The sequence below is a fragment of the Mus musculus genome, chromosome 12 (genome assembly GCF_000001635.26).
Source record: "Mus musculus strain C57BL/6J chromosome 12, GRCm38.p6 C57BL/6J".
NCBI lineage: Eukaryota > Metazoa > Chordata > Mammalia > Rodentia > Muridae > Mus > Mus musculus.
This window is the reverse complement of record NC_000078.6, coordinates 118,863,204-119,007,382: the sequence shown is the minus strand read 5'-3', so window position 1 is coordinate 119,007,382 and position 144,179 is coordinate 118,863,204. Positions and strand designations below refer to the sequence as shown.

Sequence of the window (144,179 nt, the reverse complement as noted above, 5' to 3'; positions counted from 1 at the left end):
TGCCACTTACAATAAATAATTACTATCAACAGATACATCTCCAAATAATAATTACAATAATAAGTAATGAATATGGAAAGACAGAGGAAGTCACTAAAAGTGTCAGGGGTGGGTAAGATAAGCCTCCTCTCTCCTCAGTAGTCCCCAAATGCTTTTTCTAGCTTTTTTCTGAAATGTTTGCTTAAATAATACTTCAAAATTAACTGTCTAAAACCACTGAAAAGACCCTTATAATCAAGTATATTTTTCAACCAAAGTCAACAAAAGTATAATTTTTCTGCATAGTTCATATGTCTCAAAACAGGAAATGACTGCAGTTCCTCTCAAAGTTAGAACATTCTCTACTTCAGCTCTTCAATCTTTTCCATTTGAACACTGTTCATGGAAAACACAAATACACTCTGAGTTCAGACTTACAGTAACAGTTCAAGTTGATTTTGCTCAGTTCATTGACAGGCTTTGTCAGAAACTGTTTATTGTTGACTTGTTTTCTATTTGGAGATAACTTGCAAATTTCAGAAAGACTACATTATAAACATTTAGATAGCAATAAAACTGATGAGTCCAAAGTATTGAGTGGTTCCACTCATAAACAAAAGTAACATGGTTATTCCTCTACATAAAAATTCTAGGGAGGAAACATAGACATACCATGCAGGAAAGATGTCTTTGTAGAAATAGCCAGCTACAAGGATGTATATGGAGAGGTATGAGTCAGTGAGAATATTAAACAGAGGTCAGCCAGAATGAGTGGTACAGGCCTGTAATACCAGTTACTCATGAGGAGGAGGCCAGAGGATCACAAGTTCAAAGACTGTATAAGATACAGAGTAAGTTCAGGGCCAGTTTGGGCCACTTAGTGAGACTCATCCTCAAAAGTCAAAAGAGGTTTGATACAGCTCTAAAGTGGAGTACTTGCCTTGCATTTTTGTAGACCTAGATTCAGTCTTGAAGAACAGAAAACAACAATAAATTGCAACAGGATCCACAAGTTAAACACTTAGCTGATGTGCTGGAAAAGCCAGAGGTCTTTCTTAAAAGTAGTAAAAGAAGAAAATGCTTCACTCAAATAGTTATGCATGACCTTGATTTTTTAAGGAACTTTTTTCAGTAAATATTCTCCATATCTGAATTTTGGCACTGTTTTTGAAGAGTTCAACAGAGTTTTCCTACAATATTTGTTTCCTCTTCCCACTTGAAGCCCTTCCTTTTCAAAAGCCTTTGAGGCTCATATCATGGAGTTTTACACAGCTATTTTTATCCCTGCAGTCACCCTGCAATGTATCAAGAGTCTCTCTCCAGTAAGATTTTGACAGGGACTTGTACTTATATCTGTGACAGGTGCATACTTCAAAACATGGGGCTTCCTTAAGCTAGATATAGTCTTTGAGACTGAAGATACCAGTCTAAACAAGACACTGACTCTACCTTTGAGAAGTCTATGGTTTCCAAAGGTATACAAGTGTTTACTTTAGAAACCACTATGTGGAGTAGTAAGTGGAAAAGGGCGAGGCCACGATGACCTTCTTAGCATGTGAACATATCCATGGTACTTAAAACTGGAGCAAAACAGCTAATATGGAGTAAAGACATGTGCAAAGCCAAAGAGTGATGTCGCCACTGTCTCCGACCAACAGAAAAGAAGCGACGAAACCGACGTCCTTCTCAAGGCAGTTTATTCAGGAACTTCACAAATGTGTAGGAAAAAGAATGCCCCAACCTTTCTTGGCCATCCCCCTTTATCCCCTCCAGTCCACTCCCCCTAACCCCAGGCCAGGTAGGCACAGTTCATTGGCTCAGGACTACATTCGTCACATCATCCGATCTTATGTAGTGGTGCATCTGCGCAATGGTGCATCTGCGCAATGCAGCTCAAGGTACGTGGCTATCTTGAGGGATATGAGGAAGTCAGGTGCCAGTCATAAGACTTGGCAGCAGTCCTGGGCGCCATCTTGGGGTCGCAGCCACACCCACTCCTCACAGAGTAAGTTGAAAAATTCTTTGTTTATAGCTTCTTTAAGGATATTCTATATATACAGGATATTGTTTCTAGATATCAAGAAAATAAATAAAAATTTTGTGAAAGTGCTCGACTACTTTTCATCAAACTATCAACATGATGTATGACAACCAGAATTGGTCACATATACATATATGCATACATATTCATATCATCTCCTGATGTAAATATGGGCTCCTAATACTGCTAGCATTGCTGTGATGCTGATGAGGTTTCATAGAGAGGGTAAATGCCTTGTCTCCACATACAGTCATTGACATGCACTTTGAGATTTACAAGTAAGCGAACATGCAGCTTCTTGTCAAAGCAACTAAAACTTAGCTTAAGTAATCACTATTTCAATAAAGAATAAAAGTAGACTGTCCCAATCTTAAATTAATAGACTTTATGTTATTAAGACCTACAGAGGTCTACAATAAGCTTTTGTCTTGCATGGACTATGTGCAATAAAAAGAGAGTCAAGAGCAAAAACTTGTGGAATAAAATTATAGTTATACAAGTTCTGTACTCTTTTCTAGGGATTGTAGAAATGTGCATAAATTAAAATAGTATGATATCTGTGCTTTGCTTTAAAATAGTTTTGTAATGAAAACTATGAATAAAGAATAGAAGAGAGTGGTTGGGAAGAAAGAGAGAAAAAAGCAGTTAGAACGCAGATGTTATGAAAACCATAAGGGGGAAATGAAAAAGAGTTCTTATCAATGTCATCACCGCTGAACTCACAGATTTGGGTAAGATAGCCCATAAACCATTGAAAATGTGAAAAGGGGCTGCTGGGAAAAAACCCCTTGTAGTGTCTCTGGGTCTCAGATAAACCAAAAAGCAAACGACTATCATATTGACACTGGCAGCTCTTCCATGCAAATTGGAAACCAGCTACCATTATGTGAACAACAGTGCAAAAAAAATTACACCTTTAGCATGCCTACTGACACAGTACTCAACCTCAGGGAAGGCAAAAATAAAAACATTCCTTTCAATTTTATTTCAGATCACTTATTGAAAACTAGTGTATAATTTGACTTAGATTATTAAAGATGATGATGATAGAAGAGGAGGAGGAGAAGCTTTCTCTGGCTCAATCACATCAATTTATATGTCAAAAACCTGATATAAGGACAACATGAGAATGTTTATGCTCCAGTCCCAAGTTTATCATCTATGTACAGTGCTTCCTCCCTTCCTGTTTTTAACGGGTCATTAGCTGTTCCACAATCCATATTTTACTAGCAAAGAAATACAATGCCTTTCATAGCATGCTTTCCCTGGCATAGCCATCTTAATTTGATTCCTGTAGCTCTAGGATTAAAGAAAGAATAGAAATGGTATGGCAGGCTGGCAACATATGGCAAAAGAGTGACCTGACCAAAGTATACAGACACTAGAGTGTGCTGTCTGTGTTGATAAAAGATACCCTGTCCTGTAAGCTAGGTGATTTGGGGAAACTCTTGCTATCTTTTGTTCTGTCTTCTTTCCTATAAAATTAGATACCTGGATGTGTTAGCACAGACCTGCAATCTTAGCTATTCAGAAGGCTGAGGTGGGGTCTGGGATTTAGTCATTGTTTTACCTAAGAATTCTAATTACTTTTCCATGACACACAGAGTAAGAGTCACAGGCCTATAAGTTTCTAAGGCCAACAAATCAGATTATCCTAGAGAAACCATCACTCTTCGATCTGAGTCTACCTAAGTTCATATGCAGTAGCTAGACATACCCTGCTGGCATGCTCCCTTCAGGCACCCAATCACATCGCCATGGAGCTTCCTCAGTTCCCACCCAGGCAGTTATCTTCTCTAACCTGCTTTTCTTTTCTACAGACACTTATTGTCGCTTAAAATTAGTTGATGTGTTCAGCTGCTTTTGTCCACGTTCCTCCACTAAGAAGGAAGTTCTATGAGCCCAGAACTTTGTTCTCTGTGCCCCACAGTATCCTGTGCCCAGAAGGTGGTAGGTACACACTTGCCCTCTGCTGGGTGAATGTCTACAAGCTGCATGAATAACAGATATCATGGAGGGTGAGCACTTCTGTAAAAGAGAAAGATTATAACAGGATTTTTTTCTTCTGCTTTGTTGTCCCTGTTTATTACTGTAGAAGCAGTGGAGCCTGGGAGAATGGAACCTAAAAATGAGGTGGACCAAAGACTCACAAAATAGCCAACTTTATTCAGAGCACCAGACAGTTTATACTCTGAAAGGTATGATTCACATGACTAAGTTGCCCAATCACGAGGATAAACCACACTTGGTCCACAAGCCTCTGTCTTGTTTTTGGCCATAGATGCATATAAACAAATCACAATAACCAATTGTAATGAGTAATCTAAAGCAAATTCACTGCTGTCCACTATATCTGGGCAGAGACAAAAGGACATTCCAAGAGCAATTGCGTGATTTTGGAGAAACTGAGGTCATAAGACTCTTGTCTTGTTTTCTTGGCATTTTCTCACAAGCATGCAAAACCACATTCTGACCGTCCCCACTGGTGCTTAACTTGACATTTGACCTACTATTTTCACTTTGTTTTAACACAACTCATAATACAAAGTGATTCTAAGTATAAAGAAAATTAGATTATAATGGCATACACCATAGTGGATACAGAATATTCTGAAGAAAAAAAAAAAAACAAAGAAAATTATTTCAGCATTTTCTCATGACTTTTATATAACTTGAAGATAATACTTTAATTTATAGTTTATGTGACTATTAGTATCACAATATTCTACTCATAAGACTTTTTTTTGTTGTTCTGTTTGGTTTGGTTTGGTTTGGTTTGGTTTGGTTTGGTTTGGTTTGGTTTGGTTTGGTTTGGTTTGGATTTTTGAGACAGGGTTTCTCTGTATAGCTCTGGCTGTCCTGGAACTCACTTTGTAGACCAGGCTGGCCTCGAACTCAGAAATCCTCCTGCCTCTGCCTCCCAAGTGCTGGAATGAAAGGCGTACGCCACCACGCCCGGCTCATAAAACTTTTAAAGCTGATTAAAACTTGGATCTTGTCAAAATCTAACAACTACAAAAATCATAACAAATGCTAATTATACTTTGTACAAGAAACAAGTAAAAATAAAATAAAGCTGTCACTAGCTAAACCTGTCACTTCATTTACTTAAAAAAAAACTTAAAGGGGATGGGGGTGAGGATGAAGAGATGGCTTGGTGGTTAAAAGCACTTGCTGTGAATCCAGAGAACCTGAGTCCAGAGCCTATGTGGCAGCTCACAACTGCCTGCAACTCCAGTTTTAGTGCATCCAACGTCATCTTCTGGCCTCTGCTGGTACTTGTACTTACCTCACATAACCTATACTCAGCAAAAAAAAAAAAAAGTACAGAATACCCAAGATATAGTCCACAGACCTCAAAGAGGTCAACAAGCTGAAGTGCCCAAGTGAGGATGACTCAGTTCCACTTGAGGGGGAGAAGAAAGCAATCACAAGTGGGGAAGAATGGAGGGACCTAGAAGGGAAAGTGGATGGGGTGGGGCAGTGGAGGGGTGAGGGAAACCTGTCCTGGTATTGGGTGAGGGAAAAGGACTGAAGCCCTGAGGGCCAGCAGAAAGAATAGAAACAGGCAACCTATCAGGAGATAGGAGGATGGGGGGACCCTCCAGAATGCAACAGAGACCTGGGAGGTGAGAAACTCTCAGGACTCAAAGGGAGGGGCCTTAGATGAAATGCCTGACAGTAGGGAGAGGGAACTTATAGAGCCCACCTCCAACAGGAAGACAGAGCATCAAATGAGGCAGGGGGGGAACCATTCCACAGTCACAACTCTGACCCATAATTGTTCCTGTCTGAAAGAATTACAGCAATGGAAATGGAGAGGAGCCTGAGGAAAAGAAGGTCCAGACTGAAAGTGGGATCCAGCTCAAGGGGTGGTCCCAAGGTCTGACGCTATTACTGAAGCTATGGAACACTCACAAAAAGGGACCTAGCACGAGCATACTTCGGAAGACCCAACAAGCAGCTGAAGAGTCAAATGCACATATTTGCACCCAACCAATGGACAGAAGCAGCTGACCCCAGTTGTTGAATTAGGGAAAGGCTGAAAGAAGCTGAGAAGAAGGGTGACCCTGTAGGAGGACCAGCAGTCTCAATTAATCTGTGCCCCGAGATCTCTCAAACACTGGACCACCAAGCAGGCACCATACTGCGGCTGATATGAGGCCCCCAACACACATACAGTAGAGGACTTCAAGATCTTTGTTCATTCAAAGATGATGAACCTAACTCTCAAGAGACTGGAAGCCCCAGAGAGTTTAGAGGTAAGGTGGGGTGGGAGTGAGGACATCCACATGGAAACAGGGAGGTGGGGAGGAAGTATGGGATGTAGAACTGTCAGAGGGTGGATGGGGGAATAAAATATGGAGTGAAAATAAATAAATAAATAAATTTTAAAAATAGAAAAAAGAAATGTGAAAATACACATGCCTTTAAAAGAGATAAAAATATAAAAATACATGCATTACAAAAAAACTTACACACAGACCCATACACATAATTAAAAAGAAAATAAGTCTTTTGAAAAATACTTATATCACTTTTGGAGTTCCACGCACTGTTCTGAAAGCTTAGGGAAAATAAGTCCCATTAACTCTGGAGTAAAATAAATCTTTTGATCTAAACCTTAATAATATCTCTTTTTATGGATGTAAGCAATGAAGCACAGATCAGTTAAGTCAGTCATTCTAAGTATACAACAGGCAGTGGAGAGCCAGGCTTTGGCTGTATCAGTTCTTTCTCAAAGTCCATCTTCAATAATCTTTATTATTCCTTAAAAGGTCACAGTTAATCTTTTTAATCAAATTTTTGATGTGCAATATTTGATATATTAAGTATGGTAAAAAATAATATTCACAAAATAAAACTCTCCATGGCAAAAGCTAAAAGAGTACAGCTTCGCACGAACAGTGAGTCAGTTCTTCTCAGGAAGGCTTGGGGTATTGCTCATCAGTAAGTACGTGGCTAGCACACATAAGGCCCTAGTCCAATCTCCAGCATCAAAAAGTAATAACAGTAATAATAATCTCCAGAATTTGCAACAAAATAACTCATGACTATGGTTAACGTAACTTCTGGAAATGTCCCTTAGTACAAAGACGCTATACAAAATGGTTATGGAAGAATGACCCAGCCCTCCTGAACTTCACTCTGCCTGTGTTTGCAGGAGATTCTACACATACTGTCCTCTCTCAAGACTTCTACACTCTGGCCATCCAGTCTTGAGATGACAAGCTGCTTCCCTCATGTTTTGCAACTAAAAATGGACACATTCACCTGTGGACATCTTGAAAAGTACCATTCTTTTGTGTTCAAACCAAATGACTGAAATTCCCAAGTTGTGCACAATCAGTGCTCTGGTTACAAGGAATACAGAGCACTGTATTAGTAAATGTCTGTGTGGGTCCAATTCGGACTCACAATATTCCTGCCATTATGAATATTAGCATTAAGAATAAACATGGTTAGCAAGACCAACATTCACTGGAACCCCTATAGACATGTTTTCTCATTTAGCCTAAGGCAACCACTTCTTGCTTGCTTTAAAGCAAAGAAAGCTGAAGAACAGAGAATGCAGCTCCTTTGCAAATGTGTAAGCAGGAGCAAGAAAGCAACCAGGTTGATCAGTGCCTCTTAGAGCTGCTCTTGTGGTGCTTCCCTTCTGTGGGTGTTTCTTCCTCTGGATGACACAGTTTCTGCAGCAGTGTTCACCCATGAATCTTGAGTACAAAGTAGAATTTGACCCTCGTGGTTTAGCTATAACTGGAAAGACAACTTGCACAAAATTTTCTCATAAAGCCTGTTGCCAAGATCCTGAAGAACAGCATGTGCTCTTCCAGATGAAAGTGATAAGATGGGTGATGTTGCTGAGAGTTGCAATTCCTGTTAACCAGACAGCTGTAGGAGAAGCCACTTCCGTGGGCCTCCATGGAAGCCTGTGCATTGGCTTCATGGAGGGAGCTGGCTCAGACTACCAGAAAACCACATGCAAGAGGTTCTCACTGATGAAGGTCTATTAACAGGAAGTGGTCACTAGTTGGCCATAAACCCACTAAGCTGGCAGAAGAGCCTTCATGTCATTCTCTGGATATAGCCAGGTTGACAAATCACTTAAAGTTTTGAAGGGGAGTAGCTGAAAACAAAAGGAGTCCCTGACCAATAAGTTATACTGAAGTTATTTACCTGCATCAGGAAATTTAACATCATACCAAACACTGTAAGAGCTGTAAATTTTTTCAAAGAGTGTTTGTTCTCATGGCTGGCAGATACTGATAATGCTCTCTAGGCATTGCTCTGAAAACAGACACACACACACACACACACACACACACACACACACTCCATGTCTTCTGCTTTGCCCCAGGTTCCTTCAAGTTCAGTCCCACAGTTCTCTGTACCTCTGTCAGATCCTTTCTTTCACAAGCTGTAGGAATAGCCTAAGGGGTCTTCTTTCAGGTTTTTGATCATTCCATCATGAGTCTGCTCTTTCAACCACACTATAATCAAAGGGCTTCTAAGAGATTGTAGTTTCCCCTAGCCAAACCATGGAACTCTAAGATACAAGTCAGCCCCCAATGGAGGAGCTAGAGAAAGTAACCAAGGAGCTAAAGAGATCTGCAACCCTGTAGGTACAACAACATTATGAACTACCAGTACCCCGGAGCTCTTGACTCTAGCTGCATATGTATCAAAAGATGGCCTGGTAAGCCATCACTGGAAAGAGAGGCCCATTGGACACGCAAACTTTATATGCCCCAGTACAGGGGAACGCCAGGGCCAAAAAGTGGGAATGGGTGGGTAGGGGAGTGGGGGGGATTATGGGGGACTTTTGGGATAGCATTGGAATGTAATTGAGGAAAATACATAATTAAAAAATTATTTTAAAAAAAGATGGGGAAAAGATGGTGATTGAGGGAAACTTTGAATCCCATGTATCACAATAGTTTCTGCAGATCTTGGCAAAAATCTCCATTTCTTATTACTTTCAAGACTTTATATTCCTATACCACAAATAAGCTTTTGAACTTAAAAATGAATTATCTGCCTCAAGCACTTGGCTCTTAAGATTTATATGTTTGGTATGAGTTTAAACTAATCATAAATCCAACTGACATCTCTTTTCTAAGGTAGACCTGACCTCCCGCAGAAAGCAATGTGTGAAGAAAATTACATGGTGTGGGGAGGGGGTGGAAAGTAATGAGTTCTAAGCTCCTGAGGAGCAGGAACATGAAGTGCAGAATTCTGAACAAGGGATCTCAAGGCAGTGTCAGCTCAGCCTGCTTCCTGCAATACAGAAAGTTTTCTCCTATTTAGAGGTAACTCTGATAATGATTAAAGCAGAACTGATGTAGCATTTGCCTAGTGCCAGCACCGTGGATGAGTTTATTCTTTAATCCCCACACCCAAGCCTTCTTATCTTCTTTTACAGATAATGAAAGGGAGTCTTAGAGATATTCATTAGCTTATGGGACTCACAAAAGTGGTAGAACCAGGCACTGTTTTAGTATCTGAATCTACAAAGATTCATGGCACAAAAATATATAATGAAAAGCTAAGTGTACAGACTGAAGCAAACATCAGACATGTAAATGCACCCTGGCAACCATTTGACTAGATCTGTAATAAATATTCATACACAGAGAGGCACATAGTGAAAGATTATAGAAGAATGTCTCCTAAGATTCAAACCTAATTGATTCACAAAGGCTAAGCATGATGCTTAGACAGTAGAATAAATTAAGAGGAAAGATTATTTCAGATCCATAAAACAACTGAAAGGAGCAAAGGCAAGCTGGAATGTAGTTTTTATCAGTTTGTACCATTTCTCCAGTTACTTACAAGTGAGTCAGAAACTTGGTGCCTTATAGTAACAGTCATATTGCTCATAAAGCTGCAATTTGGATGAAGTCAGCATAACTGTGCTTAGCACAGTATCATCTGAGGTAGAATGAAGATGGGAGCAAGGATTGAACATGCACTTACATGTGAGCCAGCATGAAGCAAGCTGAGATCTATACTGGGAAGATGGGCTACTAGACCTCCCCCTACCCTGCCCTTGGTGTATATTCAAGGGTGAGCATCCTTCAGAGACCCACACACATGAATCTATAATGCATTTTCACTCTAACATGTAACTCAGACAGAGTCATTTATTTCCCATTGTCTACTTGCTAAGATAGCAACACAATGCCATCTGAATTCAACACAAAGAGGGAAAACTAAAGCATGAGGGGGGTGGCATGGGGTGAAGGTGTTTGGGAAGCATATGAGGAGCATATGAAATGAGAAAAATGTGACTTGGAATATAATTTAAATGCAGTACATGGCAAATCTCTAAGAATACAAAATAATATAAAATGTTAATAATGTAATTTCCTATAACTGAATCTGTCCTTGTCTAGATCTGATCTCACTATTAGCTGTAAGAAGAGGTTAACAGCACACAGCTTAGAAAAGAAATTGTCATTCACATGAAATCAGCATGAGTTCCCATACTGTAGGCTGGGTGTGAGGAAGTCTTGTTATCACACAAAACACTTGTTGTGTCTCAGCCACGTGGAGAACATACACTCGTGTGTTGACTACAGTGCAGACTTTATCCAAAGGCATACGTTTGATTCTCGATTGAAAGAGATTTGCAAGCTATTTGTCCCAGGCAACCATACAGATCTCTTTTATAAAAGGTCATGTTGATGACTTGACCAAGAATTCCTACTAGGTTTCTTTTTCTGAACAACTTTAGGGAAGGCCCTTATTACTTTTGACAATGTGCTTAGAATGGCTTGAACTCATTCAGCTTTATCATCTTCGATCAAGTCAGCAATTGTAACATTTTATTATAACAGACTATCAAAGACTAATACGTCTATACAGGGATCAAAACACGAGTGGTTTAGCATTGCTTACCATGCCAAGGACTCTTGTAGATGGTTCTCTCTGGCAACTCAGCATGATGCTGAAGCATTAGCCTCTTCTCAGCCAGTGTCATCTGACTTTCAGTTTATTAACCTCCCTGCTTCCCCTTCACAGGATGACAAGAGACAGAACAGGACGATATTGAGTCTTTTTTGTCTCTCATAATAATGCAAACAAAAGTAATGACAAGCAAATGCAAGTACTGATTCTGTTCCCACAGAATTAATGAGTGATCTGTGGTTAATCAATCACATAGATATGGGGTGGAAAGGAAATTCCTTCTACGAAGCTCCTGGTTCTATGAGAGTGTTGTGATTACTCTTAGCTTGAGACCACCTGAAAGACTTGTCTGTAGGAAGTCAAAGCTTCAAGATGCTAGACAAGATAATATGGAGTCATTAAGAGGTAAAGCCAAGGGTTAGTACCCAGGGTCTTAAATGAACTGGGAGTGCTACTTTCTCTGGAGTGAGGGCTGTTATAAAAGCCTAAGCCATGCCTCACTTGTTCCTCCCACTTACAGTCTGAAGTGTGATCACTTCCTCATGCATATGTCCTTATCATTTCTACCCTTTGTGATGTGATACAGTTGAAGATCCCAATGCCAGAACCTTATCCTTGAAACTCCAAAGCCAAAAGAACTAAGTAACTTCTTTTCTCTATAAATACTCTACTTCAGGCATTACATTATAGTGACAAAAAAGCTAACAGTGAATATTATAAAGTGTATGTTATATTGGGAAAGACTTTATGATCCACTTCGTATATGTTGTATTATAAAGAGGTCCACAGGTACAAAGGGAAGGCTTTTGTGGGGCAATAGCTAAACTGAAGCTAAAAGATGAACATGAGAAGAAATGGAAAAAGTCAGGAAAATCAAGGGACTTAATGGTGTGTGGTTCAGATGACCTGGAGAAACCTTATCCAGAAAAGCATAAAGAGCCATTGACAAGTTTACAACATTAGGAGTTTTAAACTCCATCCATTGCAGAATGTGCAATCGAAAGCATGTGTCATGGGACAATAGTTGTTTGGTTTGTCCTTCCACAGCTCCTGCCACACCATACTTCTTTGAGATTATAGTTGATGTTCTCTTACCTCCTTAGCAATGCTTGTGCTCCTTAGAGCCCCTCCCTAGATTCTTCCACTTTACCACTTATCATCAATTCTCTTAAAATGCAACCTCAATCACATCACTTCATTTCAGAGACAGGATCAGTAGAAAATAAGCTCAAGGCCTCTGTTTTTTGTAATCCACTATAATCTGTCTTTCGACTCCCATAGTGGACTCCCACTCTTTCTCAGATCAATCTCCCTTGCCCAAACTTTATCTTTACTCTAGGACTCATACCCTGCCACCTCCCTAGGGTGACCTACTTGAGTTTTCCCTACCCTGTTCCTACTCCTCCATTAGAACACCACCTATGTCCCACTCTGTGGATTTCCATAGAGTTTCCATGCATCTCTCCATGTGACCTCAGAGCTCTTGTTTCCTATGCCTTAACCAGTTCTACATAAATGTACAAGTCTGTGATTCTGTAATTGTTTACATCAGTTCAGCTTGCTTCTCTAGAGCCAAATACAAGTTCCCTGTAGGCAGGAAACATATGTTTTAGGTCTGGAATGCCATTTGCAACTCTTTACTAAAGAATAAACATCAGAGACAATGTCAAGACTACACTGACACTTGGTTTATCCAGAGATGGCACAACTCTATTTTGTAAGCAACAGTGATATCTAGTGGTCAGAATGCTGCATAACTTCTTCAGATGAAGGCAATGAGACATGAATAAAAAAAAAGTTATTACAGATATTTAATGGAGCCAAATTATCCCCATAAACCATGAATGTTTATGAAGGGATTTCAAACATAGATTTATGTGCTCTGCCTGCCTGGTTGCTTTCTCCCTCTCCTGTAGCCCAGTGGCCCACAGAAATGCTGAAGTTTCCCTGCCTGCTTCTTACAAACCACAACTTCCCTTTCCCGTAGAAGATCACCAGAAGTTTTTGTGACAATTATGTGACTTTTAACTTTCTACTTCCTGTACAGATAGAGGTTAATGTGAAAAATATTTGTTTTGGATATAAAATATGTAATTGAGGAAGAAACTTGAGATAGGAACTACGATAGGCAAAGGACAAACTCATTTCAAAGCTCAGTGTGAGAATGACCATGTGCACAAAGCAAAGCTGGTAGACTGTGGCATCTGAGGGACATGGGATCAAATGTCAAGTTTTCCCACTGAAGCCATGTGGTTGTTATGACAGCCTGATCTCTGGGGCTCAATTTCCTCATCCCAAACAAGGATGACAGACATCTTCCAAAGCCACTGAGGGGTGGGAGGTGAGTGCAATAGAACACTTTATAATAAAATTCTGAGCTGAAGCAGTCAAAAAATGATAGAGACAACTATTGTTACTGCTCTATTATTTACTAGGGATAATAAGCCCTCTTCTTCCCTGTCTGACATTTTTAAAACAAAATTCCTGGTTTTTAGAGTTAGAATTGTCACTAAATAATTCTAATACTAATTAAATTACCTCGTGTCTCCTGGTCTTACTTATTGTTGCAAAATAATGAATTTGCAAAAACTACTTAAAATGTCTGAAAATGAAATGGGAATTCTAATCTCTAAAACTCAAAATGGAGGAGGAGGAAGAGGAAGAAGAGGAAGAGAGGAAGAAGAGTGACAGATAATAATTATTTCTGTAACACTTGGAAAAACAATATATTTAGCTCATGTCTTAATTAGACATAGGTTTACTATTGCTATGACTGAACACCATAACCAAAAGTGGATTGGAAGGGAGCTATTTGGCTTACTTACATTTCCATTTTGTACTCTGTCATTGAAGTAAATCAGGGCAGGAACCTGGATACAGAACCTGATAGAGAGGTCATGGAGGAGTGCTTGCTCTAAATGGCTTGCTCAGACTTCTTTCTTCATGGAACCCAGGACCACTAACCCAAAAATAGCACCATCCTCACTGAACTGGGCCCACTAATATCAATCACTTTAAAAATGCCCTACAGGCTTGCCTATGGCCTAGCAGCATTTTCTCAATTGAGGTTCCCTCCTCTCTGATAACTCTAGCTTGTGTCAAATCCGACATAAAATTATCCAGCATACTCAGGGAACCTGTATCTGAGAAAATTAAAAATGAGGCTATGTAAAGAAATGCAAACAAGCATATTACAAACACCCTGCAAGCATTGTGCATATTTTTCTTGCTCCCTGTGGGAAGAGTGTGAATAACAATTGCCCCTTTAAAATGTGTTTTGTTTAGAAAACATCACCAGTCAACCTTTTTAACATAAAGAATATTGTATATAATGGTTTCCTTTCCCATTATTCTCATGAATGAGGTTAAAAATAATCTCAAATGTATAACTCCACAGATTGTCAACAGTAAGGAGCATCCTAGTTATGTTTAACCATCAACTTGACACAGCCTAGACTAACCTGCATAGGTAATCTAAATTGAGGGACTGCTCAGATTTATTTGACTGGCCTGTGGGCATCTCTTTAGGGGATTATCTTGGTTGTTAATTGATATAGGAGGGCTCAGCCCACTGTGGATGGCACCACTTCCTAGGCATGTAAGTCTCTGCTGTGTAAGAAAGCTTTCTGAGCATGAATCTGCGAGAGCCACCAAGCAGTGTTCCTCTACACTTTCAGTTTCTGATTCCTAATTGAGTTTCTGATCAATTTTATTAAATGGTGAACTTTGATCTAAATGTGTAAGTCAGATAAAACCTTTTCTCCCCTAAGGTACTTTAGAAAAGAACAAGAAGCAAAGCCTATGATACATCTTTAAGAATATCAAAGAACATCTGAATTGCTAGGCTGGAGGCTTTTGAATTCTCTGTGTTAAGTGTTGATTGATGATAATGAACACATGCCCTCTCTGAATGGCAGCCCTGACAAAGTTAGCAAATGATCTCCTCTGCTCCTCAGACTAATTCAGCAGAGTGCTTGTAAAAATCTAGACTTCTCACTTTCATTATTTGTTACCCTTGGGCTTAAGCAACCTCGAATTTCAAGGTGTTAAAGCAACAGAGATTTATTTCCTACCTATATGATGGGTACTCCAGGTTGACTGCAGGTTGTCTTATGTCATTTTCTTCCTAGGACCTTGCTGAAGAGGCAACCATTAGGAGGGAAACAAAGACCCAACTAGACATTTCTTGCCACCAAATGAAACCTTCAGTACCAGGAATGGGTTACATCTAGTATGTTGTTGGACAAAGGGGCCTCTTGGAAACCCCCAAACAACCCAGGCTATTGCCAAAGTTATTGGTGGCTCTCCACAAACTGACAGTTAAGGCCCTGTTGCCAAAGACAACACCTACATAACTCGGGAAACACAGAGAAGTTGAGCTGGTACCTACCCTCAAGCCCTCATCCCTACTGACTAATGTTCATGGTACTTCATGATACCAGAGGATAAAGATAAACACCAACCCAAGTACAAACCCTGTGATCTACAATGATGACCTGCCTGCATGATATGCTGGTACAATCGTGGCACAAAACCTGTGAGAGTAACCATCCAATGTCTTATTTGGCTTAAGGCCCACTACACTAGATGGAACCCATACACAATACTACCTGGGTAACCAAGAACCAGAGACTAGATAGCGCAGAGACTTAGGGTAAAACTAAAAGCACTGGTTTAAAAAGGACGGAAGGGGCTATAAAATGATTCCTAATAATATTCTATTATATGTGGGAAGCCATATGTGCCGTTGCAGAGTGGCACTGGCTACTTCTGGCCACCACTTACTGGATATAATGCTTTTATCTGCTCCTGTATCCATTATACCTTGAAAGGGTTTTCCTTCTATTTGTAAAGATATATACTTTCTTTTCAAACCTACCCTTTCTACCCTTTGTACACTGCTTTTGCATATCACCTGTTTTCTTATGTTGTTTAGAATAACTCCAACCTTGAGTTTCCAATTTTAAGCTAACTTTCTGTTACAAGCAAAAGGCTGCCTGCCCCTTTAAAAGCTCCATTTGCAATTGGCCCTCAGCAGGGCTTTTTCAGCTGTACTTGACTCCCAGCCACCGTGCAGCTAACTTGTTAATTTCTGCTGTGCAGACTGAGACTGCCTTTTATATTTTTCAACATGAAACACAGAACAACAATCATTCAATCATCCAAACAAACATGAGTTAACAGACATATAGACAATTTGGTGCACCAAAAACAGACAATAGAACACAGATATCCTATCCGAAGCTAAAAATATCTCCATAGGAGCCAGAGAGGAAGCAGGACGTCTCCCGTTTTCCTTCCATCCCTAGGAGGGCTCTGAAATAACTTATTTTCATTTTTTCTCCTTCTTCTAGGAATTCTGCACAGTGGCTGCTTCTAATAGTTACTCTTTCCCTGAGAGCTATCTTTAAGCCTTTGATGAAGGCTGCCTCTTTAGTCAAAGTCCTCAAGAGGAAGGTAAATTGACTTAATTTTTTGTTCTTCATTTTTTATATTATCCTTTATATCTTTATATTATCCTTTGTATCTTTATATTTTATATTATCCTTTGTATCTTTATATTTTAGCTTCCTTTCTTTTTCTCTTTTTTATATTTCTTAAGTTACTTATTTTCCTGCGCATGTCTTCTTTTTCCTTTCTCTCTGTTTCTGATATGCCTTCCGGGTATTCCTACAAAGTCACTGCCCTTCCTTAACAGCTGGTCCCACACAAACCCAGCAACAATTACCAGACCTACTGCGTAAGAAAGCATACCTCTCAGAGACTTACCTTAATTTCTTTATACTTACCGGTGCCACCGTTCCTCAGCTGAAGAGTTCTGAATCCACGCAGTTGAATCCTTCTCAGCAGTCTGTTTTGCAGGAACACTTCATTACGGGAACCTTTATTAACCGCTCCTTCCCCATGATACAGTTCTGAATCCTCCCTGTAGCAGGAGGTCTTTGCTCGTGCCTGAAGATGTTTCTTGTCCCGGGTTTTCGGCACCACTTCTTGCGCGCGCCGGACTCGACCAGCAAGAACGAAGCTGCAACAGGATCCTTCTGCACACGTTTATTGGGAGAGCTTGATTGCAGAGGTGAAGAGACCCCAAGCCCAGAATTGGTGCTGCTTATATAGGCTTAGGAGAGGCGTGTCTCACACCCGGATTGGTTATGCACTATACCTCATTTGCATGTTCCTCATCTGATTGGTTACTCTCTCTCAGTACCTCACAGAACCTCATTATCATACCTCATTTGCATGTCTCACATCTGATTGGTTATATTCTCAAAACCTCATTATCATGCCCGGGCCAGGCAGTGTCTTGGCAAAAAACTTTACTGCATATGTACACATTGGTTGTTTGTCCAAACTTATGCGTGGTGGCCAGCAGTAGCCAGCACCACTCTGCAATGGCACATGTGGCTTCCCACAATTATACTCTTAGACTAGTGCCTTACTTGACCATCATCAGAGAAGCTTCCTCTTGCAGAAGATAGGAACAAGAAGAGATCCACTACTGGGCAATGTACAGAGTGTAAGAGACTTTGGAATACTCATTCCTAAATGGATGTCATCATCTAATCTCTACCCTCAGGACTTAGGAGCACTATGGCAAAGGAGGTGAAAAGAATGTAAGATCCAGTAGGGGTAGAGGACACCAAGGAAACAAGCCCTTCTAGACTTAATAGGGATGACACACATATGAACTCACAGAGACTGTAGCAGCATGCACAGGGCCTGCACAAATCTAAGCCAGATGGGTTCCAGTGCTGAAAGGGAAAGTAGACACAGCCTGCATCTCTAACATACAAGCGATCAGCAATTGACTACTGCTCTCAAAGGAAAAATTAGTATTCCTCAATGGAATCTTACTGGTACTGGGAAAGAAAAAAAAAAAAAAACATACTTAAGGGAAGGCCCCATGCTCAGTAGTAGATGGCCAACACAAAATGTGCTCAATGTTATTTGTAAAGGTGTTGTTGTTGTGTTTTTGTTATGTTTTGGTTTTGTTTGGTTCGATTTTTTTTTTTGGCTCATAATGCTTTGTCTAAGGCAATTTTTTTCAACCTTAGAGGCCTCTGCCTATATATTATTGTTTTAGATTTTGTGATTTTATGGGATTTCTGTGTGTATGAATGAATGTCTCTGCAACTGTATCTGTTTCTTGTGCTTTTATTTTTTATTCCTTTTTCTGTTTGTTTTGTCCTATTTTGTGTGTTTTATTTTGTTTGTTGACTTTGTGTTTTGTAGAGAAAGATAGGATGTAGAGTTGGGTGGGTGGGGAGATAGTGGAGGATCTGGGAAGGGTTAGGGGAGAGGAAACCATGATCAGAATATATCATATGAAAAAAAGTCTATTTTCAACTTAAAAAGAGAATCCTGTGAAAAGTTGTCACTGATACAAATCATGTGACATGGGCTTACAACATCTGTGGTCACATCTTTTGCCATCATGTCTCTCAAAATTACACTCCCAGATTTTAAATCAAGAGTCCTTTTTACCCACCCCATTCTTCAATCTGGCCTTAGCGTGCCATAGAGTTTATAGTATCCTTGCCTGTTGTTAAATTAAAACAATGACCTATATGTCACATATCTTATGAATGAAGATTCTTAAACTAATTTGTTTTTAATAATTTCCTAAACAGACCATTTCATAGCAAAGAAAACAAAACAACAAGACAAATCTACCAAAATAATCTTCCTTTACACATACAGGGATCTCTCTATCAGGCCATGGACACACAAATTCTCACAGTGGAGAGGTCTGTATCATTCTGAAGGAAAGCAAGTCTCCCTGGAGAGCTAACCCCAGACATTATCATTTTCCCCATTGTCACTGCCAAGCTCCCAGAATATCTCCCATGGGAGAACATCTATCCACGCCATATGCTTGAAATCATTTTTGGCTCTTTGCTAATACTGAAATGAGTTATATGTTTTTTTATCATTTTAATAGCTAATATAGCCTTGTTGTTATCAAATAAAGCCCAGAATTTTCTCAGTACTATATCATCGGTAAATAACAAACTAGGTGGCCAATAAGTATTTTATTAACAATCAAAGCAGGGGATTTAGGGCTTTCTCACTAACTTTCAGGATCCCAGTGTCTACAGTCAGCTTTCAAAATTCTGCTTTTTCTTCACTCAAGAGAACCTTAAGTACTAAAGAGAGGCCCCCAAAGTGTGGTGAGGCCCTAGGTGGGTATCAGGAGTGCTTTTTCTCACCAGTGCCCCACATGTTCTTCTGGGTAGGGTACACATGGGTAGATTTAACTAGTTTCTGTGTCTGACTTTACCAGAGGTCATATTTTATTTTATGCACATTGATACTGAATTCAATGGTTTATAGCTACGTGGTTCTAATCATACTCTGTCTTCAGAATACACAATGATATTGTTTAAAGCATTCAAAGGTTGAAGGGTAAGGCAGGTAGGTGATCTTGGTGAGACCAAAGCATTTCCTTCCAGAACACTGCAGCCTTTCATACTGAGGCCCTTTAGAACCCTAAGAAAAATTTTGTGGTTCTTGAAGCCAGGAATGCACAAAATCTATCACAGGTATTTTAGAAAGATTATATGAAACCATTTGGAATATGGGATAACTCCTCCTTCTATGCCTCCTCCCATCTTTCTATATTTTAAGTCCTTCTACCTAACACTGCCCTGCCTCCTTTAGTAGATCTATGGTCCAAAGCCTTCTGTCTATTAAGAACCCAGAGAAATCTTTACCAGCTCCCTACCCCAAATCTACAGTACAATTCTCAAGGTAAAACAATTCAGGTTGAAACATCTCTGTTTTCCATCATCCCTCACTCATTGTTAGCATTCTGAGAAAGAAAATCTACTCATTTCTCTTTGGCCATATGTAGAACTCTAAACTAGATAGAGCTATATAGTGAATGCTGCTGTAGTTTGTTTCTCTCAATTTAAAATGTCATTGTAATGCATAATATATTAAGAACATAAAGCTATTTGCTAGAATCTCTGACAGAACATTAACACACTGCACCGGAAGAAACATACTATTTAGGAAACCGTCACACACAGCACAAATGCCTTAGATGTGAATTCAAACATTTGTCCTGTTTGTAGCAATAGCACAAAAATATTCCCCTGTAGTAATCATGTTTTAGTGTCCTGTTTTCTGATGCCTTGAGATACGGAAAATTTACTGACTTTAAGAGGATTGCTCTTAAGTAAGAGTTCTTACTAAAGACAGACAACAACATACCCATAAACACAGGCTCAGAGTCAGAACCTTGTCCTGATTCCTTACCAGGTTCTCACACTCTCTCTAAACCTAATCACCATAGGGCAATGTACTGGGCAACTAGAAGTGTCTCCTAAGCCCCAGAGCATATTAGGGTTATTCAGGATAGCCAACTGTGAGCAGGCTTACCTAACCCTTCTAATGAAACAGCAATAAAGGTGATTGCCTAGTTTTCCTATATTCTCACTATCATGACTAAGCCAAGTGCTGTACCATAAGACTCTACTTGGCAGACCTGTTAGGTTAAACTTCTTCCTTCATGACAGTTCCTTCCAGGTCTGTGTATCTAATTATACCTAGATCATTTGGAAAATTTTGACTCTGTACTGACTGAGCTATTTGGATCACTTCTGAGATCATCTTAAAGCAATCCATTTATAACTATTTAGTTTTTAAAATATTTTATTAGTACACATACTATTATTATTATTATTATTCAAGTCTTATTAACCAATTCTATAGGGTCCAGAAGATCAAATACTTTTTTTCAGAACAGAATTATAATACAATTCTTTAAAAGTATTTTGAAATGAACTATAAAATCTCTAAAAGTTTAAATACTACAACTTATCTAAAAGAAAATAATTTTCCCTCCTTAGATTAGAAATTATCTCAGAAACCATTATAAACTCAAATGGAACATCACTGCTTCTAGAACTTAATTGTTCATTTATATCCAGAGTTCAAGATTAACATTGTAGAAAATGTTACTAGCACATGTGATCCCTCACATTATTATTATTTCCTATTATTTCCCTTTCCCAAGGAAATTAGATTTATGCCTTTCTTTTCCTTTTATATTACACGTAGCCCAGGCTGGATTCTAAACATTGGCTTATTTAAACTGGCTTCATATTAACATGTGAATGGCTATGCATATAATCATGTATAGGCCCATGTACATGAATACACACACACACACATGCTACCACACATAATCTGTATCTATCTGATTTAAGACCTCTCTATTCAGATTCAGATAAAATTGAAGAAAACTCAAGCCAGTCAATGACAAATAACAAAGTAAACATTAGAATATTACTTCCTCATCTTTAAGATGAAGCTACAGAACCATTTTTATGATATTTTGGTAAGAAGCTAATGAGCAATTGTCTAACTCTACTTAGCACCTACAAAAGACTGAAGGTTCTGTGAGCAAGATGGAGTCAGGAGAGAGAAACCCAGTGATTTGGGAATATTTTTACATTGTTGTCTGGTTTCCAGAACTCTTTCATACATAACTCCACCACCCCTATACAGATGCCTTTGAGGTAAATGACACAGGGTATCAGTCAACTTGACCTGAGGTTCAGCCTCAATCTGCTATTTTGAGCATCTGCTCACAGAGTCAACGAATAAACCTGAGCAACCATGGATCTGGGAGGATAGGGGGCAATTCTCCCTGCATCTGAGATAAGCAAAGCATATCCCTACAAGCACCTATAAACTGTGACAGTAAAGGTGAATCTTGGATCTGTAGAAAGACAGCAGAACACAGATCAGAACATAGATTTTGAAGTAGGCAATTTAGCCATTCCACTTGAATAGCTGCATTATCTAGACAATAACATGTCTTCTAAACATCATTAGACTCATGTAAAAACAGGGCTAGTAACTCAGTGATTTATAATATTACTTGCATCATAATATTGAATATTTGTTGAAATTCCATATAATTATTCTCATATTTCAGAGAATAAGTGCTTATCATGGAAGCTATTTCTACCATTGCAGACTTTGAGAACAAAGCATTTTTTCCCCTAATATAAGCAGATGAAGGGATAGTCAACACTACACTCACTTAAGGAAACAGGAGGCATGCAGAGGCTGGGCCCAGATCACAAAGAACTCAGTGGAGGTGTTGGATTTCTTCCCTAAGACCCAACCCTTCTCTAGAGAAATTTCTGTGGTTCTTTCATTTCACTTAAAAGGGAAAAAAAAGGCAAAAAGAAATATCTTCCATTTGAGGAATTCCCTTGTAGAATTTCATGGTTTTGTCCCACACTCTCTTGGGTCTAGAAAATGACTTTGTGTTCCTATGTTTAATATTCTGAGCCTCTGATAAAGATGGATTTTTGTTGAGTTTAAGGCCCACACAGGTTCCAATTTAGAACCAACCCTAAATCTTTTGCGGCTTTCAGTTAGTCTTGGCAGAACACTTTCAGGGTGGGAGGATTCTTAATGGGTTTCTTTAAAGAGATTCTTTAAAGAGTTCATTTAGGCTCAAACCAAAGTAAACTAACCATTCTATTCCCATGGATTTTAGAGAGGGGGGTTAGGCTTCAGGAGAAATGTGGTAAGCAGAGCCTGCTGAGAACAGAGCTGATTGATACTGGTGGCCATGAAACTGCAAGTCTGTGGAGTCATTAAGGAGGTTTTTTTCACAAAAACCTTTTTAAAGTAACTTTTATTCCTTTCTGGTTGCCACATCTTACAGATGTCAGAATGCACCCATGCATGAACCTGCCTGCTGAAAGATCATTGTGGTCAAAATCAATCCTAGAAACATGAAATCACAAAATGAACGTCTGATAGAAGCTTTACATTTTTCTTGAAATGGCAATGCAAATTAAAACTCTGACACAGAATAAATAATGATACTTTCTAACTATTGCTCCCTGCTAAAAGGTCCTCCAGGCCCTACCTCAGATCCTTGCCTTATCTCAGACAAATATCTGAGGTTGTGGAAGATAACAATGTTTTTCTCTGATGCTTCTTCCTCTTCTTCACAGTTTTGATGTTATTGTGTCTGAAAATGTATATAGTTTAGCAGTTTTTCATCCTCTGAATTATAAGAAACTTATATTCTGCTCTTAATTTCTTCTCATAAATACTTATAAGAAAGAATCCAAATGAGAGTTTTTCTTGAATGGACTCATGTTTCAAATATAGTTTAAAATTAAAAATAAAATGTTTTACATTAAGACTGTTTGATATTATAAACCAATAATTCTGCAAAAATCAAGCAAATTTTATGTTAATCAAACTATAAATGTTTTTAAATATTTTCTTAAAGCAACAGTGTTTATGTTAAGACAAGCTCAAATATATTTTAACTATTTTAAATTGTTTAATAGTTGCTTTGTTTTCAGAATTATTGACATTTACCATCAAATAATTTAGCTTTTGTTAGTACAATGATAGATAGATAATAGATAATAGGTAGATAGATGATAGTTAAGTAATTAAATAAATAGATGATAGATAATAGATAAATGATACGTAGATAGATGATAGATAGATAGATAGATAGATAGATAGATAGATAGATAGTTATATTGTTAAATAATAGATAGATGATAGGTAGATAGCTAGATGATAGATGGATGGGCGGATAGACGGATGGATGGATGGATGGATGGATGGATGGATGGATGGATGGATGGACAGACGGATGGATGGATGGAGATTGATAGATAGTCAACTGTTTTAACTAAAATTAAAGTGGTAGTACCTTAGAACACAGGTTACTCATTCTTCAAGGTATTTACCTAGAAGAAATGAGAGCCATATATTCATACTGCACTTCCATGTCTCCTACAGTATCACTCACAAAAGCTGTGATATGGAAATGAACCTAGTTGTCTCTTAATGTACAAATAGATAAAGAAGATGTGGTATACATACTATAGAATACTATTTAGACATAAAGAATAAAATTTTCAATTATAACATAAAAAATATGTTAAGTGAACCTGAAAAATATATTATGTGAAATAAGTAAAAGACAGAAAGGAAGACAGCACATGATCTCACTCATATGTGGGATATAACATAGAAGTTGAAAATAGAACAGCAGCTACCATAGACCAGAGCAGTGAGGATATTAAAAGATTAACCAGTGGGTTAAAAGACTATTACATAAGACTATTTGAAAAGAAGAGTAAGTCCTGAGGTTCTATGGCATAGCAAGGTGAATATAACTAACAAATATTTATCAGCTAAAGACAAAAAGAAAGAAAATAAAATTTAGTGACTCAACAGCTAACCAAAAACATTTGGAGAAACATTTTTAAAGATTTTTATTGGCATAATTAAGACTACATGATAGTGGGTCTTATTGTGACATTTTCATAAATGTGTAGAATGTATTTTGGTCATGTTTATCCCATTACTCTCTCTTAGTCTACCCCTACCTACTCCCACGAAAACCCTTCCTCTTCTCAAATAGCTCAATTCTACATTCATGTCTTTACTTATTTATTATGTATTTACCATGACTCAGTGAATTTCACTGGGGTTGTTCACAAGAGTATGAGTGATATTATTTTGGGGAGCATAAGCAACTTGCCAGTGGCTGCATCAATGAAGAAAATGTCTCTCCCTGCACCAACAACCTATAAATCCTCAGGGTTGTTTAGGCTTCATAAGATCCTCCTCCTTAGCAACAAATTCCCTGATAATAAAATGTTGACAGGCCCAATCTTATACAGGTCTATAGGCTACATAAGCTACGGTTTATATACTCTACAGCTGCTGTGAAATCAAAAAGGTCATAGCCAGGCCATGTCCAGGAGAAAGCATTCTATAGCACTCTGCCCCTTTCTCCAGATCTCACATTTTTTTCAGCCCATCTTTCATGATGTTCCCTTAACCTTAATAATATCAATGTCTTATTTACAGCTGAGCATTCAACAATCGCTATAGTCAGAAGTTTGGTCAACTGTAAGCCTCTGCAATAACTACCATTCACTACAGAAAGACATCTCTATGACAAAAGCTACCACCAGCTCTAACTTATAGGCAAAAAACATAAAGATTTAGAAGGCAAGTTTGACAAAAACATTGTGTCCATGTAGCAATATACCAGTTGGAGTCTGAGTTGTGGAAATATACCACTGGGGACCACTGGTTTTGACTAGGATTGCAGTACCAGACATGAAACCTCTCCTATGGAGTAGATCTCCAATCCAAGCAATAAAGTAATTTGTTACCCCCAAAATAGTGATACCACTTGTGTACCAGTAGGAACATCTTGCCTAGCAGGTGGTTATTTAAATATTTTAAAAATAAATAACACTGCTTTTTTATAAACTTTCTAACGAAGTTTCTAAACACTTATTCTGGAAAACAGGGAATGCCAAATTCTTTTATAAGAATAGTATACTTTGGCAAAAGTAATGAGAAAAACTATAGATAAATATCCTTCATTCATATAGATGCAAAATTTTAGACAAAATAATCACAAATCAAATTGATCAGTTAAAAATAGAATAACATAAAGATCAAAGGTATAAGTTAACCTTCAAAATCAGTTGCTCTAGATTACTCTTTCCACCAATATCCTGAAAGCAACATCCTTCCTTGTGCTGTATCTGCAGCAACCACCTCTTAGAGAACATGATGAAAGACAGTATGGATTTGGGAACTCCCAAATAAAGAGCTGAAGAAGGCTCACCTAACATACGAGGAAGGTGGCAGATCATCATAACTCTAACTTGCTAAAGCTCACAATGCACTGAAAAGACTAGGGCACTAATTGGGCAGATGGCTCCCCCACCAGAAGAGATCTCCAGGGTGAAATGCAGAGACTGGAGCCTTTGACCACACTGAAAGAGTTATCCAAGCAAGTGCTAGCATGGAACATTTTCTGAGACCAGAAAAGGAAAACTTCAGATTCACAGAAGATCTAGAATTTCCACAACTCAGACTTCATAAATCATGCAGTGATACAAATAAATAAGAGACAGGTAATGATACAAACAGAATAGAGATAAGGGCAAGAAGAACAGCAAAAGTCTTTCCTAACACTCAAAGACAGAACAGTAAAGCCATAAGAATGTGGCTGAAACTTTGATTTTCTAGATAATCCAGACAAGCCACTGTCCATTTTCATAAATGGAAAGAGATTGTTCTAGAGTGTATTCAAACTAGTCTTCTAACCATTGGGAAGTCTGGCAGCAGACCTATGTCCCCTGCAATACATCATATTCAGATCCCTCATCCTACTCCTCATCTCCATGGCCATATGAAATTGAGAATATGATTGCCACTGGTGTCTTCAAGTTGCTGATGAGGGTACTGTGACCAAATCCTGACTGTTGAAAACCTGACATGTCCATATCACAACTCTCATCAAGTTACCAATGCTACCTCCAGAACACTTAGTGTGGTTGTAGTGTTCAACCCTCAATTACCAGCTCAGTACCCCAATGAAAGAAAAATAGCCTACCTGTGCATTGTCCTATCTACAAATAGAAAGTCCCTAAATGCAGCTTCTAGCGCACTAAACAAGACACATTTCTAGGTTCCCCATACGGTGTTGGCAGAAATGCTTCAAAGAAACAGAAACTGACCTCATTCAAAATCTCTGAGGGAAACATTGGAAGGCATGGTTTGATGAGGGACATAAAACTGTGCCAGGAAGTATGGTAAGGTAGAGCAGGTTGAGACCCAGAGACTCAGTGGGCATAAACCTGACACTTAGGTGACTCCCATCTTTCTGCCAGACTCCTGACTTGGAACACATGCCTTGCTTCTCATGTAAAATAAACATATGAAATAAACCTAGGCTCAAAACAGAGTTCTCCATGCTATTGAGGTACTTAAAGGCCCTAAGGGCTTAGCCAATAAGCTTCCCTTCTCAGAAATTCCTCCCTGCAAAAGGCATGTAATCTCAGGCCCACCCTGAGAAGTGGGGTATGATTTCACACATCCACTTTCTACCATGACAATAAACTCTTTAGAACCATGAACTGAATCTTTTCACCAAGATCCACCATGGAGAGCCATGGAGAAGGCCTTTCCCTACAGAACCTCATCCTAATCTCCTGTAGAAGGCCTCCCTGCAATCCCAGCCACAACCTCCACCAAGCCTGCCTCCGCCAAGCTAAGGACAATCATCTGGGATGGGACAAGCCAGAGCTCCCCTTCTGCCCTGACCCCAGACTAGATGCTATCCCAAGCCCACAACCCCACATACACATACACAATCTTTTCTCTGCTCTTCCATGACTTCAAGCAGCACCTGGATGTCCAAGAGTCTAAGAAACCATGACTCCAGCCTTGTCACAGGCTGGGGGACCCTTGAACCAGCTCCACCAATTTTACACCTAAGACTGAGTTTTCCCACTCCCAGAGCTGTGCCTCAGCACTTCCCTATGCCCCAGCACCCACCCCGGTGGAGGTGTGAGATAAGTGCAGTCAAACTCTCCTTGTTCCACCTCCCCCAAGGGGGCATGCCCAGTAGCTGAGCAGATGCCAGCCAACAACCCTGGAGTTTGAAGGCTTTCAGATGTCTTACAGTACCAGTAGTCTTTGACCAAAGCAGTCATCCCAAATGACCAGAAAGACTCTAGCTCAGGCTTCCAGCATTGACCAATAGACACCCTACAACACAATTCATCTGAATTCTGCTTAGCCATACATTGAGTACTATCACCCATTATCCAGTAATGTTCCAGGCCAGCCATTCACAATGGTCTTCACTAGACTGAATAATGACTCCTGAAACTCCTGATTCCTATGAACTTGCCTGGCCCATCTTCCTAAGAAACAAATATCTTCTCCTGGGAGCTCTTGCCTTCCAAAGAAATCTAGAAGACCACACTCCCAGTTCTCAGTGAGTAACCTCTTCGAGGACCTTCAAGCGTCCTTTTAAAAAAATAAGTAGGAGAGTAAGGAATCATCAAATGAAAGGATGGCTTAGCCTCCAAACTCAGGGGAGAAGAGCAGAAAGAGGAGGCTGATCAAGGGACTGTTGGGCTGAGATGAGAAGAGCAGAAGGAGGTTGCGAGTGTTGATGCAGATCCTCCCTATCTGTGAAGTATTGGCAATGGTAGAGCACCACTTACTGCTGACAGGACACACACTGACTGAATCCTTGAATCTTCCATTTCACTTGAAAGAGAAACTATTTAATTGCCATTAAGGGAATTTGCATAAGTTAATAAGGATTTGAATTAACAATTGTGTGTACTCAAATATTATATAAATAGGTACTATAAAAAGCCAGTGTTTATTATCCAAAAGACTACACTAGTGGACCTACAGAACTCACATCTTTTTTTTTTTTTTTTTGTGCTGATTCATTACCACCTTCTTTTAATTGTACATTTTTTTCTTTTTTTTTATTAATTAGGTAATTCTTCACTTACATTTCCAATGCTACCCCATAAGTCCCCCAAGCCCTCCCACACACACACTACCCTCCCCCTTCCCACTCCCACTTCTTGGCCCTGGAATTCTCATGTACTGAGGCATATAAAGTTTGCAAGATCAATGGGCCTCTCTTTCCACTGATGGACAACAAGGTCATCTTCTGCTACATATGCAGCTAGAGACACCAGCTCTGGGGGGTACTGGTTAGTTCATATTGTTGTTCCACCTATAGGGTTGCAGACCCCTTTAGCTCCTTGGTTACTTTCTCTAGCTCCTCCATTGGGGGCCCTTTGATCCATCCAATAGTTGACTGTGAGCCTCCACTTATGTGTTTGCTAGGGCATGGCATAGCCTAGCAAGAGACAGTTATATCAGGGTCCTTTAAGCAACATCTTGCTAGTGTGTGTAATGGTGTCAGCATTTGGAAGCTGATTATGGGATGGACACCCAAGTATGGCAGTCTCTAGACGGTACATCCTTTCGTCTCAGCTCCAATCTTTCTCTCTGTAACTCCTTCCATGGATGTTTTATTCCCAATTCTAAGAAGGAGCAAAGTGTTCACACTTTCGTCTTCGTTCTTCTTGAGTTTCATGTGTTTTACAAATTATATTTTGTATCTTGGGTATTCTAAGTTTCTGGGCTAATATCCACTTATCAGTGAGTACATATCATGTGAGTTCTTTTGTGATTGGGTTACCTCACTCAGGGTGATGCCCTCCAGGTTCATCCATTTGCCTAGGAATTTCATAAATTCATTCTTTTTAATAGCTGAGTAGTACTCCATTGTGTAAATGTACCACATTTTATATATCCATTCCTCTGTTGAGGTGCATCTGGGTTCTTTCCAGCTTCTGGCTACTACAAATAAGGCTGCTATGAACATAGTTGAGCATTTGTCCTTCTTACTGGTTGGAATATCTTTTGGATATATGCCCAGGAGAGGTATTGCGGGATCCTCCAGTAGTACTATGTCCAATTTTCTGAGGAACCATCAGACTGATTTCCAGAGTGGTTGTAGAAGCTTGCAATTCCACCAATAATGGAGGAGTGTTCCTCTTTCTCCACATCCTCGCCAGCATCTGTTGTCACCTGAATTTTTGATCTTGGCCATTCTGGCTGGTATGAGGTGGAATCTAAGGGTTGTTTTGATTTGCATTTCCCTGGTGATTAAGGATGTTGAACATTTTTTCAGGTGCTTCTCACCCATTCAGTATTCCTCAGCTGAGAAGTCTTTGTTTAGCTCTGAGCCCCATTTTTAATGGGATTATTTGATTTTCATTGTATATATTGGATATTAGTCCCCTATCTGATTTAGGATAGGTAAAGATACTTTCCCAATCTGTTGGTGGCCTTTTTGTCTTATTGACGGTGTCTTTTGCCTTATAGAAGCTTGGCAATTTTATGAGGTCCCATTTGTCGATTCTCAATCTTACAACACAAGCCATTGCTGTTCTATTCAGAAATTTTTCCCCCGTGCCCATATCTTCGAGGCTTTTCCCCACTTTCTCCTCTCTAAGTTTCACTGTCTCTGGTTTTATGTGGAGTTCCTTGATCCACTTAGATTTGATCTTAGTACAAGGAGATAGGAATGGATCAATTTGTATTCTTCTACATGATAACTGCCAGTTGTGCCAGCACCATTTGTTGAAAATGCAGTCTTTCTTCCACTGGATGGTTTTAGCTCCCTTGTCAAAGATCAAATGACCATAGGTATGTGGGTTCATCTCTGGGTCTTCAATTCTATTCCATTGGTCTACTTGTCTGTCTCTATACCAGTACCATGCAGTTTTTATCACAATTGCTCTGTAGTACAGCTTTAGGTCAGGCATGGTGATTCTACCAGAGGTGCTATTATCCTTGAGGAGAGATTTTGTTATCCTAGGTTTTTTGTTATTCCAGATGAATTTGCAGATTGCTCTTTCTAATTCGTTGAAGAATTGAGTTGGAATTTTGATGGGGATTGCATTGAATCTGTAGATTGCTTTTGGTAAGATAGCCATTTTTACTATATTGATCCTGTGAATCCATGAGCATGGGAGATCTTTCCATCTTCTGAGATCTTCTTCAATTTCTTTCTTCAGAGACTTGAAGTTCTTATCATACAGATCTTTCACTTCCTTAGTTAGAGTCACGCCAAGATATTTTATATTATTTGTGACTATTGAGAAGGGTGTTGTTTCCCTAATTTCTCTCTCAGCCTGTTTATCCTTTGTGTAGAGAAAGGCCATTGACTTGAGTTAAATTTATATCCAGTTACTTCACTGAAGCTGTTTAACAGGTCTAGGAGTTCTCTGGGGGAATTTTTAGGGTCACTTATATATACTATCATATCATCTGCAAAAAATGATATTTTGACTTCATCTTTTCTAATTTGTATCCCCTTGATCTCCTTTTGTTGTCGAATTGCTCTGGCTAGGACTTCAAGTACTATGTTGAAGAGGTAGGGAGAAAGTGGGCAGCCTTGTCTAGTCCCTGATTTTAGTGAGATTGCTTCCAGCTTCTCACCATTTACTTTGATGTTGGCTACTGGTTTTCTGTAGATTGCTCTTGTCATGTTTAGGTATGGGCCTTGAATTCCTGATCTTCCCAAGACTTTTATCATGAATGAGTGTTGATTTTGTCAAATGCTCTCTCCACATCTAAGGAGATGATCATGTGGTTTTTGGCTTTGAGTTTGTTTATATAATGGATTATGTTGATGGATTTCCGTATACTAACCATCCCTGCATCCCTGGAATCAAACCTACTTGGTCAGGATGAATGATTGTTTTGATGTGTTCTTGGATTCGGTTAGTGAGAATTTTATTGAGTATTTTTGCATCGATATTCATAAGGGAAATTGGTCTTAAGTTCTCTATCTTTGTTGGGTCTTTCTGTGGTTTAAGTATCAGAGTAATTGTGGCTTCATAGAATGAATTGGGTAGGGTACCTTCTGCTTCTATTTTGTGGAATAGTTTGTGGAGAACTGGAATTAGATCTTCTTTGAAGGCCTGATAGAACTCTGCACTAAACCAATCTGGTCCTGGGCTTTTTTGGGTTGGGAGACTATTAATGACTGCTTCTATTTCTTTAGGGGATATAGGACTGTTTAGATCATTAACCTGATCCTGATTTAACTTTGGTACCTGGTATCTGTCTAGAAATTTGTCCATTTGATCCAGGTTTTCCAGTTTTGTTGAGTTTAGCCTTTTGTAGAAGGATCTGATGGTGTTTTGGATTTCTTCAGGATCTGTTGTTATGTCTCCCTTTTCATTTCTGATTTTGTTAATTAGGATGCTGTCCCTGTGCCCTCTACTGAGTCTGGTTAAGGGTTTATCTATCTTGCTGATTTTCTCAAAGAACCAGCTCCTCGTTTGATTGATTCTTTGAATAGTTCTTCTTTTTTCCACTTGGTTGATTTCGCCCCTGAGTTTGATTATTTCCTGCCATCTACTCCTCTTGGGTGAATTTGCTTCCTTTTGTTCTAGAGCTTTTATGTGTTTTGTCAAGCTGCTAGTGTGTGCTCTCTCTAGTTTCTTTTTGGAGGCACTCAGAGCTATGAGTTTCCCTCTTAGAAATGCTTTCATTGTGTCCCATAAGTTTGGGTAGGTTGTGGCTTCATTTTCATTAAGCTCTAAAAAGTCTTTAATTTCTTTATTTATTCCTTCCTTGACCAAGGTATCATTGAGAAGAGTGTTGTTCAGTTTCCACGTGAATGTTGGCTTTCCATTATTTATGTTGTTATTGAAGATCAACCTTAGTCCATGGTGATCTGATAGGATGCATGGAACAATTTTAATATTTTTGTATCTGTTGAGGCCTGTTTTGTGACCAATTATATGGTCAATTTTGGAGAAGGTACCATGAGGTGCTGAGAAGAAGATATATCCTTTTGCTTTAGGATAAATTGTTCTGTAGATATCTGATAAATCCATTTGTTTCATAACTTCTGTTAGTTTCACTGTGTCCCTGTTTAGTTTCTGTTTCCACGATCTGTCCATTGATTAGAGTGGTGTGTTGAAGTCTCCCACTATTATTGTGTGAGGTGCAATGTGTGGTTTGAGCTTTACTAAAGTGCCTTTAATGAATGTGGCTGCCCTTGCATTTGGAGCATAGATGTTCAGAATTGAGAGTTCCTCTTGGAGGATTTTACCTTTGATGAGTATGAAGTGTCCCTCTTTGTCTTTTTTTATAACTTTGGGTTGGAAGTCGATTTTATCCGATATTAGAATGGTTACTCCAGCTTGTTTCTTCAGACCATTTGCTTTGAAAAATTTTTTTCCAGCCTTTCACTCTGAGGTAGTGTCTGTCTTTTTCCCTGAGATGGGTTTCCTGTAGGCAGCAAAATGTTGGGTCCTGTTTGTGTAGCCAGTCTGTTAGTCTATGTCTTTTTATTGGGGAATTGAGTCCATTGATACTAAGAGATATTAAGGAAAGGTAATTGTTGCTTCCTATTATTTTTGTTGTTAGAGTTGGCATTCTTTTCTTGTGGCTGTCTTCTTTTAGGTTTGTTGAAGGATTACTTTCTTGCTTTTTCTAGGACGTAGTTTCTGTCCTTGTGTTGATTTTTTTCTGTTATTATCCTTTGAAAGGCTGGATTCGTGGAAAGATAATATGTGAATTTGGTTTTGTCATGGAATACTTTGGTTTCTCAATCTATGGTAATTGAAAGTTTGTCTGGGTACAGTAGCCTGGGCTGGCATTTGTGTTCTCTTATTGTCTGTATAACATCTCTCCAGGCTCTTCTGGCTTTCATAGTCTCTGGTGAAAAGTCTGGTGTAATTCTGATAGGCCTACCTTTATATGTTACTTGACCTTTTTCCCTTACTGCTTTTAATATTCTATCTTTATTTAGTGCATTTGTTGTTCTGATTATTATGTGTCAGGAGGAATTTCTTTTCTGGTCCAGTCTATTTGGAGTTCTGTAGGCTTCTTGTATGTTCATGGTCATCTCTTTCTTTAAGTTTTAGAAGTTTTCTTCTATAATTTTGTTGAAGATATTTGCTGGCCCTTTGAGTTGAAAATCTTCATTCTCATCTACTCCTATTATCTGTAGGTTTGGTCTTCTCATTGTGTCCTGGATTTCCAGGATGGTTTGAGTTAGGATCTTTTTGCATTTTGCATTTTCTTTGATAGTTGTACCGATGTTCTCTATGGAATTTTCTGCACCTGAGATTCTCTCTTCCATCTCTTGTATTCTGTTGCTGATGCTGGCATCTATGGTTCCAGATTTCTTTCCTAGGGTTTCTATCTCCAGTGTTGCCTCACTTTGGGTTTTCTTTATTGTGTCTACTTCCCTTTTTAGGTCTAGTATGGTTTTGTTCATTTCCATCACCTGTTTTTATGTGTTTTCCTGTTTTTCTTTAAGGACTTGTAACTCTTTAGCAGTGTTCTCCTGTATTTCTTTAAGTGAGTTATTAAAGTCCTTCTTGATGTCCTCTACCATCATCATGAGATATGCTTTTAAATCCAGGTCTAGCTTTTCGGGTCTGTTGTGGTGCCCAGGACTGGTTGAGGTGGGAGTGCTGTGTTCTGATGATGGTGAGTGGTCTTGGTTTCTGTTAGTAAGATTCTTACGTTTGCCTTTTGTCATCTGGTAATCCCTGGAGTTAGTTGTTATAGTTGTCTCTGGTTAGAGCTTGTTCCTCTCATGATTCTGTTAACCTCTATCAGCAGACCTGGAAGACTAGATCTCTCCTGAGTTTCAGTGGTTAGAGCACTCTCTGCAGGCAAGCTCTTCTCTTGCAGGGAAGGTGGACAGATATCTGGCATTCGGACCTGCATCCTGGCAGAAGATGAAGGCCTGAAACAGGGCTTGTCCCAAAATCTGTGTAGCTTCTGTAGTCCACACTCTCACCTGCACAGAGTAGTCTTGGCGGGATCCAGGAATGAAGATGTCTCCCCCAGATGCTTTGGTGAAGCCCTCCAGGGCGGGCCTGACACCTCTCCTCTGGCAGGGAAGGTGCCAGGATGTCTGGAGCCTGAAATGCTGTCTGTCCCAGAAGCTCTGTGGCTTCCACCTGACCCAGAAGCTGTTAGCTTCTGCAGTCCACACTCTCCCCTGCGCAGACTCCAGAACTCACATCTTTAGTGGTCTGACCACACAAGGAAGACTTGGCCTCTGAAAACAACAGCTGGAGCCACTTTACAGAAAATTCCCTCAGATGTTTCCATTCCACGACCTGTCAATGTATACTTAAAATTAGTGTCAATGTTCCTGAATTTCTACCAACTGTAAAAAATCAATTGGATTATTGTATGATGTTGATAATAGGAAAGTAGAGAAAGGGAACAATTGAGCAATGCTAGTGGGACTATAAATAGGGTGGTGATACTGGAAATAATATGGAAATTCTTCAAAATGCTAAAAGAATAACCTCCATATGATACAGAAATCTCACCTCTGGGAATATGTGTTGTAAGGGCTAGAAAAATGTGTGTGAAAAATATCACAGTTCCACGTTCACTGCAGTGCTATTCACAACAGTAAGGACATTTATCAACCTAAGAGTCTATCCATAGATGGACAAATAAAAATAAAGCATGTTAGTCATACTGCATTTGTGCTTGACTAATTATTTCAAAAGAAAGGAACTCATCATTTTCAGAGACATGAATGAACCTGGAGAACATTGTGGTGAATAAAATAAGCCAAGCAAAGAAAGGTAAAACTTACCATTATTTATGTACAGAATATGAAAACTCAAATTCACATAAATAGAAAGAAATAACATGATTAACAAGGCTGAAGAAGACACAGAAAGTGTGAACAATAGGTACAAAATTAATTAGGTACAAGTAAGAAATTCTTGGTTTTGTTGCATGGTAAACAACTATAGGCAATGATAATTTGCCATGTATTTGTTAAAGATGGAGCAAAGGAATATGAATATTTTCATCAGAAATAAATAATGTTTGAGAAGATAAACATGTTTACCCTGATTTAAACACTACCTAGTGGACACATGTATCAAAATATCCCACCACGGAGCCAGGCATCATGACACACACCTACAATCCTAGTGCTTGGGTTACTGAAGCAGGAAGCTTTGTGAAATCAAAGCTAGACTGAACTGCATAAAGAAACTATGTATCACAAACAACAATATAAAAGACATTGCCCATTGGGTGGTGGTGGCACACGTCTTTATCCCCAGCAGTTGGGAGGCAGAGGCAGGTGGATTTCTGAGTTTGAGGCCAGCCTGGTCTACAGAGTGAGTTCCAGGACAGCCAGTACTATACAGAGAAACCCTGTCTTGAAAAAACAAAAAACAAAATCAAAACAAAGAAAAGGCATTGCACCCTTAAACTATATGTTTGAGTGGTGTGTGCACATGTGTATGCACATGTTTATGCACATGTGTGTGCATGTGTGTATGTGTGTGTATGTGCATGTAACATGTATACCATGTTAAGAGGATGACTTCAAAAGTTGGTTCTTTCCTTCCACTATGGATTCTGTTGACCAAATTCACATTGTCAGGAAGTTCTTTTGTTGAAGAGTTATCTTGCTGGCCCTTTGTATCTCTCATGTAATAATTTACAAATCAACTGAGAAAAACTATAAATATGTTATATAATCCAGAAATCACACCTGATATCCTAAAGTATAGCATAATGATTCTAATGTTTTCAAAAATCATATTGTCAATGCTCTTATCACAAACAGACACACAACACAAACACATATGCAGTGAAGTGACAGATGGGTTAGTTAACACAATTGCAGTCACTGCACAATGTATATGTTCATCCAACCATCTTGTTAAGTATATATAGTTGTATTTGTCAATTATATTACAATAAAGCTGGAAATTGTAAATAAAATCATTAAAGTTTGTGAAGTTAGTAATTTGTAACCAAAAACTGAAGACTCTGACCCAAATGGAAATTTAGAACTTTGATGCCCCACAAATAGAACAGACTAATGGTTATTAGATGCTAGGGAAGCCCCAGCAGGGGTGAGGGAGAAAGAGGATAAGTGACAAACACAAATACAGAAAGGAAGACTAAGTTCTAGGAATCCAGACTTAGAGAGAAGTAGATATAACTTACAAGTTATTATGCATCTTGAAACAACTACAAATCAGAGGGTTCCCAAAATGCTAATTACCTTAATTTATCATGAATATCAATATATCTATCATATATGCATTGCAATGTACTCTGTAAATGCATGCATCATATATTAAATAAAACTAGACACTAGCTCCTTCACAGCATTCATTACACATGGTTATCAGGCACATACATCCAGTGGTTATGATACTGGAGGAGGAAGAAACTGCCTCCAGGATTACAGAAAATCTGTTGCACAGATAGATGCCCCTGGGAATGACATACGTAGTTATGTTACCTCTTCCCCATGATTTTATATATCAACATCAGAATATAAAAGAAAATCCAATTATTCCTTCCATATACATGACTGTTGGAAGTATATCTTGTACCTTTTGATGGCTACACCTCAATCTTTAAGCCAAATAGCTTCATGTGATGTTCATGCTAAGACAATGCTGAATGTCACCTTCCATGACCCCAAGCCATCTCTCTCCAGACTCTTACAGTCACTTTTTATGCCATTTCATACCATTTGATTATTGAATTTTTACCTTTTACTCTTTCCTTGTATTGTCAATTTTTCCTTTATCTGTCTTGCTCTAAAGTATGTCTTGCCACCACAAACTCAATCAGACTGAGTCTACCTGTCTCTGTTTTGTCCAAGTCCCAGTCTACTATAGCATCAGATTATTCCTATGACAGAAGACTGGTTCTCTTTTGTTCCTCAGAAAATTATAATAATTGTCATAAAGATTTGGTTCAATGCCTAGAACAATCTTATCTACTTAACAACTGAACTCATTGCTTTACTGACCAACAGTTCACCTTGCATTCCTGAAACGCTCCTATTCTTCCTCCAGGCATCTTTGCTTGGTAAAATCTTAGTCACCTTCCCAGCAGTTACCACAGATCATTCTTATCTACAAGTGAAAAAAAGCATTTGGGGTCATGCTGTTCTTTCTCAGAGTTCTCATATGCTAGATTAGTTACTGTTTATATAATTCATCATGTAATGACCTCTCCTACCAGATAAATTAATAGGACTCTCTAGAGAAAAAGAAAAAGTGTGTGTGTGTGTGTGTGTGTGTGTGTAGAAGGAAATTAGATTGTTAGTTATCTTAGGTAGGAGTTGAAAGAGGGTCACACTGCAGTTCAAGCTGGCCTAGAACATTGTAGACCAGACTGGACTTGAATTGCTATAAACATCCCTGTTAAATCTTGAACCAGGTGGCATTGCTGGTAAATCCCACTAATCACTTACAGGATGATAGCAATTCTCATTTAATTCTTCCTAAAAATTGAAACTGTTATATTTCCTAATTTGTCCCATAAGACAGGTATCCTCTAATGGCAACACTAGTAATAACACAAAATAAAACAAAACAGGTCCATGTTCCTTACGAAAACTTGCTGTAGTTTGGATCTGAACTTCCCCAGAAGCCATGTGTCAAACACATGCTGACCACCAAAGAGTGGGTAAAGGAACATTAGGAGTTAGACGTTAGTGGAAGTAAATTAGGGCAAATGATTTATAACCTTGAAGGGATCACTGGGACTCCAGACTCTTCATCCATAATCTTTTCCTATTGCCCCTCCTTCATCATTTCTTCCCTTTCCCCATTCCTGCTATCAACCCCCTTGCTGCCTCCTCTTCTCTCTCTCTCTCTCTCCTTTCCCAAAATCAAGGGAAAACACGTCTGAAATCAACATAGTCAACTGATCATGGGCTACAGCTTTTGAAAATTTAAGAAAAAAAAATATGTATATACATATATTTTTTTTTACTGTCCTTATAAATCACTTATGTCAAATCTATTGGAAGCTAGCCCAGTACTTATACTCCATATAATAGCAAAATATAATCAACATATGAAAATGATTAAATACCATCCATGAAATTCATGCCTAGATTATAAGCATACTTCGACACGGAAATCAATGTGATACACAGAATAAATAATCAAGAAACACATGACTCAAATACAGAACTTAATAAAGTTCAATACCTTTTCTGGTCCACTCTATTTGGAAATCAGTCTGGCGGTACCTCAGAAAATTGCACATAGTACTACAGGAAGATCTATCAAGACCTCTCCTGGGCATATATCCAGAAGATGTTCCAACTGGAAATAAGGACACATGCTCCACTATGTTCATAGCAGCCTTATTTATAATAGCCAGAAGTTGGAAAGAACCCAGATGTCCCTCAACAGAGGAATGGATACAGAAAATGTGGTACATTTACACAATGTAGTACTACTCAGCTATTAAAAAGAATGAATTTATGAAATTCTGAGGCAAATGGATGGACCTGGAGGGTGTCATCCTGAGTGAGGTAACCCAATCACAAAAGAACCCACATGATATGTACTCACTGATAAATGGGTATTAGCCCAGAAACTTAGAATACCCAAGATACAAGTTGCAAAGCACATGAAACTCAAGAAGATCAAAGACCAAAGTGTGGTCACTTTGCCCCTTCATGGGAACAAAACACCCATGGAAGGAGTTACAGAGAGAAAGATTGGAGCTGAGACGAAAGGATGGACCATCTAGAGACTGCCATATCCGCGGATCCATCCCATAATCAGCCTCCAAATGCAGACACCATTGCATATGCCAGCAAGATTTTGCTGAAAGGACCCTAATATAGCTCTCTTGTGAGGCTATGCCAGTGCCTGGCAAACACAGAAGTGGATGCTCACAGTCAGCTATTGGATGGAACACAGGGCCCCCAATGGAGGAGCTAGAGAAATTACCCAAGGAGCTAAAGGGGTCTGCAACCCTATTGGTAGAACAACAATATGAACTACCCAGTACCCCCAGAGCTTGTGTCTCTAGCTGCATATGTAGCAGAAGATGGCCTAGTCGGCCATCATTAAGAAGAGAGGCCCCTTGGTCTTGCAAACTTTATATGCTTCAGTACAGGGGAACACCAGAGCCAAGAAGTGGGAGTGGGTGGGTAGGGGAGTAGGGGGGGAGTGGGGGGGAGGGTATGGAGTACTTTTGGGATAGCATTTGAAATGTAAAATAAGAAAATACCTAATTAAAATATATTAAAATAAATAAATAAATAATGTATCAATCTAAATCTTACTGATAATAAATCACAAAGAGCTGTATTGTAAAATAATTTCTTGGTGTACCTTAAGTTTTTTTCCTAACTTATTAAAGACTAAAATAAGTCTGCACTCTGAAAAAAAAAGTTCAATACCATTTTGTAAATTTAAAGACATTCAACCAACTTAAGGTAAAGGTATTTCTACAAAAAAGTTATACAATGGCTAGTAAGTATCTAACTGCTCCTCAGAAGCACTATTTTGGAGGAAAATAAAAATGAGATAGCACTTCACAGCTTTTAGGACTACCTTTACCAGTACCAAAGCACAACAGGTTTTTATGAGGATATAAGGAAATGGGAACGCCCATATGTTCCTTCTGCACATGAAAAACAGTGCAGTCTCCACAAGAACAAGAATGGCACATCTTCAAATCCAGAAACACAGACTATGATCCAGCTGTTCTGCTTCCAGATTCATGAAGCAAAGTGAAAGAACACTCAAACGGAAACTTAGATGAAAATGCCCACAGTGGGTTTATCCATAAGAGCCCAGAGGTGGAATATTCACACAGAGTAATGTTTCAGTCACAGAAAGAATTCGATTCTGATAAACGGCTGAATCTTGAAACATGCTAAGTGAAAGAAGCCAGACACAAAAGGAATCAGACATTGATTCCCCCATCTTTGGAATGACTTAAAGACAAATTTATAGAGGCAGATTACTACTAGAACGTATTAAAACTGGATAGTGAAAGAGTTATTATTTAATGTAAACACAACTCACTTTGGGGAAATGAGCCTGGCTTGCAGATGACTAGTTATTCTGGTTGTCAACACTACATAGGAGCCTAACGCCAGTGACCTTAAACTCTGCCCTTTAAAAATGTGATATTATTAAGGTTATATTACCTATATTTTGACGCAACCAAACGAATTTGAAAGTCTGCATTTCTATTAATGTCTTACATAACATTTAGCTGCTGATTTGAAGACACTGAGTTATAAGACTTACCAGTCTTATGAGGAAAGTGATGTTGTAAGCTCCTCAGGACAAGAAATATCTTTTAGATTCTTGTAACTAATAATTGGTTCGTATATAAACTCAGTATTTTGAAAGTCATTTGTAAGTGAATTAGTAAAACATATAATATTCCAAGGTAATATATTTGTAAGGTGAGCCAAACGCTGACCATAATACAGATATTAAGAAACAGCAAACTCAGAAGGAGGTCCTAGGGAGCAGTATGAAGCATTACAACCAGAGCCTCACATAGGCTGTTGCATATTCTGTCAATACACTGCTGATGTACTAAATAATTTTATTTTATTCAGCTATTTTAAAAGTCTGGAACTAAAAAACAGAAACTATGTGTGCAGTCATTGCAGGCTGTTTTCAAAGAGTACTTATTCTACTCAGTGGATTCGCTTTGCTCTCATTATTTCCAACGGTAACATCATATACGGAACACTGTGTGCTTTACATGGCACTTCATCACTGATTATATCAGGTAGTACAGCTGTCTGAGCAGAACACAAGGTTGGCTAAGCACCAAGATTAAAGAAAAGTTATTTGTTGAGGAGAAAAGCCACACACGAATCTTGTGTCCATGGACAACAGATCATGTTCTTACTGAGGTGAGATTTAATACACCTTCATGTTATGAATGTGTGGGTTTTATTATATAAATGTTAGTTTTATAATCTGTTAATGATACTTTCCAACTATTTCATGACTTTCTTATTTTATCACTTTTCTTATGTATATATTAAATTAGAGTTGCTATAAAGTTCTATGAAGTGTCCGTATCTATCATACTCGCTATGGTGAATGACTGCATTTTTCTCTTTCTTGGTGCTGCATTCCTTTCTGACTCATTGGGACACAATAGTTCATTGAGAATGTCATTATCTGAAAGCATATTAGCACTGCCATATGCTTTATACTATTTAATTAATTAGTAATTCCACTCTACAAGTTACACCCATATCTTTAATATCATCACAGTACAGGGAGATATGCTATATGCTTTAACAAATGAGACTGGTCATGGGCATATTTCATCAGGCGTAAAATAATAACTTATACACACAATGATGGGCTTAGGACAAGTATAATCCAAAGGAAGGATGTGTTGTGCTTAATGCAGCTCTAATGACAAATAGCTTTCCAAAATATACTGTTTTAGTACTACAAATCTACTCATGGTGGATTTTCTAACTTGGTAGTTTGTTGAATCAGAAAACTACCCCCTTAGAATGCTGCATATCAAAAAATAATGTTCCACATTTTATAGAAAGTCCTAAGCATCAGAGAGCTTCAAGATTTCCCCTACCAATATCAAATCAGGGTTAGAGTGGGAATGAAATTTAATATCTGGACAAACAGTACATATTCCACTTTCTTTGTTTTATTCCGATTCTAAAATTCCAGTTAACTCCAACTCTCAGCTAAGAATGAGGTGAAAGAGTCACAGATTCAATGACAAAATATGAACAAGAGCAACTGTCTAAGCAGAATCTTCACATGCAAGAGAAGGCAGGCAGGGTGCATTCTCAGCCGCTTCTGTGGTAGACAGTTAAAAGATGTAGCATGCTGTTGTATGCCAATCAAGTGAAATTTTCACCTACCCATGCTATATTGTTATTATTTCATTTCAGGAGAATTAAACTATAAACAATATGGCAAATTCTGAAAGAACCAACGGGTTGCAAGAAACTAATCAGAGATATGGGTAAGCGTCTACTAAATTCCACAGTTTTTCCCGAGATTTCAAACATACATTATCCCTTTCACAGGTGTAAGAAAAAAAAAGTTTTCTTTTTCAAAAGTAAAAATGTTTGTATTTAGCTGTACTTTAATTGTTATTATCATTAATACAGTCATTATTACAATTGCTTCCACATTGGTTCCAGGACAGGTAATTGCTATAGAAATTGTTGAGTTAGGAAATCAGATATCACCTCTTTTGAATTTCTTGTGGCAGTATATAGAGTAAAGGGAAGATTGCTCAATGATTTCATTTCACATTGATAGACCCTTGGTTCCATATAGTACATGTATTGTCACTAAATACATGTCTTTGTGCCTACGTACAGTATACTGTTTTCTATATCCAGAATGCATCCGTGTAAAGATACAAAAGAGAAAGAGTTTTAAATCCTATTTTCACTTTTGCCATTAACCACAGGTTATATTTGGATACACATTCTGTATAGCTAGAGAACAATTCCCTAGCCCACTTGGTTTATTAACAGGAAATATCCAGAAAAGGATCTCCCATCATTTTAAATTTTTTAAAGCATTTAACATCCAATCACCACCTGCCCTACTCATCCTACAATACTCATAATCACAATTCACTGTGAATGTAACTTTTATTTCACATAAAAATAAGACCATGCAGTATTTGTCTTTCTGTGTCTTTTTACTTGGGATAATGTTATAGATTCTTACATGTATTCACATATGATATAATTCTTTTCTTTTAAATGCTTAGAGGGATGGGACACATCTATATTCATTTTTTTCTTTTTTCCTCCTGAAACAATGGTAACTCAATCTCTGGGTTCAACAACTAGAATCCTAATCTTGTAAGCCATATTAAATCTAAATCCTTCTGTGGCAAATCCTGGTAGATATGCTATAGAAACTGGGAGACTAAGTAGCTACATCTTGCCCTCTGGCTATCTCTGTCCAAAAGGCCCCTAACTCTCTCCTGCTTCTTCTCTTCCTCTGTCCAACCTGGAAGTCCCACCTACTCCCCAGTGATTGATTCCTTTACTCATTAGGGGATGGTTCACAAGGAGTCACCTGAGTATGTGACTCATTCCTGGTTCCAGACAACGCCTCCTGGGAAAGCGGAATTAACATCAAAATAAAACAGCAACAGGCCATCCACAACACTTCCTCCTTTCAGGTCTAATAAAAAAACAAAACTTTTCTCTCAAAAATAAATTGAGGACAACTATCACCATTTTGTAATTTATAAGGTATAAGATAGACCTAATACCCAGTCCATCATTTTTGTCATTAAAATAGAACATTGTCATCTATCTTAAATTAAAAGACTTATAATTCTACACTTGACTTATGATTGTATGCCATCTAAAATCATCCTCTCAAATCTGTTCTCTCAAAGTAAATAGCCTGGGTTGGCTATGAGATTATAAGTAGTCTTTGAATCCCATCAGAAATCCAAGAATGACCAAATTAACTGAAACTATATAGAAAGCCTAACACAGCTTCCAGAACTGAGACAAATTGTAAAAACAGCTGCCTACCTGTACAGCCCCAGTAAGTCAGGAAGATGGAGCATGTCTTCAGCCTTCTGGCCCAGGATCATCTGACAGACCTTAGAGATACAGGTATAAAAAGAACTAGCCTATTCTGTCTCAGCAGAACTAAGCTGTCCTAACGTGTAAATTGGATCCTTTCAAGAACAGTACAAGTCTGCAGGAGAGATAGGCAATTTCTCCCCAGTGGTGACCAAGCCACAATGTACAGTCTCACATGGAGGTCTAGATGCTCAGCTTCTTCTTTGAATCCATGAATGGGATGCTGTTAGGAGCAGATTTTTTTTCAACAACAAGTGAATAAACATTAAATGTCACATTCTGTGGATTTCTGACTTTTTGAAAACCAGCTATCTATGTAAAGTAATCTGTACTGTTGTCTGTTAATTACCCTCAGCTATTTCAAATTAAAATAACTAAAAACCACTCTAACAATAAACTCAGAGCCATGAATTTGGTATTAGGCCCTTAACTCACAGGCTTAACCATCCCAGATCAGTTTATAATAACAGTTATAGGAGGACTAGCTCTAAGCCCTGTACTTTTAAAATTTTTGTATCAATAGAAGAAATTTATACCAATGGCAATGAGACTCAGCAAAGCTGTATATTCTGTAATATACAAATCTCAAAACAAAATTTTAGTATCATCAAGATAACATTTTTGTTTGATTCTCTGGAATCTAGTTCTCTGGGGGGCCTCCCTCTATCAAATCTGAACCATATTACTCTGGAAGGTGTATAGATGATTATACCTTGATTTTGCCTCAAAATAAATTCTGTACCAAAATGAGAAATTATGACTTCAACTTAATAACAATTATAAAGAAACAATTATAAAAACAATTATAAATCTCTCCACTCAGCTCGCTAAATTCCCACTGGTGGGTCGATAACACACCAGCTCCATGCTTCAAAACCCCCCATGGCCTTTGTGGTGCACATCTGGCAAACCCACACTTTGCCACCGTACCTTTCTCTCTTGAACCCCTTCAAGTCACCGTGTGAAGGAAATCACCACACAAAGTCAGTTCTGAAACAATGGTAAATCAATCCCTGTGCGCAACAACTAAAATCCTAATCTTGTAAGCCATGTTAGAAACCAAGAGACTTAGCTACCTCTTGCCCTGTCACTATCCCCATCCAGAAAGCCCATATCTATATTCCTAATACTAGAAAGACTAAAATAGAGGATCTGAATGCCAGCCTAGGCTACATAGTGAGCAACTATTGAAAGAAAGAAAAAAAGAAAGAAAAGAAGAAAGGAAGGAAGGAAGGAAGGGAGGGAGGGAGGGAGGGAGGGAGGGAGGGAGGGAGGGAGGGAGGAAGGGAGGAAGGGAGGAATGGAGGAAGGAAGGGAGGGAGGAATGGAGGAAGGAAGGGAGGGAGGGAGGGAGGAAGGGGGGAGGGAGGAAGGAAGGAAGGAAGGAAGGAAGGAAGGAAGGAAGGAAGGAAGGAAGGAAAGAGATAGAAATAACTTAGTGTGTAGTGTTCTTTCAGGGGATCCAAGTTGGATTCTCAGCATCCACAGAGGGTTGTTCACAACTGACTATAACCCCAACTCCAGGGGATCCAACACCCTCTTCTCAACTCCATGAGCACCTGCACATACATGTACATACACAGAGAGAGAGGAAGAGGGGAAAGGAGAGAGAGAGACTTAAAATTAAAATTTTAAACTCTTTAAAAAAGGAATAAGGGGTGAAATAATAGTTTAGCAGTTAAGAGCATTAACTGTTCTTGCAATGGGCCCAGGTTTGGTTTCCAGTGCCCACCTGATAATTCATAAGCAAGGAATCTGATGTGCTCATCTGACCTCTGTGGGTACCAGACACCATACATGATAAACATACATGTACTCAGACAAGATACATATGCATATAAAATAAAAATACATGAATCTTTAAAATATAAATAAGAATAAAGGAATATTACTGTGCTATGTGTTAGCATTTTGTCTAAGCTCCACCCCATAGTTACCTAGAAACAGCCAGGTATGTCTGACTCACTATAAAAGGGGCTGCTTGACCCCTCCACCTTCTCTTGCTCTCTTGCGTTCTTGCTTTCACTCTGTTCTCTCACTCCTTCACCCTCTCTCAAGGAAGAGAAGCAATATGTTTGGTGGAGGTCTAGTCAGGTGTGGGAAAAGGAGGCACCTCCAAGGGTCCATGCTGAGGCATCCTTTACCCTGAGGGACCAGCCACATGACAGTATAGCATAGAAGAGCTTATTCAGGACACAGAGATAGTAGTTGAGAGGGTAGTAGAGACAAAGAAAGGCAGAGAGAGAGTATAAGAGTAGAGAATTAGAGGCCAGCCATGAGCATATGGAGAGAGGGGGGCCGTGGGAGAGAGGGGGAAGGGGCAGAGCTTAGACAAAATGCTAACACTGTATCAATGCCACAAATTTGTTATGTATCCATATTTGTTACCTGGCAGTATTTATGTATTCATACTTGTATCCATATTTGTTATGTATCAATATTTCCTATGTATCCATATTTCTTATGTATCCATCTGCTGATAGGCATTTCTGATTTTGGCAATATGAATACTCCTGCACTAAACATGGACATGCAGAGAACAACTCTTCAGCACATTGGTTATAATTCCTTTCAAGGCATAATTATAGTGGGATTGATGGGTCATTTGGTTATTCTATTTTAGTGGGGTTTGTATTAATTTTTATTATTTTCAGTTATGTGTATGAGTGTATGTCTCTGTGTGTGCAGGTGTCCTGTGGAGGTTGGAGGGGTCAGATCCCTTGGAGCTGGAGCAGCCCAGTATGGTTTCTGGGACCAGGTCTGTGATATTCTGGAGGAACCATGCATGCTCCCAATCACTGATTAATTCCTCCAGTCCAGTTATTTACCTTTTCACTGTTATTTTGTCTTTTGTTTTGATTTTTGAGACAAGGTCTCTCTATGTAGCTGTGGAATGCCCTGGAATTCACTATGTAGACCAGGTTGGCCTAGAATTCAGAGATATCTGCTGCCTCTGCCTCCTGAATGTGGGATTAGAGATGTGAGCGACGATGCCTGGCCTAATTTGCCAATTTGAAACATACCTGTACTACTTTTTCACAAAGCTGAATTTGTGGCTATTATTAAAATTTTATAAATAAGTATTGGGAATACTTTGAAAGCCAAGAGTTGCATCCCACACCTGTACGCACATACACCTTTAATCTTTTGATGTGGTTGTTATTTCCCCATATTGTTGAGCTGTTTTCTTTTTTTTTTTTAATTAGGTATTTTCCTCATTTACATTTTCAATGCTATCCCAAAGGTCCCCCATACCCATCCTCCCAATCCCCTACCCACCCACTCTCCCTGTTTGGCCCTGGCGTTCCCCTGTACTGGGGCATATAAAGTTTGCAAGTCCAATGGGCCTCTCTTTGCAGTGATGGCCGACTAGGCCATCTTTTGATACATATGCAGCTAAAGACAAGAGCTCCCGGGTACTGGTTAGTTCATATTGTTGTTCCACCTATAGGGTTGCAGTTCCCTATAGCTCCTTGGGTAATTTCTCTAGCTCCTCCATTAGGGGCCGTGTGACCCATCCAATAGCTGACTGTGATCATCCACTTCTGTGTTTGCTAGGCCCCGGCATAGTCTCACAAGAGAGAGCTATAACTGGGTCCTTTCAGTGAAATCTTGCTAGTATATGCAATGGTGTCAGCATTTGGAAGCTGATTATGGGATGGATCCCTGCATATGGCAGTCACTAGATGGTCCATCCTTTTGCCACAGCTCCATATTTTGTCTCTGTAACTCCTTCTATGGGTGTTTTGTTCCCATTTCTAAGAAAGGGTAAAGTGTCCACACTTTGGTCTTCGTTCTTCTTGAATTTCATGCGTTTGGCAAGTTGTATCTTATATCTTGGGTATCCTAGGTTTCTGGGCTATTATCCACTTATCAGTGAGTACATATTGTGCGAGTTCCTTTGTGATTGGGTTACTTCACTCAGGATGATACCCTCCAGTACCATCCATTTGCCTAGGAATTTCATAAATTCATTTTTTTAATAGCTGAGTAGTACTCCATTGTGTACATGTACCACATTTTCTGTATCCATTCCTCTGTTGAGGGGCATCTGGGTTCTTTCCAGATTCTGGCTATTATAAACAAGGCTGCTATGAACATAGTGGAGCATGTGTTCTTCTTACCGGTTGGGACATCTTCTGGATATAATGCCCAGGAGAGGTATTGCGGGGTCCTCCGGTAGTACTATGTCCAATTTTCTGAGGAACCGCCAGACTGATTTCCAGAGTGGTTGTACAAACTTGCAATCCCACCAACAATAGAGGAGTGTTCCCCTTTCTCCACATCCTCGCCAACATCTGCTGTCACCTGAGTTTTTGATCTTAGCCATTCTGACTGGAGTGAAGTGGAATCTCAGTGTTGTTTTGATTTGCATTTCCCTGATGATTAAGGATGTTGAACATTTTTTCAGGTGTTTCTCTGCCATTCGGTATTCCTCAGGTGAGAATTCTTTGTTCAGCTCTGAGCCCGATTTTTTAATGGGGTTATTTGATTTTCTGGAGTCCACCTTCTTGAGTTCTTCATATATATATTGGATATTAGTCCCCTATCTGATTTGGGATAGGTAAAGATCCTTTCCCAATCTGTTGGTGGCCTTTTTGTCTTATTGACAGTGTCTTTTGCTTTGCAGAAGCTTTGCAATTTTATGAGGTCCCATTTATCAATTCTTGATCTTACAGCACAAGCCATTGCTGTTCTATTCAGGAATTTTTCCCCTGTACCCATATCTTCGAGGCTTTTCCCTACTTTCTCCTCTATAAGTTTCAGTGTCTCTGGTTTTATGTGGAGTTCCTTATTCCACTTAGATTTGACCTTAGTACAAGGAGATAGAAATGGATCAATTCGCATTCTTCTACATGATAACCGCCAGTTGTGCCAGCACCATTTGTTGAAAATGCTGTCTTTTTTCCACTGGATGGTTTTAGCTCCCTTTTCAAAGATCAAGTGACCATAGGTGTGTGGGTTCATCTCTGGGTCTTCAATTCTGTTCCATTGGTCTACTTGTCTGTCACTATACCAGTACCATGCAGTTTTGATCACAATTGCTCTGTAGTACAGTTTTAGGTCTGCATTGGTGATTCCACCAGAGGTTCTTTTATCCTTGAGAAGAGTTTTTGCTATCCTAGGTTTTTTTGTTATTCCAGATGAATCTGCCTGTTGCCCTTTCTAATTCGTTGAAGAATTGAGTTGGAATTTTGATGGGGATTGCATTGAATCTGTAGATTGCTTTTGGCAAGATAGCCATTTTTACAATGTTGATCCTGCCAATCCATGAGCATGGGAGATCTTTCCATCTTCTGAGATCTTCTTTAATTTCTTTCTTTAGAGACTTGAAGTTCTTATCATACAGATCTTTCACTTCCTTAGTTAGAGTCATGCCAAGGTATTTTATGTTATTTGTGACTATTGAGAAGGGTGTTGTTTCCCTAATTTCTTTCTCAGCCTGTTTATCCTTTGTATCCTTTGAAGGTCTGATAGAACTCTGCACTAAACCCATCTGGTCCTGGGCTTTTTTTGGCTGGGAGACTATTAATAACTGCTTCTATTTCTTTAGGGGATATGGGACTGTTTAGATGGTCAACTTGATCCTGATTCAACTTTGGAACCTGGTATCTGTCCAGAAATTTGTCCATTTCATACAGGTTTTCCAGTTTTGTTGAGTATAGCCTTTTGTAGAAGGATCTGATGGTGTTTTGGATTTCTTCAGGATCTATTGTTATGTCTCCCTTTTCATTTCTGATTTTGTTAATTAGGATTTTGTCCCTGTGCCCTCTAGTGAGTCTAGCTAATGGTTTATCTATCTTGTTGATTTTCTCAAAGAACCAACTCCTCGTTTGGTTAATTCTTTGAATAGTTCTTCTTGTTTCCACTTGGTTGATTTCACCCCTGAATTTGATTATTTCCTGACTTCTACTCCTCTTGGGTGAATTTGCTTCCTTTTTTTTCTAGGGCTTTTAGGTGTGTTGTCAAGCTGCTAATGTGTGCTCTCTCTAGTTTCTTTTTGGAAGCACTCAGAGCTATGAGTTTTCCTCTTAGGGATGCTTTCATTGTGTCCCATAAGTTTGGGTATGTTGTGGCTTCATTTTCATTAAACTCCAAAAAGTCCTTAATTTCTTTCTTTATTCCTTCCTTGACCAAGGTATCATTGAGAAGAGTGTTGTTCAGTTTCCACGTGAATGTTGGCTTTCTATTATTTATTTTGTTATTGAAGATCAGCCTTAGTCCATGGTGATCTGATAGGATGCATGGGACAATTTCAATATTTTTGTATATGTTGAGGCTTGTTTTGTGACCAATTATGTGGTCAATTTTAGAGAAGGTACCATGAGGTGCTGAGAAGAAAGTATATCCTTTTGTTTTAGGATAAAATGTTCTGTAGATATCTGTTAGGTCCATTTGTTTCATCACTTCTGTTAGTTTCACTGTGTCCCTGTTTAGTTTCTGTTTCCATGATCTGTCCATTGGTGAAAGTGGTGTGTTGAAGTCTCCCACTATTATTGTGTGAGGTGCAATGTGTGCTTTGAGCTTTACTAAAGTTTCTTTAATGAATGTGGCTGCCCTTGTATTTGGAGCATAGATATTCAGAATTGAGAGTTCCTCTTGGAGGATTTTACCTTTGATGAGTATGAAGTGTCCCTCCTTGTCTTTTTTGATGACTTTGTGTTGGAAGTCAATCTTATCAGATATTAGGATGGCTACTCCAGCTTGTTTCTTCATACCATTTGCTTGGAAAATTGTTTTCCAGCCTTTCATTCTGAGGTAGTGTCTATCTTTTTCTCTGAGATGAGTTTCCTGTAAGCAGCAAAATGTTGGGTCTTGTTTGTGTAGCCAGTTTGTTAGTCTATGTCTTTTTATTGGGGAGTTGAGACCATTGATATTAAGAGATATTAAGGAAAAGTAATTGTTGCTTCCTGTTATTTTTGTTGTTAAAGTTGGCATTCTGTTCTTGTGGCTGTCTTCTTTTAGTTTTGTTGAGGGATTATCTTCTTGTTTTTTCTAGGGCGTGGTTCCCGTCCTTTTATTGGTTTTTTTCTGTTATTATCCTTTGAAGGGCTGGATTCGTGGAGAGATAATGGGTGAATTTAATTTTGTCGTGGAATACTTTGGTTTCTCCATCTATGGTAATTGAGAGTTTGGCTGGGTATAGTAACCTGGGCTGGAATTTGTGTTCTCTTAGTGTCTATATAACATCTGACCAGGCTCTTCTGGCTTTCATAGTCTCTGGTGAAAAATCTGGTGTAATTCTGATAGACTTGCCTTTATATGTTACTTGACCTTTTTCCCTTACTGCTTTTAGTATTCTATCTTTATTTAGTGCATTTGATGTTCTGATTATTATGTGTCGGGAGGAATTTCTTTTCTGGTCCAGTCTATTTGGAGTTCTGTAGGCTTCTTGTATGTTCATGGGCATCTCTTTCTTTAGATTTGGGAAGTTTTCTTCAATAATTTTGTTGAAGATGTTTGCTGGTCCTTTGAGTTGAAAATCTTCATTCTCATCCACTCCTATTATCCGTAGGTTTGGTCTTCTCATTGTGTCCTGGATTTCCTGGATGTTTTGAGTTAGGATCTTTTTGCATTTTCCATTTTCTTTGATTGTTGTGCCGATGTTCTCTATGGAATCTTCTGCACCTGAGATTCTCTCTCCCATCTCTTGTATTCTGTTGCTGATGCTGGCATCTATGGTTCCAGATTTCTTTCCTAGGGTTTCTATCTCTAGCGTTGCCTCACTTTGGGTTTTCTTTATTGTGTCTACTTCCCTTTTTAGGTATAGTATGGTTTTGTTCATTTCCATCACCTGTTTGGATGTGTTTTCCTGTTTTTCTATAAGAACTTCTACCTGTTTGGTTGTGTTTTCCTGTTTTTCTTTAAGGACTTGTAACTCTTTAGCGGTGTTCTCCTGTATTTCTTTAAGTGAGTTATTAAATTCCTTCTTTATGTCCTCTACCATCATCATGAGATATGCTTTTAAATCCAGGTCTACCTTTTCAGGTGTGTTAGGGTGCCCTGGACTGGGCGAAGTGGGCATTCTGAGTTCTGATGATGGTGAGTGGTCCTGGTTTCTGTTAGTAGGATTCTTACGTTTACCTTTCGCCATCTGGCAATCTCTGAAGTTAGTTGTTATAGTTGTCTTTGTTTAGAGATTGTTCCTCTGTTGATTTTGTTACCCTCTATTAGCAGACGTGGGAGACTAGCTCTCTCCTCTGAGTTTCAGTGGTCAGAGCAGTCTCTGCAGGCAAGCTCTCCTCTTTCAGGGAAGGTGCACAGTTATCTGGTGTTTGGACCTCCTCCTGACTGAAGATGAAGGCTCAAAACAGGATCTTTCCCAGAAGCTGTGTTGCTTTGGTCAGGAAGGTCGCCGGTTGTCTGGAGCCGAAGATGGCGCCGCCCCAGAAGCTCTGTGGCTCTTGTCCGTCCCAGAAACGGCTGGCCTCTGTACTCCACACTGTCACCCGTGCAGCCTGCCCCCCGCGGAGTCCCGGAGCCAAGGAGGCTCCTGTTGGGGCCTGAGGCACAACCCTCTCGGGCCGGGCGGACCCCTGTGCTCTCACCAGGAAGGTGGCTGGTTGTCTGGAGCTGAAGATGGCGCCGCCTCAGATGCTCCACGGCTCTCGCCTGTCCCAGAAACTGCTGGCCTCTGTATTCCACACCATCACCCGTGCAGCCTGCCCTCCGTGGAGTCCCGGAGCCAAGGCTCCTGCCGGGCCCTGAGGCAGAAACCTCTCAGGCCGGGCAGACCCCTGTGCTCTCGTTGAGCTGTTTTCTTATAAACTGAATATTTCTTCTCTGATTTCTATGCCATCGATGGCAGCATGAGGGAGTGATGAGGAGACAAATCTGTTTTAGATTTCATTTGTGCATTTAAGCATCGCCTGTGAACCAAATAAACCATATCTTCAGTTCACATTTGTGAGCATCATAATGACTTTGTAGATGAAAATTCAAGCTTTGGATTACAACCAAGGTCAATCTCTAGCTGTGTAAACTGGGACTGTTCACTTTGGTTCAATTTACTCTTCTTTGAAATGGTCATGGCACTACTGACCTCGTGGGTCTACTACAGCTGTAGACCACAGATCGAGTAAAAGTACCTCAGAAAAACTGAATTGAGGAGGTGGCTAATTTTGATGGTTACCTGGTGGGACTGAGAAGCTACACAACAGCTGACTTACCTTAGAGGAGACAAGACTAAAGGACATTGCTAGAAGTAGTGAGAACTAAAGTCTAGGATGAACCATTTTTTATAAGGGATATGAGGGTTGGCTCTGTCCTAAAAATCTAGGCAAGATTCTGACAAGGTGGGCAATGCTCAGTTGGCGCTAGGAACAGAAATGCGGGTGCTTTGGGCCATATAAACTTAATTACTGAATCACTAACTTAACTCGGCTTGCAGCCAAGCAGAGAACACACAGGGCCAATGAGCAGAGACTAAAGACAACCTCGCTGTACCTGGGCGCCCAAACTACACACCTGAACATTGGCAGCCTGGCCTCTGACTGAGAGCCATCCAGTGGCTCCTCTCCTGCTTCTAATAGAAAGAAGTCTGTTGTAACCAACACAAATCTTGTAAAAGTCAGGGGCAATTTCCCTCAAATGGAATTTATCAAGTGACAAAAGCAGAGGATGGCCATAGGAAAGGGGTTTACAGTTTCAAAGCACTGTGGTGTTTGTTTGTTTGTGGGTTTTGGTTTTTTTGTTTTTTTTTTCATGCCTCCTCCTAGACACCAGTCAGTACATAAATTAACTATGAACCTGAGGCAGGAGAATGGACACAAAAAGGAATTCATCATGGTGACAAAAATTGCACATTCCAAAGCTGGAGAAAAGACATGGAAGGGCAAGTTTGCCATAAGTTATGCCTTTTTCTTCTTGTCTTTAATGTGTTAAGTGTTTCAGAATTGTACATGTTTGATATAAACTCAATGTACAAAATTCACATGCTGCACTTGAGTGTCCTTGAAATGTGTGCTAAGGAATTTTCAAAGTAAATTCTGAATATCCCTTGCAACACACCTGACAGCTGCTCTTCAGTGTTTTTGTTAGAGAAGGCCATTTGTTTTTTAATTTGACTCTTCATGCTTGGTAGGATGCTACTGTCCTAAGGACACAAGAATAGGTGCTGGTGTAGGTGTGAAGCAGCAGACCCCTCATGTACTGTGGTAGGAAAGTGCTGTAACGTGTACAAATTAAAAAAAATTAAAAGACAGGGCTAGTGAGGTGAATCAATGAGTAACACTGCTTACTGGGCAAGACTGATGCCTTCAGTTCAATCCCTGGATCCCACTTTGGAAGGAAAGAACTCCCAAAAGTAAGTTATCCCCTACTCCTCTATTCATGTGCTATGGACACACACACTAAAATAAAATCTTTTAAACATAATTTAAAAACATAATTGGTGCATTCTTTTGAAACTCTATTTCTGGGTGTATATATATCCAAAAAGATTGAAAGCAGAGTGTACATTCATAATCATAGACAAATTGGTAGCAACTGTCAAAGTATGGAAGAGATCCTAGTGGGTGCTGACTGATGTGAACAGGACATGCAGTCCAGTGAGAATAGCAATCCACCTTAAATAGTGGAGAGGGACTCCACTGCAGCGTGGAGGAAACTATCCTGCTAAGTGAGTGATTCCAAGATGAGCGTAGAAGACATTATGCCAATCACAAAAGTGGAAGTACTGTGTGATTTTGCTCCGCTAAGTCACTACAGTTGTCGGGTTCATAGAGACAAGAAGCAGAATGGTGACTGGGAAATGGGACAAGGAAAAGTGTTCAATAAGCACTGGGAATTGGTATTGTGATGAAAAGAGTTCTATGGGAGGCATGAAAGATGCATTCGGTGGTCTCGTTGTCACTTACAGTGGTTATGAAGGTGGCATCTGCTATGTATATTTTAACACAATTTAACCATTATCACTCCAGATGTATGTACTCATTTCTACACAGACAGCCACAGGCAACTTCAAACGTTTTTACTTCCTGTCATTAAATCTGCTTTTCACATTTAGTAAATTGTATGATCTTGCTGCCAAAAGTGGTATTTCTCTGGCACACTTTGGCAAAACGTTAATTGGGAAATTATACAAATTCTGTTCACATTATACCTTTTCTATCTTCCAATGTATTTTTCAGACCTCTGCAAGAACAAGTGCCTAAAGTGGGAAATCAAGCTGTTGGACCTATTGAGATAGTAAGTAAAACCAGGACACAAGTGTGTGCATCAGAAAATTGTGGGAATTGTCAGCAGCACATGGGATGTTCTCATTTATTTGGTAGTTTACATCTTCTATGTGAAAAAAAAAAGAAATAGAAAAGGATTCATCATAGTGTCTGCCACAGTCAGTGTTCTATTGCAGTGAAGGCAAGCCATGACCAAGGCAACGTTTATAAAAGAAAGCATTTAACTAGGACTTGCTTACAGTTTCAGAGAATCAGTCATTATCTTCATGGCAGGGAGGATGACAGCAGAGCTCATAGTGGCAGGCAGGTGTAGTGTTGGATAAGTAGTTCGGAGCTACATCCTGATCCACAGGAAGAGAGAGGAAGAGACACTGGGCCCTTTGTGCGTTTTTGATATCTCAAGGCCTACCCCGAGTCATACACTTCCACAACAAGACCACACCTCCTAATCCTTCAACTCTTTCAAGCAATACTACTCCTTTTGACTAAGCATTTAAATATATGAGTCTACAGGTGTCATTATTCAAACCACCACAGTGACTTTCCAAAATGACAGAATAAAAGAATCTCAAAGTAAAAGATAAGAAAAACATGCAGTCTCTAAGCAATGATATCAGGTTTCAGAAGCATAAAATTTGGGATGTGATGGGCATAAATGCTACCCAACTGTGCTCAACAGCATGGATGGTTATGTTCAACTTTTATTATATTTACACTTGAAAAAGTTCCAATATATAAACATTAATTTGTATTGTTAGTATAAAATTTCTTTTTTCTTTTTTTTTTTCTTTTAAATTTATTTTATTTTATTTTTTTTCATTTTTTATTAGGTATTTAACTCATTTACATTTCCAATGCTATACCAAAAGTCCCCCATATCCACCCACCCCCACTCCCCTGCCCACCCACTCCCCCTTTTTGGCCCTGGTATAGCCTCTTTAATCTTTTTTTATTCTTTCAGACCTTTATTAATGCATACAGTGAATTTTGATCAAATCTGCCAATTCTCTCTGGTTTTTTTCCCTATCCCATCCCATCACTGCCCCTCCTCTCCCTCATATGTCCTTTTATAAAAATCCAGAGTCCACTTGGTGCTGCCAGTATGTACATGGATATAGGGTCATCATTTGGAGCATTCATCATCCAGGGGCATCATGCATAAAGAAAGCTGCCTCTCCCATTCCAGGAAGCTATCATTTGCCAATGGCTCCTGAGCTAGAAATAGGACTTCATGGATCTTTCCTAACTCTGTGCTGTGATTTTATCTGGTTTATTCTTGTACAGGTCTTGTGCAGTCCCAACCACTGAGAGTTCATGTGTGCCATAGCTTAACCATGTCTATAAAGTACTGCTTTGGTGGACTCATCCATGCCCTCTGGATGTTTAATACTATATCCCTTTAGAACCTTTCTGCTTCATCTTCCACCATGATCTCTGAGCCTTGGAAAGAGGATACCTTATGATTTAAGAGTCCCACTTAGAGCCAAACATTCCAGTCTCTTCTCCTCAGCATATTTACCAGTGGTGTGTTTACCATCTACTTTAAAAATAAGTTTCTCTGATGGGAGTTTCTCTGTGTGTGGTGTTATTCAAATCCAATGCATTTCAGTAAACATTACATTATAATCCTCCCCTCTTAGCAGGATGAACACTTGCCATTCATGGTTTGGTTTTAGATTGGTATTGTGGGGACTTGATATAAGATGGAACATTCAATGTTTGGCTTTCAGACACCTCACCTTACTCAGACATTCCTGTAAATAATTACTGAGTAAATAATTATTACCCTTGTTTAAAAGATAGGCATTATTTGAGAACAAATTTAATGTAAAGAACTGTAAATAAAAATGAAACATATAATTTCATAACATATTACCAGCTGGATGTTTACAATTACTGATGGTGATGAAATAATGTTCATGAACAAAAATGTGTTGATCAGCTTTTCATCAAGTCTTTTAAAATAAGATTTTGAGTCACTCCCACATGGGATCTGAAGTATATTTTCATATAGTTTGAGTTTTTTGGGAGCTGGTTTGGTTTTCAGCACCTACTCAAATCCTGATGTGAATCTTTCAGAGCTAAGACTGGGTACTAGTGTGCTTTTTCCTGTAGAAAGAAATGTACATCCATGGTTTGACAATTGATCTAATCTCATGATCTGTTGGTTAGGTAAGATTTGCTATGGCTGGCAGTTTTGCTTGTGTTTTACAACAGTAATATTTTCACACTTTGTTTTCTCAGTTCCGCTTTGCTGATAATCTGGACATTGTCCTCATGACTCTGGGAATATTAGCATCCATGATAAATGGAGCCACCGTTCCTTTAATGTCCCTGGTTTTAGGAGAAATAAGTGATCATTTAATTAATGGATGCCTAGTACAAACTAACAGAAGTAAGTGCAAGATCTTTCTGTATGACTGGAGACTCAAACACATTAAATAAAGTAATCAGACATTGAGCTTATAGATTATTATAAAATAATATTTGTATAATATTGTACTTGTCTACATTACTTGATACTAAATAACCAAGGTCTGTATTAGAGATCTTCTGAAAAATCACCAGTAAGATGTGTGTCTGGATATATAACAGTGGAGGAGAGAAACTAAAAAGGAAAAGGAAGAGAGAGGGAACATCCAGTGCTGTAGCTGAAGTCCAAAGGCTGCTGATGGATAGGAATCATCTGAGACCCTCTGCAGGTCATCTTGTCTCTAGAAATTTTAATAATATTCTGAGAATAGTGGTACGTGTATCAGCAATTAGTCAAAAGCATGGCCCATTTGCATCATTCCTCCATAGTGTCTCCTTATGAAGAAGAGAGAGATCAGAGAGTTAGTTGTGACTAAACCTTTTCATTCACTAGCTTCTTAGGGTCTTTACCTAGATATGGACATATGTGGTATTATCAGTCATAATTCAGTACAAAGGCAGCAAGAACATACAGAAAAGTATTTTGCTAAACAAATACTTAAACAATAGCAAAGAAGAGAAGAGCCCTAGCAAAGAACCTGAAAGCATGTTTACATGACCCTCATGTTGGTGAGAATCTTTCCTGCATCACATCCCTCACACAACTTCAAGGTGATGTCCTTTAAGGTGGCTTTAACTTAGTATATAATTCCAAGGTCTTTTAAGGCAGCATTTAACTTAGTGTACAGCTCCAGTGGTTGTCCTGGGCATGGATGTACTAAAGATCTGGTGTGGTTTAATTGATACTTTAAATATAGTAATTCTTCAACTTTAGATATGTAGTCCAAATTCAGTATCCTTATAAGCCATTTATTGTAACTGGGACAAATGTCTCATTAAAACCTGTACCATCTCTTAGACACTTACCTAGCTTTTGCAGTGTGCCTCCCTACTTGATTTTAAATATATCATGCCTCTCATTTTCTACTCCCTGGCTGGCATTTCAAGTGTTTCCCTTTTATCTGAATGGAACTAACCCACTGCTTCAGTCTCTATGCCTTCCCAAGTGATTGTTTCCTCCCTAAACAGTTATGATATTTTTGTCATTTTAGTTATATAAGCAGAACAGAACTAAATATGTGAGTAAAATTAAAAGTTTGTTCCTTATAGAGGCTGGAGAGAGTTCAGCAAGTAAGAAAACTCATGATGCTAATGTTGGGGTTGTTGTATACACATAACACCTGTAATCCCAATGCTGCAGAAGCCGAAACAGGGGATTATTAACAGCCTAGCTCCTTCAGTGAGAGAACATGTCTTAAAGGAAAAGTGTAGAGAGTGATCAAGCAGGACACCTGACATGTTCTATGTAGGTAGGCACACACACATATAAACACACATATAGATATAACACACATACACACATACATCATAAAATGTGTATGCAAAAAAAAATATATATATGAGGCAGACCCTTCAGTTGTCCATACAGGGAAGTGAGCCTGCAAAATTTGGATTGACTTCATCAGCCTGGATCAGACTTCAGGAGGTATAATGCCAGGCAGTTCATTGCCAGCATATTTAAAACACAGTGCAATTTGGGGGAAGAGGTTTCCAGGCAACAATCATTCCAATTCCAGATGCACAATAAAGCTTACAGTGTGACTAATTAGAAACTCCTTTACAAAGTATATATGACCATGAAGGTGAATTCTATGGCTAAAGATAAAAGTCTAGCAGAAGAGTCTGGAATAAACATTCTGGAGAGTAAAGTGAGGTCACCTCTATAGTAAAAGGGTCATGAAGATAGCAAAATGGTCATTGGATCATTAACAATAACCAGTCCCAGCTTTCTGGATAGTAAAACAGGTATTTTATCTCCTCCTTTGAGGAGAGGTCCCTATATGCTTAACATTCCTGGTTTCCCTAGTGATCTGCAGGCAAAAAGACCTCTGTGCTATCAACACAAAAACATTTGTATTTTAGTGATATAAGCTAAATTTAGTGGTGGTATATGCTAAATATTGTTGTGCATATTGATTCATAAATTTACTAAGTAGATATTTACTGATTGTCTACTCTGTCTCAGTGATGCAATGATCAACCCAGCAGCCTAAGGCAGTCTTTTTAGGAGTATTCATTTTGTTTGAGGTATTCCATAACTGATTGTTGTACTTGATGTCATGGTTTGAATGAGAATCACCCCCGTAGACTTATGTATTTGAATCCCCAGTTCCCTGTTGGTGGAACTATTTGAAAGGGATTGGGAGGTGTGGTCTTGTTGAAGGAAGTGTGTCACTGGAGGTGGGCTTTGAGTTTTCAAAAGCCCATTCCACTTTCAGTTCTCTATATATATATATATATATACCTCTCTCCCTTTCTCTCTCCCCATCCTTACTTCCCTCCATCCTCCTTCCTTCCACCATCTTTCTACCTCATGCTTGTGGATCAGATGTGATCAGTTCCTGCTCTAGCATCATACCTTCTTGCCTGCTACCATACTCTGCAACATGATGGTCATAGACTCTAACCCTCTGGAACCATGAACCTCAAACTAAATGCTTTCTTTTATAAGTTGTCATGGTAATGATGTCATGTCACAGCAATAAAAGTAAGTAAGACACTTGCTTTGGGTCAGAACAGTTAGTGCACATGTAATAGATACTGCTGTATATTTTCTCAGTGTGGCAAAATACTTGACACAGGACAAGTGAAGTGGCTCAGTGAGTCAAGGTACTTGCTGCTGAATCTGATGACCTAGATTTGATCTCCAAGATCCACAAAGTAGAAGAAAAGAATTAACTCTTGAGAGTTATATTCTGACCTACACACACACACACACACACACACACACTAAACAAGCAAACACATGTGATGTCAACAAATTAAAAGGACCAAAGCTTTATTTCAGCTATTGATTTAGAAGGGTTGGGCCCACAGTACAAGGGCTCACTGCCATGGGCCTGTGATAAAGCAGAGTCATAGAGAATGGATGTAGCAGTGTGCAAAGGAAAGCAAAAGTGCTTACCTCCTGGTAGATAAAAGGCAAAGAGAAGAGAGAATAAGACTGAGCCAGTGGCCACCTCTTTCTTCTGCTTTTGTCTCATGCTGGCCCCTGTTGGATGGCACTGCCTGCATTCTGGGTAGGCTTCCCCTCCAGCTGTTTCTCTTATGTCACTAGTCCCTGAAAAGGCCCTCACAGACTCACTCAGAATTTGCTTTACTAGTTTCCCCAGCATTGTCAACCCAATCAAGATGTCAGTCATGATTAACCATCACTATGGTAAACATAAGAGCAGTTTAGATTTAAGTAAGTTTCTTGAATATTATTGTTATATCATACATTAAAGAGATGTTCAGGGGCTGGGTAGGTGGCTCAGTGGTTAAGAGCACTAGCTTGCTTTGCAGAGGATTTTATCCCAGAACACCACAGTTCCAGGGCAACTGATGCCCTTTTCTGATCTCCATGGGCACCTGACATGCAAGTAGGGTGTGTATATACATGCAGGCAATACACTCATACACAGAAAATAAATATAAATATTTAGAGAGAAGTAGGAATATGAAGGGTTATTCTTTTAACATTTTAACAATAGTTATGCTAATTACTGATGTTACTTTTCTGGAGGATAATAAAAGAGAATTATTTCCCACAAACAAAATAAAATATTATCATTAATTAGAGGTTCCTTTCTATATAAACATTGAACTTTTGCATTGGCTACTTCTATTGATATAATCTCAAATTGAGATTACACTACTTCTACGTCTGTGTGATAACACTTTAGAAAGAGTACAGATTATCTTTAGTAGCTGAGTTAAATCTCAGTTAACATTTCTATTAAGATTTATTATCTGTGTTCTTTCTGCATCAATTTTAATTTTTGAAGTGGGCTAGTTAAAATTATGCATCATGATTCCATAAATGGCATGAGGGAGATAACTATTCACATATTAATAAATTCACAGGCATTATTATATGATATAAGAAATGAAGAATATTAAAGTCTGCGGGGTTTTTTTCAAATGTTTATTACAGAGGTTTATTAAAGAAAATTGTAACATTAGGTACTGCCTATGGTTTTGTATTGTTAGTTAAGTCAGGACTTTGGATATTGTTAAGAGTAGGTGATATTTTCCCAGAAGACACAAAGAAAATTTTGCATCAAAGACTCATAAGCAAAGATTGCTTGAAACAGTTTTGCTATTAGTTCCCTTGGTGATAACCACCTATATTTCAATAATATTTTTACCATATGTAACAACTTTTAGAACTTCCCCATATATACTTGCATTTCTTGAACTTTCTAAGTCACGCTTGAGGACATGTTGAATTTAATTCTAAAATGTATAACCTTGGGTAGAAAATGAGATTCTGTTGCTGTAACTTGTTGCAATAAATCTATCCAACCCAGATATGCCCCGGCAATGAAAACACAACACAGTTAATATGATTACATGCTGTGTGCCTAGAATGGGCAGATCTACCGCTACTCTATCATCTTCCACATCTATGAGACCCCTTAAAACTTGCAGTTTCTCCAGGCCGTGTGCTTCTGCTCCACTTTTCTTCTTCTTCTTCCTCCTCCTCTACATCCTCTCCCTCTTCCATTTTCTCCTTCCTCTCTCCCTCATCTTCAGCTTCACCTTCCCTTTTATCTGCCAAATCATCAGTTCTCCTTTATTTTATAAATTGAGGTAGGAAGCATGTTTACAGGAAATCACCTGAGTGCTGACTCATTCCTTGTTCAAAAGCCCTCACAGGAGAACAGATTTAACATCAAATATAATTAGCCCCAGGGCTATCCACAACAGTAACTCTCTAGTCCGTCAGCTGATTGTTAAAGGTATCCTAGGGAATTCTTTCCAGGTGTGAGTCATGAGGTCAGTGTTGCCTCTTAGCTTTCACTGTGGGGAAACATTCTTGAAAGAAGAGATAGTTCTTGCAAGTTCTCCTTTAAAAACATAGGCAGCAAGGAATCATGATCCCGTGGCACTGATTTCATTTTCTATAAAAGCAAGTAAACAAACAAAAATTGTGCATTTGGTTAGGAGGGAAAATTATGAAACATTTTGGGTAACAATTTCCTTTATAATTTAAAAAACAAATCTTTTTTTTTACAGCTAAATATCAGAACTGTTCTCAGACTCAAGAAAAGCTGAATGAAGATATCATTGTGTAAGTCCAAATAAATTAAGTTCCTACTTCTTGCGTGGTGCTTTATCCAATACTTGTAAGAAAGAACTAAAAACCTTAATCATCTATATTATGCATAATTAAAGTAAACCTGTGCTTTTCTTCCGTTCCATATATAGTATATTTTTCCCATCTATTTAAAGGGTATGAGTCTGGGGAGATGGCTCATTCAGTAAGGTGCTGGCTGTGCAAGTGGGAGGACCTGAGATCAGATTCCCAGCACCCAGGTAAAGCCAGGCACTCAGCACTAGGGGGAGAGACAGAGGATCCCTGGAGCTCATGAGCAAGACAGGGATCAGTAAGCTCCTGCTTAGGAAAAGACTGGCCTCAAAAATAAGATGGAGGGCAAGGAAAGAAAAAAAGCTAATGCTGATCTTTGCACACACATATATTCACACATGTGTGTGCAAAGATCAGCATTAGCAATGTGAGATATATATATATATATATATATATATATATATATATATATATATATATATATCACATAAACATTGGAACAATAAAAGGCATGTAGTCATCTTCTCTGAGTTGTATTTGACAAACTTGTCACCAACCCAAAAGCTGTGAGGATCTGTGACTTTATGACAGACAGTTTTGTTCCTAGAACTAAAAGCACATCTCTTAGAGGATGGAGGATTATTTTTCCTTTTCTAAAAATTGTTTTTCTTTCCAACCGTTATATGAAAATGCTACTTAAATAGGTTTTAAGTGTGAAAAGATGTGCTAATGATAGAATTTACTAGAAGAGCTTAACATGTGTAAGGCCTTGGGTTTGATCCTCAGCATCATTAAGAGAAAAAAGGAAGGAGAGAAGGCACATGGATTAAATGAATACAGTGAAGCAAATAATTTTGAAAATAAAAATTAAAAAATAATAATAAAGACTAATTGAGACTAAGTTCCATCCAGACTTACAATCTCAATGTCTGAATAAATTAAAAATTTATAAAGGCATTCTGTTTTGTAAACTATGAGATAATAGTAGACTTGACTATTATCTACCACATGCTGAGTTAAATGTTCCATCTTTACTGGTCTCTTCATATTTTTCTCACTAAAATATTTGAAGTCTTCAAACAGACCAGAGTGACATCTAGTATTTCCTTGTGTTCCTTAGCTCTGTTTACTTGCTTTGGTTAAAATAGGATCTGTATTACTGAGACTTAGAACTCTCCATGGAGCTCAAGCTGGCCTTGAACTCGTGATCCTCCTCTTTAACCTCCATCCAAGTGCCAAGTCATGAGAATATGCCACTATGCAGTGTCTAGTATGTTAGCCACAGCCACATGTATCTACAGAGAGACAAACTAATTGAAGTTAAGTAAATTCTAAATTCACTTCCACAGTCTGTATCATTTTTCATGGATTCTGTGGGTACACCTACTGACTGATGTTCTGTGAAGTAAACATTTTTAAAACTGTAGCATTGTCTTATGATTGAGCTGAAAGAGATCTTATAAATTCTGAATATATATCCTTTCTCAGATTTGATAGACAATTGTTTTCTTGCAGCCCGTGGCTACTCTTCATTACTTAAATGGTTCTTTTGAAGTACAAATGTTTTACATTTTGATGAATTTAAATTTTTTGTCTGTAAGGGTTAACTCTAGTTTCTGAATTATAGATGCATCTATCTTTATGCTAGCACCATACCTTTTTTAACTACAGTATCTTTTTAGTTCATAAGTAAATAAATTCAGAAATTCAGTCCCAGAACAATTTCCTTTTTAAAGTTATCCTGGCTGTTCTGAGTCCAACTCTCCTACATACATTTTAGGACCCCCATAGTGGTTTTGCTCAGCCTGTTTGCTAGGATTTTGCCTGGAAGCTATAGCTTTCAAATTTACATCTCCAGTTTAATGACTTCTGTAGCCCTTCAATTTTCAGACTACCACTTCAGCATATTTAATATGTCTAAACAAGAACTCTTGGTAATGTCTGAAAGTCTGTCCTATTCCCAGCTCCCCATGCCTGCGAAGAGCATTCTGCTGACCACATTGGTCAGCCAAAAGCCAGGAAGTCATCCTTGGTGTCTCTCCTGCTTTGTTCCTTGTGTCCTGTTCTGTTGGTAACTTTGTTAGGAAGGGTGTATTAAACAAAGATTGCCTTACCATTATGAACACAAAATACAAAGAAATGAAAGGCACTGAGAAATCAAAACACCCAGCAGGATCAATCTGGTTCAGGGAGGGTGCTACAGATGAAACTCCACACAAAGAGAGCTTCGCCATAGGTACCAGAGGCCCATCTGGGAGAGCAGATTCTCCCTCTCTGATAGGGATCATGACTGGCACTGACCTTAAGGGTGGGTGTGCAGGCTGGCAGTCAAGAGGGGGGACATATTCTCAAGGTATATGGAATTTAATGGGGTAGAAATAAAGTGGGGAAGGGGTTGTTTTACTTTACAGGCTCATGGTAGTCTTTATAACAAAGACTATGCCTGAAGGTCCCATTCATCTGACAATTTGTATTTCCAAAATATAACTAGACTATGTGCACTTTTAAAAAATTCATTTATTTATTTATTTATTTATTTATTTATTTATTTATTTTGTATATGAATTTCTCTGTGTGTGTGTGTGTGTGTGTGTGTGTGTGTGCATGTGTCACTATGAACATGGTTAAGTCAATGGACATCTTGTGATAAGCAGTTCTCTCCTACAATTTGAGCTCCCGGAATCCAACTCAGGTCATCAGGCTCAGTAGCCAGCACCTTTAACATTTCTCCCTCTTTATAGTTTAGGTGCCACAGTTCTCATCTAAGTCCTTATCCTTTTCCCATGGTGCATTGCAGTGACTTCCTGGTTCCATTGCTATTATCACATCTACCAGTTCTACACAAAGAGGCCAGAATGGTCTTTTACACAGTAGGGCCATCCTATGTATGTCTGTTCTGATGATCCTTCATTTACCTTGGAATAAATGGAAAGAGTACACAGTCTCTAAAGGCCTGTGCTATGCAATATTCTCCTGCCTTATCAACTAAACATGTTCTTGGACCATCCCAGAAAGAAATTCTCTCTCCCTAGAATGTTCTTTGATATATGTGTGTGTGTGCATGTGTGTGTGTGTGTGTGTGTGTGTGTGTGTGTGTGTATAAATGTATACGTATATATATTTGTGTATATCTATGTATATATATTTGGTATATACATGCTATACATGTTTATATATATTTATATACACTTATATTTATATATTTATATACATTCATGTTTATGTATTTATATGTAAGTATATTTACATTTATTTATTTAGCAAGATGAGATCATTTATTTGCCATGCCACATGTATGGAGGTCAGAGGTCAATTCATGGGAATCAGTTCTTTCCTTCTACTGTATGGTTCTAAGGGATCAAACTCAGGTTGTCAGCTAGGCTTTACCCACTTGCTAGCGCCTCTCTCTAGTTTTTAACAATTAACTTTGTTTCACAGTTTAGATCTCAGCATGCTTTTCCACCAATTATTCCGAGGCCTGCACCCTGTTGATACCATTCAAGTACACCTGAAGTTCTTTCTCTTTGTGTTTTGTCTGTCTTGCCATCAGAATGCTTCTTTAGAACCTCATGTAGTGCATTTCCCACTTGTGGTTATTAAATGACCCTGTTTCTACCTGTCCTCCTAGTTAGGTGTTAAAACTACTTTCAGTTATTCTTCTGCATTATTATGAGTTCTAAAATGAACACCCACAAGGTTTAACTTTTGAACATATTAGCTTAATGCAAATTCCTTACATTTGATTTCAGAATATGTGATATTTCCTTTATCAGTTATTAATTAATAAGATCATTTTCCCCTTCTATTCACTTGCGCCTATCTTAATTACCTCGATGTAATTTTCCCACCTGAAGGTATTATAAATACTAAAAGAAGATAGAACAAACATGTTTTAAAGTACTAATTTCTACTAATAATGTCAAAGATATGATCTGTATGTTTTAAGGGAAATTTTAAAATGCTAGTCAATATTTGTTCATTCTGTCATGAGTGATTTCTACATTCCAGAATAAATTTTACCAAATATTAGATTTCTTTTCTATTTTGGGTAGCATTGTTGATTGTGGTTTTTGCTTTGTTTGTCTTACTTGGTGGGAAACTGTGTTCCTGCCTAATGTTCAGTCATCTTCCCTCAGGTTGACTCTATATTATATTGGAATAGGAGCAGCTGCCCTCATTTTTGGCTATGTACAGATTTCCTTCTGGGTCATAACTGCAGCCCGGCAAACCACAAGAATCCGAAAACAGTTTTTTCATTCAATTTTGGCACAAGACATCAGCTGGTTTGATGGCAGTGACATCTGTGAACTTAACACCCGCATGACTGGGTAAGGGAAGGAGAAGTGTCTGTGTGGCCTTGGTGTTAACACACAGTCTGCGTTTAACTGAACCACGGGAATTTCTCTGTTGCAGTGACATCAACAAACTCTGTGATGGTATTGGAGATAAGATCCCTCTGATGTTTCAGAACATATCTGGGTTTTCTATTGGCCTGGTGATAAGTTTGATAAAAAGCTGGAAACTCTCCCTGGTGGTTCTGTCTACATCTCCTCTCATAATGGCTTCATCGGCACTGTGCTCTAGGGTAAGCAAGCTAGTCCTGGTACTGGCAGCAAAAGAAGGAGCACAATGCTTACCAAATCTACAAAAGAGAGATGGGTACTTTTATTTATTCTAAATGTCCCAAAGTATAAGAGAATTTAGCAACCTCTGATCTTTTAACCAATACTCATCTTTAGGCCTTTAAATTACATGGTTAACATATGATTTTTCATTAATATCTTACTAATAGAAAAAAATAGCCTAGTACTACTTCAGATGATAGCACAGATAAAGGATGATATTACACATCGGACATTTAGTTGTTGCAAGGGGAGTCTTGTATATTCTAATCTCCCTCAATGAAGGCATTGTAGTTTATTGTACTGGGTAGATAGAATAGAAGGGAAAAATCCTCAAGTCATACCCTTAAAGTGTTGGTTGATAGCGGTCTCTGCAAGTTTACATTGTACATGCCTTTAAATGATTTAGAAAATATGTTAACATCTAAGTAAACATAGTTCAGGTCTTTAAACAAATTTGTATTTGCATTCTCAATTGCATTCTGAGCAGTGTTCTAGTGCACATAACAGAAGATAATAATCTTGTTTACAATCTGGTGAAGTGTGTGTGTGGATGTGTGTGTGTGTTCATTTTCCAGCAGCCCAAGTATCCCTAATATCTCTCAAAATCATATCTCCATAGTTTCCCATTACATGTTCCCATCACATCAAAGGCACTGTGATTTTAATTTTGTAATACTCAATTTTCAAAAATCAAATCCATAAAATTTCCTGGCTCACTTGTTCTCAGGATAATACAAGTTCAATCAAAGATTTCTATCAATAAAAATATTCTGTAGTTGACTGTTTTCTTAAAAGGAAGCTTGGGTATTTAGACAACAGACCTTTTTAAGTTTTCTACTAGCATTTATTAACTGTACATAACAATGGGATTCATTCATACATGTATAAAATGTAGTTTATCACATTCTCACCATTGCCTATCTTGTTGCTCTGCCCACTCTAACTCTCTGTCTCTTCGTCTTCCAGACTAATCACCCTCCTCCTTTCATGTCTTTTGTGCCTGTGACTCAATATGTTTCAGTGCGTTGTCCACAGGCATGTGAGTGAGTAGTTGCTTAGAGGAAGATGGACAACCTAGCAAAGGCTATCCCACTGAAGAGCATTAGACAGCAGGTCTGTGATAGTCTGGCTTCTCCTGTTAACCTTGTAATCCTCATCTTTATCTCAAGCTTGTATGAAATGAGGATCATTCAATAGGGGAAAAAAAAAAGGCCCAGAATGTGTTACTAAGAGCAGAACCTTATCCTCTCATGCAAAAAGTAGACAGAGTTGTAAAGATACAGCAGAGGGAATCTACGTTCCACTGCTACATTAACTGAAGGGAAAGCAAGTGAGAGCCAAAGTTACCCCTAAATGACAAGAGTCATTAGGTTGCATGATCTCCTTCAATTCAGTTTAATTTGACAAGCATTTACTAAATATTTAATATGTACAAGGCTTAGCACAATGTGGTGTTGTCCTCTAGTGATCTACTCTGGAGTTATCTTTGTTAAGTAAACTCAAAAAAATGATTAGCTATTCTGACTAATATTTTTGTTTTGTTTTGATATTTTCTTTATTTACATTTCAAATGTTATCTCCCTTTCTGGTTTCACGTCCCAAACCCCCCTATCTCCTCCCCCTCTCCCTGCTCACCAACACACCCACTCCCACTTTCTGGCCCTGGCATTCCCCTACACTGAGGCAGAGAGCCTTCACAGAACCTAGGGCCTCTCCTCCCATTGATGACAGACAAGGCCATCCTCTGCTACATATGCAGCTGGCGCCATGGGTCCCACTGTGTACTCTTTGGTTGGTGGTTTAGTCACTGGAAGCTCTGGGGGTAATGGTTGGTTCATATTGTTGTTCCTCATATGGGGCTGCAAATCCGTTCAGCTCCTTGGTCCTTTCTCTAGCTCTTCCATTGGGGACCCTGTGCTCAGTCCAATGGTTGGCTGAGAACATCCACCTCTGTATTTGTCAAGCACTGGCAGAGCCTCTCAGGAGATAGCTATAACAGGATTCTGGCTAGTTTTATATCAACTTGACACAAGCTAGACTCATCAGAGAGGAAGAAGCCTCAACTGAGAAAATTTTACATTAGATCCGGCTTTAAGGCATTTTCTTAATTAGTGATCAATGGGGGGGGGGGGGCCATTCCATTGTGGATGGTGCCACCCCTGTACCTGGGTTCTATAAGAAAGCAGACTGGCAAGACAGTAAGCAGCACCCTTCCATGGGCTCTGCATGAGTTCTTGCCCCCAGGTTCCTACCCTCACTGCTTTTGATGATAAAATGTTATACAGAACTATGAACAAAATAAATACTTTCCTCCCCAAGTTGGTTATGGCCATGATATTCCATCCCAGCAATAGTAACCCTAACTGATATATTAATTAGTATTCAGTTTATGCCATCCCATGACATCACCAGCCACGCAAGCTTCTTCAACACCAAATCAACTCAAGTTGTATAGAGTGTAGTTTGGTATTTTGGAAACAAATGGTTTGTTACATGAGTAGGGAAGACAAAACACCCAGCTTTGATGTGGTACTGTTGTTTTTCCCTCTAACTGAACTGTTTTACTAATAAAACTCCAAAGGATTGACAAATGGATTATAATAAAGGAAGGGGTACCTGTGTTTCAGAATTTTTAAGAAATCAGACTATCCCACCTACTGTCCAAAATAGTAATGACCTCCTTTCTTTTTTTTTTAAGTCTCACCTCCTAGTGTTGAAAGATAAAACATTTACTGACCATATTCCAACATATATGAATAGCAATGGCTTCAGGACCATTCTCTACTCATAAGAGAAGTTCCTCTTCCTGCTATAGTCCTGTGACCTAACCCCCCTGAATCCTTCCTTTGTGCATAATAACAAATCAATTCAAGTCAGGCTCACTAATTTTCAATGTCCATGAGACAAATAATGTTTCTAATGTTCTTTGCTAAGTCATTGTATCAGTAAAACTCCCCACATCTAAAAGTTGCCTTTAAAATACAGAGAATTCAGTGAAACTTCACTGGTAGGAGAAAAATTCAGGTAAGAATTTAGATGCTGGGTAATGAGAAGCTACTCGGGTTTCAAATTATGTGACAGTAAAGTACTCTGTAAAGTCTCACTCCCTCTGGTTCTCTCTTGGTTAATGTCCTAGCTTTCTTTCCTGCTGCTGTGAAAATCTATTCTGACAAGGGCAACTTGGGTAAGGAAGGGTTTGTTTTAGCTCATAGTTCCAGGATAAAGTCCATCACAGCAGAGAGTCAAGGGCAGAAAGAGAATAAATGTGTGCACACATGTATTCAGCTCTCTTCTAGCCTATACAACTCAGGATCACCTGCCAAGGGAATCAGTCCATCCGTAATGGGTAGGTCTCCCCTCCTCAATTAATATAATCAAGACAATGCTCAACAAACATTCTCACAGACCAGGCTGATCGAATTCTAGATCTGTTGAGCTGACAATTAATGGTAACCATCAGAGTCAGTTTTGTGTTGCTGTAACACAAATAACAAGAGAGACTAAAGTTTTATTTTGGTCCTGCCCTGAGAGGGTCAGGTATTGGGGTGTGAGGTAGGACACAGTGTCAGATGAAGGCCAAAGGCTGATGACACCTTGCTTTTAACTCTCTCTTACTGTTCTGGGTATCACAAGCTTGTGGCTTTTGGCAATTTGAGGTTTATAATTAGTTTTAATCCACCTGGACGGAAAAGGTAGAGTGAGCCAGTGGTGGATAAAGGGTGTGACTGGACTTCCCACCTCCAAACACCAGGAAATAGAGAAAGAGAGTAAAGCCAGAAGTGGACTATAACCCACCTGTGATAGCTTGTGTCCCGTAGACTCCCCAAAATTTATACCAGCTGAGCAATCCTCTGAGGAAAATTTCAAATCATAGCAAATTCATTCTTTGCCTAACAGTGGCTGTGCTTATTACAGATGATTATCTCATTGACCAGCAAGGAGCTGGATGCCTATTCCAAAGCTGGGGCTGTGGCTGAAGAAGCCTTGTCATCAATCCAAACAGTCACAGCCTTTGGAGCCCAAGAGAAAGAAATTCAAAGGTCTGTCCCTTTAATTATGATAAAAAGACGCTTGGTTCTGTTTTCTCCGAAGGCTTCTATTACTTGGTGTTTTGCTTTGTAAGGTATACACAGCACTTAAAGGACGCAAAGGACGCTGGCATAAAGAGGGCTACGGCTTCAAAGCTGTCTCTTGGAGCAGTCTACTTCTTTATGAATGGAGCCTATGGACTGGCTTTTTGGTATGGAACCTCCTTGATTTTTGGCGGAGAGCCTGGTTACACCATCGGAACTATTCTTGCTGTAAGTCTTATTTGGAAACAAAGATGGCAGGGTTAGATCATCTTTCCTTATCTAGAGTTTAGTTTGGGGTTTTTTTTGTTTGTTTGTTTTGTTTTGTTTTGTTTTTCTAGATATTTTCTTTATTTACATTTCAAATGTTATCCCCTTTCCTGGTTTCACCTCCGAAAAACCCCCATCTCATCCCTCCCCCCTATCCTGCTCACCTACCCACCCACTCCTGCTTCCCTGTCCTAGCATTCCCCTACACTGGGGCATCTAGCCTTTACAGGATCAAGGGCCTCTTCTCGCACTAATGTCCAACAAGGCCATCCTCTGCTACATATGCAGCTGGAGTCATGGGTCCCTCCATGTGTACTCTTTGGTTGGTGGTTTAGTCCCTGGAAGCTCTGGGGTTGGTTCATATTGGTTTTCCTCCTATAGGGCTGTAAACCCCTTCAGCTCCTTTTCTCTAGCTCTTCCATTGGGGACCCTGTGCTCAGTCCAATGGTTGGCTGAGAGCATCCACCTCTATATTTGTCAGGCACTGGCAGAGCCTCTCAGGAGACAGCTCTATCAGGCTTCTGTCAGCAAGCACTTGTTAGCATCCACAATAGTGTCTGGGTTTGGTGACTGTATATGGGATGGATCCCTAGGTAGGGTGGGGGGTGAGGGCAGGACAGTCTCTGGATGGCCTTTCCTTCAGTCTCTGCTCCAAAACTTACTTTGAATAAGGATGATTACCTTCTCACGATTTGCATGTACTTTTAAATTCTAATGTGTGTGTGTGTGTGTGTGTGTGTGTGTGTGTGTGTGTGTGTGTGAGTGAGTGTGTAAAAAGGCTTATTCATCTAACATGTTTTGTGTCCTCATTGTGGCAAGCATTGTTCTTTTAGAATAACCATAATTGAATTCCTCACTAATAGATACAGTCTTCTTAATCTAGCACTGAAAATAGCCAATTTGTAGTAAAGCATGTCCTCTCGGGTTTCCTGGGTTGCGATCACAGTCCACAAAGATGCTGCTAACTGAAAAGTCCTACAGTAGCTGGATCCATCTGTTATACCTCTATCCTTTCCAGCATTTAGCTGAGTTTAGGCTAGAGAGGTGGCTCAGTGGTCAAGTAGGCACTGCTTTTGCAGAGGAGCCAAGTTCAGTTCCAGCACCCAGGTTGGATGGGAATGGTTCACACTGCATTCATCTTCAGCTCCAACTCCAGGGGACCCAATGTCCTCTGGCCTCCTCTGACATCTGCATTGGTGTGCAAAAACACCCACTCAGAGACACATACACAGAAATATTAAGGAAGAAGGAGAAGAAGGAGAAGGAGGAGGAGGAGGAGGAGGAGGAGGAGGAGGAGGAGGAGGAGGAGGAGGAGGAGAAGGAGAAGAAGAAGAAGAAGAAGAAGAAGAAGAAGAAGAAGAAGAAGAAGAAGAAGAAGAAGAAGAAGAAGAAGAAGAAGAAGAGAAAGAAAGCTTCATGCAACCCTTTCCAATCTTGCAATCCAGAGTCTTTTAAACTGCTACAGTTATGTATGAAATTGTAAATCATTCCACTAATCTCAAGTCTCTACATCAGACACATCAGCTCAGGCTTAAAGAGATCTGTTGTGGTAAGCAAAGGGACCTTCTCTACTGCTTCCATTTTTGTTTGGTCTTTCCATCTTAGATAGATGTCTCTTCTTTCAGTTAAATGGATCTTTTTAATTTGAGACTTTCATAGTTAAGGCTCTGGGCTGTTCATTCATCTCATATGAAGAACTAGGACCTGATATTTTTACTCTTTAGTTCCCACATATTGAAGGACAGAGAAGAGTGCATGCCATTGTAGAATTCATTCCTTATTTGACCTTTTCCTGCAGAGGCATTTGCCTAAATAAGGACAGTGGGTAACAGAGAAGTTTTAAAAGCAGGATGGAAGCAATACAATGTCTCTGTACTATCACTTCAATTACTCTCCTGCTAAATCTCCCAGTGTTGTCCATAGTAGAGGGAAAGGGTCCATAGGAGCACACTCAGCTTGTGGGCCGCTTCCTGTGGGCCAGCATGGTTCAGACAACTCAAATGTTGCTGCAGCTGGAGAGACACAAACTCGCGAATTGGAGTGTCATCCTGAGAATAGGCCAAGACTGCTGGGGCAGCCTGTGTTTCCCTTACAGTCTTCATCCTGTCTTCCATCTTGTTGTTTTGTTTTGTTTTGTTTTGATTCTTTTTATTAGATATTTTCTTTATTTACATTTCAAATGCTATCCCAAAAGTCCCCTATACCCTCCCCCCCGCCCTGCTCCCCTACCCACTCACTCCCACTTCCTGGCCCTGGCATTCCCCTGTACTGGGGCATATAAAGTTTGCAAAACCAAGGGGCCTCTCTTCCCAATGATGGCCAACTAGGCCATCTTCTGCTACATATGCAGCTAGAGACACGAGCTCTGGGGTACTGGTTAGTTCATAATGTTGTTCCACCTAAAGGGTTGCAGACCCCTTCAGCTCCTTGGGTGCTTTCTCTAGCTCCTCCATTGGGGGCCCTGTGTTTCATCCTATAGATGACTGTGAGCATCCACTTCTATATTTGCCAGGCACTGGCATAGCCTCACACGAGACAGCTATATCAGGGGCCCTTCAGCAAAATCTTGCTGGCATATGCAATAGTGTCTGGGTTTGGTGGCTGATTATGGGATGGATCCCCAGGTGGGGTAGTCTCTGGATAGTCCATCCTTTCGTTTTAGCTCTAAACTTCGTCTCTGTAACTCCTTTTATGGGTATTTTGTTCCCTATTCTAAGGAGGAATGAAGTATCCACACGTTGGTCTTCTCTCTTCTTAATTTTCTTGTGTTTTGCGAATTGTATCTTCGGTACTCTATGTTTCTGGGCTAATATCCACTTATCAGTGAGTGCATATCTAACGACTTCTTTTGTGATTGGGTTACCTCACTAAGGATGATATCCTCCAGATACATCCATTTGCCCAAGAATTTTATAAATTCATTCTTTAATAGCTGAGTAGTACTCCATTGTGTAAATGTACCACATTTTCTGTATCCATTCCTCTGTTGAGGGGCATCTGGGTTCTTTCTAGGTTCTGGCTATTATAAATAGGGCTGCTATGAACATAGTGGAGCATGTGTTCTTATTACCAGTTGGAACATCTTCTGGATATATGCCCAGGAGAGGTATTGCTGGATCTTCCGGTAGTACTATGTCCAATTTTCTAAGAAACCGCCAGACTGACTTCCAGAGTGGTTGTCTTCCATATTCTTATGTAAGTCCTCTCATAGTCCATGAGCACAGGCCAAACACACCTCCCAATCCCATTGTCTTTCTTACTTCACTACAAGGTGACTATTGTTTACTTTGTCCCTGTAGGTTTTCTTCAGTGTGATCCATAGTAGTTACTGCATTGGATCTGTAGCCCCTCACCTGGAAACCTTCACAGTAGCCAGAGGAGCTGCCTTTAATATTTTCCAGGTTATTGATAAGGTAGGAGCTCTCACTGCATTGAAAGATATCTGTCCTTACTCTAAGAAGGAACCTGAAAGATAGGAACATTCAACTCCGGAAAACCACAGGGTGGGTAAAACCTACACATTGGTTATTTGGTTATAGAGTGAAAGATTGTGGTTAACTTTTGTGGGGGAATGATTTTTTATTGAAAACTTCATGTCTGTCTAGTGGTAGTGGCATACACCTTTAATCCCAGCACTCAAGAGGCAGAAGCAAGTGGATTTCTGTGAGTTTGAGGCTAGCCTGGTCTTCAGAACAAGTTCCAGCCAGGGCTACACAGAAAAACCATGTCTCAAAGAAAACAAAAAGCAATAAAACAAAATAAACAAAGAAAGAAAAAAAAGAAAGGAAGAAAGAGAAAGAAACAAAGACAAAATTTCATGTCTAGTTTCATGTACTTCTAAAACAGGAAGGAGATTTTAAAAGAACTTTAGGGTCCATCTCTAAACTATTCTGGGATAGAAGCTTAACCCTTTAAAGATGTATAACAATCTCTTTGTTTTTCCAAGAAACCCAATATAGATAACTTTTCAACAGCTGGATTTGTACCTGAATGTATAGAAGGAAACATAGAATTTAAAAATGTTTCTTTCAGCTATCCATCAAGACCTTCTGCCAAGGTATGTTAAATTCAGTTTCATTCTTCCATTTTCTGACATTGTCTTCAGGCCAGAATCTTCTGTTGTGGGAACTTTTTTTAAAGATTCTTTTATTTATGTATGTGTGATATGTGACTATATGCTCGTTAACCTGTGGGAGTGTGCATATACATGTGTGCATGTACCTGTGGAGGCCAGAGATCAACATTTGGTGTCCTCTGTGATCAGCCTCCACCTTACATATTAAGGAAGTGTCTCTCACATGAACTGGAAGCTCTACAGTTTGGTTAGTTTGCTAGCCAGTTTGCTAAGGGATCTCCTGTTGCTGTTTCCCACACTGGGATTACAGATAGCTGCCTCCACCCCTTCCAGAATCCCTATGAATGCTCTGGAGTTAAACTGCAATCCTCAGACTTGCATGCCAAGTACTTGCCCAGTCCCTTCTTTCGGATGATTTTGACCCAGATTTTGTCTACTTCCTTAAAGAAGCAAGTAGGCCAATATCTGACAAGCAGTGAGCAAATATATCTGGATATTGCGGGGCTTGTGGTTTAATAATAAAGCTGTGGAGACATCTGTATAGCATAAGGCTGTTAGCCTGTTTGCTGGGCAGTCTCACAGCTAGCCCATAATTTAAACTGACATCTCCAGTCATTTGACTCTTTCTCAGCTCTACCTCAGGGCCTTGCTACCTTTCTTTCTCTCTCCCTGTCCTCCAACCAGTCCTCCAACCAGTCCTCCTGCCAATCCTCCTGCCAGCCCTTCTGCCCCAGATCCAACCGCAAGCTCTTTATTATGCTAAAATCCCCCTCCTTTTCGTCCAGTTGGCCTGGGAGGGGGCGGTGGGGGCGGGGAATAGTATGTGTGACCTTCCCTTTCACAGCTTGCTTTTTCTCTTGGGTTGGGTGAGAAAGCAACAAATATTTACAGATCCTGCTAGCCTGGCGCTGCCAACCCAGCAATTAACAATTGAGAATACAAGAGCATACCTTATAACACGTGTTATCTGCAACCGTGATTTATATTTTCCTTCCTCTCTCCTGTATTGGACCGATAGTCATTTTTAACTGCCAATGTTTCCTCCATGCTCCTTTTCTAAGCACACTAAAATGTCTTGGATTAATGCTGCCACCTACTGGTGATGCCGGGATATTATCCAGCTGTATTTAATTTATTTGAATATGGGAGTTTCCAACCTTCAGATGAGTTCCTGTTAAGCCTTCCCTCTCCTACCTTTAGGACTTCTACTGCATGTGCAATTGTATCTTAGATACCCTTCCTCTCACTTTCCACACTCTCATTCACACACACAGGCACACGTACATACCTGTGCCCGTGCACAGACACACATTTATCAAAACACAGTCTGTCCCATTCGAATCACTCGGCCTTTAATTGTTAATGCCCAGCCCATGCTCTCTTGGAGTGCACTCAACATACTAATCTTTTAAAAACAAATAATTCTTGGGAAAATATGTCTGCTGTTCCTATTAAATTGTCCTTATATTTGTATTTATATTTAATTAATGCATTTGCTTCCTCTGCTACCCACCCTCAAAAGGAGAATTGTTAAGGATTACAAAAGGCAGCTACTAACAAAATACGTAATTAGGATATAAGAAGTGGGGACAAAATTTTATGTGAAACAAATGAGATTGCTAATGCTATCAACTTCTAATGTGCCGTATAGAATTTGCATTAAAAATAATGCACCCACTTCTTTCTCTGTTTTTCTCTGACTGGCGTTTTTTACTGAAATTCTCTCCTCAGAGTCTTTTGCTTTATGACTTGTTTGTCACCATCGTTGTCTGGGTTTTTGCCTTTTCTCCTAACACAGCATTTTAGACTGCATTTTGGATATACATTTAAGCTGGGTTCTGGGACCCTGAGCACCAGTTATGCCAATAATGCCCCGGGCCACGCTCTCTGGGTTCTAAACAATTCTTATTTGTTTCTTTATTTTGAAGCTGGGTTTTCACTAGTACCCCAAGCAAACTCCTGGCTAGCATACCTGGGTAAACAATTGCCTTTAACTAATTTGTGTATCTGTTTGGGAGAGAAGGGGACATGCCACTTTGCACAGGTGAAAGTCAAGAACAGCTTAGCTTTCAAGACTTGGCTTTCCACTCCCAACTCACTATTTGGAATGTACCTTGTAAAAATATTAGACCTATTCTAAAGGGGAACTTTCCTAAGTAACTCAATTATTTGTCAAGATTCCACTTGCTACAAATTAAAAAATAAAACATTAATTTGGTTGTTTTAAGATTCGTGTAAGGTATTTCAGTTAAAAATGTGAAGTTTGCAGGCTTGGTAGATGATTTGCTTGGTAGTGAGCAAGTAAGGTACCCACTACTCAAACATGAGGCCGAGGGTCCAGATCTCCAGCACTCACTTAAAACCTGGTAGTTATGGCAGCCCACTCATAATCCCAGAATATGGGAGGCAGAGATAGAATCCCCCCAAAATGCTAACCAACCCAGACTCACTGAAAACTAGGCTCAGAGAGAAACCTTGCCTCAATATATAAGGTGGAAAGCAATTGAGGAAAACTCCTGTTGTGAACATGGAGCCTCTATGTGTATGTACACATACATACATGTATACCTGCACACATGCAAACACACATCATGTGCACATACAGTGTGCACATGGAACAAGGAAGGGAGAAGGAAGAGAGAGGAAAGAGGGAAAGAGAAAGCAATGAAGGATGAATGTGATCAAGATATACATACCATACTTATGGTAATGTCATAAAGAAACCCATTATAATTTTGTACAATTAAAATATGCTATTAAAAATATGGGAAGAGTTTTCTGTGCCTAGATAACTCCTAAATTAGATCTCTTCTATGTATAAAGAAATGTTTAAATACTGTACTCCCAAACTGTGTATTACTATAGGTATAAATGGGGTATTATACAAATAAATATAAGATCTAAATTGTTTTCATGTGCCACCTAAGAATTTTTCTGTTTATAATTACAGATTAATTTTCTGACTGTATTATATAACTGTCTGTCATTCCTAACTGTGTCATTCCTGTGCATCTAACAGGTTCTGAAAGGTCTCAATCTGAAGATTAAGGCTGGAGAGACAGTAGCCTTGGTTGGTCCCAGTGGCAGTGGCAAGAGTACGACAGTGCAGCTTCTGCAGAGGCTGTATGACCCAGAGGACGGCTGTGTAAGTGCAGACTGTGGGGGAAAACCATGCAGAAGGGGCTGGGAAGATGGCTCAGTGTTTCAGAGCTTGCTGTGACATCGAGAAGTGCTGTATCCCCAGCACCTACATAAAACTTGTGAGTTGCACATCTGCAATCCCAGTGCCAGAGAACTGGATCTCTGAGGCTGGCTGGTCAGCAAGGGTGGATGAATGGGTGCACTCCAGGTTCCCTAAGAGATCCTATCTCAAAAATTAAGGAGGAAATTGATCCAGGAAGCGACCCAACCACTGGTCCCTATGCACATGTGTGTGCACATCCCAAACACTGTTCCCTATGCACGCATATGAACATCCCAAACACTGGTCCCTATGCACACATATGAACATCCCAAACACTGGTCCCTATACACACACATGTGCACATACCCAAACACTGGTCCCTATGCACATATGTGCACATACCCAAACACTGATTCCTATGCACACATGTGAACATCCCAAGTACAGGTCCCTATGCACACACATGTGCATATACCCAAACACTGGTTCCTATGCACATGTGCGTACATACCCAAACACTGTTTTCTATACACACGGCATGCACACACATTAACATGTACACATGTACACAAAAAGAAAAAAAATACTAATTCTTAATGTTTCTAGTTAACACTTACAACATTGTCTTTAAAAGAAAACTTGTTCAGAACTTTGTAGGCCGGAGTTTATGCTAATGGTGACTAAATAAATTACCGAATCAGTCAGTGTAAAGAAGTGCTGATTCTCACACAAATGCCAGGGCTGTGAGGAATGGAGTCTCTCATGGCCACATCCAACTCTGTCTCTGGAATATGTTGAGCTACCTAAGAAGACAGAGAAGGAACTTTTACCTTTGGGGACTGAATAAAGTATTGAGAAATAAAAAAGGCTAGAACCTTATCGACACCATCAGTCTTAAAACAAAGTTGATGGCGTCTGTCTATATAACATTTGTAGCATCTACAGTGTTTGTGTATGTGTGTCTTATTAACAACCTTATTAATACTTAGTTTGTGGTTTCATGGGATTTTAAGTTAATTAAAATTTCTTGAAGATTTGTTAGTTCCAATCTTCCGGGGGGGGGGGGGAACTATTGGTGTTATCCATACCATAAATATGTTTACTAAAATATAGCGAGTCCTGGCTGAGATACTACTTCTCAGTTTATTCTTTGGATTAAGAAGACAGTTGGAAGCCAACACCTTGGACAGCATCATAGCCTGCTTGGTTCTTTGGTATGGCAGATCACCGTAGATGAGAATGACATCCGAGCCCAAAACGTGCGACATTACCGAGAGCAAATTGGAGTGGTCAGACAAGAGCCAGTTCTGTTTGGGACCACCATCGGTAACAATATTAAGTTTGGGCGCGAAGGTGTGGGTGAAAAGGAAATGGAACAGGCAGCGAGGGAGGCAAACGCCTACGACTTCATAATGGCCTTTCCTAAGGTGAGATTGTGCTGCCTGGGTTCTCAAAATCCAGCCAGAGTACCTGAGGGCTCCGCACAGCCCAGCTAGGCCAATTCACATTACACAGTGGGTTCATGTGGAGAGTATTTTAGATGCAGCATCTGCAGACCGAGGAACGTGCTAAAGTCCAAAAGAAGGAAGACGTCAGTAAAAGGCCAATTGCGAGAGGTAAGTTTAATTTTTCTGCATGTCACTGTACCCGAAAAAGAAAAGAATATCTATGTTAAAGCAGGACAAAGAAACTTGAGAAAAATCGGGAGCGCAAGCTGAGAATGTTGGTTTGTACCTCCATCTAGTGGTTAGTAGTAAAAATGGCATGCTCACACGCTGTCAGGACTGATGTGCTAAGATGAGGTTCTTCTAAAAGTTCAAGGAACGAACACTGTATTAAAAATGTAGAACTGTAAAAAGATGTGATAAAATTTGAAATTCTTGGAAGCAAGACAAGTATTAATGAACATAGGGTGATAGTTTTTAAACCATTTACCTATCTTTCCTGAAGTTTAAGTTCATTAGAGCCACCTGATAATTGTGGTTGTATCCAATAAGATAAAAAAAACTTACACTTGAAGTTAAATTATATCTGCAACCCATCACTCCAGAGGGTCACAATAATAAAAAGCGTTAATTTTGAAGGACACACTTAAAAACCACACTGTGTACATTGTAACAAAAAATAACTTTTTTTTAAAATAATGTTTATTATGCCGTGATTTAACATAGTGATTAACATAGCATGCAGGCCAGCAAGATCACTCGGGGCTTGAAGGTTCCTTTCCTTGGCTGAGAAGCAGCACATTGCCCTTTGTTGGTCTTTTATTCCTTTCAGTGAATTTCCTCAAATGCACAGTGCTCTCCCGCCTCTCACTTAGAATTCAAGAGCATTTCAACCTGACTCTGCAAGTTGGTATTTACTTTACTAAAAGAACATGTATAAACAAAGATGCCCTTTGCGGTAAATTTAATAGTAAGTCACAATGCTGTAATCCAAAGAATAAAAGGAGAAACTAAAGGTTAGTGTGATGAATGCCAATATTCACAGGCATAGTCACTGGGGGGTGGCGGGGGGGGGGGATGAGAAAGGGGAGAAGAAGAGGGAGTAAGAAAAGGAGAAAGAGAGGGGGGAGAAGAATGAAGGGAGGGAGGAGGGAGGAGGACAGAGACAGAAAGACAGAGAATCAGCAGCAAAAGCCATTCTTGACCTCACAGTCACTGAAAAGTTGACCTTAAGGGAAACTATGAACCCCTTGTGCCTATGGATTTAACAGCTTGGAAGAGGGAGGGTCAACTCCTTCAAAGACACAAACTACCAAACAAATTCAGAGAAAAAGCAAATAATGAGCCCAAGTATTCTTACAAATCAACTAAATTTTTAAATAGTGGTGAAAGTTATAAAAAAAAATTTAAAGCTCTCACAAGTCTTCAAAATAAATTTTCTTCAGAATACATTTAATAAAAGATGAGGCAAAACAATAAAAGAAGTCCTAAATAAATTGTGTTTTATTTATTAAAGAGTCAGTTGTTTTTAAGGTTGTATATTCTTCCCAAGTTAACCTATAAATGTGATTCTTTGCCAATTAGAGAATTCCATGACTGCTATGTATATGTGTAGAAAGTGATGGATAGACTCCCAAATATTTTTGTATTTATAAAATCAAAATGTGAATATAGATGAAACAGCTTTAAAAACAGCAATGCTAGCACACACTCACAACATCTTGTTCAAGACAACAACCAATACAGTAGTAGAGGAACATCAGTGGACAGGGATAACAGCAGGGCAAACACTCAAAACGAGACCATGTATCAGTTAAGTTTTAGCAAGGCTAATAAAATTAATCAGATGAAAGCCAAAAAATTAAGCAAATAGCACTGGAACAAGATGTCCAATGAGCTGTGGTTTTTTGCATTACACCACAAATAAAAATTAATTTGACATATACCTTAAAGCAAAATATTAGCTTGTATTTCAAAAATTAAAGTGTAGATCACTTAGAGAGCTGAGGCAGTAGAATCACCATTTGGAGGCCAGCCCACACTGCATAACAAGTATGGAACCAGTCTGAACTAGTTGGTAAAACAGTCTCAAAATAATAATTAATAGATTTAATACCTTAGCAGAAAGAAGACAATCATGATGTTGAGGTAAGCAAAGAACTCTTAGGAAGCTATGTGCTGCTCTCTAAAGTGGTAACACAGAGGCTACTGAGATAATTCAGCAGTTAATGGCATTTGCTGCTTGTAGTGGCTATTCCTGGTTATCAACTTAACTATATTTGGAATGAACTGCAATCCAGAATTGGAAGGCTCACCAGTCACCCTTATCTGGAGGCTTGGAGATAGAAGTTTCTGATCTGGATCTTGGTATGGAGATCTTGAGGCATAGTGACTATGGATTCCAGAAGATTAAATCTCTGAGTTCAAGGTCATCCGGGATTAAAGGTGAACACACCTTTAATCTGGGCTACACCTTTCATCTGGGATTAAGGGTGTGGTGGAACACACCTTTAATCTGGGCTACACCTTTCATCTGGGATTAAGGGTGTGGTGGAACACACCTTTAATCTGGGCTACACCTTCTGCTGGAGACAATATAAGGACATTGGAAGAAGGGAGTCTTGCTCTTGCTCCTTCGCCTGCCATGTGAGACTAACTGCTAGATCCTTGGACTTCCATTCACAGCTGCTACTGAACCATTGATGGGAATTGGGCTGCAGACTGTAAGTCATCAATAAATTCCTTTACTATATAGAGACTATCCATAAGTTCTGTGACTCTAGAGAACCCTGACTAATACACTGCTCTTCCAGAAAGACTCACGTTTGGCTCCTAGCACACATTTTGTAACTCTAGTACCAGGGGACCAGAACCTTCTTCTGGCTTCTCTAGGCATTTAGACACACGCAAAGAGTTGTTTAAGGTTTGTTTTTTGTTTTTTTTGTTTGTTTGTTTGTTTTGTTTTGTTTTTTTTTTGGTTTTTTTTTTAAATAAATCTTTTAGAAAAATATGTAAGGAGCTGGAGAGATAGCTACACGATTAAGAGAACTGGCTGCTCTTCCAGAGATCCTGAGTTCAATTACAACCACATGGTGGCTCACAACCATCTGAAGTGGGATCTGATGCCCTCTTCTGGTATGTCTGAAGAAGACTACAGTGTACTCATGAAAGGGGGGGTTGGGGGAGGAAGTAAAGAAGGAAGGAAGGAGGCAAGCAAGCAAGCAAAAAAGAGAAAAGAGAAAGAAAGAAAGAAGGAAAGAAAGAGAGAGAGAGAGAGAAAGAAAGAAAGAAAGAAAGAAAGAAAGAAAGAAAGAAAGAAAGAAAGAAAGAAAGGAAGGAAGGAAGGAAGGAAGGAAGGAAGGAAGAAAGGAAGAAAGAAATCTTTTTTAAAAGTATTTTTCTTAAAAAAAAAAAAAAAAAATATATATATATATATATATATATATATATATATATATAAACTGCCCAAGTATGTGATTGCACTTGTGATCCCAGTATTCAAGAGACAGAGGAAGCAGTGGCAGAAAAATGTCAAGTTTGAAAAGAGTCTGACCATGTCTCAAAAGAGGGATGGGAATATGGTCAAGATACATTATATAAATTTCTGAAAAATAATTAAAAAAAAAAAACTGAGACTAAAGGCTGAGGATGTAACTTGTTGTGGAGTGTTTGAGGAGGTGCACAGGCCCTGAACTCCTCCCTCAAGAAGAGGAAAGAAACAATAACAAATAACAACAACAACAAAAAAGATACAAACTGGATTTAAATTAAATTAAAACCTTCTTTCAAAGAACATCATATAGAAAATTAAAAGGTTAGATACACCATACAAGAAAGTGTTCCAAATGTCTCTACCTGATCAGGGCACAAATCCAGACTATTTAAAAACTGATACAATCAGAAACAAAGAAAAACTAAGACTTCAAAAAAATAGAGACAAGAGCTCCGGGTTACTGGTTAGTTCATATCGTTGTTCCACTTATAGGGTTGCAGTTCCCTTTAGCTCCTTGGGTACTTTCTCTAGCTCCTCCATTGGGGGCCCTGTGATCCATCCAATAGCTGACTGTGAGCATCCACTTCTGTGTTTACTAGGCCCCGGCATAGTCTCACAAGAGACAGCTATATCTGGGTCCTTTCAGCAAAATCTTGCTAGTGTATGCAATGGTGTCAGAGTTTGGAAGCTGATTATGGGATGGATCCCTGGATATGGCAATCACAAGATGGTCCATCCTTTCGTCACAGCTCCAAATTTTGTCTCTGTAACTCCTTCCATGGGTGTTTTGCTCCCAATTCTAAGAAGGGGCAAAGTGTCCACACTTTGGTCTTCGTTCTTCTTGAGTTTCATGCGTTTAGCAAATTGTATCTTATATCTTGGGTATCCTAAGTTTCTGGACTAATATCCACTTATCAGTGAGTACATGTTGTGTGAGATCACTGGAAAGAGAGGCCCATTGGGCTTGTAAACTTTATATGCCTCAGTACAGGGGAACGCCAGGGCCAAAAAGAGGGAGTGGGTGGGTAGAGGAGTGGGGGGGTGGGTATGGGGGACTTTTGGGATAGTATTGGGAAATGTAAATGTGGAAAATACCTAATTTTAAAAAAAAGAAAAAAAATAGAACCTCAGGTTTGCCAAAAGATGTACTAAGTGAGCAATACACATGTAAAAACTGAACATTTTTACTAGTCATCAAGAAAAGCTGAAAAAGCTGCAGTCAGATGTGATTTCACTCTTGCTAGAATGGCCAAAGTGAAAAAGACTTGCTAAAGTAACTTGGGTGCTGATATAAGCACGTGGACCACTCCTCCCATCTGAAAAGAACAGCAGTTGATAAAGCAGTCTGCCTGCCAGACTGTTAGACATACGATCAGGACAGCTCACTATTTCTATGTATCATCTTCCACTAGAAAAGAAAACATAGTCACAAATTATCTTTTTCATGAATATTCACTGGAGCTTTATTCATAATAATCAAAAACTTGGAAATAAGTACCATAGTGAGTTTACAAGTTATTACCAAATGAAATACAGGGTTCCCAGTTAAATTTAGATATCAGAGAAACAATGAATTTTTAAGCTTAGATATGTCAACCATTTACTGAAATTCAAATTTAACTGGCCTCAGTAGGGCTTGGGGGTGTTTTTGTTTGATGAGGCTGCACCTGAGAGCCCAAGGGAGATTGACTTTGTGGAGCCACATGAGCACACCACTCAACAGATCATGAGCATATTTCAAAAACACCCCTAGCTGAGGAGCTATTGGCAAAGGATATTGAAGAAGGGAAGGACTTCAGGGGTGTGGGCTATGGTAGGGACCACTGGCTCCAGCAGATGCTCCTACACCCAAGTACACTGGACTCAGTAAAGGACAGAGCAGCAGAGCTTGAAGCTGGGAGCAGAAGCCACAAGTGAAGGAGGAGTTGTCATTTGGATGTCCTAGAGGGTAGACAGAATCTAAATGTGTTGTATATGTGTATGAGATCACCAAAGGAAAAATGAAAAAAAAAAAAAAAAAACAACCCAAAAACAAAAAACAAAAGCCCACAACACCACTACATGAACTGAGGATACAACTCAGCAGAGAGTTTGTCTAGCATGCAAAAAGCCCTGGGTTCAATTCCCAACACCATATAAATGCAAACATGATGTCCCATGCTTGTAGTCCCAGCACTTGGACGGTCAAGGCAGGATAACACAAGAAGAGTCCAAGGTCATTCTGGACTGCATGGCAAATCTGAGGCTGTCTTTAAAAAATAGTAGATAAATTTGCACTGTCAAAATCAAATATAACTATTTTGAAGCAAGATCAGATTTGGACTGAGAAGGACCCTGAGAAGATTTTGTAGGTCATTGTAGTGCTAATTTATTTGCCAAAAAACAAAAACAAAAAACAGGGCTATATCCATAAAATATGTCCTTTGCATAATTATTCTACAATAAGACTAAATTTTTTTTTAATTTCATCCTTTTTAAAATTTGTTTTATGTGTATGAGTGTTTGCCTGCAAGTTTGCACACTACATGTGTCCGTGGAGGTCAGAAGAAGACATTGGATTCTTAAGGACTGCAGTTACAGGTGATTGTGAGCAACCGATGGATTCTAAGAACCAAATGTTCATCCTCTACAGAAGCAGCTGCCGGTGCTCACAACCACTGAGCCATCACTCCAGTCCCAAGAGTGACCTTTTTAAAACTAGGAGTAAAAAATAAGTCTCTAAAAATGGAAGGTTTAGAAAGAATATTTGAACTTCTATCCTTGATGAGAGGTGTGCCATAACCCAATAGAATATGACTACTAGAGATCACAGGTACGAGAAGTTACCCACTGTAATATAAAAATATTCAATTTGTTTATATTCAAGAAATAAAAATAATAGAGAGGGCCTTAAATGTTTCCCAAAACTGAAAAATGTTTTAGGAAAAAAATAAAGCTTTTAAAAAATAAATTGTGGTAAGTTTGGTTCAGTCTGTTGGGGTTTTGTGTGTTTGTTTTTGTTTTTGTTTTTTGTTGTTGTTGTTGTTGTTGTTGTTTTGAGACAGAGTTTCTCTACAGAGCCCTGCCTGTCCTTGAACTCCAGACATAGACCAGATTGGCCTGAACTCACAGAAATCTATCTGCCTCTGCCTCCTGAATGGTGGAATTAAAGCTGTGCACTACTACACCTGGTCTTTTGGTTTTGTTTTTGAGGCAGAGTCACCTGTAGGCCAGGTTGACTTTGAATTCAATGTGCAGTTGAAGATGGCTTTGAACTCTTGGCCATCCTGCCAGTGTCTCCTCCTCACTAGGTTAACAGATAGGCATCACTACACCCAGCTAAGTGGAATTCATTTTTGCCTTACTACTTTTCAGAGTCTCCAAAGCACATATCAAATTACCAAAAAACACTACTACAGTAAATGCTTTCACAGATTTTTAAAAACTATTCTGGGGTCATCTAAAAGAGATTTGAAAACTCACTCCTATAAAGAATTTTTCTAATAATCCTTCTTTCTGGGTATCTGGTTTGGTCCTAAGTCACCTTTGCTCGTTCTCTTTGCTAGAACTTTCCCTCAGAGATGTTTGTTTTTATAATGATCAAATCAAAGACACTGAATGGCCATGATAAAGCAATCATGAAGCTGGTATCAAAGCACAAATGTGCCTGCCATTTCCTCCTCTAATCATTTACCACCTTTCTATGTGTGTGTGCTTTTTCCTCTCTATATCTCATTAGAAATTTAATACACTAGTAGGGGAAAAAGGAGCTCAAATGAGTGGAGGCCAGAAACAGAGGATTGCCATTGCTCGAGCGCTAGTTCGAAACCCCAAAATTCTGATCTTAGATGAGGCTACATCTGCCCTGGACACAGAGAGTGAATCACTTGTTCAAACTGCACTGGAGAAGGTAAGTGGGCAAAATCATTTCTGAGTTCCACATTCCTGGTTCACTATTGTTTTTAAGTACAAAAAAGTACAGATTTGGGATTCTTTGGACACCAGATAGTAGTTTCCAGAATTCCTCTGGTGTGGCTCCAGGATGTTACTTGGAGAAATAAGTCTATAGTTGGCATTCAGACATACATATACATATGCATGCACATGCACACACACACCTCACATATGCAAGCCATCAATCTGTACACCTGTCCATTCCAGCAGGTCTTATCTGCACATAGCAACAACACCCTGATCAAAGAGACAGCAGTTGGCATCTTTTGCTTCGTCCATTCACACTAATGGAATTTTTCTCTCCTCTAACCATTTTTCTTCTTTAATGCCTCCCAAGGGTCATTCTAAAGTCTCATGTTTCATGACAGTGGCCAGTACTATTTGAGGAAGATAATTGGAAGTCAAGGCTTCTCTATTCGAAGTGAAATTGTGTTAATGTGTAAACAGCTCCTGATAATTAGCAAAGAAAAGATGGCTCCCATACAAAAATGGGCAAAAGATCTGGGCCATTCACAAAACAGTTTCACGTTTTCACTAACCAGTTGAAAAGTTATTCATCTTCATTATTCATTAGGAAAATGTAAATAGAAGTTTCAATATAATAACACTCATCTATCAGGCACTATTGTTGGATTGTCCTGCGCCTTGGGCCTCTATAGACTTGGGACACCCTATAGCAGCTCCTTTTGAGTTGTACAAATGATAGATATCTATAAATTTGTTCACTAAATAAACACATGAAAGAATTTATATGTTATAGAAAACAAACTAACTAAACACAACTCAAATCCAGTTATCAAAAGAATGGATAAATTATATCCATACAGTAAAATATTTTGTAGGTATAGGAAGCAAAATGGTTAGCCTCAAAGCCATAAATACATGGACAATCAAGTGTATAGACTGCAGATTCCATTTATATAAACACACACACACTCACACACGTTACTGGGAACAAAATGGTCCCTTTGGTGGGTGAGCAGTGGCTGTCACAAGACAGGGCAAATGTTGGCTTCTAAATACTGGCATGCCCCTGTGAGCTGAATAAATTCAGTTTGAAATGTATCTATCAATGCCCTTATGTGTACCCACCTATGTACTAATAATTGTTGTAAGTCAGATTAAAACACATTTAACCTTAAGTCTGCACATAACTTGTCAAAAAACATGCTCATTTGAGAGATGACAATGAGTTTAAATCTTAGATATAGTTTGCTCTTATGATTAGATAGCTCAAAAACTCTCGTTAGGTTTCTTTCTAGAGCTAAGATACTATGGTTATGGTTTTTATTTAAAAAAAAAACACCATTTGGAACAAATTACTTTTTTTATATATTCTAATTTCTACTAGTCCTTCTAATCTGCTGAGTATCTGATTTTCTATATCCCAGGGTGAGATTCTTTGTAAAATAATTGTGAAAATAAGTTGCCCTGACTATTGCACAAGTTATCTCTAACACTCTTCTGTTTATTTTCCATATCTTTTGTTCGGTAGGCAAGCAAAGGCCGGACTACAATTGTGGTAGCACACAGGCTCTCCACCATTCGTGGGGCAGACCTGATTGTGACAATGAAGGATGGCATGGTGGTGGAGAAAGGGACCCATGCTGAACTAATGGCAAAGCAGGGGCTGTACTACTCCCTCGCCATGGCACAGGTAGACTATGGGTTGTTAAGTGTGCATGTTTCTTTGTAAAGTAAGAAGCAACAGGGCAGGGCAGGGTTACATTCCCCACAGAATGGCTTCAAAGACTACAAGGTGGGGGATAATGCTGAGAAGAAAGGCAGAGGGATAAGACAGCAATGCAGAGATTAAAAAGACAATCAAACAAAACACCCACTTGGTTGTGCAACTGAATGGTAAAGCTTAGCCTTTCATGAAGAACAATGAATGCTGGGAGAATAAAGGTGGGAGAGACAGTGAGGGAGAGATATTAGCAGTTCTTAGAAGCCTGTCAGAAAGGCCAGGGATTGCAGTGTGTGTGTGGGGGGGGGGGAGTTCTAAAATGTGAAGTGCAGCAGACAGTGCACATAGCATGGAGTGGAACTTAATAAGTATCTGTGGAATGAACACACATACACACAAACTCTGATCCATACATACGCATCACATAGGTGGGATACACAGCTCATACTGGGTAGTCAAAGGGGCAGGATAAAGTTGCCAGCTCTCATTTTTCAGGATTCATATGTCTACTTGTGCTGAGATCCACCCTGCTGGATTTTACACAGCTCTTTTCTTAAGGCACAGGAGTAGAAGATTTAAATTAACTCTTACCATGTCCTTCATTCTACTCCTGCTTCCTTCTCTTAGTCTAGAGAACTGATTTCTTCCTAAAGGCTCTTATATCGGTAAATAACTTTAGTCTTTTTCTGTTTATTTGACTTCCACTGTCTGGTCCTATCTTGGATGTTCAGATTATTGTTTTACAAATTAGGAAGTAGAGAAAGCTGAGTCTCCATCTCCTCACCAAGTTTATAATAAAACTGTAAACTCTAACTTTGTCCACTATACTAAGTAAAGTGTTATTTAGCACAACCTAAGGGTAATGAAAAAAAAAATAGAAATTTGAAATATACTCTTAAACAGAGCATGGTGACTCAGACCTGTAATCCCAGCACTCAGGAGGTAGAGGCACAAGGATTCTTGTGAGTTCCAGACACATAGTGAGATTCTGGTTGCTTTTGTTGTTGTTTTTAATGCAAGGAAGGTTCTGGGAAGATATCTCAGTCAATAGCATGCCTGCCAAGTAAGCATGAGAATTTAAGTTCAGATCTCCAACAATATAAAAGCCAGACACTGTGGCCCTTTTTGAAACTCCAGCTCTGAGATGGGCAGAGGCAGGTAAACTTCTGCAGCTCATTGGCCTACCAATCTAGTCAAACTCATGAACCTGGATTCATTGAAAGACCCTACCTCAAAAAGTAAGATGGAGGAAGCAATGGGGGAAGACACTCAATTTTAACCTCTGTTCTACACACACACACACACACACACACACACACACTCACTGACACAAAGGCATGCATGCAAGCATGTATACCCACATGTGCACACATACACACACACATACACACTTACATATAAAGACACTGGGTGGGTGAGATGGCTCAGCCGGTAAGAGCACTGACTGCTCTTCCAAAGGTCCTGAGTTCAAATCCCAGCAATCACATGATGGCTCACAACCACCCGTAATGAGCTCTGACACCCTCTTCTGGTGGGTCTGAAGACAGCTACAGTGTACTTATATATAATAATAAATAAGTCTTTTTTTTTAAATTAAAAATAAAAACACACGTACATACTAAAAAAAAAAGAAAAGGAAGAAAGTACAACCTACTTGATTAACTTCTTGATTTTGATTTCATTTCATATCTGTCTCTATTCTGTGTTTCTTTTAAAATTAGAGCTAGATGTTATTTGACAACTGAATCTTCATGATTTTTCATTCCTTAGAGCACTGGTTCTCAATCTTTCTAATGCTGTGACCCTTTAATACAGTTCATGTTGTGGTAACCCAACCCCCCCAAAAAAAAAACTGTTTCATGTTACTTCATAACTGAGATTTTACTACTGTTCTGAATTGTAATGTAAATATCTGAAATGCAGGATATCTGATATGGGACCCACAAAGGGGTCGGACTCACAGGTTGAGACTCAACCTTAGAGGAATCAGCTCATGAAGTCACAAAATTCAATATTTCCAAACCAATATAACTAGTAAGAAAAGGACATATTGGAGGCCAAATTTCTCACTTTTTGAGTCTTTGTTTTTTTCTTTCTCAGGGTTTCTCTATATAACCCTGGCTGTCCTGGAACTCATTCTGAAAACTAGGCTGGCCTCGAACTCAGAGATCCATCTGCCTCTTGCCAAGTGCTAGGATTGAAGGCATGCATCTCTGCTGGCTCTGCTTCCACCCCCAGCCACTTTTAGAGATTTTTAAGAACCATTTTTAAGAACTATTAGACTTTCTTTGGAATAACACATCTTTTGTTTTTCATTATAATTAAACTGAAAGTCCATTGCTAGGCCTTACGTTAAAGGGTTTCACATTGTAAGAAAATCAGAAATAATACATTTGTATTATAGTCATGCAAAATACTTTAACACCTTCTTTGAAGTATATTAGTGTTCTCAGATAACCAAAACTGTGTCAATTCACACAGATCATATTGTAATCTTAACACTCAATGAGCACACATGAGCAAGTAATTCTTTTTTCAAATTCCAGATGCATTTATTTGCTACTGCTGACTGTAGAGTCAAAATTAGTCATTCTGAAAATCCATGACCATTACAATGGCAAAGCTAAAGCTGTATATATATTAGGTGGCTAGAGGGTGGGGAAAGAACCATTGCCTTGTAAGGATGAGGGCCAGATTCCATATCCCCACCAGTGTGGTGGTCCCTCTGTGATTCCACATTCCCATTAGTGTATCAGATCCCTATAATTTCAGATCCCCCCACCCCCAGTGTGGGGGGACTCCTGTAATTCCAGATTGTCGCCAGTAGAGGGCTATAATTTGGGATTCCCACTAGTGTAGGGGATAATTTCAGAAGAGACAAAATCTCCAGTACATACTGCCCAACTAGACTAACCATTAGTGCTCTCTGGGTTCAACTGAGAGACTCTGCCTCAATGAATAAGATAGAGAATGATCAAAAAAGACTCTCAATGTCAACCTTGGACCTCCACATTTACAAGCACACAGGTATACACACAACACATACATACACACACTTACACACATATATACACACACATGCACCACACACACACATACACCATACATACCACACACACACATGCACGTATGCACATACACACACACACACACACACACACACACACACACACATGCACGTATGCACATACACACACACACACACACACACACATGCCCACACACATGGAAGAGAGAGAGAGAGAGGGAGAGAGAGAGAGGAAAAAGGAAGGAAGGAAGGAAGGAAGGAAGGAAGGAAGGAAGGAAGGAAGGAAGGAAGGAAGGAGAAAGAGGGAGGGAGGGAAGGAAGCAAGCAAGCAAGCAAGCAAGCTTGAGAAGCAACACAGCACAATAACTGAAGAATGAGCTGCTGTCACTGCTAGCTGACTGTAAGGTCACACTTTCAGGACCTGGGATAAGTGTCTTAAATTATCTATGCTTCTATTTCCTAATCCCTAACATGGGGAGTCATGCAGTAATTGGTTAACTAATTATTTTAAGTACTAAACAAGCTAATTCTCACAAGTATTTGGAGTTACTTTTGCATAAATGGATATAAAATAAAATCAAGTACAGAGGAACGGGAGAGATGGCTTAGTGGGTAAAAGCACTAGATGTTCCTACAAAGGACCCAGGTTCAGCTCCCAGGACTCACATAATAGTTGATAACCATCCACAACTCTAACTTCACCAGGCAGTGGTGAAATTAATCACAGCACTTCAGCGGCAGAGGTACGAAGATTTGTAGATTGTAGGCCATCCTGATCTACATAGTTCCAGGAGAGGCAGGGCTACACAGAGAAACTCCATCTCAAAACAAAACAACAACAAAAACAAAAACCCTCTCCAGGTCCATGCAATCAATGACCTTCATGACACCAGACACACATATACATACATTCAGGCAAAAAAAAAAAAATCCATAAATAAATAAATCTAAAAAAAAAATCAATCAAGTACAGATGTAGTTTTTAGAATATCTTATATTTGTACCTTGACAAACTTATACATGTATACAATGTATCTTGATCTCTGACCTACCCCCAACTTCTCCAATCTACTCTCCTACAACATCCCCCTTCCACCTTCACAGACTATCCTTTCTTTTGTATTTTCTCTTTTTGCTTTTGTAAGTCACTGAGTCCAATTAATGCTGCCTGCTGGGAAATTGATCTTCTTGGCTTGTTCTTGCTCATGTGATCATGGCTGTGGTGAGTCAGTGGGTACAGTGACTATGTCACGTCCAGAAGGCGTATTTCACAGCACTCTTCCTCATCCTCAGGCTTTTCCCCACTATGTCCCTTGAGCCTTGAGGTGTCCAAGTTAGCAATAAGTCACTTTTTCTTGGCACTTTAGCCAAATCTCAGTGTCTTCATTAACTGCTGCTCACTGCAGAAGGTAGCTTCTCTGGACAAGATTGAGATTAGCACTAATGAATATAAGTGTAATTAGAAGACAATTTGACATGTTCATTTAACAATACAGCATATGTTCCCTCCTAGGACTCATGACCTTCTAAAAATCCATGAACTTTGACCATGTTTACAGTCGTGTAACTTACAGTTAGACATCAATTTCCTCCTGTGTCCAGATTTAAGAAGAAAGCAGTTACCCCAGTAATCTCCATGCCACTATTGCAATGCCTTGCCTGGTAGGTCAGTGTTGTAGTACTCAGAGTCCAATGCTGAGTAAGATGACTCTGACTTTACTCTTCCAGCTTCCCATTCAGTCTTCCAGCTCTTGGAAAGCAGGAAGTTCTCAGGTCAGTCTCAGCTTGGCTTACAATCAAAATGTGTTTTCTCTTCAACAACAGGGTCCTACCATCTCTCTAGTCCTGGAGAGCAGCTAACAGCAATGACAACAGCCTGTCTTGTGTTGGAGGCCTCCTTAAGTTGTAAGGTATCCGAGGCCTGGCACTAAGGTTTGCATTTACTCATACTGGGTACCTATTAAAACATTTAATACTCCCACCATTCTCATTATTCTTTTGTCTAGCAAGCTCATTAGAAAAAAATGGATTGTCTTTGACCAGAAATATAACTTTTCCTTAGAAAACTTAACTATAAGAACTGGTCAAATTCTATTTTAAATTTTCCACAGAGTAACTCCTGAAGAAGAAGAAAAAAGAGATAAGCAAATAAGAGATTACTTCCATGGTAGAAAAATAACAGAAAGGAGGATGATAGCATAGGAGTGTATGATTACAGATGACAATGGCAAGTCAGCCTGGCTAAAATTCACTGTACCTTTGTAACTCATTAACTGCTCTTCAGATTAGTGAAGAATCCCAGCATCCCTGGAATTCGGTCCTGTGCACATGCTCCTTGCCCACTTGCTCTTCTCTCAGCTGCTACCCTAGCTGAGTGCCCATCATCTTGTGCAAGCTCCCTGTACTAGAAGTGACATCTGGTAAAATCACAGATCTACTCTCTCACTCCTGAAGAATACAGCTTGGGTGTCTCACTAAAATTACCCTCATCTTTCTGAATTACAAAAGAAAAACTAGCTACAGTGCAATCTCACTTAGAATTGAACACTAATCTATATTTTAACAATTTATTCTCATGAAACACCCTCAAACACCCATTTTGCACTGAAATCTCATTCTGGATTGGCTATGGCTATGGCTGTGGGCTCTAGAAAGTATTACTGTTTCTTAAGTTCTGTCTCAGGTCTTGGGCCACACACACATAAGCTTTAAAGTGACACAACAAAATACCTTTGTATTCTTTCCCTTTGAGTGTTTTTTGGGGGGTGGGGTGGGGAGCGTGTATATATGTGTGCATGCATACATGTGTGTGAGTATATATGTGTATGTATATGTGTATGTGCACAGATGAGTGCATGTGTATGTATATACATGAATGTATGTGTGTTTGTACATGTGTGCATGTTTGTGTTTGTATTGTGTACATGTATGTATGCATGTATATGTGTGCAGGCATATGTGAGTGTATATGTGTATGCTCTGTATGTGTGCACGTATGTGTGCATGAGTGTGCATGTGTGTGCAATGTGTGTGTGCATATGTGTGTATGTACTCACGTGTGTGTATGAAAGCACCATTCACCTTGTAAGCTTGTTTGTGTGTGTGTGTGTGTGTGTGTGTGTGTGTGTAAGAGTCTCTAACTAGCCTACATCTCACCAAGTATGCTAAACTTTGTAGCCAGCAAGCCAAAAGGATCAATCTATGTCTATCTATCTGTCCACATCCTCACCTTCCAACTGCTTTCTTACCCCATCTCCCAACCCACACTGCAGCACCCCTTCCTCTCTTCTCCAGCACTAGAATGCCAAGTGCAGTCCACCATGCACAGCTTTTTAAAAACTTGAATCCTGGGAACCAAACCCAGATCCTTGTGTTTGCTGAACAAGCACTTTGGCAGCTGAGCTGTCTCCCTATCCCTGCCTTTGTATTTTTAAGGCATCAGCATGTACACTCTTCCTTTAAGGCACTATTATGACAGCATGCACATTCTTCATTGAAGGATATTAAAAAGGTCGATGAACAAATGGAATCAAGGACATGTTCCACTGCAGGAAATGCCAGCTATGGTTCTCTGTGCGATGTGAATAGTGCCAAGGCCCCCTGCACTGACCAGCTGGAGGAAGCCGTACACCATCAAAAGGTAATGCTTGCATACATGTTCTCTAATTAGTCCTTATAAAATTTAGAATTGACTTACAATAAAATAGAACAGTGCCACTAAGTTCACAAAGCGTTTGCTCTCACTTCTCTGTGACACTAATGGGGACATCTAATGGACTGCATTTATGTCAAAAAGGTCCTGTTGGGCAGGAAAATTTTTTCATGAAAACATGCTGTTCCTTCCTACAAAGAAAACTATGGGTTAAAACAGAAGCTTGAAGCACCACTCCAGTCACCCCAAGGCCACCACCATCTTAATTTGGGTTAGGATGTTATAGATCTGAGTCTGGAGGGCATCCAATGGGACTTAAACAAAGAACTGGATTAACAACAAGTGAATAGTCACAGAAATTCAAACCAACTATTAAGGAAAAGGCACTTCTAAGAATGGAGGAGAGCCTGGGAGTCGTTACCAACTCAAGATTCTTAAACCCCAGGCCACAGTATCATGACCCTGTTGGTCATCTATGTACTACCTGCTTTCTCTGCATGTGGAGAAGTGTTTCTAGATCATCTCAATGTCTCTTTCACCTGCCACTCCTGCAGCAACAGCCTGGATGCAGACAAGCTGCATGCACAGTTCAGGCCTCCAGTACCCTCTGCTCCCATGAACAGGGATACCTGTCCCCAAGCATGTTCTTCTCTGCTCCCAGCACAAAGGTCACCCCAATTTATCCCTCCTTGACCCTGAGAATATTCAATATTCTCTTCAGTCACACCATTCTACCCTGTCTCATTTCTGTGTCACAATGAAACTTCTTCCTCTAACCCACCTTGGGCTCTAGACCCACAACTGAATGTTCTCAGCACCTTCCCTAGTCAGGTTTCTATTGTCATGCTAAGCAACATACTCAAAAGCGGCTTGGGAAGGAAAGTGTTTATTTCAGCATACAATTGTTGTTCATCCTGAAGGGAGCAGGAACCTAGAGGTAGGAACTGCAGCAGAGGTCATGGAGGTTGCTCCCCGTGGTTCACTCAGTTTGGCTTTCTATATAACCTCCTGCCCATGAGTGGTACTGCCCACAGGATCTGGGACTACCCTCATGCGTCATTAATCAAGAAAATGCCCCCTCAGACTGGCCTACAGGCCATGTTGAGGCATTTTCTCAATGGAGGATCCTTTTTCCCTAAAGGCTCTGGTTTGTGTCAAGTTGACAAAAAAACAAACAAACAAACAAACAAACAAAAGCCAGCATGCCTTGTCATAAGCACCACCCACCATCTTCCATGTACCCCTTCCCTCAGTCCCAGCGCTCTCCTTCTTCCCAGCTCCACATTCCTGACCCCTGTGTGATGCTTTGTACTTGTGCTTTGTCAGTTTTCTTCCTGAGCTCTGGATGTGTACCTCAGTCCTTCTGCTACCCTATCCAGCACTGCCAATTGTCAATGACTGTAGATGTCATAGGTGGGTATCATAGGAATTTTCATTTATTTCAGGTAACCAACAGAGTAAAATTCACAACATCTAGCATTTAATAAAAATTAATAGTGAAAGAAAAGAAAACGCAAAGGGCTGAAATGGCTTAGGGTGTAAAGGCGTCTGGTAACCTGAGCTCAAGTCCCACACCCACATGGTAGGATAGAATAGACTCTTACAAGTTGTCCTCTGACCAACACATGTACCCAGTGGCATGTGCATACGTGCACACACACACACACACACACACACACTTTTTATTAATATAAAAACATTGAATTTATGTGAGAATACCTAGTAGAAAATCTTTGTGACTTTAAGATTTCCTAGCTATAATTTAAAAAACATACTGATAAGAAAAAATAATAACAAATCAGACATTATTAGAGTGAAGGACATTGCCATTTATAAAACAGATTTAAGCAATAGAATAAACCATAGAGTGAAAGTATTTGTAAACCACATATCTGCTGTAGTCCTTGAGTCAGGCTATATTAAAAACTCCCAAAGCTCTGAAAAAAAATTAGCAGCACACCAACTACAAAGTGAGAGAAAAGAGTGAAGAGACAGAAACATGACATCATGACATCAACATGAGTTTCAGGGGTGGGCATAGGTTGAAGGAGCTGGCCTGGCAACTGAGAAGCTGGAGAGAAAGGGCTTGCAAAAGGCAAGCGAACCTTCTGGGGAAGCAATTATATTAACTATAGCACTATGTTAATAGTTTCATGAATAGCTGCTTTCAAACTCCCCAGTTATTCATGTGTGTGCAATTGCCTTTGTACAAATCATAACTTAATAAACTTCTAAAATAATCAGATGAAATTTAAAATTCTTTAGGAGATTTTTAACTTCATCAGATTGGTTTGTGCTTCTATAGAAAATGCCTATTTCATATTTCTACATCAGATTGCCTTTAAACATTCTTTAATCTGTAAGTCTCATGACATTGCTCATGATTTTACAGAGATTTTCATTTTTATTTTGCCTTATTTTATGCTATTCTTTTCTGTCTTGTCAACAACTTCTTCTTTTTTTTTTTTTTCTTTTTTTTTTTTTTGGTCTGAAGCCAAAATTGAACTTTCTTTTTTTTTTTCAACTTTATTTTTTTACACTCCAGATTTTGTTCCCCTCCCAGTCCACCCTCCAACTGTTCCACATCCCATACCTCCTCCCCATCCCCCCTACCTCTACAAGGATATCCCCACCCCTACCCCACCAGACCTCTAAATTCCCTGGGGCCTCCAGTCTCGTGAGGGTTAGGTGCATCTTCTCTGAATGAGGGGCTGGAGAGCTGGCTCAGCGGTTAAGAGCTGTCAGAGCTATTGCTGCTGCTCTTTCAGGAAATCCATGTTTGGTTCCCAGCACCCATGTCCAGCCACTCAAAATCATCTCTCTTCTGGCCTTAGAGGCCAGAATAAATGATAAATATAATTAAATACAAATAAATGATTAAACAGTACCTTAAAAAAATTGGGCTTTTTAAATCCATAGGGACACACACACACACCCCTTTTAAAATTGACTCACAACTGTATATGAGAGCATCATAACTGAATGCTGGGATCACAAAAGTGGAAGAACTGACAACAGTAAAATGTTTCTGAATGCACGACAGCTAAACATTAACTCAATATCAAGCACTGGGTGAGCATAGCAGTGTTCCTGGTTATCTCATCTGTACTGCAGTGGATACCATCCCTGCAGAGTATGAGCACACAGCCTGTACCCCTTACAGGAGGCTAAAAATTCTAGTAAAGCATTGACCTACTGTGCTTTCTCTGCCGATTTCCTGCCTAAACTTTATCCTGGCCTTGAGTGTGATATTCAATCTGACAAGAGTAAGAAAAATTAAGGTTATGATTTCATGTGTTCTTAGCTACCTGAACCAGTGACCCACTGTGTGATTTCTTTTTAAATTTGTTATTATTCTATTTTGTATGTGTATGTCTGTTTTTCTCTTTTTTGTGCATCATGTGTGTACAGTGCCTGAGAAATTAGCAGAGGATACCAGGAGCCCTGGGACTGGAGTTACAGGTTATGAGCTTCCATGTAGGTGCTGGGAATCAAATCCTGGTTCTCAACCACTGACCCATCTCTCCAGCCCCATTTTGTACTTCAACTAAGTAAAATTCCAAAAACTAATGTCATACAAATCATCACTTTGATGTAAGATTCTTTTCAGACTCATCGTTAGTAATAACAGTGGTAAATTTTTCTAAGACAAATACAATTGTACACTGCCATTTGTTATATTTGATAGGTTCCAGTGCACTTCCGTATCTCCTGCCTCTGCGTTCCATAATACCCTCAGACTGATGTTGTTTGCTTTGTAGACAAGTCTTCCTGAAGTTTCACTATTAAAAATATTTAAATTAAGCAAGTCTGAATGGCCTTTTGTGGTTCTGGGAACACTGGCTTCTGCTTTAAATGGATCTGTTCATCCAGTATTTTCCATCATCTTTGGAAAATTAGTCACTGTAAGTAAAACCCATTTGTTTATGTTTTTAACAACTTAAATTAAGCATATCTGAGAGCACAGAGCTGTATTGTATTGATCAGCACAATGGGAACCAGAACTTTCAGTGGGTCATCCCCAGGGCAGAGTCCATGGTAGGAAAGGTAGCTCCTGAGCCCAGGAGATGGACCATGTCTGTTATGTAATGTTCAGCTGGGTCTTGTTGACTGGGTGATCTGTAAAGAAATTGCTTTGTTTTTTAATTCTGACTCCAGTGTTGTATCAGCATTCCTAAGCACTGAAGCAATAAAAGAGACAGATACAGCTTCTCTCTTCCCAACCTGTCCAAACAATGACAAAGTTTTATTACCTGCCAGCTCAGGGAGAGGGAATACGAGTTTGGGATTGTGCCAGAGCCCTTGAAGAGTTGACTAGTTTGGGATCTTACTAGACCAACACAGATTTCAGCACTCCTGTGCACAGCTGCATTCCATGCCAATGTGTAGGTCTAACACCTAGTTTTAGGAACAACTTCTAGGGGCACATCAAATGTCTTACTTTAGAAAAATATTAAGAAATATGTTATTAGAAGTTATTAGAAATAATAATTCAAACTGTTGATCTAATTGAAAAAATACTATAAGCTGTCTCTCTAGGTATAAGTGCTTGCCACACAAGTTTGACAACCTGAATTTGATCCCCAGAACGCAAATAAAAAGCCAAATGTGGTAATGTACATCTGTACTCTATGGCAAGATGGGAGACAGAGACAGAGCTTAGGCAAGAAGCATATGGAGGGCAGACTAGAACATTCACTACTTCAGAAATAGGATGTGCTCTGCCTCAACAAGGTGGAAGACAAGAAAGAATCTATTACCAAAGTTGACCTCTGACCTATACACAAATAGCCCAGTTCACACCTACACATTCAAAGAAGGAAGGGAGAGAGGGAGGAAGGAAGGGAGAGAATTCAAATAATAATAAAAAAGGAAAATGTACTATGATACATTTGTCTGATATATTTACCAAGCAAATGCAGGCAATTAAAAGTAAGTTTATTTTACCATATGTATTTAAAGTAGGCAAGGGAATAATAGTTATTGTTTTATTTTGTTTGTTTGCCCAGAAATGCATAGCTTTTTCTTTACCTTTTGCAATTCCTGTAGAAAATCCTGATGTATATAGATGTTTTAAGAGAGGTTGGTTTTGTTTTCTGTTTACACTTTCCTCCAAGCTTCTGAAGGAAACTCTGTTTCTTCTCAGATGTTTGAAGATAAAAATAAAGCTACATTAAAGCAGGATGCAGAGCTCTACTCCATGATGTTAGTCGTCTTGGGCATAGTAGCTCTTGTCACCTACTTGATGCAGGTAAACCTTTAATTGACTAATCAGCCCTGGGCAGGGTTACATGTTTACATTATCTTCTCTGTTCCGATTAAAAACATCCATAACTGAATGATACAAAGAGATTTAAGAATAAGTGTGGACTGTTCTGTTTGTTCCCTAGGGATTGTTTTATGGCAGAGCAGAGGAAAATTTAGCCATGAGATTAAGACACTCGGCATTCAAAGCCATGCTCTACCAGGTCAGTAACTGGAGTGGAGTTTTTCTTCTTTTAATTTAGATTTGCTGTCAAACATTCTAACCTTTCATTCTTTCTCATCTCTTGACATAGTCTTTATATCAGATCATTGAAAAGCATAGTTTTGTTATTGTTCTAGGCAGCAAAAATCTACCATTAGAATTCTTATGAGCATATTCTTCTAATAAACACATATCCTGGGTCTGGAGAAATAGTTCAACAATTAAGAATGCATACTGCTCTTCTAATAAACCTGAGTTCAGTTCCCAGAATCCACATCAGGTGGCTCACAACCACCTTTAATTTTGACTCTAAAGACTATGAACATCTCTGGTTTCTGAAAGAACTGCACTCGAATGCACATACCCATGTGCACACACACACACACACACACACACACACACACGAGAGAGAGAGAGAGAGAGAGAGAGAGAGAGAGAGTTAAAGTCTTAAAAATCCAAATTATGAAGTTTCAAAATAAGAGGTTTCAGATCTACTAGTATTCATTGCATTCATCTTCCCTTTGATGCACAATGTTATTTCAGGGGATGAAAAAGAAAGATCACATGTTAAAACTGAAAATGAGAGTTGTGAACTCTGGCATCCCAGAATACCCTTGCAGGACTCACTAATGTCCTAAGGTCTCATCCATGGGCCAGAGAAGGTTTTTCTCTCCTCATTCAAAAACTTTCCAGGCTCTCAGCTGCTGTGGAGAAAGTTGCCAATCACATAACATTTGTGTGCCTGGGGTCACACTCCTGCAAATGGCCAGTGGCTCTTGGAAATAGCTGAACTAGGCGGATCAAGTTCTAATCTCCCACCAGGGCAAGTCTGGCATCTGAGGTAGATGGGGTTCTCCTAAGAGCCCATAATCATTGAGCCTTGCTTCACCTTCTATCAGCAGAGCTGGTGGGAAAAGTATCCTGCCTGTCAATTGTTTTTCAGAAACAAAATTACTATCGTTCCAGGGCAATTGTCAAAATCAGTTTTTACATCTTTTTAGCAGTCTTGAGGCTACCATGCAATGAATTCCGTGGCCCATGTTCTGCAGTACACAGCTTCCAGCAGTGGGTGCCATCATGTTCTATGTGCAGAAAAGTCCTGGCTCAGAGCTTTCCCCACAATAGAAATATCCTCTAATCTAAAACAATTTAAAAAAAAGATGTAACACCTGCATGTAATTCTCGGTAAATTTCTATTTCTTTACTTATTAACACCTTATGCCTCCACCTCAAATCTTAATTAATGTGAGACAGTAATTAACTAAAACTATAATTCACACCTTCTAACTTACCATTTCTCTCTTCATGGATTCATGTTTTCCCTAGTTCAGATCTATTTATGTCCATAGAAATTTTAACTGCTTCCTGAATTATCTTGTTATTTAACACAGAAAAAAAAAAGTAAATTTTTATGTTTTCTCTGTTTCACTTTGGACTTCTCCTCTGTTCAGAGAATATTTTCTAAAGATTTATTATTTTATTTTTAATTATTAGTATGTATATATGTCCATGTGGGTATGTGCTCATGGATGCAGGTAATAAAGAAGACCAGAGGCTTCAGGTCTCCTAGAGCTAGAGCTAGAGTTAGAGGCTATTGAGCTGCCTGACTCAACACTAGGAACCTAAGTTGGGTCCTCTGGAAGAGCAGCAAGTGTTCTTAACCACTGAGCCATCTCTCCAGACCCTGTTCACAAAATGTTTTAAGAGGAAGAGCCTCGGGATCCTGAGCTGCTTTAATGTCCAGAGCGGCTGTCAAGTGCTCTGGCGGTTGATGGCACGCAGACCCTTCTCTAGCTTTAACTATGTGAAGACCACCAGCACAGTAACACTTCTAAACAAGGACTTATTACTCTCCAGGTCATCCATTCTGTCCTTCAAAACCATGAAAACTAAACAAAGAATCAGTGTGTTGCTTAACCAACTTCATTCAGTTCCACTATAATTTCGCTCAGTCCCTCTCAACAGGTCTTTTTGTTTTTCTTTTTTCTGATTGTTCTTTAGAATTCTTCTTGCCTCTTATATTTGCTTTTTTTTTTTTTTTTTTTTTGATGGAGGGGCTGGTGTAGCAGTTTTAGTCTTTTCTTTGTAAGTGACTTCACAGTGTTGCTTTGTCTATGGCAAGGGAGGCAGCCAATGGGAGATTTTAGCTAACTTTTATTGCCTGGGTTTCTGTCCTAACTTGGAAGCCTTAGAAAGCATGCTGAGGCTTGCAGTGCCTTTTTACAACCGTTTTGAAATCTCACTGAAGCAGACATGTTTATAGAATCGGGTGTGGTTTTCTGTAGATATACAATCTATCTTTTATGTGATTACTTAAGAGCCTTTCAGCTAAATAATTATTCTGATTGTTGCTAAGTTCCATGATTGAAACTATTGTTCACCGTATGTTTTTAGTGGTCAATATTGATATACAAGGCTATGGAGGGTTGAGGTTTGCTCTCCCCACCCCCCTGATTTCACCTCTAAATTGTTTGTTGGGGGAGTCTAGGTGAAAATGAATCTTTCAGCCATCAGATAATAAAACTGACAGCAGCCACTTAGAAGTCTCAGGAAGACCTGGAACTTCTTCCAAAAGGGTGTGAGGTAACAAATCGGGGAGCTCAAGAAGAAAAAAATAAAACTCAGCCAGAATGCTCAGCCAGATGAGAGGCAGAACAAAATAGCTCCTTAAGAGCGGTGGCCTCTTTACTGAAGCTCAAATCCCGGCCTTAGCACCTGCCAGTTCTGTGTCCTTGACTTAGTCCCTCTGTCTCTCCATTTCCCCAATCTACAAAATGTGGATTATCATAATACCACATGGAACTATTGTACTAACTACAGAAATAAAACACATGACACACTTGTGTGTGATTGTATTAATTGTTGGTAGGAGAAGGGTATATTAAAATTCCTGATAGCTTCTATTTATAAATTACTTTACCTCTGGGAGGACAGAAAGCAAGCCAATTTTTACCCAGTACCAGCTAGATTCCAGAAAATCTACTAAACATTTTCACATACATTGAGTGCGCAAGAAGACAATCACTAGGGTGTACAATTGCTGACTTGTAGAAAGCAGTTTCAGCCATGCTGCTGACTGGATAGGTGACTAAGACAGTTCATTGTGTGGTATTGTGAGTACTGCAAAATCTGGACCATAATATTCAGATTTCATTTTTCCATATTTGTCATATCACACCTAAAGTTTCTTCATGTGTCCCATGTTATGTTCAAGTCTAGAAAAGACTAGAAAGTAGATGGAGTCTCTTAATTTGAGGGCAAGTTCTGCAGAAAAACAAGTACTTGACTTCTGGTTCCAGTGCTGCAGCTATCACTCGTGCGTGTTCCCCTTGCTTCACTCAGAGACTGTTATCACAGCTTCAGGGCACCTAAACCCCTCAATCCTTTGGAAAAGCTTCCCATGGCAGTGGCTCATAGGACACAGCTCTACACCGTCACACCCACCCTCCTCTTGACACCCTCCTCCACAGATCTTTCTTCTCACATGCTGCATGATTGATGCCCTGCTTCTGTTTAATTTCCGTTTCCTTGACAGCACTGTGTAACTTGGGCCTCAGAGCCCTGGCCGGGTTGTATCAAGCAAATAGTTTGTTGTTATTGTTGTTATTGTTGTTGTAGTAGTTGTTGTTGTTATAGGAACCATGTTCATCAGTGTCTCCAATGGGTTTTAATCCACAAGTGTGGTCTGAGTGAGTGGGAGGAAACACTCAATAAAAGGAAATCATTTCCTCAGGCTAAATACTCAGAAGAGCTGTCTCTATCAGCTGCTAAAAATTAGCCAATTCTTACCTTTAGATGCTGTGCTTCTAGGCAACAGCTGCCCAACCTTCCACCTCTTACCTCATAGTGCCAATGAGTTACCAAACTCAGGGAGTAATAAAAAGTGTCAGGTAAAATCTTGCCTGTGTGAATCCTAAAGGAGAGAGAAATGGGTTTTGGGTTTTTTTTTTTTTTTTGGTTGGTTGGTTGGGTTGGTTGGTTTGGTTTTGTTTTTGTTTTGACACTGATCTGTTTAGGTAAAAAGATTTGAAAACATTCCTAAGTTGTAATGGACATTACTCCACTGTGCAAATGGCATGTTTTAGATATACAGCTCACTGCGAATGACTGTATAACATGCATTGAGTGCTAGATTCAATTTGCAGTACCAAAATCCTAAGCAAATGAATAGATAGATAGATAGATAGTCTTCTCCTCACAAAATACTTACAGAACTCCAAATCACTCTTCTGTTGCAATGGCCATTTTAACAATGATCATTCTACAATTGTAGCTCTACACTCTGCATATTATAATATGGTAACGAGTCCACAGTCAGTCTTACATTCTTCAGTCTAAAAAAAAAAAATTAGAGCTTTATGAAATAAGTTGCAGAAGTCAATTGATCTGTAGTGCTTACTGGCAGGTGAGAAGGCAACTAAATTTCTTCAAACAATATAAAATGGAAATCTCAGACCTGAGAATAACGCCTCTCTAATTGTATGCCAATTCCCTTCTCTCTAGGATATGGCCTGGTATGATGATAAAGAGAACAACACTGGAGCCCTGACCACAACGTTAGCTGTGGATGTAGCACAGATTCAGGGTGTATGTATCATTGTGGTTTTAAAATTTGTTTTTGCATTTATGTGTTATATGGGTGAGTGAGCATGAGCCACATCCCATATGAAGGCAGAGGACAGCTTTCTGAAGTTGGTTCTGCCCACCCACTACATGGGACCTGGGGATTGAATTCAGGCACCAGGCCTGGTGGAAGGTGGCTTTTCCCACTGAGTCATCTTACCAGTCCATCTTAACAGCACTCTGAGGGGCATGCATGTGTGCGTACACATATGTGTCTGTGCTTATCTGTGGCTTATGCTGAGATGGCCCAGCACTAAGTGTTAAGCATTAAATAATATAAGGATATTTCTGAGATCAGGTTATTTTTCACCTAAAATAATGAAACTTTGATTCATGTATTAGAATAAATCTAAAACTAAAAAAGATTCTTAGAATTAGAGACAAGAGTTCACAAGGAAATGGCAGAGAAAAAAAATAGCAAGAAGAAAAAAAAAATCACACCCAGCACAAATTTTTTTCATTGCTTTGTTTTGAGGCAGAGCATCATTAAGAAGCTCAGGCTGGCTTTGAACCCATGAGACTCCTTTCTCAGCCTCCAAAGGCTAGACTTAAAGACCTGTGCTTCACCTAGCTCCAGAAATGTCAATGAAGGAAAAGTTTAATTTTCATTTCCTCAGAAACTAAGACCTCACTTAAAGGGATATCTATTGATGTGTGCTCAGTGGTGTTTCTCTGCAGATCATGTGAGGTTATGTATATAACCATGGCCTGTCGTATTAAAAGTAAATAAGACATTGTTCATCATATTCAGGTTACTGGCACAGCAGCAGCGCACTGAACATGATGCTTGAATAAGTGTAGGAACAGGGTTGTATGCAGGAGGAAAAGAACAACTTGCTAGCCAGGTGTACTAGTTTATGTCTGTAATCTCAGGGCAAGAGAATTACTCCAAGTTCCAGGGTAACTCATTTCACATAATGAATTCAAGGCCAGCCTGGGCTATATGGTGAGGATAGATTGATGATGATGATGATGACGAAGATAGATTGATTGATAGATAATAGATAGAAAGATAGATAGAATAGATAATAGATACATGATAGATTGATGACAGATGGATGATAGGACAAATATCAATTTTCTTCAAATTATTTTATTAAAATTAACTTTTAGGGCTGGAGAGATGGCTCAGAGGCTAAGATAGTTCACTGACTATTCTTCCAGAGGGCCTGAGTTCAGTTCCCAGCAACCACATGGTGGCTCCCAACCATCTGTAATGGGATTCGATGCCCTCTTCTGGTATGTCTGAGGACAGCTACAGTATACGCACATAAATTTTTTTAATTAACTTCTATAAAACAATTAAGATTTTAATCTAATTGAGAGAATGAGTATAATGCAAATTGTCTTATTCTTACTTTAAGTGAGTTTTTTTTTTTAATGTCGATGTGAGGGCCTATACATATTTGGCCAGAGGCCAGAGGAGGACATCAGACATCTGTGTCACTTGCTTCCTTATTTCTTTGAGACAAGGATGAACCTGGAGCTAGGCTGGTACCAGAACACCCCATCAATCTGTCTCCGGCTCCTGCAGTGGTGTGGTTACAGGTGCATATGCTAAGGACCAGAACTTAGGCCTTCATGCTCTCAAAGCAAGTGCTTTTATCCACTGAGGCACCTTTCAACTACAAGATAAAAATTTAAAGTTCTGTTAGAATATGAACTCTCTAGAAGAGTTAAGGAAGCTCTCTAAGGTTTTATTAGATTGGATTTCAATTCTAAAAGAGGGCCAAAGACCTCAATCTTACTAGCTTACATGGGCAAAAAAATCTGTAAAACATATTTAGCACAGTACTTGTCTAATAGGCAATAGGTTGGTGTGAACAGCCAGTACATTTGAAATGCTAGTTACAGCCTTAAGCAGAAAATGTCAGTCCTGATAAATCCATGGAAACCCCCCTGCTCCCAAAAAGTGGTATTTTTTTCTTTATTGTGCCAATGTGCTAAAAATTTTTCATACTGCCTATTTTTCACCCTGTCTCAGAAAAAAAGAAGGAAAGACAGAGAGAGAGAGAGAGAGAGAGAGAGAGAGAGAGAGAGAGAGGAGGGAGGGAGGGAGGGAGGGAGGGAGGGAGGGAGGGAGGGAGGGAGGGAAAAAAAGGAGGGAGGGAGGGGGGAGGAAGGGAGGGAGGGAGGGAGAGAGGGAGGGAGGGAGGGAGAGAGGGAGGGAGGGAGGGGGAAGGAAGGGAGAAGAATATCCTGGAGGGCTCAGCAGATAAAAACAGTTGCTGTACAGTGTGGTAACCTGATCTCCAACCACCAGAAGCCCTACTTCTGGTCGAAGCAAACAACTGACTCCACAGTTGACCTTTATAAAAGCATGTGTATGCACACATAGAGAGATACACACAAACGCAAATAAAAAATAAAATTAAAAAATAGAACATTGCCCAGCTTGAACCTTTATAAGCATCCAATTAGTGCTGGTGATCATATGAAACTTCTTTATTGCAACTAAAAATGCTGCTTTTACAACAGCTTTTGAACAAGCCAAAATACTTAACTGAGAAAGAGAGAGAGAGAGAGAGAGAGAGAGAGAGAGAGAGAGAGAGAGAGAGAGAGAGAGAAGATATGATTACAATAGGAGCAGGTTCAAAATTATTTGGGACTAAGAACTCTAACTCTGGCTATGGAATGTGTGGTGTAATTACAACAACCTTAAGATATGAGGGTCAGACTGTTTTGTACTACAGCTGCAGAAACATGGAAGCAGCATCCCCTCCGTATCCATTAGACACACGGAAGTGGAGGCATTGATAGTCCCTCTGTGCTCAATTAGGAGGAACAGAGTTCTCAATGGGTAGTCATTGCATGCTGCACTGTATAGAGCTTTTAGGAGTCTTGGTCACCAGTTTTTCTTGTTGGAGATAGTCCTTCTAGATGATGAGACAACATTTGTTGTTGAACACTTTCATGGCTATGCATTTGCATAGAGAAAGATATATATTATATATAAGATAATTTATTTTTCATGCATATTAAACCATATGCATATAAAACCAGCTTTTAGTAAAAGTTATATCAATAAATCATTAAGTTATTAAAGTGGAAAAAAAAGTAATTGTGATGGGTCTGGAAAGATGGCTCAGTGGTTAAGGACACATATTGCTCTTGTAGAAGACCTGGGTTAAGTATCCAGCACCCACATGGTAGCTCAAAACTATCTGTAATGTCAATCCCAGAAAATCCAATGTCCACCTCTGGCCTCCAAGGGCACCAAGCATACCCATGGTACACAGACATTACATGTAGGCAAAACTCCCATACACATAAAATACAAATAAATAAATCCATTTTCAAAAAGCAGTACCTATAGAATAAATGGTCAGGTTGTGTACACTTTGAACTAGATAACTTTAAGGTGTAAAGTGAGACAAGACTTCCAAGTGTGAGGGAGTCTGCTACTTCTCTAATACAAGTTCACATAAATGTTCGCTTGACCACATAAGGGTGACATCACACCCAGTGTGATGGGTAATCTTCATGTCAGACAAAGAGTGACTCGCCTGCTAACTCCTTACTCAAGAAGAGAGATTGGAGATGAGTCTAGAAATAATTTAGTGTCATATTTCTATCCTGTAAACTTAGTTAAATCATATTCCAGTTCCTGCATTACACAATTTCAGTCATAATTTGTCAAGTATATTAGTGTGAATATTTATGAGACAAACCCCTAATAATAATGTCTTAGTTAGAAATCTTTAACTAATGGCCCAAAATATATAATCTTCTATATTATATGTGTACATACACACAGTCAGCTTTTGTGAATTTGTCCAACAAATTCTTTTTCAGATGACAAATATTCTCACTGTTACTTTTAGAAGCTCTGATACTTTGAGAACTATGATCAAAACACATTGGTGAAATGCAGCCACAAAACCTCTCTTAAGAAAGTTGGATCACACCGCCTCTTTAACTGGCATTGTTTTAGCCCAAAGTAATGGCTTATTGCCCACCAATCTGTCAACAGACTCTCATATAATAAGTAGTTTTAATAAAAGTATAAGACCATTTCAGATTCTTGCGGAATCTAGACTCCACAAGATTACAAGGTATTGTTGTTTCTGTAACTTCTAGTAACACTGTCATCAGTCAGAGCTCTTACTTCGTTTTCACACAAGAAAATTCTACCATCACCATGGGGCACATCTGTGCCACCAACAGACCCAATGCTAATGCCAAGATCTCTGCTCGTTGAAGCTATAATTATGCTACCTTGAGAAATCATAAACGCTTACATCATTTATTAATTTCAGAGCCAATGAGCTGATCAGTTTGTGCTAGTATATTAACTTGGGCAATGATGATCTCATTTCTTGATTTCTGACATGGGAAGTATATAAAACAGCTTGATAGTCCTTTTGAGCCAAGCAACATTAGTTGTTATTGAAATGACTTTATTTAGCACAGTATAAGCTGACATATAATTATAACCCTGCCTTGAGGTTTTAGGCTAAGTTTATTAAGAATGGTTATCAAGTGTGTACCAAAATCTGACATCCAAATCTATGATAAATGCATGATAAATTCTATGCTTTTCTACAAAAAGCACACTGCTGAATTATAGCAATGAGTAAATATAGTTCGCATGTATTACATTATGGCAAGCTTTTATCTGTTTCTAATTCTTACTTCTTCTCATAAATATTTTCACTACCACCACTTATAATACATCTTAGCAGATTCCACTTCAGGTTGTTCTCTCTCAGGTTTTTTAAAGTATTCTCATGTATAGTTGTTCTACATACGAATTATTATCTAACTTTTCAGTCACTTTAAGCTCTATTCTCAAGAAATAGAAACAAACTGAATAGTAAGTAGCATTAACATATGTAAACCCATTGTGAGTCATGAAATTCACTCAAAAGAACTTTATATATAAATCTTTATATATGTAATCTTTATACATACATATCTTCATATTAATATAGAAATAATCACCAACACACACACAGAGAGAGAGAGAGAGAGAGAGGGAGAGAGAGAGAGAGAGAGTTGCTATGTAGCCTAGGCTGGCCTCAAATTAGGTAGCAACCCAGGATGTCCTTAAACTCAAGATCCCCCTGCCTAAGCTTTCCAAGATAACACATATGTACCACCCAATTGTCTATCAAAATAATCTAGTTATCAAAAATTGACGAGGCTGGAGAAATGGCTCAGTGGTTAAAAGCACTGATTGCTCTTCCAGAGGTCCTGAGTTCAATTCCCAGCAACCACATGGTGTTCCACAACCATCTGTAATGGGATCTGATGCCCTCTTCTAGTGTGTCTGAGGACAGTGACAGTGTACTCCTATACATTAAATAAATAAATAAATAAATGAATAAATATTTAAAAATTGACTATTGATGTTGCTCTCCCAGTTTCTTCAGCTCCAAGCAACAGTTGTTAAACCAGTAACAACATGATAACAAAGTCTGCATTCTGGATGCAGCTCTTCCACAGCTACTATCAAATTTAATGAAGTTAACCATTATCTATCTTTTTCTTTTGGTCTGGCTGGTAAATAAGCCACTTAGAAAAATCACTTTGGGGCTGGCAAGATGGCTCAGCAGGTAAGAGCACTGACTGCTCTTCCGAGGGTCCTGAGTTCAAATCCCAACAACCACATGGTGACTCACAACCACCCATGATGAGATCTGATGCCCTTTTCTGGTGCATCTGAAGATAGCTACAGTGTACTAACATATAATAATAAATAAATCTTAAAAAAAAAAAAAGAAAAACCACTTTGGTTTAAGTCTCATTTTCATATTTTATGTAGAAATTTTGGTTTTCCATTTCAAATTTCCTAATTTTTCTAAATGTTGTTTTCCTACAAAATGTGAGTATGATAAGTATTCACAGTGGTAGTACTTATTTTTTATTTTCTTAGTGTGTGATCTAATGAGAACACACAGTGCTTCATATGTTACAGTTGTAAGCATGGCATTAACAGGGCAGATTCTGTAGCCACCACTGTATTCTCTTTCTATCAGCTTGCTGTTTTCAGATTCAACATGTAAATGAGATAAGGCAGCATCTAACCCTTTGTTAGTTCTGGAGTGATTTCAGTTGATTAACCTCTGTCCTTATTATGAGCCTCACTTTGCTACACTTTAGCCCAGCTGGTTATTTTTTATTATATGCCACACATTAGGAATTTGGCAATTTAGATGCCAGGTATTTCTATCTTTCTATGTATTCTTGAGTTTTATTCTACAATGAGTTAAAAGTCACCAGGGGTTTATTCCATTCAAGTGTTTAGGTGATGACTTGCTCAGCAGGACTGGAGTCTACTCCAAGGCAAGGCCATTCTGTACACCCTACCCGAAGCCCTGCGAATTGCAAACCTCTCAGTCTGGCTAGTATGATTAGGCACAATATATCTTCAGTTCCCATGTGAATGCATTTTTTCAGATAAATACTTAAAAAGCACCTTCTGTGGCTGTCCTGGTTCGTCTCAATTTAGCCCTTTTGCTCTGGTTAATATGCTGCAAGCTGATTAGAATCCTTGGCCCCTCAGCTTTGCTCATTCAATCCAGAAAGTAGCTGAGGCAATCACTGTTTGCCTGCCATCTCTGTTCCTAGATACTGGATGTCTTATATAGAATGCCTTGAAAACCATCACTTCAAATACATACTACTTTATCTATTTCTTTCTGTTTGTGATAGAAAATAAATCAGTTACTCCATCTTGGCCAGAAGCAGATGTTCTTCCATGTAGAATGTTACTATAATTACATCCTGAGATTCCTTCATTTTCCCAGGCTATGTATATAGTTTTCTTACCAGTTATACCTTCAACTGCTTTTTAAAATGATTTATTCAGTTTTATGTTATGGTTTGCCTGCATGTATATCTGTGTAAGGGTATCAGATTCTCTGAAACTAAAGTTTCAGACAGTTGTGAGGGTGTTGGGATTTGAACCTGGGTCCTTTGGAAGAGCAGCTAGTGCTTTTAACGGCTAAGTCACTTCTCAAGCCCCACCCCCATTACTTTTTTATAATTTACTGAAAACTATATAATTTGTAAGAGGTGTAGTTTGACAAAACCCATCAAGTATGTGAGAGAATCTATTTTCTAGCAGTTAAGAATCTGGTCTGAAATTAAGATCTCTGACCCACTTGGAGTTGAGTTTTGTGTAGGGTGAGAAATAAGATATTTTTTCATTCTTTTACATATGGGCATCCGGTTTTCCAGGCACCATTTGCTGAAAAAGATGTCTGTCTTAGTTGGGTTACTGTTGCTATGACAAAGCAGGAGGAAGGAGTTTCCACTGAGGAAAGAAAGCCAAGGCAGGAACTCAAATCAGATAAGAACCTGGAGGTTGGAGATGATGCAGAGGCCATGAAGGAGTGTTGCTTACTGGCTTGGTCCCCATGGCTTGTGCAGCCTGCTTTCTTATAGAACCCATGAGCACTAGCCCAAGGATGACCCCACCCACAAAGGGCTTGGTCCTCCTCCATCAATCACCAATTATGAAAATACCCTACAGGCCTGCCCACATGTTATTCTCGTGGAGTCATTTTGTCAACTGAGGCTTCCTCTCAGATGCCCCTAGTTCCTATCAAGTTGACATAAAAACCAGCCAGAACAGTGTCTTTCCTTCTTTATGTATTTTTTGGCATCTTTGTAAAAAAGTCAGGTGGCTCAGTGTAGAGGCACATGCCTTTAATCTCAGCCCTTGAAAGACAGAGGAAGGAGGATCTCTATGAGTTCAAGACTACTCTATACTGAGTTCCCTACCAGTCAGAGCTGTACACTGAGAACCTCTTCTCTTTATTTTTCTTCATAGCACTAAAGACATTTAACATTTTAGTGCATTGCCTAAGTACCAAGCTTTCTACCCAAAGAAGAATCATAAGACCTGTAGCTCTTTGTTTATGCATTTTATCTGGGGGCAGGGGGACTGAGACAGAGTCTCATATAGGCTGGCCTCGAACCCACTTTGTAGACCAATCTGGCCTTGAACTCACAGAGAACCACCAAGTGCTGTGTCTGAAGGCTTTACCTTAGGCATGTAGTACTTACATAACAATTGTAAAGACACTTCTACTTATTCAAAGATTACTCTTGTAATATTTTTTTGCCTTGGGCTACAGTGTCTCCACCTCCCTTTCTGGCTTGATATTACCACTTACACCTTCACTTAATGAGACCAATCTGTTAAGTAAAAAAAAAAAAGATAAATATATGAAGCACACACTTGAATGAAGAGAACTTTTAATCTTTCCATTTAACACTACTAGGATACATAGCTGAGTTTTGGTCTTCTATCACTGTGGGAGAAGGAACAGGGCCAGGTGTTAGAGGCTAGATATGATGAATCAGGCGTGCAGGCATTGTGTCAAAAAAAAAAAAAAAAAGTTGAGGGGAGCAGCCAGAGCAAGGTGAGAAAGGTGCTATGCATGGAAAGTTAGTCTCTGTGACAACAAATGGATTGTACATGGAATATAAGCCTATTAAGAAAAATTAGGAGTCAAACATGGTAGCACATGCCGGTAATCTCAGCACAGAGGCAGGAGAATTTCCATAAGTTCCAAGCCAGCCAGATTAAGTGTGAAATCTCATCTAAAAACACAAATAGGTAAAAGGAGAGGAGGATAGGGTAGGGTGGGATGGGGTAGGGTGGGTGTGGTGTGCAACAGGGGAAGGAAGGGAAGGGAAGGGGAAGAAAGGAAAATGGGAGACCCAGATTTTTCACTTGTGAAGAGAGAGAACAAATAAGGAGAGGGGAAAACTGAAACTAACCTTGTAGCCTTGAATGGGAATTGGAAAAACTGCAGAGACTCTTGGATTTCAAGAAATTTTAGATAAGTAAATGTAGATGTAAATACATAAACATACACACTCACACACACATACACATACATGCACAAACACGTACACACTCATACATACACACACATGCACAGACATTCACACACTCACACATACACACATACATGCACACACATACACACATGCACACACACACACACACACACATACACAAATACACTCACTCACATACACACACATGCTCAAACATGCAGACACACATACACTTATACACACACACTCTCATGCACACACACTCACACACACATCATACACTCACATATGCACATGCACACACACACTACCTCCCAGTTCTGCTCACTAGCAGTCACAATGAGCACAAGTAGCACAGATCTGTGCTGCACTTTCCTACAAGAGCTCTTGTCTCTCCGTGCTCCCTCAGATGCAGTCTAGGACTCACAGAGGTGCCTAGAGCTCAGCACAGCTATGAGATGAGCAAGAATGACTGATGGAAGTCATGTGACAGGTTAACTGTGCCAAAACTATGCAAAAATCTCAGGTTTGTCAATTCCATAAGGAAATATTGTTAAAATAGAAGTTGACAATTCACCTTAGAATCTTTTTAGAGACGAAGAGTTGATTTTAATAAATATGTAAGCTAAAGCACAGGATTCTTTTTATGCAACTATAATACATGAAACCTTTGTGAAAGTTAATATACACAATTTAAACCATGCTTTCCAGGCACTTAAATTTTAAGTGCATGACATTATGCCGGTCTGTAAAACTGGTACTTTAGTGGTATTAAACATTAAGATATTTTCCCACTGAATGTAACAACAATTTCATAACAGCAAGCACTAGAGAATGCTTCGCAAAAGACTAATTCACTCTTACCTTTTGCTATGTTGCTTTTGCTCACAGTCCTCATTACTCTGCCACTTTTTCAAGATACTGGGTTTATTTTCATAAGTTGCTGAGTTAGGGGGCTGGAGAGATCACTCGACATTTGTCATTCCAGCCTCACCAGAACTTGAGGGATCATCAGAGCCCACATAAAGGTGGATGGAAAGAAATATCTCACAGAGTTGTCCTCTGACCTCTCCATGAGGGCTGCACACACACACACACACACACACACACACACACACACACACACTGTAGTAATAATAATTTAGAAGTTATGATTGAGATAGGGTATGAATTCCATATGAATTACTATGTGTGTATGTGCATAAACACAGAACATCTTTCAGGAGACAAAGAAATCCTATTACTTCAATTCTCAATATACTTAATTTTTATCAGAATGTGAAATCACATGCAGCTAAAAAGAACTCTTGGAATAACCTTATAACTGGTCATATTTGCAGGTCACAGTGGTGGTATACACCCTTAATCCCAGCATTCAACAGGCAGAGGCAGGTGGACCTCTGGTAGTTCTAAGCCAGCCTGGTCTACACAGTGAGCTCTAGGACAGCCAGTACTATGAAGAGAGACCCTGTCCTAAAATAAATAAATAAATAAATAAAACAAAGCAGGTCATATTTAATTCAAATAATCTAAAACTTGTACCATGCTTCTACATTCTGTATGTATACTGTGTAGCTGTCTCAATACTGCATGTAAGGTTGAAAAATGAAAGGATTCCTTAACTAGGTTTTCAAAAAAATAGATGTCCTCATTAATCTTTGAAAATAGTCTTAAAGAACAATGTAAGTTTAAAAGCACCTCATTTTGCAGGAAATTAGAAGAATTCTTCTAAATTTAACTCCCCACTCCACATATGTCTGACTCTAGGCAGCAACTTCAAGACTTGGGATCGTAACACAAGATGTGAGCAACATGAGTCTGTCCATTCTCATCTCCTTCATATATGGATGGGAGATGACACTCCTGATTCTCAGCTTCGCGCCTGTACTTGCGGTGACAGGAATGATTCAAACCGCAGCAATGGCTGGCTTTGCCAACAGGGATAAGCAGGCGCTCAAGCGTGCTGGAAAGGTAAGGTGCAGGCTCTTGTTTCCACCTTGAGGATGATAATAAGAGTATCCACCTACAGATCCATACATTAAACAAAGCATTATTGTTATACAAAACCCTTAGGATGGCAACCAGAAGATAGCAGGCACATTTAACAGTGTCCTCCATTATTACTGTTACTGTCAAGTTGATTTTTCGAATGCCATGGATCCTCATCCTCTATTTACTGGATAATTAAAATTTCTCAAATAATAATTCTGGGCATTTTATTTTTCAAAATGTCAGGAAATCTAACAGTTACTGAGTACAAGACATTAATATTGATGACACCTAAATAACTCTACTTTTAATAATCAATAGTCAATGAACAGTTCATGCAACTATATATTCTTTTCCCACATTTAAGCTTTTCAGAATCAACCACAGTACAAAAAACAAAACAAAACAAAACAAAACAAAACAAAACAAAACAAAACAAAACAAAAAACACAGTTTTTGAGGTTTAGGAAAACACTGCCATATAGTTAACCATCTGGGATGAAAGAGGTTCATGTGACCTAATGACTGCCCTCACCGGGGCATCTTCCCTGTATAGTGCTGTGATGTCAAGCATTTATCATTCTTCTACACACCTGTTCCTCTAGTGGCTAGCAACGCATTACTATCTCAGGATGCCTACTATTACATTGTGTTTTAATGCTTGGCCTGGGGAGGTATTCTGGGTTTGGTTTTGTTTAGGTATCTTTGTATGCTACATTCCTTTTTATCCTGACAGCATTTCAGAAGACACAGCATGCAAGTACTGGATCTTTTCTGAGTATACATTCCAGGCCTTAGACTTTTTCTCTCTTCACGTGGCTTCAAAGCTCTGCCATACTGATGGCAGATTGATTTCATATTCTCTGAATATGAAAATGACTTTAATGTCACCTAGAGTCCACATTAACAGTAACTGAACTAGAGCTAGAATAGTATACACATCACAAATACTCTTAAATGCAGACAGTTACTTAGTGATCTGGTTTGCCCGACCTTGGACCTTTCCACATTTCTTATACTAGATAAGAAGCCTTGGAATGTCTACTTGTGCTGGATAAACTGCTCAGCAAATATTTGTCTCAGAGGTAGTGTTTACCCTCCCAGTATGCTTTTAAAATGGTGATAATTTGGAAATTTTCTAAATTATTAAGACATTAATTAGATTTTTTATCTCATTTTTTGTGTCATAAGATTAACCTGACACTGTACAATTAGTAATTGCCTTTAAATTAGGCAATTTGAGTCTGTACCTGCAGCTTTTAACAAGTCAATTTAGCAGCCAGAGAGATGGCTCAGCAGGTAAAGGCACTTGCTACCACACCTAATGACTGGAATTTGATCCTGGAATCCTGCATGGTGAAGGAGAAAACTACCACTCGAAGTTGTCCTCTGTCCTCCCCATGGATGTAGAAGCACACCCTACCCTCTCCCATACACAATCACATACATCATCAATCAATCAATCAACATAAATTTAAGGATTTAGTAATAAGAGATGCTGGGTTTGTGTTCCTGCACAAAACATCATGACCTAGAAGCAAGATGTGGAAAAGGGCTTATTCAAATTACTTCTACACTGCTGTTCATCACCAAGGGAAGTCATGGCAGGAACACACACAGCACAAGAACTTGGAGGCAGGAACTGATGCAGAGGCCACGATGGGGCACTGCTTATTGGATTGTTTCCCCTGGCTTGCTCAGCTTGCTTTCTTATAGAATCCAAGGATGGCACCACGGCCCTCTTACCCTTGATCACTAATTGAGAAAATGCATTACAGTTGGATCTCTTGGAGGCATTTCCTCAAAGGAGGCTCCTTTTTCTGTGATAACTCCAGCTTACATCAAGTTGTCACACAAAAACAGCCAGTACATCTTTCTTTTATTTGCCTATATAAACTGGAAGAAATCATCGGGATTTTTTTTTTAAATGTAAAACGGCTTTATTAGTTTTTCTTACGATTATTGTAGTTCTTGAGGCTGCAGAGGTGGCTCCAGTGGTTAATAGCTCTTGCTGCTCTTCCAGAGCACCTGAGTTCAATTCCCAGCACTCATATGGTGGCTAACAACCACCCATAACTCAAATTTCAGGGGACCCAATGTCTTCTTCTGACCTCTGTAGGCACTGGCATGCACACAGTATGCAGACTCTTAGTGCCTCTTGAAGTGGCTGGGCCTGACACCTTTTCTCTGCCATCCTCCATAGATCTTAGTCATAGAACCAACCCCTGCACCACCACAGAGGTACAGGTACCATGCTGTGGAAGCACCTGGTGTGTAGAACCAGTTCTTGTCATATGGGGCAAGCTCTTTATTTTTGGCCAGCTTGACCGTGTCCACCAAACAGCTGTGTTTTGGACTTTCAGCTTCTTGGACTTTTCGAGGAAGGCTGCCAGAGCTCTGATGAACTCCTGCTGGTTAACATCTGTTCAGTAACTCCAGGCATCATGCAACCTCTGCACTGCCAGCCAGGGAGAAGGGGTGAAAAAGAATCTTATTGTCACTCATTTCTTTTTTTCACCTAAAACAAGACTCCAACAGTCTTATCCATTTTCCTTGTAAACAACTGGTGTAGAAAGTGTAGGATTCTTTGAGATTAATGAAGTTATAGAGTTAAAGAGAACATGAAAACTAAGAGCAGAGTCTGAAGCCCAAAATGTCCTTTAATAAATGTGGGGTGTCCACCTGGGCCCCCTGTCCATGGAGGTAGTCTGAACCAAAATGTTGCAACACTTCGTTATGTATCTTTCAAGCTAAACTGCATTCTCAGATTCAAATGTTGTTCTAAGCCAGAAGCCTCCCCCATTCTGAAACCCATCTAAGTGTTTTCTTTTTGAACAATATCTAAACATAAAGAAACATCAGTCATATTTTAGTTACATATCTTTTTAAGTTCCCAGACTTCAAAATGAGAAGTGGTTTTGTCTTATAAAGAATTTTACAATCACTTTGTGTGATGCCTTGTCCTGTTTGGCTATGATTTGCAATTCTGTGACAAAATAATTACTTAATTGATTTTTGTCTGTTATCTTTGATAAGAATTGTTTCATAATTTATAAGAGCTTATTTGCAAGAGAACATGCTCTCCAATGTTTGATTTCTCTGCTGGGGAAACAATCAAAATCGAAATTCAGTAAAGGCTTAAGGGCCCTAAACTAGATGTACTAAAACTTTTCTAAAGAAATTTTCATCAATTGGGGTGGTTGCCAGGAATAATTGCCAGGAAAAATGAGTGACTTGAAATACTGTATTCCCTAGACTGGTTCACTACCAGGACATTTACTATCACTAATATTATTTCTGTATTTTATTTTCCCACTTTATAAGATAGCAACAGAAGCTGTGGAGAACATACGTACGGTAGTGTCATTAACAAGAGAGAGAGCCTTTGAGCAAATGTATGAGGAGACACTTCAGACTCAACACAGGTGACTACAGCTCAAGCCCACTCTACTGGCTTTCATCCTGTGATGCTCAGGGTGACCCTTGTGGGGTTTGCTTGCTAATCTTTTTCCATGTTAATCTCTCCTAAGGCCAGCACATCCTAACTTCTCATGTGACTTCACCAAGAGAAAATCAAGTGCTAACACAACCAAAAAGTATAGGTTCCCACGCAATCATCTGATCCTCAGTGAGGGCACAGAATCAACTTATTTCTGAAAGAAAGTTGAATGGAAGAGAGAAAATAGGATGGCTCACTCTTTTATGTTAGATCTCTAAGAGAGCTTAAATGTAAAGCAAATGTGTACTCTGCGCTTATTTAATGGCCCTTATCACCCTGCCTCTGTCTTTGTATTTATCAGAAAGATAGTTTTGTTCTCATTTCCACTGACGTCTGTAGTCTGCACCACCCACAGATTGCCACTACATATTCTATGAGTGTTAGGTCATGATGGAAATTAAAGAATATTTCTTTTGTTTTGTTTGTTTGTTTGTTTTTGTTTTCCGAGACAAGGTTAAAGAATATTTCTAACTACTGAACACCTTTCCTTAATTCTTACATTATTCTTTCATGACACCTGTCCATGCATTTGAAAGTAAAGGCAAGTATGTTACAGTAAACCATCTATGGAAATAGAGAAAATCACCAGTCTTCTCTGCAAGAACATTGTAATCCTTACAAAAATGTATATCCACAGAATTATAGTATTTCAAAGGTCTCAACGTTCACCACTCTGAGTTTATTCTATTGACCTTTTATCACCCATGCCCAGTCATTTGGTAATGGTGTATTTCAGAAACGCCTTGAAGAGAGCACACATCACTGGATGCTGTTATGCAGTCAGCCATGCTTTTGTGCATTTTGCCCATGCAGCAGGGTTCCGATTTGGAGCCTATTTGATTCAAGCAGGACGGATGATGCCGGAAGGCATGTTCATGTAAGTTGTGCAAATACTTAAACGCTGTCAGTGTATTGTGCACAAGTATCTAATTTATGTAGGATTCTCATCTAGATCCCATGTGGAAGAGGGCTTCTTGAAGCATTTAAGTGTATCCATAATGTGTGTGCTGTTTTGTTTTTAATTGACAAATAATATTTGTATCTACTTACAGGACAAACTACCATGTTTTAACAGTTGCTTACATTTTGTAATGATTAAGTCAAAGTTGATTCTTTTATTGGTGGTACTTGGTAGCTATAAGGAGCACAGCATAGCTAAACTTGGTGCGGTGACTCTGAATTTTGCAGTGTCTATACAATGATGCACTGCAAATAATCTGTAGTGAACTCCCAAATCAATTGCTTTCAGCTTCAGTTTATCACAATGTGGGTTACAGGAGCAAATATCATTTCCTGGGGGAACTCAGAGGCGTCATGGACTTCCCCATGTAGAGATGGCTTTCACAAATCAGAGCATAAGTCAGGAATCAGGAATTGACCATTGTTACAACGTCCTCCCAAAGTGGCTTGGGACAGCTTGTGCTATCAGATACTGTTTATACTGCAAGGACTTTCTTCACTTGATAGGAACAACTAACTATTGCAACTGGAAAAATTTTTGAATGCTACTTTTCAGTTGCCCCAGCCTAAAATGCCAGAAATGTTGCTATTTATATTACAATTCTCATTGTTAGCTGCTTACAGCTACAGAAAAGTCATATTTTATTAATTATTCCATTTATTTACATTTCAAAAGTTCCCCCTCCAGGAGCCTGCCTCTAAGAGGGTGCTCCCCCACCTACCCACTCCCACCTCTGCCTGCATATTAAAGCAAGGTTCAGTCCCTAATGATAATGGCTTTGTTCTAAGCATAGATCTGTCTTGAGTCTTGGCCTCCTACAGCTCTTGATCCTGTTTCTTCCTCCCTGGGACGTATTTGTAGTTGGAGGATAAATTCAACTAAACTCATTTGAAGCCCTGTAATTTTAAAATAGTTTAAAATAATTTTTATTTTCCATTCACACAAAAATATATTTATTTATAAATGTCCTAGGGCAGTTCTTTGCTCAACACTAATAAGAAACAATCTACAAGTCAACCTATAAATCAGCATTTCTGGATCTTACCAGCTAACAGTAAACAGCAGGTCCACAGGAATTGTGCTTCACAGTTGTCCTAAAGAAGAGGTTCCTTGCAAACAAATATCTGCATTTAAAACTACAAGAGAGTAGGGCCTAGTGGCGCATGACTTTAATCCCAGCAGGCACATCACTGAGACTGAAGCCATTGCTGTTTGTGTGAATCTGTAAAAACACAATTAAGGCATATTGCCTTGGGCTTCATTCTGATTGCTTAGTCAAATTAACTTTGACAAATCAGTTTGTCAAATTAACAAGAAACAAAACCCAGAATTACATGAATTAATATATGTGGTTCACAGGCCTGGTAAAACCAACCCTTTGCTTTGGTTCCAATGTCATGTGACCACTCCCAGGATTAAAAAATCCATTGTCTTCCAAAGTTTGATTTTTTTCAAACAAATACTAGAAACTTAGAACAGCTGCCCTCTCTAGCCCTCCAGGGCATCTAGCCCTCCTGTAAATGCCCAGGGCACTGTGCCTGCAGGGTATCTGGCAAGCCTACTGAGCACAGTCTAATGTAGCAAATCCTGTGATGTTTAACTCTCACAGCAGACATTTCATCCTCTCCGCTGAAATTTTTTTATCACTACTCTTCTTTGCTTTTTTATTTGTTTTGTGTTTTTAATTGTTTCTTTTATGTTTTGAGATTAAAATGTAATTACATCACTTCTCTCTACCACTTCTCTCTAAACTTTCCCATATGCTCTTCCTTGCTCTCTTTCAAATTCTCTGCTCTCTTTCAAATTCTCAGCCTTTTTTGTAGCCTTGGTTGGATGGAATTTGCTGTGTGAACCAGGCTGGTTTTGAATTCAAGAAACATCTGCCTGCCTCTGTCTCTGCCCCTGTAGTGCTGGGATCAAAGGTATGCACAGCCATGCCTGGCTTTCTTTGTTTTTTAATCACCTAAGGAAAAGAGAAGAATCTTCCCCTCACCCACGTCAGTGTCTCTACATTCTGTCAACTATCCTGAGGCCAAGCTCCTTTCTTTCCACATCACTAAAAAGACATTATCAAGGTCATTGCTGACTTCCATATCAGCCTTGAGCCCTCAATTCTCCTGCCCCTTCATCCAGGCCTTTCAGTAGCACTACCAGCTCATTCCAGAATTTCCTTTTGCTGTTTCTCTAGGCTTTTCTAAGTTATGGGTCCCAGTTTCTCATTTTCTTTATGGCTCTGGGTTTCTATCTGTGGAAGGGCTGTAGAGCTCATAGACTTTCTATTTAGTTATAGTCATAGGTAAACTCAGCTTTCTTAGTTCTAGTTCACAGAACATAACCAAGATGAGTAACACAACACTAGTGATTAATGGAGTAGAAGGTGTTTGTAGTTCATCTGGTAGAGTGCTTGCTTAGCATGCACAAAGGCCTGGCCAGCATCACAAAAAACCAGGCACAGGCACATATATGTGCTACCAGCACTCATTATTGGCTGTGAGTTTGTCTTCTTGACTCTCTCTCTCTCTGTGTCTCTCTGTCTCTCTGTCTCTGTCTCTGTCTCTGTCTCTGTCTCTCTCTCTCTCTCTCTCTCTCTCTCTCTCTCTCACACACACACACACACACACACACACATACAAACACAAACACACACATGCACACACACATACACACACACACATACACTCACACATAATTCTGAATAGTACCATGATGATATTTCCCAGGGCCAGGAAGGTACAGCCTGCCTCTAGCTACAAGCAGAGTAATATAACACGTGGTATAGACTTGTAGGCTGTCTAATTATTTTATAGAGCCTAGCGTACTCTCTACTACCATGTGTCTCAAGTATCTCTTTAGATACTGAGACTATGGGCCTTCCATGATCTAGAGTGGCAGAGAACTTTCTTTTTAATCACCCAATTGAATAGAAAAAGTTAAAAAAGAAAATCTCCTCCTAGAAACCTCTCAGGAGTTAAAGCTAATCCTCTTGTGCTGGTCTCTTAGGAGGTTTTCCAACTCAGCAATCTCAGAGCTGGTTTTAAAAGGCAGTGCTTAGAGTTCTCCCTAAAGTCTGATTTACAGACCTGATATGGAGCCAGAAATATGGATTTAATTAAACATCCCAGATTATTCCAAGGCCCAGGGTCACATACACATTAAAGAAACATGAACACCAGAACTATATTCTACTCTGTTCTCCATACCAGAAAAAATTCCTTTTATTCATTTATTTAGCCTACTACCAGGAACTTTCCTAGAATTAGGGAAAAGTTAGGGAAGTAATGTTTTATTTTATTGTTAAAATAATGATGTATGGGAGGGTAAATGAGTTAGCAAGTAGAGGCTCTTGCTGCATGAACCAGATGATCTGATTTCAATCCACACAGCCCATATAGAGGAAGGAGAGGAGCAGCTCTATACAGTGTTTCTCTGACGTCCACATCCACGCTGTGTCACGTCCCTCTCTTCATCACACGGCATGCTTGTCACACACAAGCATAATAAATAAAATGATAACAATAATAATAGTATACTTCACCCAATAAAATATGAGTGTATTTTCAAGGCTTACAAGTACAGTTGTGAGTAAACTGTCTTCAGAAGGGGCAGTGTGCTGAGGAGCACAGACAGTACCACAGCACAATCTCCTCATACAGTCACATGAGCTTGTCATGCTGTTGATGAGGGGAAGAGCCTTTGATAAAGGGAGCATGCACACCTGTGACAAGAACAGACCAGTATCATCTGTGCCATTGTAGAGGTTTCCCTCAAGTGAGCATTTAAATAGGATAATAAGATTTTTATTCTGTTGAATTTGGGCTAGGGATTGTTGGGTTGTGAAAACCACCTGTGTAGGCCCCTAGTACTCCGGGGCTAGTAAAATAGTCCCCTCACTGTTAGCCTGACAATGCTCAGTATGACCGTACAAAGTTTTGAGGATACAAAATAAATTTAGTTCCCCCCTTCTCATCCTGCATTAATAAAGCAGGTATCCTATCAAAAACCTGTAAACCTAGCACTTGGGAGGCTGAGGAGGAGGATTGGAAATTGGAGGCCAACCTAAGAACATAGTGAGTTCTAGGCCATGCTCATGCAGTGAGTTTCCTGTTCTCAAAATCTAAATACAGTTCTCAAAAGAAAGCTACCCTGAATTTTCAGAATCAAATGTAGCTATCAGAACAATAGCAACACAGTTTCATTTTAAATGAATCCTAATGGCAGACTGACTGATACTTTGAAATACTGAAGGCTAGAAAGTAGCTCCTTAGGACTTTTTGACCATCTTTGCTTAGGAGAACTGATCTTGTAATTGAAACAGCCGCCTTAGTTAGCAAACAAGACAGCTGCCCACTCCTTCTGGCTCATCCCCAGGAGTTACATGAAAGAAAGGCCACATAAACCAATGTCAGATTAACAGAGAAGGGATCAGCAGAGAGAAGTCAAAGTAGAATGGGTATCTAAGGCCTGTGTAGATCACAGGAGAGGGACCAGGGCTAATGAAACATGGTATGAGGGCAGACACAATGCTTACCACCAGAAAGTGCAGCATGAGAAAGAAATGCAGTCAGCAGGACTTGCTCACTTTGCAGTCTGTGTGATCTTGGGCCAACTGCATAAGTTTCACAAGCTGGGGTTTCCTAATTTGTGAACTGGGAAGTTCCTGGTCTAATTATCTCCTAGGTGGTCAGATTGTATCATGTGTTTGAAAACATTCACCAGCACCAGAGAACCAAGTAGGATCTCAGAGGTTTGTGGTATCCTTCCATCCATCATGAATAGGATGTTGAGTGGGAGGAGAGGGCCTCTGACTTGCATCTGGATGAAGAAGGAAAGAGGATAATGAGCCTTTATCCTCTCTGAGCACTTCCAGGATAACAGCTACTCTACTTTGCACCCAAAGAGGACTTTATACTCTGGGGTATTGACTGCTATGATGAGACCTACTGTGTACTGCATGAAAGCTCCCAGTAACTCTCCACTCCTTGAAAGGAACAACACACAAATTCATTTGTTGCCACTTATATTCCAGGTGCCATATATCATTTAATTCTGATAACCACCATGGAACCTGTAGATATTCTTAGCTCCTGTTTACAATTAGAGTCAGACATGCAGGGCAAAGAAGCAGGAATTTAGATATAATCCTAGGAACTAGCTCGAGAAATACTGAACTTCCTCTCAGGATAAGCCAATCACTCAGTGTTTACAAACTGGAACCAGACTCAGGAGAAACACATGATTGATGAAGGTACTTCTTACCCCTATTTGGATCAGCTGTACTAAAACTAGAATTGCTCATGTCTGTGTTTTAGGGGATTATTTCTATTTAACAGATATAATAGGTGTTGGTATTTGCACAGTGCTCAGATGTGCTTGGAAGGGCCAATGTAATAAGAAGGTGGCAATGCTGCCCATGTTAGAGAACCCACATAAGTACGATACAAGGCTTAAGAGTGCCAGGCTGCTCCTTCCTAACTCCCTGCTCACCCTTCTTGCTCACTCTGGCCAGCACCAAGCGTTTCATGATTGATTCAGTGGCATATGCTCTAATAAAATTTCTTCCCAAGAACAACACAGGCATATGAATGTATGAAAATGCATGATAAACCCCATTACTTTGTGTGCCAATTCAAAGAATAATTTTAAAAGAGAAAGCTGGCTCCAGGAGTAGGATGCTTGCCTAGCTACATAAGAACTCAGTTCAAATCAGTTCACACAGTGAAATCTTGTTTGAGCCTTATTTAATTCCTGCTTTACATATCTGCGTGTTAGTTCAATAGGAAAATCATTTATGACCTGTGGTATGTTTCATGTTTAATGTAATGAATGTATTTTAGTAACTTTAAATATCTATTAGTATATCTGACTAGTCTCCTGGCTAACCCCTAGATGAGATGCCCCAAGCCAAGTTTGGCATGGAGGCTGATGATACATTTCTCTGGGTAGACCCTCCATCCAGATGCCCCAAAAGTTTGAGCAGAACTTGAAGGATCTGATTTGACTGTATTGTAGAGTGCAGCCCTGAATGCTATCTGTATATTAAATGCCTGTTGAGTTGTAAAGATTTGCAGTTCAGCTTGCTGCTAGTTAAGTCAATCTAGGCAAATGAGATCACAAACCAGGTATCTAGGTATCTCCATTTTTTTAGGTCATTGCTCTCCCACAGGAACAAGGCTTTAAGAGAAGCCCCTCTCAGTAATATCCCCATTTTAAAGAGGAAACTGGCAAGGACAGGAAGCTCAGGTTATCTGTGCCATTAAAAGGACTCTAAAAGTAAAAATTTTAGGATGTATGAATATTTGGGCACATACTAAACCACATCATAGTAGGTTTAGTAAGGATTACCTCATAGACTCATATATTTGAATGCTTAGTCACTAGGGAGTGGAACTTTTTGAAAGGATTAGAAGGATTAGGAGATGTGGCCTTACTGGAGGAGAAAGAGTGTCACTGAAGGAAGGCTTTGAGATTTCAAAAGCCCTGTCTCTCTCACTACCGTCTGTGGATCAGGAAGTGAACCTATCAGCTACTTCTCCAGTACCATGTTGGCCTGCCTGCTGCCATGCTCCCCATCTTGATAATAATGAACAAAACCTCTAAAACTGTAATCAAACCCCCAGTTAAATGCTCTCTTTGATAAAAGTCACTATGGACACAATGTCTCTTCACAGCAATAGAAGAGTGACTAAGAAAGGCTTACTCAGTTGCTGACGTCTGAGAACCTGTGAAGCTCTACCCTATAATTTAGGACCCAGGTCACCACACTCCTATACAGCTGTCTTCCCATTTCACCTGCTGAATCCTGATCTTGGGTCAGAATGAGACTTCAGTTTGATCCAGCCTGAATTTCCCTTGCATTTAAAACAAATACAGTGAGGCACAGAGACACTCCTGTAATCCCAGTTCTTAGGAGACTGAGGCAAGGGATCTGGAATTCAAGACTAGCCTGGTCTGTATAGTAATTTCAAGAATAGCCCAAGTGACGTTGTATCAAATAACAAAAAGCAAGCCTATTTAGCATGTTATCTAAATTTGACAATTCTTCTTGTTACTTTATATCTAGTTTCTAAATGGCATTTTGAGCCATTAAACAATTTCCTTAAAGAAATTGTTTAAATTTGTTAGTACCAAAGAACTATTGACAACAGTAGTTTTAGCTACAAATACCCTATAAACTGGGTGTTGGTATACTTTCTGTGTTTCTTTGTAAAACCAGCCAGATAGGTGGGGATGGGTGGGTGGGAAGGTGTCCAAAGTCAAAGTTACCGAATAGATCACAGCCTCCATCCTTTGAGCGGTCACAAGGTAGCAAAGGATGAAATTCATGAGGAATCCAGACACATTTGGGTTTGGTTTGGTTTGGTTTTTGAGAAAAGGTCTCTCTACATAGCCAAGAGCTTGCTATGTTGACTTTGCTGACCTAAAACTCACAAAGCTCTGCCTGTCTCTGCAAGGATTACAGAGGTACACTACACTGCCAGACCCCTAGACACACATATAATAGATCAAAGCAAACAAGTACTGGGTCCAAAATGCCCTTGTACCTAGTGTTTAAATGTTGTGATGAAGTGTGTCCCACTGTGGCTGAATTATCATTTTTACATCTAGAATGAAAAAGAAAAATAGGAAGAAGATATTTAACCACGTGTTAGGTCACAACTCTGTGAATGCCCTGTGTACTATCAAACACCATTGGCCTGCTTGCCAGGTTATAATAAACATGTCGAAACAGAGATCAGAATCTGCAGCAAACTACAAGAGCACAGCTCCTCCTCGTTCCTTGGCTGAAGTGTCCTTTAGTCACTTCAAGAAGGGTAAGAAAGTTTAAGTGCATGTTTTGCTTGCCAAACAGTGCAAGGGTTAAAGCAGAGGATTAATCTAACCCAGCTTCAGTCACCTGCTCTAGCTACATTGCATAAAAACAAAGAGAGGGCCTGCATCATATCTCACCACTAAGGCACATTCTCTCTATTGTCAGCGGGTTCTCTGCCAAATCTCCAACAACTGCACCCTTATCAAAGGTTTCATGCTCACTGGCAGGAATGTTTGATCAGTATCAAAAGAGGCGTTTGGGGGCTAACTCCAAGGTTGTTTGGCTGTAGAGAGCACCTGGCAGAAAGCTACAACAAGGAGATGCCATTGCTGAGCCTTCAGCATCAGTGGTACCATATGACTTCTGTTCACACATGCTCTCTACGCCGCATGTTCTGAGACACTGATGTCTTATCTTTCAACAGAGTCTTTACCGCCATTGCATATGGGGCTATGGCCATTGGAGAAACACTTGTATGGGCTCCTGAATATTCCAAAGCCAAAGCTGGAGCTTCGCATCTGTTTGCTTTGCTGAAAAATAAACCAACTATAAACAGCTGCAGTCAAAGTGGGGAAAAACCAGTGAGTACAAAATAGAATATTCTGCTCAGATCAGGTGCCAGAAGTTTGTCTAGAAGAATTTTAGCACCTCAAGGAAGAGTACCTTATTCCTGTCAGATTCTCATCTCTACGCCTAAAATATGTTTTATGTTTTAAAAAATGTTTAAGTTTACATGCCTAATGCCATAAGAATGTTCAATGAAAGACTGATTACTAAGTCAAAATGTATTTAGATAACAGTGGTTTTGCTCTTTCATGAATGTTGGCTAGAGTTCATCCTTTTTTTTATCTAATCACATCTTCAAGGCAAACAATGCCTTTATGTCAAACACAATTTTTCATGGAAAACAAATTTGCAAAAGAAGAAAAGGAGGAACTGAATACATTTATTGTTGTATGCACTTTAAACTACAAACTTTAAGAAACCGTGAGTATTGAAAAAGAAACAACAGAGAGCTAAATAATTAAGTACATGTTCAGTGTCAAAACCTTTCTCAGAATCTTATATTCAAAACTTAGAATCATTATTAGGTATATACTTAAAGTTTTCATTTAAAACTACACTATTTCTCTCTAGAATTTTAGTAGTAGATTTATTTATATGACAGCTTAAAGTAACACAGTATCGGTGGAGGTGTAAAATTAATAAGATGCTTGAGTGCATATTTGGTAACAGAAATAATAATACCTTTAAATTCTCAAAATGAAGTACTCAAAGATACATCACAGAAAAATCAAGCATATTGGAAAGTAAAGAACATGAGAATATTTAAAATCTTGGGATTTCTAAGTGTATAACGCTGCTTTTATTTCTTTGTAAAAATTAAAAGAAAAATTGAGTATCTCATTGCTGTGTCCCCTTTAGAACTATGTGCATATAAAAGCTGAGATGGGAGGAAAGGAGGGAGGGAAGAAGAAAGGAAAGAGAGGATAAATTATATGCATGGCATAGAACACAAATATTTCATATAAAGACTACAGAATTGCTGGGCGTGGTAGCACACACCTTTAATCCCAGCACTCGGGAGGCAGAGGCAGGCGGATTTCTGAGTTCAAGGCCAGCCTGGTCTACAAAGCGAGTTCCAGGACAGCCAGGGCTATACAGAGAAACCTTGTCTCAAAAAAACCAAAAACCAAAAAAAAAAAAAAAAAAAAACCCTACAGAATTATTCAGTATTTTATTTAATACAAAATATTTCAGATTATCACTTCTGCTTTGAAAAATTGAAATCTGGGCAAATTAAATTCCACATAGCTGACAGGCACATAGATGCCTATTACATTTTTCTCCCCATTTATGTAAACTGAACTTTTCCATATTGTAATGTAAAATAATAAGAATAAATTTTTTTTAAAGATTTATTTATTATATGTAAGTACACTGTAGCTGTCTTCAGACACACCAGAAGAGGGCGTCGGATCTCGTTACAGATGGTTGTGAGCCACCATGTGGTTGCTGGGATTTGAACTCCGGACCTTCGGAAGAGCAATCGGGTGCTCTTACCCACTGAGCCATCTCACCAGCCCCAAGAATAAATTTTGAAATGTGTTAAGATCTAGGGACTTTCTAGACCATCTCTCTGTGACTTTCCAAAGGCACCAGAACATGTGCAGAAACAATTGTTCTATCCATTTTCTGCTGTGTTTTAACACTGCAGCAAATAGTGTATGTTTGTAGGGGCAAAATGGAAAATGAACAAACCAAAAATAAATGTCTTCTAGTCCCCTCTTAGATCTGGCATGCATCATGGTGCATATTTTATTCTGCTGCCTGAATCTTCAACACACCTTGGCATTTCAAACACATCTTATTTGTATTTGTTTGCTTGTGTTTGAGATAAAATTTCACATTTGTTGTGCAGGCTGGCCTCAAACTCCTGTATGAAACTCTGGCCTTGACTTCCAGAAATACACACACACACACACACACACACACACACACATAGAGGAGAGGAAATGGTTAACAAAAAAGAGGAGAGGGAGGAAAGGAAGGAGAGAGAAAGGCCAACTGTGAATTTTAAAAGAACCCAAATCTTTGAACTAAAAATAAATAAATAAAAATAAAATAAGTAATGATCATTTAGTTATAGCCCTGGAAAGTTTTTTAAGAATATTATTAGTTGAGGCTGGAAAGATGGTTCAGCAGTTTAGAACACTGGCTTCTGTTCCAGAACACCTGAGTTCAATTCTCAGCCCCCACATGGCAGCTCACAACTGTCTGTAACTCCAGTTCCAGGGAATCTGACACCCTCATACCAAAGCACATAAAATTAAAAGTAAATAAATAAGCAAACAAATAAATAAACTATAAAAAAATCTTTAAAAAAATATCATTAGCATAGAAACGTTATTTGCTTACATAAAAATCACCAATGGCTAAAGATATTGGAAAACACAGAGAAAAGTAAACCTTCAGCTAAGTCTTACTGCCAAATAATGATTAACTGAAAATAAAAATAGCTCATAGTTCAAAGAGTGTATATTAACTATAAAACATAGTCCAGTTTTTAAAGTATAACATGCACAAAGAATTTATAAGGCAGTTCTAAGTGAATCAGGAAATGGTTTTTAAAGCTCAAATTAAATTAAAAAGCAACAACAATTTTTATTTAGAGAATATGGTCAGCTAGTCAGCAGAACAGGCTGTGATGTCAAACAGAAGAAATCTAGTGCTTTGCAGGAACATAGTCCAGCAGTGAAGACAGTAAGACAAATGTACCTAAAATCACACATACAAATGCTGATGAGGGCCAGCGTTAAGTCAGTGGGTCTCTGGAGAGGAATGTATTTGACATCGGAATGGTGTGGGAATGTGAACATTTTAAAGTGAGCACTTATTCAGGGCATGACCATGGGTGCAACTTTCCTATGTCCACTGTAAACACTGCCTCCTTCCTTTCACAGGACACCTGTGAAGGGAACTTAGAATTTCGAGAGGTCTCTTTCGTCTATCCTTGTCGTCCAGAAGTTCCTGTCCTTCAGAACATGTCCCTCAGCATTGAGAAAGGGAAGACTGTAGCATTCGTTGGGAGCAGCGGCTGTGGAAAAAGCACATGTGTTCAACTGCTGCAAAGATTTTATGACCCCATGAAAGGACAAGTGGTAAGCTGGACTTAAAACACATAAGCTGGGTATTAATGGCAAACCCTTAAATGTGCAGGTAGGCCTAGTAGAGCAAACACAAAGCCAAGCAAACAAACAAACAAAGCAACTCCTACCTAAGGAACAGCAGCCCCACAACAAAACTGGTGGGTAGGACTTTGAAATTGACAATGACCCAGAATCAAGCTTTCCTGACAGCCTCAGTTCTTATCTTAGAAGCTGTAGAATCCTTTTGGAATATGTTTGGGCATTGTTACTGCTACCTACATGTCTGGCTCATGACCCATAACGGTCTCCACCCCTTGGCTGATCTCACTGGCCTTCCATACCCTCAGCTGTCAAGTTCAGTTGGGGTTGAGGTGGGAGGGGGAGGCTAAGGCTCTCTCCAAATCAACCTCCACTAAGCTGAGAGTCCTGATCTAGAAAAATCTCTTTCTTCTTTGAACCTAAGAATTACATTCTTGACCTTATTTGTATCTACTAATATCTTATGTGCCTTGTGTTCTGTATTCCTATTACTCTCCCCGACCACTGCATCTCTCCTCTCTTCCCTCCCCTTCTTATACACACAAAGCTTGCATCTTGATCTCTCCCTTACACAATAAAAACTATAGTTCCCTAAAAGTTAAAGGTTGTCATCTTAATCTTAGTCTCCTATAACTTATAGTCTTTATCCATTATAGAGTCTAAACAAACATCTGGAAAACAGCTGTTCATAAAGCTCCCTTGAACTAGGTGGCATCTATCTGTTTTCAGGCAGCATATACGCTACTTCCTTGAATCCAATGGAGAGTGACCCCTCCCCAAGAAAAAACATGGTTTAACACCACCAAAGCCCTTTGTGATCTGGCTCCTGCCCCCCTCTCCAAACTTCCCCTCCCTCTCTCTCACTGCATGCTGAACATCTATCTCCACAGCTTGTGGCCTTTTTTCTTGTTGTTCCTCCACTTGCTTGTTCTCAGGATCTGCTTGTGTCTCATTTGGCGTAGTCCCAGAGTTCCTTCCCATGGCATCCTAGATGCCTTCTGCCCCAATCCTTCTCTATTCTATTACTCTGTCTCTGTGTCACCTTCTCTTTCTGAGTTGCTAGGGTGCCTTTATCTGTCAGCTACAGTACAAACTCTCAGGATAAGGAGTTTTTCATTGTATTACTACTACTTCCCCAGTACCTAGAGCCCTAGCACATAGTAGGCATGCTCATCAAATAGGCAGCAGGTGAGGTATCTGTGTGAATGAATACATTTGGCCCAGAGCCAAGTACCCATCTCTACAGGTAGACTTCTGTATCAATCAGCCAACTCTCTCATTGGGGATCAATAATGGACTGGGGATCAGTAAGTGTTATTTTACTTGAGGGGGAGGTTGACCATCTTCTATGTGACTTCAAGACAGAATACTAGGTATACTCTAGTCTCTGGGAATATCCCTGGAACCTGTGGCTATTCTAGAAGTATACGTATCAGTCTTTCTGGAAGCTGTAACGTGGGAGCTCCTATCCAACAGGTGATTTATGAACCTTCCTTTGGCAACATATACTTCAAAAAATAGCTTGAATTCCTAGGTTTCTTGTTATGATTTGTATGTGTGTAAATAGTGTGAAGTGTAACATGACACGGTTGTTATCAAACTAGTCTCCACTCTGCTCTGACAGCTGCTTGACGGAGTTGATGTAAAAGAATTGAACGTGCAGTGGCTGCGTTCCCAGACAGCCATCGTCTCCCAAGAGCCTGTGCTGTTCAACTGTAGCATCGCTGAGAACATTGCCTATGGTGATAACAGCCGCATGGTGCCCTTAGAGGAGATCAAAGAGGTCGCAGATGCAGCCAACATTCATTCTTTCATTGAAGGGCTCCCAAGGGTAAGGAACCAGCTGAAATCTTGAGCTACAAAGTGAGTGCTGATTTTGATGCAGTGTCACATAAAGATAGATGCCAAAAACCAAACCTGATATTTTTGTGTATTTTTTTCCAAGCCTGCTAGCCAGCCATTCATATGTAATGCACTGGACTAACTTTGACTTGTTATGTCTTTATGTGCTTGCAGTCTGCCTTGGTGCAGACATGGTGTTAAAAGGTACAGTGTTAATCTGAAGTAAATATTTGGGGAAGAAATAAAAATGAACCCTGAGTTTACTTCATTTTCTTCAGATAGATTAAAAAAAAAAAAAAAAAAAAAAGACAAGGTCTCCTCTTCTATGTGGTTCTAGTTGATCTGAAACTAACTATGTAGACCAGACTATCCTCTAATTAAAAAAGATCCAACTGCCTCTGCCTCTGCCTCTGCCTCTGCCTCTGCCTCTGCCTCTGCCTCTGCCTCTGCCTCTGCCTCTGCCTCTGCCTCTGCCTCTGCCTCTGCCTCTGCCTCTGCCTCTGCCTCTGCCTCTGCCTCTGCCTCTGCCTCTGCCTCTGCCTCTGCCTCTGCCTCTGCCTCTGCCTCTGCCTCTGCCTCTGCCTCTGCCTCTGCAGTGCTGGGATCAAAGTTGTGTAATACCACACCTGTCCAAGATTAGATTTTTGTGGGTAAAAGGATGACTTGCACCCCTCCCAGAGCTCAGACTGCTGACTTGGGAGTTTTGACTGCTCTTACCCACACAGCATCGCAGCATCAGGGAAGTTGCCAGACCCTACTCCAGGGGTGAGGGAGCACAGTCTGAGGTTCCTGAGACTCGGGGATCCCCAGGCCTGCACAGAGGCTGGGGATGCCAGGTTCTCTGACTCTTGGGCACCCAGACACTGCTGGGAGCTGCAGAAGAGCTGAGAACAGAGTTCTCCCCCACCCCCAGTCGACTGGAACTAGCTGGTGCGCTAGAGGAATGCTCCAGCTGGGTTCAGCAGGGAAGAGAGAGTCCTTGGCTTTTTCGGTTTGGCTTGGTGGAGGCCATAGCTGGGAGCTCTGAGAGACCTCCTGTGGGAGATTAGATGCGGCTCTTTAGATGAAGACCTACTCCATTGCTCCCCACGGCGGATCCCAATGAGTAGAGACAGTCCATGGTTTTAAGACATTTATTGTTATGGCAGAAAGTTGATGAGTAAAATACCTTTTGCAGGGAGGAGTGTCTAGGAAGGAGAGCTTAATTGGCTAAGCTCTTCAGGCCTTTAGGTGATCTGTCTTAAGACTACATGATCTGTCATCACATCCTCTACCTGTGGAGGGGCTTGGGGCATTGCCCTTACATGAATGATGGCCACAAAATTATGGAGAGCTGCTGCCTCATGTCAGGGACCTGGTGTCCAGGATCGTGGCAAAACGCCTACCATCCCTTGCAGAGACACCTGCCAGGTCACCAGGGTTTCAAACCTAGCTCAACCAGAAACCAGGCTGTCTTTCACAGTCCTACAGATTTTCTTTCTTTCTTTTTTTATTAGATGTTTTCTTCATTTACATTTCAAATGTTATCCCCTTTCCTAGTTTCCACGGAAAATCCCGCTATCCCCTCCCCCTCCCCCTGCTCCCTAACCCACCCACTCCCACTTTCTGGCCCTGGTATTCCCCTATACTTGGGGCCTAGAATCTTCGCAAGACCAAGGGCTTCTCTTGCCACTGATGGCCGACTAGGCCATCCTCTGCTACATATGCAGCTAGAGACATGAGCTCTGGGGTTACTGGTTAGTTCATATTGTTGTTTCTCCTATAGGGCTGTAGACCCCTTGGGTACTTTCTCTAGCTCCTTCATTGGGAACCCAGTGTTCCATCCAATAGATGACTGTGAGCATCCACTTCTGTATTTGCCAGGCACTGGCATAGCCTCACAGGAGGCAGCTATATTGGGGTCCTGTCAGCAAAATCTTGTTGGTATATGCAATAGTGTCTGGGTTTGATGGTTGTTTATGGGATGGATCCCCAGGTGGGGCAGTCTCTGGATGGTCTTTCCTTCAGTCTCAGCTCCAAACATTGTCTCTGTAACTCCTTCCATGGGTATTTTGTTCCCCCTTCTAAGAATGAACAAAGTATCCACACTTTGGTCTTCCTTCTTGAGTTTCATGTGTTTTGCAAATTGTATCTTGGGTATTCTAAGTTTCTGGGCTAGTATCCACTTAACAATGAGTGCATATCATGTGTGTTCTTTTGTGATTGGGTTACCTCACTAAGGATGATAATCTCCAGATCCATCCATTTGCCTAAGAATTTCATAAATTCTATAGCTGAGTAGTATTCCTTTGTATAAATGTACCACATGTTCTGTATCCATTCCTCTGTTCAGGGACATCTGAGTTCTTTCCAGCTTCTGGCTATTATAAATATGGTTGCTATGAACATAGTGGAACATGTGTCCTTATTACCAGTTGGAACATCTTTTGGGTATATGCCCAGGAGTGGTATTGCTGGATCTTCTGGTAGTACTATGTCCAATTTTCTGAGGAATTGCCAAACTGATTTCCAGAGTAGTTTTACCTGCTTACAATCCCACCAGCAATAGAGAAGTATTCCTCTTTCTCCACATCCTTGCCAGCATCTGCTCCTGGAACTCACTCTGTAGACTAGATTGGCCTCAGACTCAGAGATCTGCCTGCCTCTACCTCCCAAGTTCTGTGATTACAGGTGTACCCACTACCACTCAACAAGAATAGATTTTCTAATGCAAACAAACTGATCTTGACATCCTTCCCAGTCTGAGAACACAATATCCATGTAAAACTCTGAAAGATGAGGTCAGCTTTGCATGTAATTCTCAACACAGCTGCACATACAGCAGGCACTGCAGGGTCTTCCTCAACATCTAGATAGTGTCAATCTTAATTTATCCAGGAATAATTTAACAAATTTAATGGTTGCCATGCTGTCAGTTTCTGATGACTTATTTTACCTTTATCTCAAACTTTATGGATGTGCCCATCTGCCATGTTCTGATGGTTCAGATTCTGTACCTCCTATCCCCACTCTCATCCAGTTATGAATTTATTTTATTTATTCAACACACAGCTACACAGTCTTGTTTTTGAACACCATCAAGCTATTACTTAAGTCAAATCAAATGCAATCTCATGCCTACAGAAATAATTGTTACACACAAAGAACATTCTATGTAATGAGCCCATGGATATTATGTGAGCAAAGACATGGCAACAGAGACTATCGTGTACTCACATAATAAATGGTGCCCAGTATGGTGATGTACACGTATAATCCCAGGACTCAGGAGGGTAAGGCAGCAGATCTGAGTTTAATTCCTAGCACCCACAACTGCCTGTAACTCTAGTTCCTGTAACTCTTCTGGCCTTCGAGGACACTGCATATGTGGTTCATAGACACACATGTAGGCACAACACCCATACACATATAATTAAGTAATTAATTAAAAATAAAAGAGAGATAGGAGGGGCATGAGGATCAGGGAGAGAGCTAGGTTTTTGTTTGCTATAATTCTGAGGTTTCCTTTGAAAGAGCTGTAGTTCAGTTGGTAAGGTGCTTTGCGGGTATGCACAATGCCCTGGGTTCAATCTCTAGCATCACCTAAATAGGCCATGCTGGCAATGTTTATCATCCCAGTACTCAAGAGATGAGAAAGAGGCATCATGAATTCAAGGTCACCGTGGGCTACATAGGGAGTTCAAACCCAGCCTGGGCTCACTCTATCTCAATAAAGAAAAAAATAAGAGAAAAGAAGGGAGGGAGAGAATAGAAAGTCAGAAGAAATTCCTTCATAGATGAATAACGGCCATGGTGTTCATAGGACTAAAAATAGATTTCAGGTGTATCGGGACACACCTTTCAAGAGTATTGAAATGTGAACTCTTTAGATGTCTCTCTCCCACAGTTGCTAATGTGCTTTGTTAACCTGCATGTTTCTGACACAGAAATACAACACCCTAGTGGGACTAAGAGGCGTGCAGCTTTCTGGCGGCCAGAAACAAAGACTGGCTATTGCAAGGGCTCTTCTCCGGAAGCCAAAAATTTTACTGCTGGATGAGGCCACTTCAGCCCTTGATAATGAGAGTGAGAAGGTAAACAACCTCTGCTTTCATATCAAATGGGAGTGTATGGTATCATGAAGACTAAGGTCAGGTTGGGGGAAACGAAGGCCCAGTGGTGGCAAGGAGGAGAGGATTGAAGCTGGGCAACCAGGTTCTGAAAAGGTTTTCTCCTTTGAATTCATCTTAGAGCAAAATGAGTCAAGATCTGACCAGTCAGGAAAAGCCCAGGGAAATGTTCTTTTCTAGTTTGCTCTTTACCATTGATGCTAAATCATCTAGCAAAGGAAGAGTTTATGTGTGAAGGAAGAAGTTGATGCAGGGAGAACATGCTATCATCTACCTTCCCAGACTTTTCCTGTGGTTAGAGCGAAATGAGAGGTGAGGGAACACAGGTATGGAAATACAGGCTCTTGGTTTCAAGCTTGGGACCATCTTCTTACCTGTATAACTGTTCTATTCACACACAGTTTTCTAAATGCTCTTCCAACCCAGTCCTACCTTAGCACTTTTCCCCATTTCTATCTGGCAGAGTAAATATATCCCAAAGTCAGGTAGTAAAACAAAAGAACATCATTAGATGTTCTTAGCTCATGCTTAGGAAGATCCACACCAAATTGAAAGTCACTTGGTCCTTTTTTTTTTCTTCTTCCAGGTGGTCCAACAGGCTCTTGATAAAGCCCGGAGAGGGAAGACCTGCCTAGTGGTGGCTCACAGACTCTCTACAATACAGAATGCAGATATGATCGTTGTTCTGCAAAATGGAAGCATCAAGGAGCAGGGAACTCATCAGGAGCTCCTGAGAAATGGAGATACATACTTTAAATTAGTAGCTGCACATTAGTAATTGCTTCATTGGGTGCACTGATGCTGCCAGCCTTACATGGGCTTGGATCTTGGTCTAATGAAGAGTCCATAGTAATTACTTGGTCTGCTCTAGATTCTTACTGCATAGTCAATACCTAGAATCAGATATGTTCTGTTCAAGTGTATTCTCTTTAGATTTTTAAAAGCCTACCAAGGAGACTGAAGAGGTGGCTCTGCGTTTTAGAGCACTGGCTGTGATCTTCTGAGGGACCTGGGTTTGATTCTCAGCATCCACATGATGGGTCACAACAACCTGGAACTCCAGTTACACAAGGTCCACTCAACTATTCTGGCTTCTGTGGGTACCAGGCACACATGTGTAGTACATCCACACATGCAAGCAAAACATACTTTTTAATTAATTAGAAAAAAATCAAACCAAATGTTTACAAAATTTACCTGGAGAAAGTACCTGTATCTCTTATTTCATAAACATATCCTAACTCATTTTCTTGTAAACAGCTTTAAGCAAAATAAAGGCATTTCTCTATCGAAGTGCTGTGATAAAATTGCAGAACATCATCTGGTTGGAAGGTTTTGACTGAAAGGGTAAGATGCACCAAGTTAGGCTTGTGGCACTGCAGAGAGCATCTTTAATTGGGAAGATAGCTTTGCAGCATATCAGCATACTGTCTGTGCCTCCTTTTTCTCTAGACTATAAATATTCAGTTTCTAAAGTTCTATTATATCCCCTCATTGGGCAGGGGTGGGAGAGTTTGAGAGTAGCATAGGGTAAAGTAGCCAGGAAGGGGAAATGGCTCCTGATTCCTACAGCTAGTACAGAGCCTTACATGACTAGTCCTTCCTGAAGATTCCATCCCAAGCTTTGGGTGTTCGGTATGAAGCATCCGCTTACTGAAGTATGAATGCTAACTTAAAATAAGAGATCCTTCTTCTGCGAGTGAAAATTGCTTCCCTGTATTGGATCAAACAATTTATTTAAATTCATATGTACTTAATAATATGTAATATATGATTTAAAAATTCTACATAAACAGCAATATTAGTTAACTGAGTCATGGTTTCCACTTACTTGAGTACATAATGTCATCTTTAGTCCCCCTCTTTTTAAGATTATTTTGCTAAGATATATTAGTTATATGTAGTAGTGGATGTCATTGTGACATCTTCATACATGACATTTTCACTTCATACATACTTTGATCACATTCATCACGTGTCACCCTCGTTTGTCCACCCACTTATGCTGACCCGCTTCCCAACCAGTCCCCTTTCTGCTTCCATGTCCCTTTGTGTGTTATACAGTGACTTTAATAAGGGGTTGTTTTCAGAAACTCAAGTGAGGGGTTACAAGAACATGGGCAACTTACCCACTAACAAAAAAAATGTCACACACACACAGCAACCACTTACTGCCTATCAACCCTCAGAAAGCAGCAGCAACTTATGAAACGTTCTCCTATATCAGAATGTTGATGGGACAGATCTCAGATGTGAAAGCTTTTGACAGTTTGAATGTGCCAGGGCCACAAGAAGGAGATTAATAAAAGAAAATCCAAAACTAAGATAAGGGACTGAACAGAATTCTCAAAAAGAATAAATGTAAAGGTTAATAGATATTTTTACGTTTTCATCATCATTAACTATCAAGGAAACACAGATTAAAACTTTGACTTCGAGAGTCAGAATGGCTATCATCAAGACAACAAAAACTGCCAAATGCTGGAAGGTGGTGTAACCTGGAACAGACACTATGGCATCAGTAAGCCTCAAACTCATGATCCTCCTGCCTCACCACCCCAGTGTTGGGATAACAGTGTGCACCACTGTCCTCTGTGTTGCTCTTAATTATCTCCTATTTACAATGTCACCTACAACATTGAGTGCTTTCAGCCAATGGTCTGAAATCTTGTGGAAAAGAATTTGAACCATTTATATACTATTCCACCTTTAAAAACAATACAAAATGAAAATACGGTTGAGATTGAGAACAAGAAGCACTGTTTAGAAATGTTGACACTGACTGCCTTGTGACTGTTCAGCCCCATGTGGGCAGATAACCCTTGGTAGCTTCTCTGCACAGAGCAGGTTAGACAGGAAGAAAGAGAAGTATGAATACATTGAAGCTCAGAGCAGGAGCAGTCCAAGTTCAAGATCTGTAATTCCCACTGGGTGAGCAAGTACTTGTAACTACTTATTCCTGAGCTTGTTAGCACCCACCTCATACAATAGATATAGATATATCTTTGTCCTTTCTCACTTGTAGCCCTTCTCATTTTCATCAGTGCTTTAACTCCAATGATTGTGAAGGACTCACAGCATTCTCCTAAGTAAAGCCACTGTTGTTTCTAACCTGTGAGGTGTTTAGTTAATGAAGGAAGAAAGTAAATAGAGACCAGATCCTTTGTAGGAGCAACCATAGTTGAAATGTCTCTAATAGTTTCCTACTCTGTATGTGTGCATCTCTCTCTCTCTCTCTCTCTCTCTCTCTCTCTCTCTCTCTCTCTCTCTCTGTGTGTGTGTGTGTGTGTGTGTGTGTGTGTGTTTGCATGCATGGAGAGTCCAGATATCAACACTGGGTGTCTTCCTCAGTGGCTCTCCACCTTATTTTTTGAGACAGGGTCTCTCATTGAAGCTAGAGCTCACTGATTCCATTAAACCAGATTGCCAGCAAAGTCCCAAAGATCCACCATAACTGCTTACCCTGCACTGGGATTGCAGGGAAATGTCTCTGTGTCCAACTTATATATCTGTTAATATTTCTGAGTACAGAGTAAAAGGACAGAAGGCAGGAAAGATACTAAAGTATGACTTCAACAGATTGAACCAGGTTTATTAGTGTACACAGTGAAGGAGCCTCTCTCCCTTGAGAAATGAAGAGGTCTGCAAGGGGGAAATTTTGGTTACAATCCTATACAGGAGCAGAATGAAGAGCTTGGGAACAAGAAAATTGTTGTAGATGTAGGAGATTATGTATCTCACCCACAATTTCTCCTTCCTGAAATTATTTGCCCAAGGTAAGACAGACAATCTTAGGAAAGGCTCTCTCAATAGACATTCCTTTATGGGTTAACCAATAATTCCTCTGGGATTGGCTATCATTATGAAACAAGAGACACAAAGACAAAGCACTGGTTCACACAAAAAAAAGCTAAAACAGTTCTAAATTCAACACAGAAGTGAAATTCCACTACACAGTCATCTAGAAATGTTAAGTATGTCACAGCAGCTCTCAATGGCCACATCTTCTCTCAGAGACAGCCACCCTTCCTTCTCAGGAGAGATGACTATCTAATGAGTCTTAATACAATTGAAACATCAATGGGAATACCAACGGACAAAAATAAACTATGCATAGATTTCAATGAGAACAAAATTTGTAATGATGTCACACCTGTTTTATAACTAACTCTGCCAGTCTACTATCACCTTTTAATCTAATAGTGGTATGACTTCATGTGGAGTCTACTTATGTCATTGCAAGTAGATTCACCTGCAGTCTGTTCTATAGTCCATAGACAATGGACTTTCTGCCCACTGAATGTGTCTATTCACATGTAGCATAGAGATGTCCTATGCCCATGTGACAGCCTGTACTATATTAGCATCAACTCATATATTCACTTTTTGTTTGAGGTTTTTATTCCAAAAATGATTTGTGAAGTGACACCATAGGCTGACTGGAAATTTTACCTATAAGCAATAGTTAAGGGAGTGTCTTAGTTAATTTTCTATTGCTATGATAAAACACTATGACCAAAAGTGACTTATGAACTTATTTAAAGAAAAACTTTTAACAAACAAACAACAAACACATGAAGACATTTAATTGTTCTTTTGGTTACAGGGTTGGAGTTCATGATGGCAGAAGGCAAGCATGGGAGCAAGAACAGCTGGGAGCTCACATCTCAAATCATAAGCAGGAGGCTGAGAGAGAGCATACTGCAAATACATGAGTCTTTTAAAAATCTCAAAGTCCACCCCCCAATAACTCACCTCCTCTGACAAGGCCACACCTCCTAATCCTTCCCAAACAGTTACACTGACTGGGAAACAATATTCAAATATGTGAGCCTATAGGGTATTCTCAAACAACCACGGGGAGGAAATAGAAAATTTGAGCTGGAAGAATGTGGATAAAAGATATGACAGTGTTGTAGCTTTTAAACCTTTAGCTCCCTATCAATAAAAATTACATTCATAATAATTATTAGGCTGGGAGGTAATGGTGCTGCATTTAATCCTAGCACTGTGATGGAAGAGGTAGGGGGATCTCTGCGTTTGAGACAATCTAGTCTACAGAGTGAGTTTCAGGTCAGCCAGAACTACACAGAGAAACCCTGTCTTGAAAAAAAATATGTGTGTGTGTGTGTGTGTGTGTTTCACTTTTAAAACCACAAAATGTACATAACTAAAATCCCTTCTGCTCAGTTGAAAATCAAGAAGAGAATTTTAGGAAAGGGTTGATGTTAAAATACCAAAATGTTGTAGATAAATGTGAAGCAAATAGTCAAGAGAAAGGAAGAAAGTGAAGAATGGAGTGAAGAAGAAAGGAGAAAAGGAAGGAGGGAGGGAGGCTATTGTTCAAATGCTAAGTAATGTAAGACACTCTAGCAAGCAGATTAGGACTAGAAGAAAATATATTTCACCATCAAATACT

The 144,179-nt window shown here is 39.5% G+C and overlaps 1 protein-coding gene across 3 annotated transcripts; it reads left to right on the top strand.

Annotated features, from left to right (window-relative positions):
* Nucleotides 1-40,948: 40,948 nt before the first annotated feature.
* Abcb5 (ATP-binding cassette, sub-family B (MDR/TAP), member 5) lies at nt 40,949-139,897 on the top strand. 3 transcript variants are annotated; one of them, NM_029961.2, is made up of 28 exons: nt 40,962-41,024; nt 42,048-42,121; nt 54,857-54,914; nt 57,149-57,299; nt 62,438-62,492; nt 66,647-66,838; nt 66,924-67,095; nt 71,051-71,175; nt 71,259-71,436; nt 74,775-74,888; nt 75,422-75,532; nt 78,570-78,695; nt 79,958-80,161; nt 87,391-87,561; nt 89,101-89,262; nt 95,820-95,960; nt 99,734-99,877; nt 101,119-101,223; nt 101,363-101,440; nt 105,943-106,026; nt 116,629-116,832; nt 120,175-120,275; nt 121,086-121,226; nt 129,545-129,701; nt 132,585-132,782; nt 134,434-134,640; nt 138,578-138,724; nt 139,347-139,559. In NM_029961.2, the coding sequence occupies exons 2-28, from the start codon at nt 42,069-42,071 to the stop codon at nt 139,533-139,535; spliced, it is 3,768 nt and encodes a 1,255-aa protein (NP_084237.1). In that variant the 5' UTR covers nt 40,962-41,024; nt 42,048-42,068; the 3' UTR covers nt 139,536-139,559. The 3 variants fall into 3 exon arrangements, with proteins under 3 accessions (XP_017170734.1, NP_084237.1, XP_006516433.1); XM_006516370.3 differs by lacking the exons at nt 40,962-41,024; nt 42,048-42,121 and adding an exon at nt 46,425-46,482 and having other exon boundaries at nt 139,347-139,897; XM_017315245.2 differs by lacking the exons at nt 120,175-120,275; nt 132,585-132,782; nt 134,434-134,640; nt 138,578-138,724; nt 139,347-139,559 and having other exon boundaries at nt 40,949-41,024; nt 129,545-129,676.
* The last annotated feature ends 4,282 nt before the right edge of the window (nt 139,898-144,179 follow it).

Excerpts from the sequence above, each read along its gene's own strand:
- Abcb5 (NM_029961.2), top strand. The coding sequence starts at position 42,069 with ATGGCAAATTCTGAAAGAACCAACGGGTTGCAAGAAACTAATCAGAGA. Across the intron at positions 54,915-57,148 it reads CTGTTGGACCTATTGAGATA|TTCCGCTTTGCTGATAATCT; the intron begins GTAAGTAAAACC and ends TTGTTTTCTCAG. Across the intron at positions 62,493-66,646 it reads CTGAATGAAGATATCATTGT|GTTGACTCTATATTATATTG; the intron begins GTAAGTCCAAAT and ends ATCTTCCCTCAG.